Source organism: Magallana gigas, chromosome 8 (genome assembly GCF_963853765.1).
Source record: "Magallana gigas chromosome 8, xbMagGiga1.1, whole genome shotgun sequence".
In the NCBI taxonomy this organism is placed as follows: domain Eukaryota; kingdom Metazoa; phylum Mollusca; class Bivalvia; order Ostreida; family Ostreidae; genus Magallana; species Magallana gigas.
In genome coordinates, this window is record NC_088860.1 from 43,506,060 (window position 1) to 43,650,238 (window position 144,179).

Sequence of the window (144,179 nt, forward strand, 5' to 3'; positions counted from 1 at the left end):
TTTCTCAAAAACGCTTTAAGATAGAGGCTTGAAATTTTCAATGCTTATGATTTGGTCGATTTACCTCTGTAATAAGGCTCGAAATGAAAATATGTTACTTCCGGTCTAAACCGGAAGTGAAACAAAATTTTCGAAAAAATGACTTTTCTGATCAAATCAAAAATGAATATGTGTTTTGTAGAGCTCATTAGGCTGAATCTAACACTGAAAGCCGTTTTAAAATCGGACTATGCATTACAGAGATATCGGGGTTTAAAAATTGATTTTTCCGGAAATTTTGATTCCGCGTCCTTGGTTTAAAAAATAGCGTAATGTTAAAAGTAAAATTAACTCTTACCAAAAATAATTGTTAAATCGTACTTGAACACATTCGGATTTTTTTTTGTTAAGTCGTTCTTGAAATCGGAAAGGTTTTTGTTAAGTCGTACTTAAAATCATTCGTATTTTGTTAAGTCGTACCAGGAATATTCGATTGTTTTCATCTTTTTATTTTAGTTACTCTTGTTATTGGTTTAAGGGCTCTGCTTCATACAGGAACTTCCAGCTTTACTTCCGATATTAACGGAAGACCCACTCGTTGCTTTGCAACGAGCTTTGCTCTAGTTCTTTTTATTTTTTTTCTGACTCCTTTTCGGCTTTATAACTCAAAAAGTTTACAACCGATTTTAATGAAACTTTCAGAGGTTGTGTGCAACTATAATACCTCAAAGTTTGTGAAGTTTCTTTGAAAACGTCACTTTCGTTTTTACGTTACGTCATTTTTAAAATTTTCAAAAAGTCATTTTGTCCGCGGCGTTTCTAAAAAACGCTTCAAGATAGAGGCTTGAAATTTTCAATGGTTATGATTTAATCGATTTACCTCTGTAATAAGGATGGAAATGAAAATCTGTCACTTCTGGTCGAAACCGGAAGGGTATCAAATTTTTCGAAAAAATGAATTTTCTGATCAAATCAAAAATGAATATGTGTTTTATAGAGCTTATTAAGCTGAATCTAACACTGAAAGCCGTTTTAAAATCGGACGATGCATTACAGAGATATACGAGTTCAAAAAATGATTTTTCCGGAAATTTTGATTCCGCGTTTTTGGTTAAGAAATTAGTATCAAGTTCTTGGTTAAATTAACTTGTACCTAAAAATTAATTGTTAAGTCGTACTGTAACACATTCGGATTTTTTTGTTAAGTCGTTCTTGAAATCGGAAAGGTTTTTGTTAAGTCGTACGTAAAATTATTCGGTTTTTGTTAAGTCGTACCAGGAATAATTCGATTTTTTCATCTTTTTATTTAAGGTACTCTTGTTATTGGTTTAAGAGCTCTGCTTCTTACAGGAACTTCCAGCTTTACTTCCGACATTAACGGAAGACCCACTCGTTGCTTTGCAACGAGCTTTGCTCTAGTTCTTTTTATTCTTTTTTTTCTTCTAGACGTTTTTTAAAACTCAAATATCTTGCTTGTTTGTTGTCCTATAAAGTTCAAATTTGCAGAGCTTATTGGTAGTTACTATTTCTCAATATCTAAGGAAAATCGTTGATATCGACACTTCCGGTACCGAGTTATTCCCCTTTTTCCCCAAAATATAGGCATTCTTGTGCACGCAAAGGCTCTGAAACCGCTCACAGCCTGTGTTACAAAGTCACAAATCTTCAAAATAGAGAGTTTGAACGTTGTCCTCCGAGTTTTGTTTTTACAATTTTCCTCCTTTAAAGTTTCAAAAAATTAATTTGAATTTGTGTTTCAAAAAATGCTGATTTTTTGTTGTGTTTTTGTTATGTAGCTCTTTAGTTTAAAATTTTCTCTAAACACATATAGAACAAAATATGTGCAAAATGTCAAGGGCTTTCACTTGACACCATTGAAAAAGGGCTGGCCCCTTAAATTAGGGGTCTAGAGCACTTAAAAGTCTTCGCTTTATAACTCAAAAATGGTTAATATTTCGCTATAGCTGTCGATAGAAAAGTTGTTCATTATTGTGTTATCAATGTCGTTACAAAACTATTTTGTACCGGTAATGCGTATTATGAGTGTAAAAAGCTTGTCTTGTTAACATGTACCTGTATTCATTTGGCAAGTAAGCGAATCGTCTTCGTGCGAATAACGTACATATATTAACAGCTGAAAGTGTTCCAGCATATACGGGATGCTTTGATTCATTTCAAAAAGTGTCTAAAAAGTATACGTGTACATGTTTTTCTTACAGCCTTTTTTTTTGGAGTAACCTCTGTTTAGGTCCTATAGTGGACAACCGTTAAGAAAAACAAAAACGAGAAAATATAAACGTTCTTTTTCTTATCTAGTAAGATACATAAACTAGATTTTAAAAAAAAAATAACTTCCATGAAATGGATTTGAGTCATTTTACTGCAAGCATTTCAAATCGACCTAAATTCTTAGTTGTGTGCGTCATTACATAACCCATCTCGCCCGCGGCCGAGAAATTCGATCGCCAAGGTCGCGGCTGGACTACCTAGCGGTCAGCGGTTATCTAATACACAAGAATCGCGTCTGTCATATGTGATTTTACTTAGCAGCAAACACAAGAATCGTACACAATGACATTAAAGCTTACTCTTCTTAATTTGAATTAAACGATAGAATAAGAAAACGTTCCGTTTAATCATAAACTCGAACTGAAGCAGTATCAGACGGATAGATCAACTGTGGGATTAAAGGGGGAAAAAACTTATATTAATTAGAGTTTATTCATCATACTGCAAACATTGTAAATCTTCCTGGGTTCTGAGCTTTTTATGTGTGTTTTAACTTTACGTAAGTTATCCGATCCCTCATCCGCGGCCGAGGAAATCGGTCGCGGCTGCACTACCTAGAGGTCAGCGGTTATCTAATAACAAGATATATATATACAAGAACTGTTTCAATTTTATGTTCTTTTTGTTCACCTTCAATTTATTGAATGAAACATTAGAATGTGAATTGAGAAGCCCCTCTAAAAATTGATAAAAGCGATATTGTTCCAAATCAGAAACATCATCAGACATAAATCAATAGTGAATTTGTAATTCTAAAATGTTCTAAAAACTATACATGTACTAATAATGTTAAAGATAAACAACGAAAAACCACAAAGATTAAACCTTCAAATGATCACCCCTAGAACATAGCCAAGGAGATCCCGCGCGAGTGGACAAGTGATCCGCGGTAGCTCGTGTTCTTCTGCATGTACTTGATCACACGTGCATGTTTATTGATATTTTGTACGATTCCAACTATTTGTTTATTCGAGATTTTGACCGGTACATGTAAGATTGACTTGTGTTTCAATTTAAGATTTTTTTTATTTACCCACGAATATTTTCGCTAGATACTGCTGAGAGGTTTTATAGATATCGTAGAAAGTAGTTGACGTCTTCATAAGGTTGCACATAAAATGAGAGAGAAGGAGAGAGAGAGAGAGAGAGCGCGCTCAAAATTGGAAGCATTATTTAGCCGAATTAAGAAAATGAAACAGTCTCCAAGCGTTCAAGGCAGGATAAAAAAAATCAAATATCAAATTAACACATGCGGTAGAGGCAATTGCAACTTCTCTGGCCTTTCTGGCAAGTTTGGAAAAACACCTCGAATGTATTAACATCACCGGATGTTAGAATATTATACAAAATGGAGTCGCTTCCCATTAAAATAAGTATCGGCAAGAAGTTTTGTATGTCGTTTCTGTGTTATATTTTAGTGTATATTGATACCTTTAATGAAATATAGCTCACATCTCAACAGATCATAAAATGTGTTGTAATTATATCAAGTTTTAAAAAAAGGGGGGTCGTCATGGACGCCTAGGTAATACATTCGAAGTGTTTTTCCGAGCTTGCCAGAAAGGCCCGAGAGGTTGCGATTGGCGGTAGAGGCTGACACGATAGAATTGAGGGATTTAGTGATTATTTTTAGAATGTTCACATGAGTTTTTAAACAAGATTTGTTTAGATTTTATCGGTTTCATGATCACAGTGCAAGGGATTTTTTTTTTCAAAATGTGGCGAAGACCCATTTTTGGCGACTGCTTAACATGTGTACATTTTTCTCCTTAATGTATGTCACCTTCCCACCCGTGTGTTTTTTCGATCAGTCTATGCTAAGTCAAATGAATCCGCTCCACGTGCGACCGAAAATCTCGTGTCGCGTCAGCGCACATAGCCTAGAATATTGCCCCTGGGCTGCAGATCAGCAATTGATAAATAATTGAGTAACATTTGGAAGGATGCTTTCAATGCAGCGGTCAATTGTTAAACAATAAGTGTTTAAATATTCGATGTCAATCAACCTCACATTAAAGGTGCGATATCGTAATCTGAGAATGTGGCTAAAAAATTAACCTGTTGAACACGCTAAACTTCTATAGTTATGAACAGAATAAAATATATATTATCAGAGACTTAAATAACTTAATAAGTTATTTATGTCTCTGGTTTTATAAGTTAACAGTTTTAAGTCAAATATTAAATAAAATTTGTTCTCAGGATTAGAAGTAATGATATACGACAACATTAAGCAATAAAGTCGGTCGATCGTCATTAAATCATCAGAGTACTGCAAGTGTCGACAGTTTCTTATTTCTTTGAAATAATTGTAGTAGTTCAATTGACTTGCAGACTATAATATAGCGACTTTTCTGCCTCCCAAAAATGTATGCATTTAATTGCGATAGATATTTGTTCTTGGGGATTTTACTTATTGTTATATGCACATTGATAAAAAAAAATCATTGAAGTTGTGTAATATGACGTTGTAATGCAGATTAAAACTCAGCTGAATATTTTATTTTTAATCTAGCTTGTCAAAATGGGAGATTGTTAACTTGTAGCTTGTTAACTCTGAAAAAGTCTAGAACAGAAGAAATAAAGTCTTTATAGCTTTCGCTACATCTTCTTATTTATGTGTACGCGTACATAAAGCTATTTTAGATTTTTTTTTTACTGTATAAAAAAGTGTTGTTTTTCCTAACCTTAAATTTAAATCTATAGAAATTCAATATCTACATGTAACATCTCAATAGCTTTGATAGCTTATTACCGCTTGGAAATCATTTAGTGATGCAAATTGACAAATGCCCATGAAAAGACATTATTGGACCCCAAGGGTTTCTTATCCTTTCCGACGATGATGAGAAGAACTGAAATGTGCATACAAATCATACATTTACATGTATATTTATATGTGATATGATAGAAATAATTGAAAAATATAGGTCTTTTTTGTGCCGCACAAAACGGGCGAAAAAGATTTTTAAACCCCACGAAAAAAAATTGAGGGGGGGGGGGTAAATAAAAATCACCTTGTCCGTCTGTACGTCGTGTCCGGTCTATATCTTTCTGATGGAGAAACATTGGAAGTGTTCTTACTTCATACAAATAATACTCATTAACTGACGAAGCTTCATGACCTAAACCCAAGGTCATTTGGACAAAGTAAAGGTCACTGGCAGGAAAAGTGCAAAATTTGTTTCTGGTCCACTTTGGAATTTCTTACTTCACACAAAGATTGCTTATGACCTGAGGGTGTGTAATGATTTGTTCCTAAGTCATTTAAGGAGAAACATTGGGAGTTTCTATTTCATGTAAAGATTCCCGATGACCGATGATGTGTCATGAACTTGACCCAGGGTCAGTTGCGCAAGTTCAAAGTCATATTAAACATGTGTCATATCTTGTATTAATGGAAATGAGTAAAAGCTAGAGTTTGTCATAAAGATTACTTGTGACCTGTAAATATACCCTGCCTTGTCTGACTCACTTATTAAAGAAAACGAACCATCCATTATTCTCTAATAGAGAAATACGTGAGTAATGACTTCTTTCTTAGCTGGGATATCATTTGTGAGCTTGCTAACAGTACCTTTTAGATGGTCCAGTGGGAGCAATGCCCCCTTTCTCTCAACCAAAATTTCCCTTAAGTTAACGCTTAGAAAATTGATTTTTGGGTCATTTCCCCCACCGCCACATCCACACTTTTATTATAATTAGATTAATTATATACATGTACATAAATGATGTACTTTTTAAAGTTATCCTAAACTTGAAGTAAGTTAAACGAAGAACTTGCCTGGTATGAAAATAATACTTTGAAATTGAGTCTCGTTTTCGATTTCTTGAACTTACTATTATCATATTGATAATCCAGTATAATTAAAAACCATTTCCCTTCTCCTTACACTCGCCAGGTTCTGATAGACCTGTATCAATAACAGACTATACCCACTTGACCTCCACATTTGCATACAAATTAAATAAACACCTACTTAGCAAAGATATGCCTTTATCTGTTTAATGAGTAGTGCAATACTCAATCTAGAGGTTACATAGAAAACAGGTATGAATTAATTTTTTTTGTCTCCATTTGAAGAGTTCCAATCAATTTTCTAAAGCTCTAATTCGTAAGATGAAATTGTCATGTAAAGATGACCTTTTATCAATACAGGGTCTGTCAGGCTCTGACAAGTGTCAGGAGAAGGAGGTATTTTAATGAGACTGATGGACAATCCTTTCGCGACACGAAGTTGCGACGGAAGACCTACTCGTTGCTTTGCAACGAGCTCGGCTCTAGTGTTTACATTCTTTTTCTGCAAGTAGAAAATTTAATTCTCTAAATCTGTCTTCAAAGTTTTTGTCCACTGATGAATGTAAAGATTTAAAATGGTTTAACCATGCATTAGGTTCTACTGGATAGTTAGTTGAATCAGCTTTTTCTGCCCTTAGATCATTTACAAGTTTCCAATATTGTTTTGGGTCATCTATCCGCAAAGAATCTAGCTTGTTAATAATGTCGCTTCTAAATTTTCTATATTTCATCTTCCTTAATTTGTTATATTCCCTGTATAATTTATAGTAGTGGCCTCTGATAATGGGGTCCTTGGGGGATTTACAATATAGTTTACCTTGAGCAACAACTCTTGCTCGCATTTTACCCAAGTCTGCGTCAAACCATTTTTTGTTTTTAACTTTATTTTTATTCTTAAAGTTTGGTTTTTTGAGCGACAGTTCAGCTGATGATAAAATAATATTTTCAAAGTTAGAAATTAATTCAGATATTTTCTCATGTGTACATTTATCTGCTCTGGACAGGAAATTATGTCAATTGTGGTTAATTCTCCCAATAATGAGTGACCTAGATTCTGGACCAACGCAAATCCGAGTACAAGTGTGTACCTGCAGGTATTTAAATCAAACACATGACCTCACACAGGTTGACGACCAGGAACAACAAACACCTGAAGCCCGCCATGTTGGATTGTAAAGATTTGTAGTTTACGTATGGGGTAATAACGTTAGGTAAATTTCATAATCCACTTAATGTCTATTCTTAACAATCAAAAAACAATGTGGACTAATTATTTTTTTATGGATAAATTCATACCTAATTCTAAATTCTGTCAAAATATCATGACCAAAAATGTAAAGTTAATTAATGCATGAAATGGAATCCCTGATTCCTACATAAAGTAATGTAAATCAAACCAAAATAATTCTTGCATATGTCATAAATACATACTGACATTGACTTTGCAGGTTTAGTTCCCCCTAAATTTACTAAGGGTTCCCTGACCATGGACCACAGGAACAGCGCCCAGGATGTTGTACGCTGCACCCTGTGTCAGGACTCTATGACCCCCAGTATGCCACCCCAAGGAGCCGAGTCCTCTCCCCCAGACCGGTCACTGATGGATGTAGTCCAGGTCATCACAGCTATAGACACAGGGTATACATATCTATACCGTGTGTCGTGTCTTAATGATACAGAAGTATGGACGCGTGGTAGTGACAGCAAGATGAAACTCTTCAACCTGCAGGGAGAACTAGTGGAGTCCATCCTTCCCAAGTCAGCCCGGAACAGTCCACGGGACATAGCAGTGACAAGGAGTGGGGATCTAGTTTATACTGATTACATGGATAGAACTGTGGAAATAGTGAAGAATACACAGATACAGACAGTGATCAGACTACAGGGGTGGAAACCTTGCAATGTCTGTAGTACCTCCTCTGGTGACCTCCTGGTTGTCATGGAAAGTGAGGATAATAAACAAACAAAAGTTGTGCGTTACTCTGGCTCTACAGAGAAACAAAATATTCAGTACGATGACAAAGGACAACCTCTCTATTCATCGGTTGACATTAAATACATCACTGAGAACAGGAACCTAGATATCTGTGTGTCAAACTGTGGAACCCATGCAGTAGTGGTGGTCAATCAGGCCGGGAAACTCCGGTTTACCTACACTGGTCCTCCCTCTACTACCAAGGGATCATTTGATCCACGCGGCATCACAACAGACAGCCAGGGTCGGATCCTGACAGCAGACAATAACAATAGCTGTATTCACATCCTGGATCAGGACGGACAGTTCCTCCGCTACATTGACAACTGTCATTTACAGGCTCCATGGGGTTTATGCGTGGACACCAGAGACAACCTCTTTGTGGCTGAGTGGGACACAGGTATAGTGAAGAAAATACAATATTACATATAAATCAATTAACTGCATGAATAAGATGTAAACAAAGCGTATGAAGTATATATTTTATATTGAAAGTAAGTACAATGTATACCTTGTAATCAAACTATTAACATTGTATGTCATCATATGGTGTATATCAGATGTAAACATGTTGTGTGTTGATAAAGTTTCACACATTAACTAACTTACCATGTCTATAAGATATTAACAGACTGTTTAACTGTCATAATGGTAAGTGTTTGTGTGTTTAATCATTGCAAGGCATCAGTCTTCATTTGTTTCAATACAATAATTTTTATTTTTGTGTGTTAACAAAGTTCTCTCTGATAATATATAAGTAAACAAACATAGACCATGTTTATTTATTATATGTAAACAAAGTGGCTGTGTATATGTGTCACATGCATATCAAAAGACTATATATTTACATCTATATTATAAAGAAACTCCTTTTTTTCTATTTACATGTATAAATGTACATTAAGTGACTGTGATTTTAATATGTGTATACGTTTGTGTATGTGTATATGTCTGATTTTTAACAATTACCACTTGTTACATGTGGTTATCACTCTATGTTACATGTAATAATATGACAGTCTATCTATAACATGTATTTAAAATGGTCTTTATATGTTTAACTTACATGTGGTTATCTGAACACACTTTATGTTGCATGTTTTAATGACAAAGGTTAATGGACGTGTAGCACTCAATTCTTTACCAAAAAATGGAGCGAGGCCACAAAGGGACTGAGGCCCATTACTTTTAAAAAGGAGTGGTACAGGTATATTAACCCAAGTAGAATCATATGACACTGAACTTATAGTTATTACTTACCTTTTAAATCTAAAGAATTGGAGTAGATGTTTGATTTTTCGTCAACCCGTTCCTCTGTTCTATGTTTATAATATATTCTGTCCTGTGGTGTTTTTATTTCTATCTTGGATCGAGTTTTTGCAGAACTAACCAAAGAATTCTGAAATACGTAATTAGACAATCAGCATATTTACAGACATGTGTATGTATATATTATTGATACTGCATCTGAATGTGTTATAAGTTATTTTTATCTTTAAATAAATCTTTGAACTAAATATCAATGTATTGTTTTATATCAAAAAGAAACATTTAAAATTTTGGCATGGCCATACAATGGTGTGAGAATTGAAGTAAGAGGCAGCATTTGCAATCCAAATACATCGTTTAAAAAAAGAGAAGATTTTCTATTTAAACAAATGAAGTTACAAAAAAGTGTCCATACAAGCACCATGCATTTTCATTGGAGCAGCAAATATAACGTCCATCTGTTGTCAGTAGAGCGGGGAAGTGTGTTAGATCGATTTTCTGCACAAACCCAAAGTGTGGTGCATGTGCATGTATGGTGGGGTGCTTTTCAGTTTTCTCTGCAGTATCTGTAATTCAAGCAAAAATTATCATTGGATATTTGATCTTTAATTTGAGATTCCCTTTTTTAGCTTCAAATCAAGATTGAAACAAATCTAAATCCTTCATCATTATTTCTAACTAGATGAAAGATAACATACTTTAACAAGTAAGCATTGGACCACATTGTTAACCTTATTAAGCGTTATTGTATCTCTTTATTCAAGTCGTCGTTAATTAACGTCGTTAATTAAGTTAATGTCTGAGTGGTTCTGTGTGGCATGTATAAACAAAAGGTTTGTCATATTTTCAAGCAAATGTGATTTATTTAATAATTGCTGAGAAATCTGTGACGAAAAATTGTTTAAAAATTTAGGCTAAAAAACTAGTCATTATTAAACAGAAAGTTGACGTCCGACTGGTCCAAAAATGAATCGGACAATATGCCTAAACAAAGAGTGTAATAAAATATCAAGCAAATGCGGTTAATCGTTGCATAGAAAAAAAATGTTAAAAAATTTAAGCTTAAAATGAAAAAAAGAAGTATTTTATCAGGATGTTGACGTCTGATTTGTACAAAAATAAATTCCATCATGTGTCATACCAAAACAAAGTGTGTTTTAAATTTCAAGCATCTGCCATTAATAGTTGCAGAGAAATCTTTAACGAGAATCTGTTACGGACAGACAGACAAACACAGAGACAAATGGGTAAAACACTAAACCTCTCTCATTTGGAGCTGGGTTATAAAATATATCGTTGAAATCTTCTTTTGGGACATCATATTTTAAGTTCTAAAATGCAACAACTGACTATCAGTATAATTTTCCTAGGCCAAAACATAACAAAGATAACAAAAATGGAAAATGAATGATGACTTAAAGCAAAAAGCAGGTTGTGATATACACCAACTAACAAAGTCTGATGACCATATGCTACAAAATATGAAAGATTTGATAAAAAAAATTGTTATTCAATATTGATAAATATCAAAAGTAGGTCACCGTGACCTTGGTGTGAGGATATGAAGATATGGGGATGCTTGCATATTAATATCACAAAATGTAGCATTGTAGTTCTTAAGAAGATATTTGAACATTTTTCCTTACACATGTATATGTCTCTATGTTTAATTTTGAACTTCTACTGAGGCCAAGTATTTGCCTGGGAGTCACGGTTTGCACAATGAAAAATATTCACTATCTAAGAGTGATTGCATAGTAATATAAAAAATTGTAGCATTGTAGTTCTTGAGAAGAATTTTTTTAACTTTCCCTTCTCCATAGTTCTTTATTTAAAATTTAAACACCTAATGGGCCCCAGTATTTCTACAAGAAACTGGACTCTGATCCTACTGAAGAGTTTTCAGCTCTCATCACTGACACCCTGGACAAAATGTATGAAAATGATGAAACTGGTGTTAATGTTTATGAAACGCTTCGCCCAACCAACTGTAGACCGGGTCAATTTTATCTGCTTCCAAAAATCCACAAGAAAGGAATGCCTAGGCACCCTATAGTTTATGCCATCGGACACCCCACGGAGAAAATATCTGAATTTATAGATTTACATCTCCGTCCACATGTAGAAGATTTGCCATCATACCTCAAGGACACTACAGATTACCTGAATAAAACACCTTCCTCTGTCTTGCCAGACCATACTCTTCTCGTTACAATGGACATCACGTCCTTGTACACGAATATTCCTCACGAGGGAGGTATCGAGGCCTGCAGGGAGGTATGGGACAGTAGAACGATTCAGCAGCCGTTAACCGAATCTCTACTCAAGCTCCTTGAACATGTTCTCAAGCTGAACAATTTCATGTTTAATGGCGAACATTATATACAAATAAGCGGTACAGCTATGGACACCAAAATGGCTCCCTCTTACGCCAATATATTTATGGGGAGGTTGGAACGCAACCTGCTTCTCAGAGCTCCTTTCAAACCTCTGAGCTGGTTGCGGTTCATTGATGATATTGAGATGAAATGGGTCGAAAACCGAGACTGCCTTAATGACTTCATTACCTTCGCCAACTCCTTCCACAATTCGATCAAATTCACAGTGGACATATCTAGTTCCAAAAATATATTTTTGGATACTACATCCACCTTGGAAGATAGTGAAATAAAATTCAGTCTCCATACCAAACCCACTGATTCTCACCTCTACCTCAAGCCTTCGAGTTGCCACCCTCCCCATACTTTTAGAGGAATTCCCAAAGGATTAACAACCTGAATCAGACGAATCTGTTCTTCTAATGAAATCTTTGAAGAACAGAGCAGGATATTAAAATCCCATCTGTGTAATCGAGGCTATTAAGCCCACACAGTTCAATCTGCAATTGATGAGATTATTACAAAAGACAGGAAAACCCTTTTACAATACAAAGAGAAAACAGACAAAAGCAGGGTTCCGCTTGTCACTTCATATCACCCCGCCCTTAAGAACCTCAACAGCATCACTAGAAATAATCTGCCCATTCTTTACACTAACGAAAGAATGGCTGATTTTTTCAAGGATCCACCAATGGCTGCGTTTAAACGCCCGAGGAACTTAAAGGACATGGTAGTAATTATTTTTTTATGGATAAATTCATACCTAATTCTAAATTCTGTCAAAATATCATGACCAAAAATGTACAGTTAATTAATGCATGAAATGGAATCCCTGATTCCTACATAAAGTAATGTAAATCAAACCAAAATAATTCTTGCATATGTCATAAATACATACTGATGTCATGTTGTAAATTTTGAATTTACTGGGTGGGTGTAAATACAAAATTTACAACATGACAACTAGTAACGTTGCCTCTCTTCTTCTCTTAGATTATGGGGAATAAGCCTATATTAGTGCAAGAGGACTTAAAGTCTTGGTGCACTTAATGGAAAAAGAAGACAAAAGTCAAAATTAGTTGACGATACTTATTATTATTGGAACCCGCAATGGAATGATTTATACAAATGTTATGACAGAATAATATTACATAACATTATATAACAAACTTTGATATGAGAACATCACATAAGACAATTATGAATAACTTTGTTTTTGTGTCTGAACATCATGAAAAATAGCAACAAAATGTCGCTGTGGTTTTCAAAAAGAATGTTATAAAAGAACTTCATTTCATCGAGTCACCTTTAAAAACTACTAAACTGCTACGTAAAGAAACAATGTGATTAATATATAAAAACCATGAAGAAAATGTTTACTACCCGTTTCCGGTCATGGCTGTGAACAAACATGTTAAACTTGCATTGATCCCAACTAATCCACTCATTAAAATTTAGAAAGTTTAGAAATAAAAGCTTTACAACCGCGATTTCTTTAGTTTTGCCGAACATTCTAAAGTGAAAGTAAACAAATAACTTTACTAACTTCCAAGACTAAAGAGTTAAACCATTGAGAATGCGCGCTAAATTTAAAAAGCAATAAAACACTAATTAGTTGGAAATCAAACGCATAAACCAACTCTAATATCTAAGTACATAAAAACCTAAAACTACATATCAATAAAGTAAAATGCTTGAATTAAAGCGTTTCTTTAAGAAAAGCAAATAAAAATAAGAACTTAAAAGTAAGTTATTAAAAATAAAAGAAAAATAGTTTAAATTATGAAAATCTTTGCTATAAAGACACTTTTTAAGACAAATCAAATTTTAGAAAGTAAACTAAAAACATACCTTAATGGAAAAAGAAGACAAAAGTCAAAATTAGTTGACGATACTTATTATTATTGGAACCCGCAATGGAATGATAAAATGCGGTCCCACGCGCTATACTAATTTCGACTCCTTGGGTAGATATCCAATCAAATTATTTAATTATTACCACGTGACTAAATGATTCCATGACTTTGTCCGAAAAAAGCAATTAGAAATTACGTAATGAGAGTGGTCTAAAAAGGAAGACCGTGTAGCTCACGGCTAAAGAATTATACCCAGGTATCACCTCAATAATCCCCTAAATAAACAGTTGCGCGACTAAATTAATTGATCAAAGGGTACAAAATGGACATGCTGGATTACTCAAATAGTGTCATCCTTTGTTGAGCTAAAAAGTGACAAATTTCCGTTTAGCTTATGAAAAGAAATCAAATTTACATAGTATAGAGAGGAATTTATGCCAAATAAACTGTTTTACTATCAGATGAACTGGTTAATTAATCTGCACCTAACTTACATAAGAAAAATTCCTTACAATGATCTAAAGAAGTACTCAAAGAAAAATATATCTTTTCTACCCAAGTTATGTCTTCCATGAAAAATCTACTTTCGATAAAAATTATTATATAACTTACTAATATCGTATGATTTGAATGATTTAACTAATCAATATCAAATAGAATGTATAATCTAGTTATGAAAATTGACGTTGAACCTTCCAGAAAAATTTTGAATTTACTGGGTGGGTGTAAATACAAAATTTACAACATGACACTGACATTGACTTTGCAGGTTTAGTTCCCCCTAAATTTACTGTGGGTTCCCTGACCATGGACCACAGGGACAGCGCCCAGGATGTTGTACGATGCACCCTGTGTCAGGACTCTATGACCCCCAGTATGCCACCCCAGGGAGCCGAGTCCTCTCCCCCAGACCGGTCACTGATAGATGAACCCCAGGTCATCACAGCTATAGACACAGGGTATACATATCTATACCGTGTGTCGTGTCTTAATGATACAGAAGTATGGACGCGTGGTAGTGACAGCAAAATGAAACTCTTCAACCTGCAGGGAGAACAAGTGAAGTCCATCCAACCCAAGTCATGGAACGGTCCACGGGACATAGGAGTGACAAGGAGTGGGGATCTAGTTTATACTGATTACATGAATAGAACTGTAAACATAGTGAAGAATACACAGATACAGACAGTGATCAGACTACAGGGGTGGAAACCTCGCAATGTCTGTAGTACCTCCTCTGGTGACCTCCTGGTTGTCATGGAAAGTGATGATGATAAACAAACAAAAGTTGTGCGTTACTCTGGCTTTACAGAGAAACAAAGTATTCAGTACGATGACAAAGGACAACCTCTCTATTCATCGGTTGACATTAAATACATCACTGAGAACAGGAACCTAGATATCTGTGTGTCAAACTGTGGAACCCATGCAGTAGTGGTGGCCAATCAGGCCGGGAAACTCCGGTTTACCTGCACTGGTCCTCCCTCTACTACCAAGGGATCATTTAATCCACGCGGCATCACAACAGACAGCCAGGGTCGGATCCTGACAGCAGACAATAACAATAGCTGTATTCACATCCTGGATCAGGACGGACAGTTCCTCCGCTACATTGACAACTGTCATTTACAGGCTCCATGGGGTTTATGCGTGGACACCAGAGACAACCTCTTTGTGGCTGAGTGGGACACAGGTATAGTGAAGAAAGTACAAAATTATATGTAAATCAACTAACTGCATGAATTAGATGTAAACAAAGCGTATGAAGTATAGATTACATACTGAAAATAATTATACCTTGTAATCAAACTATTAACATTGTATGTCATCATATGGTGTATATCAGATGTAAACATGTTGTGTGTTGATAAAGTTTCACACATTAACTAACTTACCATGTCTATAAGATATTAACAGACTGTTTAACTGTCATAATGGTAAGTGTTTGTGTGTTTAATCATTGCAAGGCATCAGTCTTTATTTGTTTCAATACGATAAGTTTTATTTTTGTGTGTAAACAAAGTTCTCTCTGATAATAAATAAGTAAACAAACATAGACCATGTTTATATATTATATGTAAACAAAGTGGCTGTGTATATGTATCACATGCATATCAAAAGACTATATAGTTACATCTATATTATAAAGAAACTCCTTTTTTTCTATTTACATGTATAAATGTACATTAAGTGACTGTGATTTTAATATGTGTATACTTTTGTGTAGGTGTATATTTAACAATTACTTGTTACATGTGGTTATCACTCTATGTTACATGTAATAATATGACAGTCTATCTATAACATGTCAACAGCCTTTGTTTTTAAAATTGTCTCTATATGTTTAACTTACATGTGGTTATCCGAACAAACTTTATGTTACATGTTTTAATGACAAAGGTTAATGGACGTGTAGCACTCAATTCTTTACCAGCAATGGAGCAAGGCCACAATGGGACTGAGGTCCATTACTTATAAAGAGGAGTGGTACAGGTATATTAACCCAAGTAGAATCATATGACACTGAACTTATAGTTATTACTTACCTTTTAAATCTAAAGAATTGGAGTAGATGTTTGATTTTTCGTCAACCCGTTCCTCTGTTCTAACTTTAGAATATATTCTGTCCTGTGGTGTTTTTATTTCTATCTTGGAGTTTTTGCAGAACTAACCAAAGGATTCTGAAATATGTAATTAGACAATCAGCATATTTACAGACATGTGTATGTATATATTATTGATACTGCATCTGAATGTGTTATAAGTTATTTTTATATTTAAATAAATCTTTAAACTAAATATCAATGTATTGTTTTATATCAAAAAGAAACATTTAAAATTTTGGCATGGCCATACAATGGTGTGAGAATTGAAGTAAGAGGCAGCAATTGCCATCCAAATACATCGTTTAAAAAAAGAGAAGATTTTCTATTTAAAGAAATAAAATTACAAAAAAGTGTCCATACAAGCACCATGCATTTTCTCTTCATTGGAGCAGCAAATATAACGTCCATCTGTTGTCAGTAGAGCGGGGAAGTGTGTTAGATCGATTTTCTGCACAAACCCAAAGTGTGGTGCATGTACATGTATGGTGGGGTGCTTTTCAGTTTTCTCTGCAGTATCTGTAATTCAAGCAAAAATTATCTTTGGATAATTGATATTTAGATTCCTTTTTTAGTTTTAAATCAAGATTGAAACAAATTTAAATCCTTCATCATTATTTCTAAACAGATGAAAGATAAACTACTTTAAAAAGAAGGCATTTGGCCACATTGTTAACCATATTAAGCGTTCTTGTATCTCTTTATTCAAGTCGTCGTTAATTAACGTCGTTAATTAAGTTAATGTCTGAGTGGTCCTGCTTGGTATGCATAAATAAAAGGTTTGTCATATTTTCAAGCAAATGCGATTAATAATTGCTGAGAAATCTGTAACGAAAAATTGTTTAAAAATTTAGGCTAAAAAATATAGTTATCATTTAACAGAAAGTTGACGTCTGATTGGTCCAAAAATGAATCGGACAATATGCCGAAACAAAGAGTGTAATAAATTTTCAAGCATATGCGGTTAATCATTGCTGACAAAAAAAAATGTTCGCAATTAAATCTTTAAACGAAAAAAGAAGTCGTATCTTAATTAACTGGAAGTTGACGTCTGATTGGTACAAAAAAAATTCCTTCATATGTCATACCTAAACAGAGAGTGTTTTAAATTTCAAGCATCTGTCATTAATAGTTGCTGAGAAATCTTTAACGAGAATTTGTTACGGACAGACAGACAAACACAGGGACAAATGGGTAAAACACTAAACCTCTCTCATTTGGAGCTGGGTTATAAAATATATCGTTGAAATCTTCTTTTGGGAAATCATATTTTAAGTTCTAAAATGCAACAACTGACTAGTATAATTTTCCTAGGCCTAAACATAACAAAGATAACAAAAATGGAAAATGAATGATGACTTAAAGCAAAAAGCAGGTTGTGATATACACCAACTAACAAAGTCTGATGACCATATGCTACAAAATATGAAAGATTTGATAAAAAAAATTGTTATTCAATATTGATGAATATCAAAAGTAGGTCACCGTGACCTTGGTGTGAGGATATGAAGATATGGGGATGCTTGCATATTAATATCACAAAATGTAGCATTGTAGTTCTTAAGAAGATATTTGAACATTTTTCCTTACACATGTATATGTCTCTATGTTTAATTTTGAACTTCTACTGAGGCCAAGTATCTGCCTGGGAGTCACGGTTTGCACAATGAAAAATATGCACTATCTAAGAGTGATTGCATAGTAATATAAAAAATTGTACCATTGCAGTTCTTGAGAAGAAATGTTTTTAACTTTCCCTTCTCCATAGTTCTTTATTTAAAATATAAACACCTAATGGGCCCCAGTATTTGTCTGCACGGGGATCGTAGCTTGTACAATTTAAAAATCTACACCACTTGAAGATGATTGCATAGTAATATAGAAAATATACAAAAATTGTAGTCATTGTAGTTCTTGAGATGAAGATTCTTTTATTTCTTTTTATTTCTGGGCTGGACTTTGAACCCTAATTGGTTCCCCAGTATTAGTCCAGGGGTCATGGTTTGAATTATTAAGAATCTGCACTATTTGAGGATGCTTGTATACTAATATTACAATATGTTGCATTTTAGTTCTTTAAAGACACACACACCCTATTTCACTGTTTCAGGGAATTTCACTTATCCTTTTTTGGAATAGGTTTGACCATTTATTTAATTTAAACAATAAATAGAATCCTCTTTCTATTAGAATGCTTTGTCCCAAGTTTGGTCCAGTAGTTTTACAGAAGAACTAAAAAACGTGAAAAGTTTACAGACAAACGGGCGAACGACGGACAACAGGCTGCTTGAGCCTTTGGCTTAGGTGAGTTAAAATGTTAATTCAATCATGAAATAATTAATAATGAACAATGAGCAATTTATATAGCTAGCTAATTGTGGTAAACCACAAAAGTTTGAGTCTAACGTGCTAGTAAATATCTGGATATAAATCTTTAGACGTTAAATGCAAATTACAATGCAGAACAGGCTATATACTGTTATCTGCAACGCGTTGCAAATAAGTTTTGGGTTCGAGAATATTTGGAATAACGAACCCGAATTTTTTTTATATGAAAAGGGCATGATTATTTCATTGTCCTTGAGGTAGACATGATGAACCCCAAAAAAATTGTTCGTTAAATACCGGCATGCTAAAAAATTCTTATTTGTTTGTTTTGTCCGAATCATAAAGAAAATATTTTAAATTCCATATCATTTACTTCTATATCCATATCATTCATTGACTTTCATATCCATCAAACCGTTGCATGCATTACTCCATTCTAAAATTGCCGATTTTTCCATAGAGCGTTGCAAATAACAGGAGTATATATAGAGCGACGAATCTTATTTTGTAAGAGTTCAAAAAGATAAAATCTCCACATAAGGGGAAGTTTCCCCGGGAAGAGGGGAACCGCCACCGGGCAAATGAGGAGCACTTGAGTCTTACATTGATGCTGTTGAGTCAGACATTGAGAAGCTCCTAACCAACCAAAAAATCGTTCCTGACAATCTGACGAAAGAAGAAAGATCAGCTCTACAAAGGTTGAAAAACAGGGACGACATAGTCATCAAGAAAGCAGACAAAGGATCCACAGTGGTTGTCCTAAACAAGCAAGCGTATTTAGCTGAAGCCAACAGACAACTGACAGACGATCGTTTCTACAAGAAACTGGACTCTGATCCTACTGAAGAGTTTTCAGCTCTAATCACTGACACCCTGGACAAAATGTATGAAAATGATGAAATTGGTGTTAATGTTTATGAAACTCTTCGCCCAACCAACTGTAGACCGGGTCAATTTTATCTGCTTCCAAAAATCCACAAGAAAGGAATGCCTAGGCAGCCTATAGTTAATGCCATCGGACACCCCACGGAGAAAATATCTGAATTTAAGATTTACATCTCCGTCCACATGTAGAAGATTTGACATCATACCTCAAGGACACTACATATTACCTGAATAAACTACCTTCCTCTGGCCTGCCAGACCATACTCTTCTCGTTACAATGGACGTCACGTCCTTGTACACGAATATTCCTCTCGAGGAAGGTATCGAAGCCTGCAGGGAGGTATGGGACAGTAGAACGATTCAGCAGCCGTCAACCGAATCTCTACTCAAGCTCCTTGAACATGTTCTCAAGCTGTACAATTTCATGTTTAATGGCGAACATTACATACAAATAAGTGGTACAGCTATGGGCACCAAAATGGCTCCCTCTTACGCCAATATATTTATGGGGAGGTTGGAACGCAACCTGCTTCTCAGAGCTCCTTTCAAACCTCTGAGCTGGTTGCGGTTCATTGATGATATTGAGATGAAATGGGTCGAAAACCGAGACTGCCTTAATGACTTCATTACCTTCGCCAACTCCTTCCACAATTCGATCAAATTCACAGTGGACATATCTAGTTACAAAAAAATATTTTTGGATACTACATCCACCTTGGAAGATAGTGAAATAAAATTCAGTCTCCATACCAAACCCACTGATTCTCACCTCTACCTCAAGCCTTCGAGTTGCCACCCTCCCCATACTTTTAGAGGAATTCCCAAAGGATTAACAACCAGAATCAGACGATTCTGTTCTTCTAATGAAATCTTTGAAGAACAGAGCAGGATATTAAAATCCCATCTGTGTAGTCGAGGCTATAAAGCCCACACAGTTCAATCTGCAATTGATGAGATTATTACAAAAGACAGGAAAACCCTTTTACAATACAAAGAGAAAACAGACAAAAGCAGGGTTCCACTTGTCACTTCATATCAACCCGCCCTTAAGAACCTCAACAGCATCCTTAGAAATAATCTGCCCATTCTTTACACTAACGAAAGAATGGCTGATCTTTTCAAGGATCCACCAATGGCTGCGTTTAAACGCCCGAGGAACTTTAAGAACATGGTAGTAAGGGCAAGATTAGACAACCCGTTGCCAAATGGTGGTTTTAAAACATGTTCCGATGCCAGATGCCTTTTGTGCAAACACAGCACCAACGCGAACAGTTTAAAAAAGTCCCATCACGGGTCGCACCTACAAGATATTTCGCAACACTTCTTGCCGCCGGACAACTGCATCTATCTCATCAGTTGCAAAGTCTGCTCTAAGCAATACGTTGGTGAAACGGGTGACCTCCGCAGAAGGATCAACAACCACCGATCTACCATAAAGACCAAAAAAGTCAAGAAGCCCGTCGGAGAACATTTTAATACAAGTGGCCACAAATGGGAAGACATGACAGTATTGGTTATTGACCATAATCCTAATTGGACAGACGCGGAGAGGAAAAGCAAGGAAAAGTTCTGGATGCACAGACTCAAATCATTCAGACCTGATGGCATGGACAAACAAATGGACTTCACTAAAATGAACGTCTCATAGCCATACATCACCTGGCACCCACATAGTAATTTCATCAAATCTGTCAAATGCGCCTCTTTCATTTATTAGTTCCTTTACTACCTTTTATTTGTAAATCATTTTTTTCTTAATTTTATTTATTTATTTATTTTCTTTTTAATTGTATCTCTTTCTAATCAAAAATTCGAGTCTATATCATAAGTGCCGTACGAGTTAACAACGGGATTCAAATTTTCATTTATTAACTCGGACATCAATTTTAATTAGCTAATTAACTTAATCAGGCGTGAAGTTGGCAGTCGATTGATTACTTTAGAGCGATGGGCGACAGTATCAACACCTTCTTTACGAATGTGAACAAATGATGTGTATAATGTAGCTGTTTTTTTTTTTATAGTTTCTTAAGTAGTTAAGTAGTAGCTTTAGATTTTGTTTTCTTTGTTTTTTACTTATGTAATTTATTTTTTGGTCCTGAAGAAGGGACGGGTTGTCCCGAAAATTTGACTATTTCTATTGTTCATGTCGTTAGCCATTTTTTGTGCTTTATATATTCAGTTTACTGGCTTAGTATCTATATATTAGATCCGACACTTTAAAGATGCCTAGTGTTGTTGATTCTATTCAGTGCTTTATATATATATATATATATATATATATATATATATATATATATATATATATATATATATATATATATATATATATATATATATTTACTGGTTTATCAGCATACAGTTTGTTTAATATCTTCGATTATTAAAACTATAGCTTAAATGCGAAAGATACTGAATAGCGTTTTCCTCCACAGATATCAGCGAATACATTTGATTTATTAAATAACAATTTAACGAGGCCGAGTACAGTACGAGTACGCACGCTTTCGCGCAGCGTTTCATTTGTATTGTGACGTCATCTTTTTTGCTGTGTTGACGCCATGGCGTAATAGTTTCAACTGCAGATATTCAGCGAAATTTGTTGAAAATAGCTCGTTTGATGCGTAAAATTGATATCATATTGTGGAATAAACATAAATGTCTCGAAGTATAAGCTATATTTAGGCTCGGGTCGAAAACGTGAAGAGGGTTCAGCAAGCCTAGCCCTCTGTCACGTTTTCTTAACCCGCCTAAATATCGCTTAATTCATTTATTTCAAGACATTAACCATGTATTTTATATTTAATGACCCTTAATATGTGATGTTATATTTTTATTTATTACTTAAATATGTCTGAATGTTTTACTAATACAATAAAGATCACAATTTCCGTCTTTGACGAATAAAAAATACTCATTTATCTGACAAACTGGGAAATTGGGCATACAAAAAATAACTTTGATAAGACCCCTAGAACAAACCAGGAGGTAAAAGGTTTTTTTTATTTGACCATTTGATGCTTTTTAGCAATAACTTTAATATGTAGAACAAAAAAAGAAATACCTAGGGCAGAAGTTTAAAAAATCTGCAAAATTGGTACATTTCAAGCAAAATCTCATAGGGTCCTATGTTAAAAATTAACAAACTTTGAGATGGCCCCTTAAAAAAACGGTGTGGTATTATCTTAAAATAATAATTATATCAGTAGAAATTCTTGTCAAAAATTTCATTAAAAAATCTAGGGCAGAAAAAATTTGACCCGGCCTCGTTAAATCATCTTACTGATGAATGATATTTCCTTTTTACAATTTATAGACACCATATAATGCTGATGACGACGACTGACTGCTGGTGCTTATGCTGATGTTTTGTACATTGCATAACTACACGAAATGCGATATCATTTCAAATACCCAAACTGATTGTACATGTACGATTAGTCGATCAAATCTTTAGTCTAAAGGATTGGTCTAAGTTACCAAGGCATGCAAGCCTGTAGCACGTCTTTTAAATCTACCTGGAATATTTTTTTTTTTAATCAAATTTAGGTCAAAACAGAAACATGGCGGCCATATCTTCCATATACCCGCTCGGATCTCCTCAAGAACACATCCCAAAGTGTGAGAAACACGATTTGATAATAGACTTGACATGTGAGGACTGTGATGAATGTATTTGTTCACAGTGTGCCAGAACAGACCACAAGGAACACGACTGGAAAACTATATCCACAGCAGGAAGTCTAAGGAGACGAGAGCTAAAGAAGACTCTGGTAAAGGTTAAGGAGGGAGATATGACAGAGATAGATGAGAATATAACAATGGCATCAAAACAAATGGAAGACAACAAAAAATGTTGTGATTCTGAGGTCTCTAAGCTTCAGAAACATTATGATGCGATTGTGTCAAAACTTGATGTAATCAAGGAGAATTTGGAGACTAAACTGAAAGAAAATCTAGAAAGAAAAAATGCTGAAGTGAGTAAGAAAAAAATAGAATTAGAAAAGAAAAGAGAACAAATCAATGATCTTGTGAAATTTCTTGAAGACAAACACGGTACCATGTCTGACTTAAGTTTGATAGACAACCTCAGAGACTTAACTATCTTCGTGTATAACACAGACAATTATATAGAGAATGGGGGTCATTCTGTGAGGTACAGAAGAGGGGACATTAGAGAGGCATTATTAGAGTCCATGATGGGGCAAACTTTTGATTTGGATGATATCAGTGTTACAGAGACAGATTCATTTCAATATGGAGATAAAGTTTTAAGTGTGTTGGAGGCAATCGATAAAAATACATGTTTTGTGAATGATATTGAATCAGAATATTTCCAACGAATTAATATAAAAAATAAGAAAAAAGAAAAATTCAATGAAGATGTGAATGATGTATGTGTAACAGACAATGGTGATGTGTATGTCTCTGATAGTGCGAACGACTCCATTGTCCGTCTGTCCCCGTCAGGCTCAATCTCTACAGTATTCAGTACAGCTCCACTGGAACCAGAGGGAATCTGTCAATCCACACAAGGAGGACTGCTGGTCACTTTGAGAGATACTGAGTCAGAACTTTATCAACCGGACTCACACAGCAGACGTCTGGTCAGACACGTTACACTGACCGGTGACGTCATCCGTGAGTACGAGTACCGGGAGGACAGTCAGACCAGGCTGTTTACTGAACCATACATAGTCAGACAGAATGGTAACACTGATATATGTGTTGTGAACTGTACAAGTGAATATACTGGTGAACTGGTGATTCTATCTTTAACTGGATCTCTAAAGTTAGTTTACAGTGGAAAGAAACTGACAAGCCCATTCAATCCAACTGATGTAGTATGTGACTCTCACAACAACATCATTGTGAATGACATGTCTAACAGCCAGATACATCTCCTGAGTCCTGATGGGGAGTTTAAGAAGTTCCTACTGACAGAAACTGATATAAAAAACCCATATTCTATATCTCTTTATTAATCCACATTGTGGGTAGGTGACTACCACGGACTCATCAAAGTGTTTCAGTTGAAAAACATTTAAAATCACGATGTACTTGATTTTATGTTGATCTCATATTTGTACACTTTATATTACGAACTCAGAGATATAGATCAAGCATATTATAAATAATGTGTAAATATTGTAAAACAATTAGTGTAGCTTTAAGGTTGTCACTGAAAGGAGAGTATCAACAGAAATTATGTTTGATTTGGATTACTAGCTCTAACAGTCTTGGTTGGCAATGCTTAACTTCAAAGGGGGTTATAAGGTTAATTTTAAGGTTATGAGGTTTTTTTATGTTACTAAATTTTACAAATAAGCATGACCAAACGACAATAAACAGCCATATTTCAGAAAACGAGCTACTCGATCCATGTTTGAGTTGATGTTAAAGTTTTTTTGGACAACATTTGTTTTAGATTGTTATATTTACATATACCGAGTATGATTCACTTTATTTCTTACGGAAACCTAGCTCTTTAAAAACAGCCAGACTGAAATCTACACGCACTGTTTATCGATTGATCGAAACCTTCAACGACCTAAGAAAACTCATAGATTGCACTGAATAATCATGATGATGTCAGATTCAAACTCCCATAGGAGACGATATGGTTTTTTCTGTTAGCTAACGTAATGATGTACATTACCAATAATTTGTTTTTTTGTACTTTTTTACGATGAATTTATTAATTTGTTAAAAGAAAGATGTTAATATAAATAATAACATGCTTTCTTTGATGATTCAAGCGGGTTATAAAGGTAGCGATCATTGCAGTAAAATTCACATATCCCGCTAACGCGGATTATGCATTTTTTTCTGCAATATCAAAACCTTCATACCCCTCATGAATCACCGAAGAAAGCATTTCATTGTTTAAATAGACCCCTATATTGAAGTTTTATTTTTATAGTATTTCAAACATTTCAATATAGGTTCTAGAGGTCGTGAGTTCAAAGCCCCGGCGGAGATATAGTTCTATTATTGTAAATTTAGCTGTCTTGTAGATGTATTTATTTTTATATCAGTAATTCAAGTGTATTTTCAAGAGGATTATATAGTAAATTGCATACTCTAGTATTTTACAGAAATGCCTAATTTTTTGCAAGAAAGCTTGTCAAAGTAGTTGTAAACCATTAACAAATTCCTGGAAAAAGTTATCTAAAATTGAGGAACGTGTCGTCTGACTTTTAAAACCCCCCCATCAATATCATGAAGTGTATATTTTGATTTCATGACCAAACACTTTTGGTGTTCCCACGATGCTTGATTTGTTCTTTTACTTAATGTTGAGTCAGGTTGGTACTGATATGTTATGCTTGATTCATGTTTATTTCAATTAGTGTGATATTTACATACGTACATGTCTACAGAGAAAATGTTAAAATGTATAAATGTTTATATTATTTATTAACATAATTGTACAATCATGTTGTTGTCCTTTGAAAGCCCTTAATTTGCCAATCATATAATTTTTTTTTTACCAAGTTCTTCAATAACACTTTTTATCGCTCTCCATACTATCAAAATTAATAAATTGTTAACTGACAAATATGAATGTACAGATATGAAAATTTCCAAGAATGCTGTAGTTTTGTAATCAAATGCAAGTAATATATCCACGTAAAATCACAAAAAGTTTATATGTTTCTGACAGCTGTGAACTACATGAAATTATAACAAGAGGCTCACAGGCCGTGACTTGATCGACTGTTATTCATAATTATGGTATTTTGGACATCATTCCATACACTTCTTACAAATATATTCAACTTTTTATAAGTGATCAGTCAACTAGAGAATCAGGACAAAACGGAAATCTTGATTTTCTTTGTTTTCCATTTTTGTCCTTAGTTTTTCTACCAATATAAAAAACCTAAATGGTGAACTTAATTTCCCTAATCTTGAATTTTTCACCGTGAAGGGCTTTATCTCTGCAAAACCAGTTCCTCGTCAAATATCTGCTGTCCAGGTAAACAAACAATTTTGAACGTATCATACGGCATATGAATTAAATGATTCAAAGCGGTTGTACCGTGTGAATAAGTTTACTAGGAATTGAAATATGTCAGTTCTTGTTAAATTTCGCAACAATGAGTGACCTAGATTCAGGATCAATAAACTTTGTTCCAGGCATTTAAATTATCACATGATTTTGCACTGCAAATAAACATCTGAAGCCTGCCATGTTGGATTGTTAAGATCTGTAGTTTATCTATTGGGTAATGACAATAGGTATGTTTCATAACTCACTTTATGTCTTATTGTGTATCCCTAATTAGCATACAATCTGGACTGATTTTTTATGGATAAATTTATATCTTATTCAAAATTCAGTCAAAGAAATTAAATATATAATAATAACAACTTATTCAGTTATAATGCATGAAATGGAATCTATACACTTGGTATGTTAATCAAACCAAGATTATACATGTACACATCATAAAAACATACTGGTTCTGACTTTTCAGGTTTGGTTAATCCTAAAGTTACCATGGACCCCTGAAACAGTGCACAGGATGTTGTACGCTGCACTCTGTGTCAGGACTCTATGGCCCCATGTACTGTGAAGTTTGTCATATACATCTGTGTAAAGACTGTGTAGAGAAACATTTCTCTGATTCCTCTAATGTCCATAAAGTGGTGCCACTTAAACAATACTTAACCACCCTGAACTATCCCAAGTGTAGGAAACACCCCACCAAACAATGTGAACTCCATTGTGAACAATGTGACATTCCTATTTGTAGATTGTGTATTTCTTTTGAACATTTTAGACATAAACCAGTTGACATTTTCAAACACTTTGAAGACAGAAAAGGAGTTTCTCTGTCAGCACTATCTCTTACTACCGAGGAACAATAATACAGCATGGCCACCCAGGGAGGCGAGTCCTCTCCCCCAGACCGGTCACTGATGGATGTTCCCCGGGTCATCACAGCTATAGCCACAGGGTATAGAAGTGTATACGGTGTGTCCTGTCGTAATGATGCAGAGATCTGGATATATGGTGAAGACAGTAGAATGAAACTCTATAACCTGCGGGGTGAAAAAATGAGTCCATCTAAACAAAGTCAGGGAAGAATCCATGGGACGTAGCAGTGACAATAAGTGGGGATCTAGTTTATACTGATTACAGAAATAGAACTGTGAACATAGTGAAGAATACACAGATACAGACAGTGATCAGACTACGTGGCTGGCGACCTCGCAGTGTCTGTAGTACCTCCTCTGGTGACCTACTGGTTGTCATGGACAGTGATGATAATCCCACAAAAGTTGTGTGTTTCTCTGGCTCCACGGAAAAACAAAGTATTCAGTACGACGACAAAGGACAACCCCTCTATTCATCTGGTGTATATCGCAAAAATAAACATATCAGTGAGAACAGAAACCTAGATATATGTGTGTCAGACTATAAAGCCGATGCAGTAGTGGTGGTCAATCAGTTGGGGAAACTCCGATTTACCTACACTGGTCCTCCCTCTACTAACAAGGGATCATTTGGTCCACGTGGCTTCACAACAGACAGCGAAGGTCGTATCCTGACAGCAGATTATAATAACGACTGTATTCATATCCTGAATCAGGACGGACAGTTCCTCCGCTACATTGACAACAGTGACTTACACCGTCCATGTGGTTTATGTATGGACAATGACAGACACAGACCCCTTGTGTCTGAAAACATCACAGGCAAAATGAAGAAAATCCAATATTTTATGCAACTCAACTAACTGTAAACATGAAATGTAAACAAAGAGTTTCTAGTTTATAATTATATTAACATCCTGTGTTTCAATATATGACATATATACATTGTACAAATTGTAATCATGTTTGTGATAGAGTCATTGTGTGTTGGTAATGTTTCACAGATTTACTACTGACCATGTTGAATAGCTATAAACATTCTGTTTCACAATACATTCTTTTTATTCATTTTAGGCATAAAGAAACAGGTCTAAAATTGGAATTTTCACTTCAACATTCAAAATGTAAACAAAAGCTTTGTTTACATAGCGAAGAATTGTAAGCTCTGTAACTCGCTTATTACTCAACAAATGGCAAATTTGGTTGCCTATTAAAAATGACCTACTGAAGCATTGTAAACATTAAAATCGAAAAAATAATGTTTCACCAAAATTCTCTTCGTATTCAACAAATCTTTAGGGCCAAATAGTTTTTCAGAAGAAGATTTTAAAAGAAAAAACGTTTCAAATTTTTTTTTCAACATAGAGACGGACAACTCCGGAATGAATATTTTTCCGGCGTTGCGCACCCCTTTCCATTCACACTATCGACCAAAGTTTAGTATCAAATGATGGTTTTTTTTTAATCTAAATAAATTTATTGAAAAAATTCAAACATTTTTAGATAGTCTTTTTTAGATATTTAAACTAAAACATTTCAACCCCCTGGGATTTTAGGTTGAAAAAAATACCCCACAGAAAACCCCAAGAAACACCATGAAATTATATATTGGGAAAAAACCACCATTCCCGAAAAAAATCAGATGGGGTTTTTATTCCCATATTTATTGCTGGTGTTGGTTTTTTTTCCCATATTTACTTAAGTAATGATAATGGGGTAAAAAAACCCATAAAATATTAATCTGAAGTGAAGTAATAGAATCTGTTAAAATGTGTGATAAAAGGCCGATTGAATAGTTGATATAGCTTGCAAATTATTACTAGACAATTTACAAATAAAGTTTAATTTACAAATCAAAATTAAGGTAGTACTCGGCACTAAATGGGCTCAATCATTAAAAGCTTAGCTTTAAATGATAAATATACATTCTAGCAATACATATACAAAAGAAAATATATATGTTTACATGCTAGTTTGTTTGTTATCACCTCTCAGACGGGTGTACCCCCTTGCGAAAATTATTGACAATTATGAATTTTGCCAGACGTCCGTTTTTCCTAAAAATAATTACCAATTTTGGGAAAATTAGAACTGAACATACAAAATAGAGTATAACTATTTATTTAAGCCATATCTCATCAATAATTTTGCGCAAATTTTTGTAAGTAAGTACGCTTTATGGACCTGATGTATCAAAATAGAATACAAAAAATGCAATGCTAGTACGCGTTTGGTAAGTTTTTTACTATTTTATGGACTCAAACTTAAATTCATGGTGTTTATTCTAAAGATTGACATCTTAGAAAAAAGATATAGTAAAATAAATTATATGTTGACGGAATACTTTTCACGCTATAAGCTCTAAACAAAGTAGACCCTGACGAAAAAATCCGTAAAAATCACATTTTGCTACAGTTTTCTGCCTAAATCTGTCAACAATGTTAGATATCATTTAAACATTAATTAATTGAAGATTGATTAAATTCGAAATAGCTTCTGTCTCTAAATTTAAACTGGTTTTAGTAAAAGAAAAAGAAAAATTCGGGGGGGGGGGTGTCAAAACAAAGAAGATATAAGCATACCTGAGATCCTGGTTAATCAGAAACTTCGTTTTTCATTTTACTTTAACAGAATCGAGTTTCTCAACATTAATCATTTCTATCTCTCATAGAATACATATATTACCGTTCTAATTGCGTATTATTGCCATTGTTTACAACAGCGATGTAGAGCAAAATTAATACCGGGTATCAAAAACGCTTTGTAAAAGTCGAACCAATATTGTAAAATCCGTATTATGACGTAGTGCGATACTCGGACTACTTTAATGTATGATTGATCTCTAAAGCTAGTTTTATTATTCATGCTTAAAATTAGCATTAATTTTAAAAATCAAGGAATATATATAGCAGCCCAGATAAAAACTAAACTAACCTAATGTCAATTGTTGGAGAGTATCTGTTCATGTATTCTCACAACTACTTCTTAATTAATTTCATAAGTTATCCTAAATTGATTGTGACTTTCACATTGCGATGGCAAGATGTGGTATTTATCAAGATTTGGTCAGCTAGGACAGTATTACATGTATTACATGTAGTCTGTAATATTGCAATCAAAAATTTTGCTGGCAATGAAGTATTAAAACAGTAAAAATATTTCAACAGCAAAACGATTAGGAAAAATCCCAAACAGCAAATATTTTATGAAAGAATTCCAGCCCAATTGTGGCACAACCCTTTTGTCATATAATGATCATTATTCATTCGAATTTATTTTGTTCTAAACTCAAAAACACAACCCCACAATACATTTAAAAACCCAAACAACTCCGGCATATCAAAGAACATTTGCACTTAAACGATAGAGAATGGGCCCTTTTTCAGTGCCGTTTTTATGTAAAAATATATATATATATATATATATATATATATATATATATATATATATATATATATATATATATATATATATATATATATATATATATATATATATATATATTAAAAATGCCTTTTCCGTAATATTTAGGCACTGTTGGACACTTCTGATTTATATCTACTTTTATCTTCACCAAAATTAGCATACATTTTAAACAATTGACGAATTTAAATCATGACTATAGACTATCTTAATCCGGGAAAATTATACAAACCTATTTGAAATGTGTCTATTTAAATAAGAGGATGGAGACATTCAAATCAGCATTGGTGGATCAACTGGCGCGTTTGCTGAATTATATTTCATGCGTTACTTTATGTCTGAAAAAAAAAACGAATAAAGCTTTGAAGTTGCATATTAGCATAGTGATCAACCAAACATTCTTGATCATATAAAGTCGATAGAAAACGATTTAAAACGTGTCAGTGTTTAACAGTGAGCACATTTGACAAACGTCAATCACGATTGTAGGCTGACCCCTAAATTATTAAATATTATATGCATAGCCTTTTGTAATTCCTAATTTTTTGGTAATACGATACAATAATGTGGTATTAGCATGATGAAGAAGGTGTGGCAGATGTTGTTTCAGTATACATAAATATAACAGAGAGAAAGGCCTACTTATCATTTATACGATCAAAGGATGTTGTTGACTTTGTTATTTGTAGCTTCGTTCAGTTTACTTTGTCTAGCTGGAAACAACGAACAAACCAACATGATGACAAAGGTTGACTTGTTAAAGTCGATTATTTACGACAACACCAAAGCTACGGTAACTCTGGATTCTACAGCACTAAAACAACTCATTCAACTGTCTGCAGGTAATTGAATGTTTACATTTCTGTCAAAACCTTATTTTCTGAGTAATAGAATCAATGTTTATCTGGCTCTGTCCTTTTCAAATACAAATGTAAAGAATAATGACCCCCGTAGAACAATGACTGGGCCTCATTTTTCGACGTAGAATAATGAACACCCAGCTGTAGAATATTTGAATTATTTTGAAAAAACAAACAATGGTCATTTTTCTTTATGTTAAACATTAAGAGAAATGCCCTCGAGTCGTAGAAAAAAAATGACCCCTGCATTACCAAGAAAAGATTTGGGTTACCCCATACCCACGCGATTCCTCTTTTAAATAACTTGAAGCTGAAGTTTCAAAAATAACATTAATATGTAGTTCACATCAAAAATTTTATAGTTTACGTACAACGTTTCCATTGCAATTTTCTGTTACAGTAGATAAGGTGCATCTGTGATTAGAGTGTAGGGACGGACGGAAGTGTAGTCCTTTACATTACACTGCAGAGTTCTTAAGGAGGCTAGGTGGTCAATAAATTAACCATTATAATAGATCTGCCTTAAACTTTAACTTAGAATATTCTGTCCACATACTAACATATAGTGAAGAAAAATACACAAAAGCTTAGCTTTAAGAAACATCAGTTTCTGATATCTTTTTACAGAGCTCTTCTTCATTGGAGATTTAAATAGTCTAAAAATGACCACGACCATCGTGCCCTTTTAATATTTCGATTTTTGGTTCCTCGACACATTGATATTTTATCTGATTAATCGATAAACATTCTTTTTTGAAATATGATTTCACAAAACAGATACCAATATCGCTTTCAATTATATTATGTGAATTTTTAAATGTTTAAATGAAACGAAAATAAAACTGTTTTGTCTGCGAACAGGGTATTTTAGAGCTTAAGATTTTATAGGTTGATCATTTGAGTGAGAATTTCTAACAGTGGAGTAAACTTTTCATAATTTTGGTTTAATCATTAAATCTGGGTACTGCATGTGCATACCCAGTAGTCAGTTGAAAGGAAAATTATAAACGCCATTTATAATTCATAACCAATATAGACCCTACTCTTTCATCAATACTTTGTTGTGATGTAAACTATACTTTGATACAATTTGTCAGAATCTTTATACCAATAATATATTAAAAGTTATATTTACATCCACCAAGTACTATTACCTCTATTTATTACGAAAAGTGATTGAAATTTATAGCTCGGTAAAAGCTGACAGAATTAAAATCTACACTCACCGTTTATCGATTGGTCAAAACATTGATCGACCTAAGAAAATCAGACTGTACAAATAAACCATGATGATATCAGCCTCAAATTCCCGTTGGAGAAGATTTTCTTGTTTGTTTTTACTAACGTACTGATGTGCATTAATAGTAATTAAGTTGATTTTACTTAAATTAAATTAAGCAATAAAATGCAGTTTTTTGTGACATGCGGGTTATGAATGTAACAATCACTGCAAAGAATTTAAATGACACGCAAGCACGGATTGTGTACTTTTCGGCAATGTCGCCACCTTCATATCCCACATGAATCATTAAAGAAAGCAGTTTGAATAACAAAAAGATTTTTATTTACTAAAATATATCACCTCCTTTAGTTTAAATTTTAGAAATTCTTTTATAAACAGCAACAAACAAAAACAATATTTTAAAAAAAAACTTTATATTTATAAAGTGTCAACTTTATATTTATAAAGTGTCAATATTCTACAGGATTCACTTTTCTTCACGCACAATTTTTAAAGAAAATGACACTTATTAAGGCAGAGGGTCATTTTTCTACGTAAAGTGATGAACGGGGTACCCGGTATATGTACAATTTAAATAATGGCTTTTCATATCTCTACAGATTCGTCTAATTCTGCTCTACGTATCAGCTTTTCTGTCTTCTTAAATTCCCGCCATGTTATCACGCTCGGTGCGAGGCAAACCGTAAAATATGACGGAATCCTAACAAACGACGGGAACGGATATGACGACAGAACGGGAGTGTTCACGTGTCCTGTGGCGGGAACCTACATGTTTGTTGTCGATTCTTTATCTTTCCCTGGGACGTGGCTTGATCTGAAAGTCAACAAGAACAAAGTTGGGAGACTTCACGTGTCTTCTGCGCACAACGGTAACCCAATCATCCAAATAAGCAGAACAATCATTGTAAAGCTGAAGACTGGGGACCATGTCAAAGTTGAAAATGAACACAACAAGGGTACGATACACCCTGCGATGTATTCAGGATTTACAGGAGTCCGCATGTATTGACCAAGGATTCTATTATTAAACGATGCAACCTGTTCATTTTGATTGAAATTAACACGCTCTCTAATAACTGTACAGAAATAAATGAAATATTGAAGTAAGTATTTTGTCATTTTTTATTTGAAGCTTATATACAATAACATATTATATGGTATATATTTGATAAATTGATATTAAATAAATTTAATCACCTCACTGACTGTTTTTGGCTGAAGTAACTTATCAACGAATTACCATTACCGGCTAAGTGGAGAACGTTTATATATATATATATATATATATATATATATATATATATATATATATATATATATATATATATATATATATATATATATATATATATATATATACACACACTAAGAACTAGGATTTTCCCAGCAATCTGCTAGATTGTGGTTTCTTTCTATCAGAATCAGTTGTTGAAATTTGTTGAAACTTGTATGTTATGACGCAGAAAAGTTGATTACGTTTCCTGATGATAGAACCTTTATACATTTTGATGAAGGTTTAAATGTTTTTACAGGAAGAAGCTCCTCCAATTTTTAAAAGAAAGCATTGATAAGATAATGTTAACCCAAAGATGAGTCGAGTGATAAGAACATTTACTTTGATATATCAATCATTATTAATTTAATTAGCTGTCTTATTTGAATAAAACCTTCTCTTCTATTATTACTTATTGCAAAACATAATAATATGTTGACTAAAGATGGTACATCTGCTGGAAAAGTGAACGAACTTTCATAACTGGATATCGTGGCTTCCTTTTTGTCGGCTGTGTTTTTGGTTGTCTTGTTTCAGGGTTTGTTATATATCATGGTAGTGTTTATCACAATTTATTACCTCAAGGCAAAAGAATTGCACAAAATCAGCACAAAAAGAGACCTGTAGAAAAAGGCTTTCGTTATACGATTACAATCAATAACTGTTACATTTATACTATAGGAATTTCGCAATATCAAACAACCTTTGGAGCTCTTACCGAGCTTATGTACAGTGAAAATGGTTTTCAATATGCAATATTCTAAAGATACGTGTGGTTCGGGCATTTTCATACTGGCTTTTAAATCTGACTTTTTGTCATTGTATGTTCCTGTTACACGGTTTTTCATTATATAATTAGAATCAATTCAATGAATCTTTTAAAAGACTGCATTGTACAGAAAAGATCGTTAACACCCACACAATGTACAGCAAATGAAACATTGCATGTTATCAACATTTTTCTAATGACCAGTAATATGATATATGAATAGTGTATATTAGCATGATAACAGTGGTGTAACAGGTGTTGTATCAGTACTTATATATACACCAGGAAAGCTTCACCACTGTCTAATTAGAATATCAAGACGATGTTGCTGTATCTGCTGTTTCCATTGTTGCTTAGTGTATTAGGAGTGTCGTGCGGCGAAAACAATCTACAATCCGACGTACAGACAAAGATGGGTTTGTTGAAGTCCTTAATTTACAACAACACCAAGGCCACGGTGACTTTGGATTCATCAGCCCTAAAACAACTGATTAAACTGCTGTCAGGTATTTCTATTACAAATATATAATACTTAAAACATAATACTTATACAATTTATATTACAAGAATACGATTTCATAATAGATTTAGAGTGTTGTTGTGAGAATGAATATTACTACAGTTATATATAGAATGAAAAAGTTTACTTTTATTCCAAAGAGCACATTAGAGGAAACAAAAAGTAAATGCAAACTATGCTATATTTATGATCGAAGAAAATAACTATTTTTTTACTGTTACAATTGAACGTGAGTATGTAAAGAAAAAAATCCTTCAAATGAATACATAAAGTCGATAGCACTTCACCAATTCGTGTTCCAGGTATTACACTTAATACATTTTTAAAATACAAAGGCCTTGAAACAGCCCAGGTCAGGTAAAGTTGTCAGATTTCAAAAACATTAGAGACGACCTATGAAGCGATAAGGGACACAAGCCTCAAGATGATAAATATAATTTAAAAAGAAATATCGCAAAAACAAATATAATTGAACATGCAAAAGATAAATACGAGCTTTGCCGTCAACAACTTTCCTGAAGTCAATACACAGCCTCGTCATAATCTTTACCTCAGTTATACAGTGTATGCACCTTTCTGTCAAAGATTCAAGATGAGAACTGAGTTGATAACTGTTATTGCTGACGGCGAGGGTAGATTTTAGTTTCTTCCAACACTCATAAGTATTAGTGTTAAAAGATCACGTTATATTCAAATCCGCCATTTAAGCGCTAAAACTACACATTTGATACATGTATATCAGCCGATAGGTCAGTTTACGTAAACACAGCAAGGTTAATTTTAATTTCAACAAGAAGTTAAAATAAAAACAAGCAACGAACTTTCGCCGTGATGTCATGTATTCATGAGCTTTGTTTTCATTTTTCAGCATTGCTTAGTTTTGATCGACCCCCTCCCTCAATAAAGGGAAAATATACATGTATCATTATGTTTTTGATCACAATATACTTTTTTTTATTTACAGAGTCTTCAAATCATTCTCGAAGAATCAGTTTTTCCGTTTACGTTAAATCAAATGTTCTGACGCTTGGCTCTGGTCAAACAGTAAAGTATGATACAATCCTAACAAATGATGGAAACGGATATGACGACAGAACGGGGGTATTCACGTGTCCAGTGGCGGGAACCTACATGTTTGTTGTCGATTCATTATCCAAACCTGGGATCTGGTTGTTCCTGAAAGTCAACAACAATGCGGTAGGCAAACTACACGTGTCTGTTGCACATAAAGATAAACCATTTGTCCAAATAAGCAGGACAGTCATCGTGAGACTGAAATCCGGGGACCATGTCAGAGTTGAAAATTATTCAAACAACGGTATAATACACGACGGACATTACTCAGGATTCACAGGAGTCCGCTTGTATTGACCATGGATTGTATAAATCTTTTTAAGTCGAATAAAAATTTCAAAAACTTTCTTCATTAATGGATAATTATGTAATAAATATCAATAAAAAACAAATAATATTATCTTGTATATAATTCTGCCAAAAAAAATCCTCTACAACTATTAGGTTGCAGAAATATTTCGATGCCAAAAAGTCTTGAAAGAACGAAAATCCTGGATTTTTTGTACATCGAAACTTATATAGCAATTTTCCGTGCATTTGAAAAAAATAATCAGAAACAGACAAACTTTATTTCTCACAAAAGAATTTAAATATTTATGAAAAAAATCTATGAAAATTAAATCTGCACCAAAGACTTGTTTTGCACATTTACATGTAATAAGAGAAATAGGAAAGATCAATATAAATGAGATCCTTTAGTCACACTATTTTGCCATATTTCAGATAAATCAGACAATTGTCTAATCTAAGAATGCATTTCAAAAACAGACAGACCAATATACTTTATCTATACCAAGACTGAAAAACTGTTTGCATATGCATGGTTTATATCAATTCATTTTTTATTTTCCAAGAGAATTTCTTTCATTTTACTGAGAGAGAAAAATGTGCATAGATTTGCCAAAATGTTTATCCAAGCATTAATAAGATAATAAGACCTCAATTATTTATTTTTCAATTTAAGCCTACATTTAATTTTCAAAAGGATCTTTCTGATAATATACAAAAAAAAATGATTTGTGTTTAACAATTCAGCATATCTTTCATTAATTTACCTTCTGCTTTTGAGATTTTTTTGTGGATGGCATAAATCTTGACCTACCAACCCACACAATGCTATCGAGATATTTCCTGATTTCTGCAGGTACGTTCCACATACGCAAACATCATTAAGTGTAACGTAGAAGCTCAAGCCCGGCCTCTTTCTCTTCAAAACATCACATATAATACATGCATGTATTGTAGTTTTAAGTTGTCCAGAACATTTAATTATAATTATTTATTTGTAAGGACTGGGTGTGTCTCAAGTGATGACCTTAAATTGTTGTTCCCCTTTCACAAAATTTTTCTGGTATTTTTTTTCACGTTTACAAGATATTCATTATTAGAGTTGTTTGTACAGACACATTTTGACAAAAAATAATTAAATTCACATGGTATTATGAAATTTACCAACCCCAACTCCCAAAGAAAATGTCTTTATCCGCGCAAGAAAGATAAGTCTACTCGTAAACAGAGAGGTTCTGAGTGTTCACGAGCAATGAAAGTTAAACAGTTAAACATACACACCTCACAGCCTTATTAGCATAATCGGAACCTTTCTGGTTTTTATATTCACGAAAGAATGAAAACACCCGAGAAAGTCAAAACTTCGTATATCTCGGGATTTTAACGAGACCAGTCTCATACTCGTGAAAATCGAGAGAGGAGTTTAAATGGAAAAAGTAAGTAAAAGTTTTTGTTTCTTATATTGGCAAGCTTTTAAATTATTTAAAGTTGCAGAACAATTGTTTATTAATGTGAAGTCGAAGTTTGGGGTGATTAGCCTTATCTCTTTAAATTTTGTTCAGCATGAAACAGTCTGAACAGCAATCCTCGATTTTGTCAATAATCTAAAACGTGCTAAGGAGTAGTCATTTGTCGGTAAGAACATACTTACTTACATTGTTAAACTACTCAAAAACTCTTTTAAAAGCCTACAATGCATTAAGTCTAGTACAAGTCTTACAAAAATGTCGACAAATAATGGTCGTTGTGAAATGTGACTTGAAAGACATGTTTTAGTATGAAAGAGAGAGAGAGAGTATGAAAAGCCATAACAAATTTTATAGTTATATGTCATTTCCCACTTAATGAGTTGTTATAGCTGTTATCATGGTAATGTTTTGACCATGTCTCAGATACTGCATGTGCCCTAAAAAAGTGTAATCTAGGACACACCCTTTTGTTTGATAATGACAACATTTAGCTTTGTAATGATAGCTAGTGTATCTTGTTTCTTCGAATCTACAGGTTTACCTGTGGCTTCCAGATGATCTGAAGATCAGGAATATAGAAAATATTGTCAGTTTGATATTGCTTATGACCCAGTCAAGTCTGCTGAAGCCCAGAAGGTACTTCTTTGTCATGTAATAAACTTACAACTTGTTTTCCATATGTAGATATATTTGGTTTAAGCTGATTGAAAGCCAAGCAAGGTCATCTAAATAGCTACAATGTCTTGTGTGAAAGGGAAAGGTTTATATGGGCATCTTGTTGCAAATCTGCTTGATTATTAGCTGCAGATCTGTAGCTCTCTGGTTGAAAAAATTCGGATAGACTATCCGAATTTTTTCAACCAGAGAGCTACAGATCTGCATCTACTTGATTATCTGTATTTTAAGGGGTGGGAACCTCTGAAAGGAATACCAGGAGTTTGAAAATATTATAAACTTTAAGAGATGTGTTTTACACTCTCTGAGAAAATGGGATTTGCAGAAATCCCATGAATTTCTTATGCTGGAAATATGTTTTTCAGATTAGGTTTTGTTATTGACGCAATCATATTTTGGTGTACATAGAATGTTGATAGTTGAAACTCATACAGACAATCTTTCTGTCCACTGGATATCTAAATATCTTTGAAGTTACACCATTGAAGTTAAACATTCATTACATTTATCATGTGTGTGCAGAATTGATTGAGCCAGGTTTCCTGATGTTTCCTGATGTTGTCATATAAGTGATACATTGTACTGCTTTAAAAAGCATATATCACTTGTGACTTACTGGTATATTAGTACATATTTCATTTGTAAAATCATTTGACAAATTTAAAGTGTTTTGTAGTACTGAAATGTTTTTATGGCTTTTAAAATTACTGAAAGTACATGCACATGATGCAACTATCTTTTGACGCTGTATATATAACAAAAAGGAACTGTCAGCTGGGTTTAAAATTAGTGGCAAAATGATGTAATACATGTATGTACAATATTAGAAAAGATTACATTGTTAGTAATTGCACATTCCATAAATAACTTCATTGAATATATACATGTAAGTATTTGATGAGTGCACAATGTTTGCAAAAATTACATGTAATTCTCTTAACACTTTATGTTTATTCTATTTTAGTTTCCAGACCATGACATTAATGAATATTCCTTGAATGGAATGCATGAGGATTAGAATGGAACCTTATTCTGCCTTTTTACCAACTCACACCATCTTTTCAAGATTTATGGAGCCAACCACAGAAGAATTTGTTCTATACATATCATTCATAACATTCTTATTTATGTTGCATAACTTTAAATGTTACTGGATGAATTGTGTTCACATAATGAATACCAGCAAACTTTTTATCGAGTGCACTTAATTTGTATTTTTCCTACCCATCCATCTAACATATGTTTTTATATTACATATTCATATACATGTTACATAACATTTTTGGAAACAGCTATTTTTTTTAAATTGGAATTTAGCCTTACTATTTTATACAAGTTTTTTTAAAAGGGACTTGGACACGATTTTAGATCAAAATTTTGTTTTCAATTTCTTTATGCATAAAATGATTTACTTGCAGTTTTTGAATAATTGACCATAATTTGAATGTTAGAAGTCAAGTTACAAGATAGATACAGGGGTAAGAATTTATTGTTATGTAAACAAAGCTCGAGTCTTATGTTTGTTTACAAATAATATAAAGTATGAAATTACCATACTGATTCGATGTGATCATAAATGATATTAATGATATTATTAATAGAAAAAAGCAACATTTGAACGAAACTTACACCAATAAAACACATATGTAAATAATAACAAGACTCGCGCTTTGTTTACAAAACTAAGAATATTTAATTCTTTATCTTTCTTTTAACTCAGTATTTGACTTCAAAATTAGTATTATGATTTTTTTAGAATGATATATGCAATTTCATTAATTTATTTTCATTTTAAGAAAATTCATTTTAAAAAAGTTCTCTTACAACCTGTGTATTTTTTTTTTCAGTTTACATAACACAGTGTATTAATTTAATGTTTTTGTGTAGATTTATACATGTACCTACAAGCAATATACATTTAATATTCACCAGGTACATGTACCAGCCTACTATATAATAAATGTACTTCTTTCATGCCTTTTTCATGCCTTTTACGCATTGTTATATGTATTATTTATAATTAAAATACTTTGAAAACTTTTCTCTATTTATTTTAATAAGATTAAGAAACGGACTATAGTTTATGCACGTTTTCAAGAGTTGTCTCTCTTGGGGACAATAATAAATGCTCCCCAGGGTTCATGACCCTGAATATTGAGTAGGCTGTGAGGTGTGTATATAAAGAGGGTTGAATGGTCGTGGCCAGTTTATACTCTATACTGTAAATTCCTAATTAAGCGCGAGGAATTAATATACGCGTAAAATTGCGAGAAGCCCGTCTCGCGAATTTTAAAATCTCGCTTTTAATTATCAAACATATATAAACTACATGAAACTATGCTAAAATTTCGACATTCGCAATTTTATGTTCTCGCGATTTAATGGAAAACCGTTGAATCGCGGAATTAAGTACTCGCATAAAATAAGGAATCTACAGTACATATCATCATAAGAATAGCTCTATATAATGATACAGATTAAGGAATCATATCTTTCGTTAATTATTAATAGTTTTAGCTTAACAAAATTTCCTTTAAATTAAGGCACATGTAGATCTTATAGGTAATTTGTTGACCACCTAGCCTTTTTAAGTAATTAAATATACTTATGTTCTAATTCACTAGTTCAATCGAACATAAATTATTTATAAAAAAAACCCACAAACACATAATATTTATAGGATGAACTAGCATTGGCGAGTGCAACAGACTTTTAATAGCAATGATTATACGATGATTATGACTCTCTTTACTTTCATATACTCATACAGAAGAAATATCCAAATAAAACAAAGCTGACAGAAGTTCAATAAATGTTATAATTTGGAGGGGTGGGTGGGGATAGTCTGTTGCAAAGTGGCATCGAATTTATAATAACTTAAAAAATAATTCTGCTTTAGAGTCCAAGTCATGCGTAGCACGAATTAAATTACCCTATTCACCCGTAACAGAGATAACAAACAATCGATATGTAATATCGACACGTCTACTTAACAGTACGTCTACGAGAGAGTCAGGCAGATTCCAAAAATGTAAATTTCTGGAGTTTTAATAATTGTTATCATTTGTCTCAATTAAAATTCATAGCAAACACATGTTTTTTTCCGTAATATTTTAAGTAAAAAAAATGATAATAATATATTTCTAACATTTATTTTTATTCATTTATTTGAGTTTGAAGCTGTATGTGAAAAAATCAAATAATCTATTTTTTCAGATGCATATGAGGCATCATTCACGAATAATTAAATTCTCTGACAAAAATTGTTATTTAAGTGAGCCACTTCCAACAAATATAATATAGAATTTTTTTTATTACACATCAAGTCTTTGTTACTTGTGACTGGCTATAATAATATTAACAGGATATATAAAGGGGAGAATCATTTCTAGTTTTGATATACGCGTGTAGCTAATTGTAATCCGATAAAATCATAATTAATCGCTAATTAATTGCTTATTGCTAAGCTACTTTCAAAATAATAAATTGCTAAATAATTGCGTATTGCGAAGCTTCTTTCATAAAATTCGTTTAATATCTATCTATCTATCTATCTATCTATCTATCTATCTATCTATCTATCTATTTATCTATCTATCTATCTATCTATCTATCTATCTATCTATCTATCTATCTATCTATCTATCTATCTATCTATCTATCCATCCATCCATCCATCCATCCATCCATCCATCCATCCATCCATCCATCCATCTATCTATCTATCTATCTATCTATATTGATATTAACTGTTTAAAGCGTAAATCTACGACAATACTAAAGCCACAGTTACCCTGGATTCAACTCATTCAACAGTCATTTAATAATTGTTTGAGAAGATTTTCAAAAGATACCAATCATAATATATTGACGAATCTGTAGCAAAATACATAGCCTTATTAATTAATATTGTATTCTATTCAATATTAATTGAAGCTATTTATATTGTTATACAATATTACTTAACAGGCACGTACACATGTAGCATGGGGGGGGGATTATTATGGAGTTGCCCCCCCCCCCCCCCCCCAGTTTTTGGGAGCATGCAAAAAATTTGATTGAAAATAAAATGAGTAAAATTGAAGTAAGATATACTACGTATACGCTACCCCCTCTTTAAAAACTTTGAGGAGTTTTTATTTTATTACTTGTCAAGATTTTATGGATGAGTCTGCCCCCCCCCCCCTTTCAAAAACGATGCTACGTGCCTGCTTAAGGCTATTTATATCGTCTACAGATTCGTCGAATTCTGCAAAATGAATCAGCTTTTCAGTCGCTTTAAATTCAAGTCAAGTTCTCACACTCGGGGCTTGACAAATAATAAAATATGACACAGTCCTGACAAATAACGGGAGGATACCTGCAAAATGCGAAACAAAATCGAAACGAAACAAATTGGAATAAAAATTAAAATTAATTATGACTACATAAAAGTGAAAACAAATTAAATGAAAATTTTTTTAAAACCATAAATATAAAAGCATGTTTGTTTCAGATTGCCGTTGTAATGTAAATAACTGATGTATATCAAATTGGTTTTATTATGGGGAGAGAGATGATGATGATACTTACGGAGACATATTATCAACACATTTTTTTTTATATTAATATGAAAAAATGTATTTAAAAAATGAATGAAATACAATGTGTGTGTGTGTGTGTGTGTGTGAAAGGGAGAGGAATACAAGGTTATGTACATGTATAAGTTAAAGTAATAAAGTGTATAATAACTCTCTATAATGCAAGTCAAAATAATACATCAATATCCATGCTTTATACATTGAAACAATTCTGAATGTTTGTTAGAAACTGGTAACTACGCCATTGGTGATAAGGACCCACTTGCTAGATTAGAAACATTCATAACAATAATGTCATTATATAATATTTACCCTAAACATGTTTCTACATCTACATATACGTACACATGACCTATGCCGGTATTTCTCTACATTTGTTAGCTGCTGATGGGACTTGAACCCATTCTTCATTCTCAATAAAATGTGTGCATCATTACACCAGACCAGCTTTTATAGAGAAAAATAGGAATAGGAGGATCTCGAATCCTAAATAACGATTTCGGTTAAAAAAAAAAATAACATCCATTTTAAGCTGAATTAAATATGTTCACTAGTGATAAAGAATGTTAATTGTGGTAAATTCTCCCAATAATGAGTGACCTAGATTCTGGACCAACACAAATCCGAGTACAAGTGTGCACCTGGTATTTAAATCAATTACATAATCTTGCACAGGTAGCCGACCAGGAACAACAAGCACCTGAAGTACGCCATGTTGGATTGTAAAGATTTTTAGTTTACCTATGAGGTAATAACGTTAGGTAAGTTTCATAATCTACTGAATTTCTTTTTGTCTATTCTTAACAATCAAAAAAGCATTTGGGCCAAAAAAAATTTATGGATAAATTCATACCTAAATCTAAATTCAGTCAAAATATCATGACCAAAAATGAACAGTTAATACATGATATGAATCTCTGATTCCTACATATAGTTATGTAAATCCAACCAAAATAATTCTTGCATACGTCATAAATACATACTTACTTTGACTTTGCAGGTTTAGTTCCCCCTAAATATACTAAGGGTTACCTAACCATGGACCCCTGGAACAGCGCCCAGGAGGATGTTGTACCCTGCACCCTATGTAAAACATCTATGGCCCCCATGTACTGTGAAGTTTGTCATACACATCTGTGTAAAGACTGTGTAGAGAAACATTTATCTGATTCCTCTAAAGTTCATAATGTAGTATCACTTAAACAATATTTAACCACTCTGAACTATCCCAAGTGTAGGAAACACCCCATCAAACAATGTGAAGTCCATTGTGAACAATGTAACATTCCTATTTGTGCACAGTGTATTTCTGGGGAACATTTTGGACATAAACCAGTTGATATTTTCCAAAACTTTGATATCAAAAAAGAAGTTATACAAAAAGAGTTGGAAGAATTGGAGAAATCCATTTATCCTAAATACAAAGAGATTGCATCCAAAATCCCAGTGCAGAAAGCTGATCTGAGTAAAAACTCCCAGAAATTGACAACAGCAATTGACAAACAAGGAGAAGTCTGGCACAGAGAAATAGACACTATTATCACAAACCTGAAATCTAACGTAAAGAAAATGGAATCCAAACACCTGGTCATCCTGAATAAACAGGAAGATGAAATCACACACACCATTTCTAAAATCACACAGACCATTACTGAACTGAAGAGGTTACTGAACTCTAAAGATGTCTGCCTTGTCTTTGAGTACAAATCCAGGATTGCTGAATTCAGAAAAATGCCTCCTAAACTCAAAGTGTCCTTACCATACTTTAGGCCTCAGAAAATCCACACAGATCAGCTGATTGAACGTTTTGGTTCTCTGTCAGCATTATCTTTTACAACAGAGAAACAAGACTACAGCATGCCACCCCTGGGAGCCGAGTCCTCTCTCCCAGACCGGTTACTGATGGATGTACCCCGGGTCATCACAGCTATAGGTATAGGGTATGTAGATCTATTCGGTGTGTCGTGTCTGAATGATACAGAAGTATGGACGTGTGGTAGTGACAACATGATGAAACTCTACAACCTGCAGGGAGAACGAGTGGAGTCCATCCAGACCAAGTCAGGGAACAATCCAACAGACATAGCAGTGACAAGGAGTGGGGATCTAGTTTATACTGATAGAGATGATAGAACTGTGAACATAGTGAAGAATACACAGATACAGACAGTGATCAGACTACAGGGGTGGAGACCTTACGGTGTCTGTAGTACCTCCTCTGGTGACCTCCTGGTTGTCATGGACAGTGATGATAAACAAACAAAGGTTGTGTGTTACTCTGGCTCCAAAGAGAAACAAAGTATTCAGTACGATGACAAAGGACAACCTCTCTATTCATCTGGTGCCATGAAATACATCAGTGAGAACAGGAACCTAGATATCTGTGTGTCAGACTTTGGAGCCGGTGCAGTAGTGGTGGTCAATCAGGCCGGGAAACTCCAGTTTACCTACACTGGTCCTCCCTCTACTACCCAGGGATCATTCTATCCACTCGGCATCACAACAGACAGCCAGGGTCGGATCCTAACAACAGACAGTACCTATATCAACGACCGTATCCTCATCCTGGATCAGGACGGACAGTTCCTCCGCTACATTGACAACTGTGATTCACAGGATCTATGGGGTTTATGTGTGGACACCAGAGACAACCTCTTTGTGGCTGAGTGTGACAGAGGTAAAGTGAAGAAAATCCAATATTACATGTAAATCAATTCACTGCATGAATTATTAATGTAAACAAAGCGTATGAAGTATATATTACATATTGAAAGTAAGTATACCTTGAATCAATCTGTTAACATTGTATATTTACATCTACAAAGTATATTTTTCTCTATTTCTTACGGAAAGTAATAGTTAATGCATAGCTCTATAGCCAAACTGAAATATACACGCCCCATTTATCGATTGGTCGAAATATACAGCGGCTGAAAGTGACAGGACTGAAATTGACACGCTCTGCTTATCGATTGGTCTGAACCTACAGCGACCTAGGTAAAATCACAGACTGCACGAAATAATCATGATGATGCCAGATTCAAAGTCCCACAGGAGACGATTTGGCTGTTTCTTTCAGCTAGCGTACTTATGTACAATAACAATAATTTAGTGAATTTTACTAACTTTTCATAATCAATTAATTAATTAGTTAAAGAAAGATGTTAATATAAACAATAAAATGCTGTCTTTGATGATTCATGCTTTATGAAGGTAGCAATCACTGCAGTAAAAATTAAGGTTGTATTTTTCCTTCAATGTCGCTACCTTCATATCCCGAATGAATCACCAAAGAAAGCATTTTATTGTTTAAATGTCATCATATGGTGTATACCAGATGTAAACATGTTGTGTGGTGATAATGTTTCACACATTAACTAACTTACCACGTCTATAAGATATTAAAAAAACTGTTTATCTGTCATAATATTGAGTGTTTATGTGTTTAATCATTGCAAGGCACCAATCTTCATTTGTTTCAATACGATAATTTTCATGTTTGTGGGTTAACAAAGTTCTCTCTGATAATATATAAGTAAGCAAACATAGACCATGTTTATATATTATATGTAAACAAAATGACTTTGTAAATGTGCCACATGTATATCAAAAGACTATATATTTACACGTATATTATAAAGAGACTTCTTTTTCTATTTACATGTATAAATGTACATTAAGACTGTGATATAAATACATGAATGTGTATACAATGTTTGATTTTTAACAATGATATACAATCAATGGACTGTACTTGTTACATGTGGTTATCACTAAACTGAGATGACAGTTAATCTATAACATGTCAAAAGCCCTTGTATTTAACATAAACCAAGGTAATGGTCTCTATATGTTTAACTTACATGTGGTTATCTGAGCAAACTTTTTGTTACATGTTTTACTGACAAAGGTTAATGGAGCACTCAATTCTTTACCAGCAATGGAGCGAGGCCACACAGGGACTGAGGCCCATTACTTATAAAGAGGAGTGGTACAGGTATATTAACCCAAGTAAAATCACATTGACTGAACTAATTGTTATTTCTTACCTTTTTCACATTTTCCAGTGTCTTTGCTTGTGATAACACTACGTATCGATTTTGTACTATATAACTTATAAAGCCAAATTGAGGCGCCAGCGGGGTTTGCTTATTTATATTTAAATATTTAATCGTACGATGGCTTAAAATCATATAAATATAAGTAATAAGGAATTATTTTTTTAATATTATGCGGTAATAATTTCGATCGGGGCATGATCAAATCTATCATAAAATTATCACCGCATACATTTTGTAATACACAAAGAATGATTCCTTATTCCTTATATAATTGATACTGCTTCTAAATGATTTATTAGTTGTCTTTATCTTTAAATAAATATTTAAACAAAATATCAATGTATTGTATTGGAATTAAAAAAAGCCTTTAAAATTTGGCAATGGCCATACAATGACATCAGAACTTTGGAGGAAGGGGCAGCATTTGCCATCTCAATATATAGATTTAAAAAGAGAAGAATTTCTATTTAAACAAAGTGCAAAAAGTGTCCCTACAAGCACCGTGCAATTTGTTTTCATTGGAGCAGCAAATATAATGCCTATCTGTGGTCAGTGGAGTAGCGAAGTGTAAAACCAACTTTCTGCACAAGCCCAAAGTGTGGTGCATGTACATGTATGGTAGGGTGCTATTCAGTCTTCTTTGCAGTATCTGTAATTCAAACAAACTTTATCTTTGGATAAGTGATCTGTAGATTAAGATTCCCTTTTTAGCTCACCTGAGCTGAAAGCTCAAGTGAGCTTTTCTGATAATTTTTTGTCTGTCATCCGTCTGTCCGTACACTTAAATTTACACATTTTTAACATCTCCTCAAGAACCACTGTGCCAATTTCAACCAAAGATAGCACAAAGCACCCATAAGCAAAGGCAATTCAAATTTGTGAAAATTAAGGACCACACCCTTAATAATTAAGAGTTATCAAAAAAATTTCAGAAATTTTCAAAAATCTTTTTCTCAAGAATCATTTGGCCAGGAAAGCTGAAACTTCTGTTAAAGCATCCTAATTGTGAAAATTATAACGGGGGTAGGGTGGGGCCACAATGGGAGGGGGGGGGGTCAAATTTTTACATAAAAATGATATAAAGAACATCTTTTAATATTTTCTTCTATAAATCCATTTGGCCAGGAAAGGTGAAACCGATGTGGAATCATCCCTAGGTAGTGTAAATTCAAGTTTGTTCAAATCTTAGTTCCTAGGGGTAGGGTGGGGTCACACTGGGGGTCGAATTTTAAATAGCAATATAGAGGGAACATTTTGTAAAAATCTTCTTCTCAAAAGCTGTTTAACCCAAAAAGCTTTAACTTATGTGGAAGCAGCCTTAGGCAGTGTAGAATTAAGTTTGTTAAAGTCACGATTCTCAACGATACGGTCGAGTCATAATGGGGATCAAATTTTTACGTATAGTAATATATAGAGCAAAGACTTTAAAAATCTTCCTCTAAAAATCCATTTGCTTAAAAAGAGCTGTAACTTTAGTGAAAGAAACAGTAGATAGTGTAGATTCATTTTTTTTCAAAATCTAAAGGAGTAGGGTGAGGCCCTTTTGAAGGGCGTGGATATCAATTTTAAAAGGTAAAATTTTTAAATTATTAAAAATAACTCAAATGTTTTAATATGTGGTTTTACTTATATGCAAGCATTTTGACAAATTGTTCATTCTTTAAAATTGTCTAGACTTTGGTCTCTCCGACAATTCCTTCACCTGACAAAGGGTTCAACGTTTGATTTATAGGTTTATATCTTATACATAAACTGTTGTTTACGATCTCGTTTAAAAACTGCAATGCTCAATATGTGACATGTCTATAAAATCACCAAGCCGTAGGGTTTTAAGTCCATTTCGGTCCCTATGATGTAGAGCGGAGTGGACCAAAATCCTTTGGCTAGCAAACATGAATGGAAAATTTTGTCATAAATTTGATCAAAAATAAATTTCCATCTGCATCCTCCAGACGACTGGTTTCTGTATTCCGAACCCGACTTAAAATGACTATTGCTTTTGAAATTTGGATAAGTGATATCAAAAAATGATAAAATATTTTGATAAACCTGCATTTGAAAAAAATAAAAAAAATTTATCTTGAAAGACTTTTTAGCGGTTCATAATAAAGCTTCTGATTGAGCAGTTAGAATAGAGTTTGTTTCACTTCCCATTATTTTCAGAAGAAAACACTGGTTACTTTAAATTATCTACAAATTATGTTAAATTTATAATTACTACAGATTGCGGAAAATTGTTTCAGATCGAGAGAACCTAAACTTGTTTTTACAACATGCATAATTAAAGGATGTTAAACTCGCAGGAAATGGGAAAAAACTTGTTGGCAAAACTGTATACAAAGAATACTTGATAATATTATTGGTAAGTTTAGATGCTAATACAGTATGTATGAGTGATTTTAAAATAATCTGAAAAAGTATTTTAAAAATATAGTTTTCAGAGACATTAAAAATATCAAAGAAAAAGGTAACAGAAAATTGTCATTCTACAGCCGATTTATAAGTACACAAAATCTAAATTAACAGGCTTGAAATTCAACCATACTTGAATATTTCCACTTCCAGAAATCTTCGTTCATTTTTTTTTTACTCAATTAAGAATAAGTGCCCACAAGTTACAGATAGAGGTTGGCAGATATTAGTTGTAACCCTATTATTCCAAGGGATGAAAGATATTATTAACTGTCATACTCTTTTTGAAGATGAACATCATATTGTATTTGTATGCCCTCTTTATAAACAATTACGAAATGAATATTGTTCACTTTTTTAATAACGCATGTATATCTTATAAATTTCTTAACCCAGCAGATGTTAAATCAACAAAAAATATTTGCGATGCATTTAACATAGAAAAGTCTATGTACTAATTATATTTGTATATTATATGCAGGACTTGCGTTGCGCCACATGTGGTGTTTGTCAATTAATTGCATTGAATTGAATAGAAACAGCTATTATACCTTATCCGTTTCGATAGGTTAGCTTAAAGACGGATCGAACACCCCACCCCCTCCCCGTTTGAATTGTTCTTTGTTGTTATTGTTGTTGTTAGTGATATTTTGGGGGGGGGGGGGTTAAGTTTGTTTTTATCATTTGTACATATTTTCTTTTTTAATCTACATGAAATATTTAGATTATTTATACTCATACATGTAAAAACAGTGCGACTGGCAAATTTGAAGGGGACATAAGGGGATTATTATACATTTATTGCATGATAGTGAAGGAGATATAAATATTTATTCCCCCAGGAAAAAAATCATATTTTGGTATATATAAATATGAAATATATATATAAATCTTTATTTTTCCTGAACATAAATGCAATAAATTGTTTATTATATTGAACGACAGGTGGTTATATAAAATGCATCGGGTTTTAATGGTTTTTAAAATCTTGTAAAGCAAAAACATAGTGAATGTTTATCGGTTTTTTCTATGTTAGTTTTCTGATACGCCACGATTGGAAAGGTGTGTTTGTGTGTGTGTGTGTGTGGGGGGGGGGGGGGGGGGTGACAAAGATTCAAATAAAAGTAAGTGTATTGAATCTGCCACTGTTAGGTTGCAATACATCGGATTTTGATACGGTTGCAAAATATTTAATTTGAATGAATGTGGTTGTGAGGTGCCCCCACTGGCTATGACAATAACGAAATATCAGAACTGTTCCACTGGATAAATCCAGTACAGCAGAAACTAGGAGGTGTGTCACCTAGCCAAGACCGGATCCTCGGGGCTATGGGTGTCCCCTGACGGAAACCGGTCTCAAGAGGAGCGATATAGGCATCTATTTCTGGCGCCAGGGCGCTGAGTTGAGCCTATCATACAGGTTCCATAAATTAAGATAGGGTCTCAATACACTAGGATATGTGCCATCTAGCCGAGACCGGATCCTCGGGGGTATGGGTGTCTCCTGACGGAATCCGTCAAAAGTACATTCAACGCGGAAATATGAAACGAACAAATTACAATTAAGCTGGTATGGGACATCTGTCAATATTTATGTGGATTTACAATATATAGCCAAAATATACAGGTAAAAATTGTGAAATCAGCAGCTGGATTCGAACTCGTGACTTACAGATTCGTAGTGAACCGTCTCACCCACTATGATTCATGCTCTTAGTTAACAAATTTGAGAGAAAAACTATTTATAAAATTACATTTGATTTTAATTGTTTATTTCGATAAATAGTACGTCACAAAATGGTGGTGTCGAATGCCACCTTAAATAGAAATTATATTTAGCGTTTATCAGGGTTCACCATTGAACTGTAAAATTATCTTATCAGCAACAATATTGTCCTTTACAAAAATTTAGATTATTGATAATCAAAATTTAAACATGACATATTAATTCAACATTTTCCAGATATTCTTATTTCAAACATTGAGTCACTTTTGTTGTTTCAGGTTTTGAGATAAAATATTTTTTAAAATTTCTTTTTTTGATATATTCTCCTGTAAAAATTCCACCCCAAGACAAATTTTGGCTCCACCTTTTCCCTGTGAATCATGATTTGAACAATGAAAGCGTTGCAAAAAGGCGGCCGGGATTGTTCCCTATACCGGCTAAACGCGAAAGGACCTATAATACCAATAACGCACGATGAGGCAATTCTAAACATTTACATTCACTGAATATTCCGTATATTTCGTACATAAATTATAATTGATTGTAATTCAAAACTATATAAAAAAAAACCCTGACAGGACTGAACTTTACACGATCCAGCTCTAACCAGTTTCAAGATCGGTCGAAGTCTTCAGCAATCAAAAAAAAAATCACGAACTGCATGAAATAATCAGAATGATGTCTAACCAAAATTCCAATAGAAGACGATCTGTCTGTTTCTTTCATCTCAGTGGCGTCGGAAGCAAATTGAAAGGGGGGGATATAACCTTCCAAAAATAAAATGTCAAAAATCATGAAATTCCTAATCCGGTGGGTGGGGGGGGGGGGGTCTAGTATATCTATGACTCCAATTTTCATTACCACTATCAATATTTCAATTTTTTTAAAAGTCAATTTAGTAACAGTTCTGTTGGCTGCAAAAAAAAGGGGGGGGGGGGCTGGCCCCTTCCTGTTGCTATGTGCCTGTTAGGTCTAACTTTGCAAAAAAAGTAAGGGGGATGCTAAGCCCCCCCCCCCCCCCCCCCCCGTAGCCTCCCCCCCCCCCGGTTCCGACGCCTATTAACCTAACGTAATGGTGTACAATTAACAATAATAGACTGACACCCCGCTTTTATTTTTTTGATGTTTGAACAAGATTCATTCATGAAAATGGGGCGGTGAGGGGATCGGGTTGAAAATCGGAGGAATCTCTGATTATCTATACTTTAGCTCCAGAGGCCAAGATTTAATGAAGTTTCTGTATATAATTCTACCTTGGTTTATATCTTTAACGTTGCAGGTAAAAGAAGAAAAAATTTACATCGAATTCTGTTACTTTAATTTTTTTTTCAATTTATCTGCAGCACTTTCAATAAAAATAGAAATATCATAGGAACTTCAACATTTTCTTGAAATCTTCACTTCAGGGGGATGCTTCTACACAGTCTTTCTGGCCAAATGGTTTTTGAAATGAAGATTTTTAAAGATTTTTCTCTTTTATTGCTCTGGAAAAATTCAACCCCCGTCCCCATTATTGCCCAACCCTATCGTATCAAAATGATTCCTATAACCTGTTACTGGGCAAGTTATTGTTGATTTTTTTATCATTCATGTGATACATGTTTTTTACATTCAGAATCCGGGTATATTTTTATTAGTACATATTCACGAATACTCTACATTTAATTATTCTAGATGTCCTTAATAAAATAATGTTATAGAACTTTACTGATCTTGTCATCTAAAACATGCTTGTACATAATGCTAGAAGTATTGCGTTTTGCGAATGTATTCCTTTTTTTGATTTGTTAAATAGAAGTTTTGTTCAGTTTACTTGATCATACAACTTTCACATGGCCCAAACACCATGGACCTTCCACACTCCAAACTCAACCAATGAACAGAAAACACCATAAATATGAATGAAATGTACGTGTCAAGTGATCTGTAATTCACTATGTTTATAGACGATGATGAGAATGATATATGAATATTAGTACATTATATATCAATATATCAAAATTAATATTCGATCTATGATTAAATCACCTGTGACAGTTGTATTGATGTCCTTTGATAAAAAGAGAAAATTTTGATTTTTTCAATTATCAACATTAAATGTTTTCATTTTATTTCATATTTTAATAAAGAAGAAGTTTATGCATATATTTACATTAAGATCGATTTATATGAATTTCAAGTTACTTTTTACGACATCTTCATAACATGTGCGTTGTTCATAGACTTAAATGTAAAATTCAGGGTGCAATTGGACAATAATGATTTTTTTAAAAATTCCTTTGGTAGAGTATTTTCATTTGATAACACCCTCAAAATGAATATCAGACCATTCATTTATGAAGTAAAACATGTGGTCGTTATACAATGAATACCTTACTATCTATCAATTATGTACACAATTATGGCTTTTATGGCTTTTCACATCGCCACAAATCCAACGAACTCCGCACAAGGAATCAGCTTTTTTGTCTTCTTAAGGAGTCTCAGGGGAGAATGTTTCGAACACTCTGATTACTATTAGTGAATAGTGCTTCGTCACAAATAACTAAATTGTCTGATTGATGTTGATAAATCTTTTAAGCAGACTGAAGGGTCATTTTTATTAATGATAGCAGTACTTAATATGCCGTTTTGGTTGAATTGGTTGTAAGCTTAGATGTTGAAAGACCGATCGAGAGACAGGGATCGCAAAATAATTATACCGATGAGTTTCAAGCAAAACTTCCAGCTGATGTGACAGTTTGAAACCAATCCAAGATGGTTGCGATGGGTACCTTGTTGCGTGGACCCTGAGGTCCACGCAGAAAATATATAAGCGAGGTTAAACCGGATGCTATGGGGAAAATTCAGTCTGCGCATGAGCTAGCCTGGTTCCTGTGCGTAATGGGTAGCTCAGGGAACCAGGCCATCGTCGGATACCCACGGGTGATCGCGTCTTTTACTTATCAGACGCCATCACCCGTGGGTATCCGACGATGGGAACCAGGCTAGCACAGGTTTATCTGAATCGGGATCGGGATTCCATGCCATATGCACATGTAAGTTCAAAGGCGCTGTAATTGTAAAGTTGTCGGTAAACATTACAGAAACAAAGTATTCCTTTTAAAGAAATGATCGGCATGTGATATAAACTGTCAGTATAATGAAATAAGGTAATGTTATGCCGAAACTACAGCATGCATCAAATAGCATAATTTGCAATGTTTTGTGGTTTTCCGAATACACATGTAGCTGAACTTTACTTTTATAGAAGGCGAGGCTAGATCGAGTACTTCCCGATTAAAATTATTTAAGTATTTAAGTATGAATGAATAATTATGTGACTGTATATAATATAATGGTTCAGAGGCGGATCCAGCAATTTGGAAAAGGGGGGTTCCATTTGATGAAAATCAATATGTGCAAAATTAATCATTTGTCAATAAACAAGGACTTTTTGAACGTTTTCCTGCGTATACAACTGTATTTGATAAACATTTATCTCATCACTATCTATTTCACATCTATGTCAACATCAGAGTGCACTGCATTATTGAGTGTTTTGCCATTTTGGTGTAGGTATAAAGGAAGATTTGCATAATATCTAGCCTTAAGAAACCCATGTTTCCAGCAATGAGAAAGTGCGTCTATGCTTGATAGAAAAGAAACACTGAGAAACAAAAAATAACTCAGACTAATTACGAGAAACTATTATAAAAATGGATATTTTGGTAATTTTTTTTATGTCTTTGATGTTTTTTTAATTCTGAACTATTTATCGATTTTGATTTCTATTGATTGCCTTCTTGAATAAAGGTCTAAATGATAGGATATGACAAAAGAATGGGGATAATTTATCTGCTGAAAAGATGGTAAGGGTGTAATACAATGGTAAAAGCAATTATCGTCCCAAGGAACTTGATGTGACCTCTGTAATGGGTGCGCTACATCATCCGGACTGGTACAGATGCGAGCATATTTCAAAAAAGTTTTGAAAAGTTGTGCATTTTCATAATGGTTTACATATAAACCCTTTACAAGGTATATTTGTAACAGAATTTTCGATTCTTGGAAACAAACCAAAAAAGCTTTCTTTTGTGTTTAAAAGTGGGTATGAAGGTAGCTAGCATTCCAGAAAAATAGCATAATCCGCATAAGCGGGTCATGTAGTTTTCTTTGTATTTTTCGTATGAAACGAAGTAAAACTCATCTGTTATGATTATTTAGGTTAATTAACTAAACAATAAATTTGAAAGCGGCTTTTTAAAGTAAAACGAATGCGTGTACTCGTACTTGAACGTCGCTTTACTCGATGGCTTGTGAGTTCAAAACTGTATGAACTATATTCGATTTTTTTTAAAAAAGAAATAGAGTAGAAAATACATTGTAGATGTTATTATAAATCTGTGATACTGCTTAATTTTATGTATTTTTTCTTTAATTTTCCACATGTTTACTCAGTGTAGTAAACATCGGATGCTGAAGGGGAGTACAATATACTTTATTTCGATAAAAAAATCGATAGGGTTTTTACATATAAGAACAAAATTATGGGACGTAGTACGAAATTCTTTAAATAAGCAAATTTAAAAGCATTTATTTGAGATTATTACTGTATTTCTATTATAAATGGGAAAAATTGCCTTTAAATAGGCATTAAACGTTTTAAAAAAAATTTCATATGTCCCAGAGAAAGGGGGGGGGGGGGGTTCCGACCCCCGGAACCCCCCTCTGGATCCGCCAATGATGGTTGTATAAAAGTTTAAATCTCAAGAAAAATGCACCAAAATCACAAAGCTGTCACTGCATAATTAACAAAGTAGTGCGACGCGTAATGTGTGAGCAAATAGTAGAATTCGCCGAATGCCTGATACTATACATGCAATCTTCATTAATATAGATCATAATATTTATTATTTTAGAAGTATGAACCCTTTTAAAAATTCTGAGATTAAAAGTCAACTATACATATACAGTGTATCGCATAGCCCCCTAACTCCGTCACTACCCTAACTCCGTCACTTTCGGGAAGCTAACATCTTTTCACGGATGCACTAAAATAACGATATTTCTAACACGCGGGCCTATTTGATTACTTACCGTGGTCAGTCATTTTAAGAGAGGTCACGATGAAACATTTCACATGTAATTTATTTTTTATTAAGGTCATTAATACATTTTTTTTAGTCCGCAATATCTTTTGTGTACTACACTTGATGATAACGTCAAATCGCTCATGCCGTAATTTTTTAATTATACAGGGTTACAGATATATACGGTACATGTATGTCGGTATTTGGAATATGCTACATTTATAAAAAATGTAATTAATAGATAAAATAATCATTAATATATTCATAGTTGATATGATATATTTCAAATATATAAGGACAGAAATCAAACGGCATCCATACATTCTGAGAGGTCATTGTGATTTTTGTTACAAGGGCCCATTTTTTTTTATTCTGGCGATCATTTCACTTTGATGAAATGATATACAATTTAAATTGTATACACCGATTTTACTTATGATAACTTGGCCTAGATACAAGTTGAGTTTAAACTAAACTGTTAACGTGTCTTCATTCCCTGGCGTATCATAGATCACGTGGGTGACGGAGTTAGGTTCATAAGTTATGATAGCACGTGTGATAAACGTCGTATTCAGAGAGCTTATTTGAATAATAATAAAAATATTTTTGCTAATAATTTTCTAAATTATAACGTTTCAGATTATATTTAATGATTGCAGACGATAAAAACTGCAAAAAAATAATTTACAGAGAAACGCGGAATGTTTTCTGCTTATGGTGATGGAGTTTGGGTACTCGGGGATACATAATACAAAGAACATATTTAGTGGTTAAAAGCGGGGGGCTAGAGTCGGTGGAATCTGTGATAATTTTAAGGCTTTCACGTTTTCGTTGGAAACACATGCAAATGGTCCACGTATTGCAGTCCTTTTTTAAAGGACAGCAACTTGTTGTATTATAAAGGCCCTGTCACACCAAGCTGCGTCCCCACGGCGTGTTCATGGCGTTATAAAATTCATGAACCCGCCGTATGATCGCAAGGAAATTTCCGAAATAAAATTACAGTTTTATTTGAATATTTTACAAGTGAAGATGTCACGGCGTCCTGACGGCGACCTAGGCGTTCTTACGGAGCTCCCACGGCGTGTAACTGCGTTTCCACAGAGTTCTACTCGGCGATTGACTGCGCTTTCGCTGAGTCTCCGCCGAGCGCTCATGACATGCTAGTAGTTTTTTACCGCGCATCCACGGCATGCTATGCGCGCTGACTGAGTGCATAAGACGTTCTTTATTTCTTGGTAGATTAATAATATGTTTTACGGTGTGACCGTTGGGGCGAGCGCAGAAGGAGCCACACATCTGTCATCATTGTAAAATGCAACCCATGGACTTAACCAACCAAAAATATTTTTCTTTGTCTCGAAAACTTTTACCACCGCAAGGAACCGGAAGATATCAAACTTTTATTCCAATGGCCCCTTCCTAGGCTTATACACTTAAACAAAAAACTACCACTGAGCATTAATAAAATGTTAAACAGACTTATCAAAATATTTTGATAAACACAAAGCCGGTTTTTTTTTATTTTTTATCTCTTCTTTACCTTTCAATAATGATCATTAAAATCAATAAATTGTGTGTCTGTGTTACGCTGTCACGGCGACCTCACTACACTTCTACGGCGTGTTAATCAGAACGCAGAGACATGGCGCGTACTTTGTGCATATTCAAAGTGCGCGCCGTCGCATGGTGTTCTAAAATGTTCTTGGCGATTCCATCGCGACGGACGAAGATGCCGTTGCGTTGTTACGGCGCTGTAGGATTTATTTAGATATATGGTAAAACAAAACTCGCCTACCTACTAAGTAAACAACTGCTGGATCCGCGTGTCAATATGTAACCTCTGTAGGGGGAGGAAAACATTAATACGCATAGGCGTCGGAACCGGGGGGGCTAGGGGGGGCTTAGCCCCCCCACTTTTTTTGCAAAGTTATACCTAACCATTAGAAACATAGCATGATAGAGGGTTCAGCCCCCCCCACTTTTTCTCGCAGGAAAGATTATTGTTCCTAAATTTACCTTGAAAGATTGAGAAGTTAGATTCAGAAGCATACTACCCCCCCCCCCCCCCCCCCCCACGGATTAGGAATTTCATGATTTTGGGGAAAAAAATTTGGGTAAGTAATTTTTTTTGGGGAAGAATAGGTATATTCCCCCCCCCCCCCCACGGATTAGGATTTCCATGATTTTGGGAATAACTTTTTTCTGAGGATTAGTCTAGCCCCCCCCACTTTCAATTTGCTTCCGACGCCTATGATACGTGACAGCGCCATAAGATCTCATAAAGCGCCAAGACAGCTCTGTCAGCGCGCTCAATGAACGCAGCTAATCGCAGTGTAGACGCAGTGATAAGTCAATTGTGCTTGCACGGAGATCTCACGGAGTCCTCTGGGATCTCACTGCGTTTCTATCGCGCTCTCAATCTCACTGCGCTCTCACTGCACATCCACAGCGTTTGAACAAGTTGTTTTTTGTTTGGCTGCGTTCACACGGCGACCCCAAACAGCTGTTGCTGCGTTCATCGCGCTCTCATGGCGTTTCTTTTGCGTTTATACCGCGCTCCTACGGCATTAAAGTGCGTTGTCATTAAGACCAAGAAAACTCGAACAATGGCTCTTGTACAATAGCAAGCGATATAATAATTATCAAACTGGATGTAGATGACTATGTAAAAAGTAGCATTTGCCAATATTCCAAGACCTTTCAATGGACGTAGATGGAATCCATGCCATTTGGTTCTCATGTTTTCACATCTTTTCTATGTTTTCTAACAACTAATAACGAATCTTGTAGACCTGACTACTAAGAGTTTAATCCTAGTTCTTCACAAATTGTTTACAGGTAGTTATGTTTAAATTACAATACACCTTTTCATAAAATCAAAACAATTTTTTTTATCATTTACTAGTTGTAAATTCTAGTTTGTTTACCATGCAATTGTACAAATTAATATTTACCTACCAAGAAGTAAAAAACGTCTTGTGCACGCAGAACAAGCCGTGGTCGCGCGGTAAAAACTCTTAGCACGTCATGAGCGCGGAGACTCGACGAGAGCGCAGTTAATCGCCAAGTAGAACTCCGTGGAAACGCAGTTACACGCCGTGGGAGCTCCGTAAAACGCTTCGGTCGCCGTAAGGACGCCGTTACATCTCCACTTGTAAAATTTCAAATAAAACTGTACATTTTTTTTTTTTAGAATTTTCCTTGCGATCCTACGGCGATTCCATGAATTTTACAACGCCTTGAACACGCCGTGAACACGCCGTGGGGACACAGCTTGGTGTGAGAGGGCTTTTTCCTTATTTAAAAACGCAGCGGGATCACTGTGAGGACGCAGTTCCGGTGTGACAGGGGTTTTAGAGATAGCAATTTGTTTACTGTGAGCGACACAGTTGTCTCTAAAAATATGCTTCGATGTGCCATATATGAATGGATCAAACAAACCTATGTAATGTTTGTATTGCTTGTCTATATTCTAATAATTAGTGATAGGGACTCACTTGCTCGAATAACACGTATAAGACTGCGCTTAGTCTTTACTATATATTTCTTTTTTTTCTAGATCTACATATCCACTTATAGCACATGTATTTGTTTTCTCTATATTTGGATGCTGATGATGGGATTTGAACCCACAATGTGTGCACCATTACACCACACCTGTTTTTATAGGAAAAATAGGAATAGGAGGATCTTAAATCATGAAAAACGATTTCTTTTTTGAAAAACAAAATAAATAATCTAAAATTTAACCCCCCCCCCCATGAGTGACCTAGATCTAGACTAATGCAAAACTGTAAAACCATGCACAAGTTTGTACCTGGCATTTAAATCAATCAAATGGTATTGCACAGGTAGCAACTGACCAATAAACACCTGAAGCCGTCCATGTTGGATTGTAAAGCTTTGTAGTTTACCTGTGGAGGAAAAACTGTAATAACATTAGCTAGGTAAGTTTGATAACCCACTAAATTTCTTATTGTTTATTCTTATCAATCATTAAATCATTTGGAGTAATGATTTTTACCTGTTAAATAATTTACCTTATTCTAAATTCAGTGAAAAAACCAAAAATGTACAGTTCAGGCATGAAATGGAACCTCTACATCCTTTATATTAATAGATATGTTAATCATACCAAAATAATACATATGTACATCATAAATATATACTGACTCTGACTTTTCATAGGATTTTTTCTGCCTTGTCTCTGAGTACAAATCCATGAATGCTGAATTCAAAAGATTGCCTCCTAAGCTGAAAGTTTCCTTATCAAACTTTAGGCCGCAGGAAATCCACACAGATCAGCTGATTGAACATTTTAATTCTCTGTCAGCATTATCTTTTACAGCAAAGAAACAACAAAACTGCAGCATGCTGCCCCAGGGAGCCGAGTCCTCACCCCAAGATCAGTCACTGATGGATATACCCCAGGTCATCACTGCTATAGAAACGGGGTATAGATGTCTAACGGGTGTGACGTGTCTGAATGAGACAGAGATCTGGATGTGTGGTGATGATGACATGATGAAACTCTTTAACATCCAAGGGGAACGAGTGAAGTCCATTCAAACCAATCCAGAGATCAGTCCAGAGGACATAGCAGTGACAAGAAGTGGAGATCTAATTTATGCTGATTTCATTGATAGAACTGTGAACATAGTGAAGAATACACAGATACAGACAGTGATCAGACTTCATGGGTGGGAACCTCGCGGTGTCTGCAGTACCTCCTCTGGGGACCTCCTGGTTGTCATGGACAGTGATGATTATAAACAAGCAAAGGTTGCGTGTTACTCTGGCTCCACAGAGAAACAAAGCATTCAGTACGACGACAAAAGACAACCTCTCTATTCATCTGGTGACTATAAATACATCAATGAGAACAGGAACCTAGATATTTGTGTGTCAGGCGGTGACGCCCGTGCAGTAGTGGTGGTCAATCAGGCCGGGAAATTCCGTTTTACCTACACTGGTCATCCCTCTACTACCAAGGGAGATTTTCTTCCACACGGCATCACAACAGACAGCCAGGGTCGGATCCTGACAGCAGACCATAACAATAGCTGTATTCACATCCTGGATCAGGACGGACAGTTCCTCCGCTACATTGACAACTGTAATATAAAGCGTCCATGGGGTTTATGTGTGGACACCAGAGACAACCTCTTTGTGGCTGAGTTCACTGGTAAAGTGAAGAAAATCCAATATTACGTGTAAATCAATGAACTGTGTTAATTAGATGTAAGCAAAGCGTATGAAGTAAATATTAAATACTGTATGTATAACATGCAATCAAACTATTAACGTTGTATGTCATTATATGGTGTATACCAGATGTAAACATGTTGTGTGTTGATAATGTTCACACATTAACTTACTTATTAAGATATAAACAGACTGTTTAAATGTATAGATAGTAAGTGTTTATGTGTTTAATCATTGCAAGGCATCAATCTTGATTTGTTAAAATATAAAAATTTTAGTATGTAAACAAAGTTCTCTCTGATGATATATAAGTAAACACATATAGACCATGTTTATATATATTATGTAAACAAAGTGGCTGTGTATATGTGTCACATGATATCAAGTGACTTTATATTACATGTGTTTTATAAAGAAACTACCTTTTTCTATTTAAAATGTACATTAAGTGACTGTGATTTTTAGTATGTGCATACAATTTTTGTTTCTTTTAACAATAATAAAAAATCAATGGACTGTACTTGTTACTTGTGGTTATCACTAAACTCTGTGTTCCATGTATTAACTACATCAGGGTAAATGGATAAGTTACACTCAATTCTTTACCAGCAATGGAGCGAGGCCACAAAGGAACCGAGGCCCATCACTTATAAAGAGGCATGGTACAGGTACTAGTATATTAACCCAAGTAAAATCACACTGACTGAACTAATTGTTATTACTTAACTTTTTAAAATGTGACCCCAACATTTTTTTTTGTTACTTTTACATGAAATATTAGCTTTAAATATATTTGTATTCAAAGTTTTTGGAATATTTCAACACTTTTAATTGTAATTGTATTTGCGTTATAATTTGAGCTAGTACTCTAACATTAATTTTGTAACAATATCAACACTATGCTCTTGTGTTTAATATGTATTGACTTATAAAGCCACTAGTAAAGCAAGGTTTTTTTTAACCTTGACTTATATATAACGTTTACATTCACTACATGTGTTCATCTTCATACTGTTATAAAATTATAATTTTAGTAACAATTTCAAGAAATTATCATTTCTGTTTGGGCCACATAAAAAAATGGCATGTGACATTGGTCACAAATAAAGTAAATTAACATTTTAAGTTCCCATTTTTATAGGAAAAGGTTTTCGGGTGATTGGCATTACTTGTATTTAAGGTTCCAGTCTGTTTAAAAGGAACAACGTTGCTACGGTTTTTGTTGGAAGAGCTCTCTGTTTAGAAAGCCACTATAAAAACTGTTAAATATTGAAAGATTTTAGTTGTTGCGCAAATAATTACTTGGGATATTTGGATGCATACTTCTACTTAGAGAGCTTAATGCTCTATTCCTAATTCATCAACACTTGGTAGGTCATATGTCAAGATCATTAAACCTCGTTGTAAATCCTAGACTTTCCGCAATCAGTTCTAATTTTTGCAACGGTACCAGCATTTATAATACCGATAAAACAGCCAACCGGGTAAAATTTGATAAGGACATATCCCCAGAAAAATGTTTGAGAAATCTGAAAAAAATCTATACATATTTAATAAGATCATTACCAAAAACAACAAAATCGTCTATTTATTTTGTAAACCAAATAATTTATCAACAAGTGTTAAATATGAAACGCACTGAACGCAGGGGAAAATTCAGTTCGTTTTTATATATACGTCGTAATAATATAAATATATTTCTCTTTAAACATGTACAGTGTACAGTGTATGTACCGTTTGTGTTAATTGAAAGTAAAGGGTATAAACATGAAAATGTTTTACTCATTTATTAAGAGCTCTTTTCTATAAATTAGTCAAAACTAAACAGATGTCCACATCAGACTCATAATTCACGATTTTTACAAGTACTTGAAACAAACTACAATATAGAAAAGCTCGAGTGAACAAAAAACCCCGGACAATTTAACTACATGTAGCAACAATGATACACGAAGTTTAATTCCATCAAAATCATCTTTGTGAATTAATTAAGGTGGTATGGTGGTATGGGACATCTGTCGATGTTTATGTGGATTAAAGTATATTATAATTAAAATACTGTTATCGGTTTAGAATTTTCAAATTTTACAATATTTAACAAAAAGATAGCTTTTAGACATATTTGGAGATGTAAAAATTGTAAAAGCCCCAGCGGGATTCGAACTCATGACGTACAGGTTCCTAGTTAACCCATTAACCCACTGCTGCTAGGTGACTAGGGAAAAAAACTACTAAAATAATTACAGTTGGTTTTATTGTTCATTTCGATAAATAATACGTCACAACATGGAAGTGTCCCCTACCACCTTAAAGCGACGTGGGTCGCCATGTCCTCTATACGAGTTATGGCGGCTCCATATACATGTACTTCTTTATTAATTAATAGTATATAGCTGAACAATCATATCATAAAATGTTTTGTAGATCTCGAGGTTAGTTTTGTTGACCATCCAGCCTCCGTAACAAATTACATGACTGTATAAACGGAAAGCAATGGGTGTCCCCCATGGCTTTCCATACCAAGGTTATCAATAAAGGGCTGTGTGATTCTTTAAAAATGTTTGTGGCATATTTCTGCCCCCTACAAGCAAGATAAATTATGTCAACATGCAAAATTAATTAACGCCGTACTCTGACATCATAGATGCAAGATGCAACAAAATTATGACAACATGCGACTTATTCATGTCAACATGCGAGTTAATTATGTTAATATGAAAGATAGTAATGTGAACATGCAAGTTATCTCGCATGTTTTTATAAATAACTTGCAATTAAACTAGTTATCTCACATGTTGACATAAATATCTTGCATGTTACGATATTTAACTTGCATGTTGACATAAATAAGTCGCATGTCAACATAATTATCTCGCATGTTGACATAATTGTTTTGCATGTATGTTCACAAAAGTAAGTTGCATGTCAATATATATAAATAGGTCGCATTTTGTTATAATATGTTGCATCTTGCATCTATGATGTAAAATACGGGCGTAAGTAAGTAATTTTACCCATAAAAATCAGATTCTCTTTGAAGATTTGTAACTTGCATGTACACATAATTATCAAGCATGTTGACATAATTTTCTTGCATGTTGACAAAATTTATCTTGCATGTAGGGGCAGAAATATGCCACCAAAATGTTTTACTGCAGAATCAGTACATTTTATACATGTACTGAGTAAAACTGCAAATGGGCTACAAAAAGTAAACGCCGAAAGTGACATGGCGCAGCCATAATGAAACCATGATACACATAATAATACCATTCTCCTGTTGTCGCCTAATTTCATCTAATCGCCTGTTGTCGCCTGCGACGGAACCACACAAAGTGGAGAAATGGAAGATATATATTAAATGGGATTAATTTCATTTCTTTTAAAGATCTGTCACAAAATGGAGATGCTCCATTCTCTCTAATGATTGGTATAAATTAGATTCTTAGTCGGTTATATAACGATGAAGATGTTACGGGTTTGATCTCCCCTCAGGCATTATAGTGATTTCGACCATTGTCTAATATCCCACGTGTTCACACATATACACCAATGAGCTGATGCTCAATCTTAAATCAGGATCTTGAACTTATTTGTTTACAACTACTTTTAAAGAACGTATTCCTGGCCATTTAAAAAACGAGAGGACAAAACTCAGACAAATGAATACGGAGTCGGGTGCTCTTTAATAAATGTCGGAATTTCCTTTCATTGGAACTGGTGTTATTTTCTATAATCAACACGGGTAACCAAGCCCCTAATCCGCCTTAAAAGGATTACCTACACATGTGTTTAGACTCCGAATTTTAACATATAACAGGTCCAGTATTATATATGTCCGTGTGCATTTGACGAATAGAGACATTGCCATTTTCTACCAATCAAGGATTTTATTTTTAACGGCGACGATTCGCTGGAAGAGAAAGGCGATGCTTTCGTAGGATTAATTAGTGATTAGTTAATTTTATTAGTTAGTATGGATGACACACTTAGTGTGGGGGATACAATTTGTTTGTATTCCGCGGAGAGTTTTGGATTTATTTTCTCCACCCAGTCCAGGTAAGATACTAGAATTTGTTTGGAGAAAACTGCATTGAAGTACTTGTATGATCACTCAGAGAGAGAGAGAGAGAGAGAGAGAGAGAGAGAGAGAGAGAGAGCAATGTATATTTTCGTTTGTTATATAAGAGCGTCTTTGTTGCAATGAAATTCAGAACGTTATTCCGTTATATGACACCATATCAAATACAAAGGGAATTAAAATTAAATGGGAAATATTTGGGTTATTACCATGTAACAACACAGCTGGACAGTTCGGTGTTTGAACTACAGGTACGGTACAGCGAGGACTCCTGTTAAATGATTTCTAGTGGATTTACATAAGGAATCGATAAACACTAAATTTGAATTGATAAAAAAACCTATCAACTGTGAGAAATCTTTGAAAACATAATAACTAAAATTGTAAGAACTTTTCAAAACGTAGCAAATGAATAAAATACACAAACACACGCTTGTAAGTTTACTAAAAGATAACTCATAAATGTTGTGCCAGTTTGCTCAGCGAATTAAAAAGTAGGTGCTACCATAAGTTCCCCAGGAATATCATATATGCACGGAAAGTTGAAAATAACAACACACACACAGAAAGAGAGAGAGAGAGAGAATATTCTTTTAACACTGTTTAAAGATATCATGATTTTCTTATAGTTAAAAAGTTTGAGTTTATTATAATGAAACTGTGTTCTGCTATGATATTTGAATATTAGCTTCGTTTGTCCTTGGCAGTTTAATTCAAGGATAAAAAAGACGAATGATGGTCTTATTAAGTCTAATTTAATCACAGTGTCGCAATTATGAAATCGTATTGTTAAAGGAATCAGTGACCAGTATGTACAAGCATGAACTATGAGGTTTTTAAATTATATAACCCTTAATCTCTTAATTCTAGTAGACAATGCAGGATTAAATTTCAATAACACTTGTCAATATTGTATGTATCGTGCGAATTTCAAAGCATTTTACAACATAATCGGCTGATCTTACACCTAATTCATAAGACTGTTTCGATATGTTTTATGCTTCTGGGATGAATATAAGTTTGTGATCATCTTTGATATGGTATAAGATTGACAAAAATAAAACAAACAAAAAAGCCAATTTATAAGACGTTTTAACAGATTAAAATGTACACATTTACATTTCATTAGATGTAACATTACTGTTCTTGCCATTTCTGATATTAAGGTGGCCACAAAATGGCTGACCTCCGATCTTAACGACATTTGGTTTTTTTTAGTAAGTAAGTAAGTAAATGATTTATTATTGTGACATGTGTTTTATAAACAAAAATAGAGACATGTATATTATATAATAACTTAATGAATAAACACCCGGGCCATCGGACCTATCTGTCAATTTATAAACATGAGTATACAAATAATAAAAGGTTACGCAATTTAAAGGGATTTTATCGACAGCAATACGTAACTTACTCCAAAGCCGAGTGGATAAAGTTTCGGGCTTGTGATCTGTTAATTTGGGTGACTATTTTTATGTATGTTATTCCATCTTAAAGAGTATTTGGCCGATGAAAGAGTATTAGTATTTCTTAATGTTTCACACATTAAATCAAATGTTTTGTGAGTGAAAAAATATACTAGTATAGCGTTTGCCTTAATATGTCACTTTTAATTAGTGGCGCCCTGGAAGTTAAAGATTCACGCATTTATATAGGTTCACGTGTCTGGTGTAACTACATTGTCTCAGCAAACAGTTTTACAAAAAATAACACCTCATCTCGATCGTTCTGTACGTTTGAGACTATAGAGCTGTATTTAGAAATTTCGTTTTGCAATTATGATAACAAATCTTAGTATATTCAAAACCTTAACGATGAGATTAAACCAACTCATTTACTTTTATCGGAAGAAATGTTTCAATGCTATTCTAGGATAAACAATTATTGCTGGGTTTTTTTTTTTAGGTCAATACGACGATTTAGTCCATTTCTTGAAAAAAAAAAAGATTGAATCTCCATGCATGTAGTTGCTGTTCATTTATTAAATGACGAATGTGTCATGTTGTAAATTTTGTATTTACTGCAACCCAATAAATTCAAAATTTACAACACGACAAATGAAATTAGAATGAAATTTCTGAATATCTACATAATAGAGAGGTTGAGATTTAAAACATGTACGGGTACGCGTAAGCATGTACTTTGGAACTTCCGATGTCTGTTGGAATTTGTTTTTTAATAACCATTGTAGCAATGATCTCTAGGAGTGTTGTGGTGATACGATAATGTATACAAACATCTTAAGATTTACCATCAACATGTGAGCGACAACAGGAATACATAGTGTGACCCCCCCCCCCCCCCCAACAAAAAAAAGATAGAAAAAATGAGGATAATAATTTTAACCAAATTGTTTTTGTAACAGAAAATCCGTAACTTTGTTCAAATAAGTTATTCTTAATATAAAACACGATTATATTATGTTTATTGTATTAGATAATTGAATGGTCTCTCGACTCGCCCCCTCCCTTGCATACATACCCAAACATCCAAACAAAGTGATTAATTGTTAAAGCTAAGACATAAAATAACACTACAGTTGCAGTAATTACGCATATAATAGAGCGACTTTAACCAATTAAAAGTTTTCTTTAAATTTTTGAATATGTCATTATATTGATGCATCAATAGTGCATTATAATTAATGTACGATGCAATGAGAGAGAGAGAGAGAGAGAGAGAGAGAGAGAGAGAGAGAGAGAGAGAGAGAGAGAGAGAGAGAGAGAGAAGAGAGAATGAGAGAGAGAATGGAAAAAGAATTTAAAGTAGATCACACCCCCCTTCTGATGTATGGACGCATCTAGACTTTATTGTATGTATTCCCCTGTTCTACCCTGAATGTTCAATGTTCTTGCATGATGAATTGAATTGATTGAAGAAAAAACTCATTGTAACAAATTTGAAAGTCTATAGGTGCTCAACAATCAGTCCTTATTATGATCCTCAAACCACCTACTGCAACTTAAGCTCAATTATCACCGTTGAAATATTGGCTCTTCTGAAATACGTGTATATTGCAATCTGTCAAAAATTGTAACTAATTTCACGGCATGTGTACATTTTAAATAGACCAAAACTCGGATATATGCCGTAGTTTGACATATGCAATCAATGGGCACTACTACCAAACATTGCTAATTAATTCAACTCGTTAATTTATAAGTGACTACCGTGCGTTCGTTCGGCTTTCAGCAAAGTGCATGGTTTCCTTTGTCCCACAGTATAATCCTTCATGTATGTAATTTTCCTTTTAAAAAAGTGTAGTCAGAAACCTAAATATATATGTACTTATAATACTTACTTTGGTTTTTGGTTTTCAGCAAGCAAAGTCTTATATTTTATTGGCACACTAACGGCACGAGGTATACAAAGGCAATATTTAGTACGGAAAATTACTAAATACTGACCTCCTGATTCAAAAAGACTTTGGACATAAACGACCGCTATACCTATGACTATATATTAATAGGTGTCTTTGTATAATTACAAACGTACATGTATGCATGCAATTCTTATAACATCTACGGCCAATAAATGTTTTCCTGAGAAGTGAGAGCTAGATGTACATGTAGATATATATGTTGAACATATACATGTGTAAATAAATTAATTATACAAGTATTTAATATTTATTTGCAAATTGTTTGACTAAATAATGATTATGAAGTATCAATAATTTACAAATGCAAAGCATTCTAATATGCAAGACCGTTTTATAAAGCTCAAAAGAACGGCATAACGAAAAGAAAAATTCATCTTCCAAAAAATTACTAGTAATCGATCTTACAGTCGGTGTTTTAAAAATTCTGATACACCTAACAAATGAAGAGTTCCTGGGAATTATATATAAATGCTTAAAGTCTTTTTCATTACTTACGAAAATTCTCCAAAGACTTAATCGTTCTTTGTACTGTAGAATTAGCAAAATGCTTTGGCTAATGTAAGTTAGGAAAGTATATATGCGAATAGACCTTCCGGTCTTTTTTTATCTTCGTTTTATTTAACTGTTTATAGCATGCTTGTAAAATTCAATAAAAATATTTTAAAGGCACTTTGTATAAAAGTTGATTCTTTTGTACATATAAAAATGACAGATGGCTCCAACAACAAAAACTGTATTGTTTATTGGCTAAATTCAAATGAATTATAAGCTGTTGAAACATATGTACATAATTATAAATATATAATGCTACACTCTATCCAATCAAAATCAAACAGTTCGCTATTGACGTTAAACAATATTCTAAAAAAATATTATTCATACATGTACATTCATAGGAGGAGAGACCCTATAAATCAATAAAACAAAAACTAAGAACCCTGAAAATTAACGTGCGAGGGACATTTACCGTAATTATTGACCGCAGGAATTAATGAATAGCTATCGACACCTTCCGTTCAAAATATCAACTTGCAGCAAACTTGCCACCCCTTGCACTCATTAAATTCAGTTTTACAGATTTTAAAAATGATCAATTTTTTAAACCATTAATGTATGTTATTGTATTGGTTATTTCCAAGGCTTGAGATTAGAACGGTATATAGCTTTTTAAATACACAATGTCTGGTTTTTAAACGTTTGGCTTTTAGAGATATTCAATTATCTGTTTGAATTTGTAATTTTCTCTAGGGACGAATACTTATAACTTTCTCCATGGCTGAATATGTATGAACTACTGTTGATCAAGGTTACGAGTTTAAATTCAAATCACTGAACTGATATTGAATTAAATGTATATCAATATAATTAAAAATAGAATTTATTTTCCTATAGAGGTCTCATGATGCATGACGTATTCTAATTTTAATTAGATATAGATACAGATAGAACAGTTTGGTACATCTAACTTAGCACGTGTGACTTATTGGTTCATTGTATGACAGCTATATGTTTCATGTAACCCCGATCTGTATTAACGTTGTATTCGTCTGTATTACAGCTCTGTGCACAATGAGGTCGCAGTGGGTTCTCGCCAGGACAGACAAAGGCCAAATGTACAGGACCAACAGGGTAGGTACAACAAAAAAACCAACAACACAGCACAACAACAAATATACAGGACCAACAGGGTAGGTACAAAAAAAACCAACAACACAGCACAACAACAAATATACAGGACCAACAGGGTAGGTACAAAAAAACCAACAACACAGCACAACAACAAATATACAGGACCAACAGGGTAGGCACAACACCAACAACAAAACACAACAACAAATATACACGACCAACAGAGAAGGTATAATAGAAACAACAAAACACAACAACAAATATACTGGACCAACAGAGAAGGTATAACAACAACAAAACACAACACAACAACAATTATACAGGACCAACAAGGTAGGTACCACAACAATAGTAATATAAAAATAACAACAAAACAAAAACAACAAATACACGACAAATACAGAACTAACAGGATAGTATTCAGAACTAATTGTGAAGGTTCAACAACATCAGAAAAAGCACAAGAAATATACCACACTAACAGGGATGGTACAACAACTCTGAGGTCGTAACAATCGTAAAGAGTTCTTAACATTAAGATTTAAGACGCTTTAATTATTCATGTACCCGATCCTGTGCGTGAATTATTTCCACTACCTGTTAATTTCTAAAAAGCTATATAATCAATATTCCATTGACAACTGGTGTCATTCAAAATCGCGTGATGTAAATGTAATGTTCGAGTCGATATGATGATGATTTCGAATTCCGAAACATCTTTAACACGCAATCGCGATATATTTGTTACAGTAAAAACATTCGAACTTTCAGTAAATGCACAACTTCTTTTCTTTTTTTAAATTGTGTTAAAAAAGAAATAACCAAGATGAGGAAAATTAGCTATGGTGTCTCTTCATATATCCGCTAGGCGTTCTGTGAATGTGTTCTTTTATCTGTTTTGTTTTTTCTTAAAGAGATGTTTAATCCACTGATGTTCTATAAATATGCAAAAAAAAACCCCCAAACATTTTAGACACATATTGAATCATTGATTTTTTGTTTGTCTCTTTGAAATAATTCAAGACAACTCTGCGGTTTTTTTGTCAGTGATTTCCTTTCATCTGGAGGTCGCTAATCGGTATAAACTGAACAAGAAGCTGAGGAAGATACAGGCCAAATTAGGAGATGACCCCGAAAACATCTCCATGCGAAATGCCGTGTCCAGAGCAAAGGTAAGTCGTACGGCAAAGTATTCGATACAATCATACACCACAGGTAAACGTTTATGTATAACATACGCATTAACAAGAAATCATATTGACGCAAGCGTCACGTGGGCAGCAAAAAATATGATTGTTGTATGAATTATTGGTTGTTTACATAAAAACACACCACAAAGAAGAAAATAAAAGTTGGTTGTACTAATTTTTATGGTAAATTTTAATATACTTTCAGCAACTTGTTTTGAAGTTTAACATTTTACTATTATCATAAAGAATCGAGTTAGTTAGTGTAAGCATTTCTAACGGTAATTGTATGATCATTGCCATAGTATGAAGTAATGGAGAACACATTGATTTGTATATTACTCTAAAACAAAGTTCAACTTATCATTTTTCTCTCGGAGATAATGTATTTCAAACAATTTTGGTTTTTTTTTTTGGTTGCATTGTATTGAATGAAAACTTAATGCATTAGTTTATATGATTTCAAGGGACTGCAAGATAAAAAAAATAATGGAGTAGTTCAAATTTTCAAGTCAATTCAAAATTTCATTTCTGTCATATTTTTGCGTAAATAATTGATATGGATGTCATTTCATGATATTTTCTACCACATTTTACATGTAAATATAATAAATACACACACAAATTCATTTTATTTGACACGACACATAGAAATTCAAATATATATTATTTATATAAAATTTAATGACATTAAGGTCTTTAGTATTTCAGGTCTTTAGTATGTCCCGCATACCGAGATGCATTATTTTGAAAAGAATGAAGAACTCCGAAATTTTCCGAATAGATTATAGTCTCGATAAAAACGCGCCAAACACGATAGTCCACTTAGTATGACCTATTTTTCATTTACGAGTAAAACAAAAAATATGTGATATTTTTTAAAAGGCATAACACATATTTCTACATGCAATTTTACTTTTAATTCATAAAAAGAAGCATAATATTAACTCTATTAAAAAAGAACTATCCCGCAGAAACGCAGTAACAATTTTCAAATGTATATTAATAGCGGACCGCCTTCCGGCGGCCCGTAATAATAATAAATTCAGCACATACCTAAGACCTTGTTAAAATCTAGGAGTTACATGTATAATTATGTACATGTATATACATACCCTGGACCAAGTCGAACCTTAATTTAGTCACACGCCAAAGACCTTGCAGAGCCAAGGTATGAGTAGTTCAATCAGTTACACATTCCTGACTTTGTTGGACCTTTGTAGAAGTAATTCATTCAGTCACGAACCCTATTCCCTATTTATGAGATGTACATGTCGAAGTAATTACTTCCGTCACATTTCTCAAACCTTGAAAAACATGCATGTACGTCGAGGTGATTCCTCTCAGTCAGATACAGTCTTATACCACATACACTGTATAGACAGACACTGCATGTAGAACCAACTTCTGAATAATTAATTAGTCATATATGAATTTATTACATGCCTATATAGTGAAAACTTACGTCAGGTAATAAAGTCATATACCAAGTATCTTGTTGAATATATTTTGGAGTAATTAATTCAGTCTTACATGTGCCTAAAACACTGTAGAAAATTCATTGAGGAGGCAGTAAATTCGGTGACATACCAACGACGCCTTGGAGAGTACATTTGGATATTCGGGGATGTATCTCATTATAACTACAGTAAATATTTTAGAGAACTTGTAAAACCTTTGGTTAGATGTCCTCGTCGTTTAAAATTCAACCAGTCTTTGTGACTAGCTTTTGAAGTGGTTAATGTTTGGCGAAAACTGGTCTCATAACTGCAACGGTATGTGCATACAAATTGAATAAAGCGCGCTAGCGCATTATGTAAATTTGTTTGCACACACCGTTGCAGTTATTATACCACATCTTTCATAAAATAATGATTCAATGCTTATATTTACGTTTCTTAATATTTATTCTTTTTCCGGAAACATGATTTATTTTAAAAAATCTCTGCCTTATTCAACGAGTACTGTGCACTTAACGGAAGAGCCTTTGAACAGCCGAATCATGCTGACAAAAATAGTGCGCAGAGATTTGATAACTTTTAAGATAATTTTATTTTTCTTTCTGTAATTTGATAAATTTACTTTTGGTATACTAAGAAATTAATCAATTGAATTCATTTTACTGTTAAAATATGTTTACACCAAGAAATATTTATCAGCGTAAATTAGATCAGGTCGTGATCTGGCTTGAAGTCGCGAGGAGAGTCAGTCATACTATAAACTTTAATGCAGACTCTATTCATACGCACCAGATTTGGTGATTAGGTCTTCTGTGTTATGCGTAAATATCACTCAAATAAATCAATACAATTTGATAGGGGGAAGAAAGTAAATGTAAATATTTGTCAATACATTTTATTATACCTCAATATGATTATTCTATATAACGCGTCATCTAATTGGTTAAGAAAGTCACGTGACAGGGCGAAGAAAACATCAAGTCTCCCGGGAAATACATATTGTGTCTCGCCTCTTTAGAAGTCTCGGGATTTTTCTTCCAAATGTATGAACAAGCCAATCCGAGCATACGATGTTAACAGAGATGATCAAATCATAAATATTTTTAAAATGATTTGAATTCTCTTATTTTTACTATAGTTGATTCGAATCTATAAAAGAAAAAGAGATAACTATTTTAAAAAAACCAAACAATCACAACGTAATTGCGTTCGAGAAGTCAAAAAACTATTAGAAGACAACGTATTTTGTGTAATAATATGTTGATCTGTACATTAAAACTTTTTTTACATCAATGTTCGTAAACATGAAGATTTTTTTTCCCACAAAAATTAAATTATCCTGGGACAAAGCCCTCGGGAAATATGATTTTTCTTAGAGTAATAAAATTAATCTTCATATTTCCCTCACCATCATGCAATAAATGTATAATGTCGTAGTGCTGATAACACATATCACATGATCTCAGACATGTATTTAAATAGCCTAGATATATTGCTTGCTTAAATTGAAAGTATATGAAATTGATAACTTTACAATTTTTGAGAGAGAGAGAGAGAGAGAGAGAGAGAGAGAGAGAGAGAGAGAGAGAGAGAGAGAGAGAGAGAGAGAGTTCCGTCACGTATACTTACATTTTTCATTAATCGGGCAAGGATTTAAAACATTCCCTAAGTTCTATTAAAGTTCTTGAGCTTATTTGGCAGTATATAGAACATGCATTGAATTTTCACGTGAATGAAATTTAAATGCACACCCACTGTTAATCATCCCTCAGCGCTCTCTTTAAATATTAAAGTCAATATTAAGTTTTAAAATTCTCATAAACATGTTGACATATTACCTTTGTCTAACAAAACCCATGCATTTTTTAGTTGATAAGTATCATATTTGGACAAAATAAAGAATTCACTCTCTAAATCTGGTAAAACATTCAAAGTAAAATGAAATGAAACTTTTGTTATTGCTTCTCTTAATTTAAGTCTACTCTTCATTGGGAGCAGATTACACAAAATTAAATAGGTAAAACCAATTCTCTTTGCTGAGATACACCTACATATCTTTACGAGAATGGACGATTTTAATTCTACATTGAAATAAATGTTATAAATTATGTATATAATGCTTGAATCTACCTTTTTCTCCGAGCTACCGCTATCTTTATTTGCCTTTTGTATCGACAATGCCCTTCTTCACAGAAAGCATGGTTAAACATCGACTCTTTAACAACTTTCTACTACAAAAACCATGATGCCCCTCTCTTCCACAGCTACTATATAATACTCAGTTTATTTTTTAAAAAATTGCAGGAGTTCTCAAAAGAGAATTTTTATGTCAAATCGGAATATTGATTTGTAAAGTACTAGTACCTGTTCAAATCTGCATTTCTGTTGCAGGCTGCAGCGGACGCAGAAAACGATGACAACATTTTGGAACAGAAGAGACAGTTGGGGAAGAAAGTTCTGTATGGACAGGTTATACAGGTAAATGTTAGTGTGCAGAGATTGGGAGTGGTTCAAAACCTTTATCTACGGCATTATTTAAGAACAAAAGCATCTGCACAAATATTTTTATTGAAATATCAATAAATATAGATAAAATGTTTTATTACTATAACATGTAGAACAAACACAATCATGAACACCTCCTTCTATTGAACCCTTTTTCTTTTCAGCTCCGCCATCAATTTACAAACAAGTATATTCATGTGAGCACGACAAAAACCTCTGATACAGAATCCAACAATATGGCGGTAAATATGATTATTCAAAAATTAATTGCCTTTGATTTTTTTCCAGCTGATTTCAACCACATTGAAACGATTCTCTTCAAACTTATTACAGGTGGAGCTGAAGGAAGAAAATTCTAAGCATGCGCTGTTCCGACTTATGCCGCGATATAAGGTCAAGGCCGAAGGAGATGTGGTACGTCTATTTATAGCACAAAGTCAAACTACTAGTGCAATGGGGGACAGTCGCGCGGTCATATAGATAAATAATTTTCTTATATCAAAAGAGAACTGAAAACTTTACTGTGAGAACTTAATTACATAATAAAATTTTTCAATACAAAATGGTTCACACACTATACAGGCTTCACCTTTCCACCCATTGTTTGTTTGTTTACCTTTCCACTATTCTTTGTTCAGGTACAAGTTGACGACCAGGTGGTGTTGGAGAGCATGAAATCCCCGGGGTCGTTCCTGCACGTGAGCAAACCTCTGCTAGGTCACGGATCAGTCTACAGCAAAAGGTCAGTTATGATACAACAACAATAACAACAACAAGGACACAAATGGCAGCGACAACACAATTTAAACATAAACAACAATAAAGAAAATCTTCAACCATAAACAACAACAACAACAAAACAACAACAATACAACAACCGGCAACGATTACACCGCCGACCTACACCAGTTCCAAGATGTATTGGTTATCTGTAATTTATAGTTGTAGGTGATTGCTGTTGTTCCGCTAACCGTAATGCTGTGTCAGTATTGTGTGTTACAAAGGATGTCACAAGGGAAAAGTTTCACATACATGTTGTTTGAATACAATAAAGTGATTCAAGTTTGAAATGTTTTCGGTTGACATCATCCATTGCAGTATCTCGAACTTTTCATGAAATGTTACTAGATTTAGTCTAAGTTTTTTAACGTATTAATAGTATTGTACCTCCTTTTGTTTTCTGTTTCGGTGTAACAATCTTGCAGAAAAGCCATATAATCTACGTTTTGATTGCTTTCAGCCACGAGCTTAACGTGTCCGTCCAACAGTCCGGATTTACGATTAACCGGAAGTACAAGCCCGTAGCCGGGGACGAGACGAAGCTACAGTTCGGAGACATCATCCGGTTCTACCACAAGGAGATGGAGGCCTACCTAGTAGCCGAGGGACTGTTTGACGACGAAATATGTGAAGATGGTAAGGGTTTTATTATCAAGACATCATGATTAAAAAAATATTCAAACAGAGTAGAGATCGACGACTTTTGTAAAAAGAAAAACCCTGGTGTTTCGACATTTATCAGCAATGCAATTTAATACATTTAAAGACCAATTTTTATTATTATATATAACTAAGGTTATCGTTACCGTGACAAATGATGATTTTTTCCCTTTACAATAAAATAGTTCACATGCGCCTTCGTCCAATTAACCAGTCCATTCCTAAGACCATGTCTCCCAGTACTTCCGCCATTACGTACTGGCAGATAGAGCGACAGGAGGGACCGGTGTCTGGTAAGTACAACACCTCTGACGTATGGTACGTGTTAAAGTACATAATAGGTACCAATTATCAAATAAATATTAATTCTAATTTAAGTACTACAACATAGAAATATTAGCTTTGGTGAAAATATACATGTAGATCAGCATAAAGATTTCTTTAAAACCATTGTAAAAAGATTCTAGGGTTGATCTTATCTTTGCAGGAGGAGTTTTGAAATGGGAACAACAATGTAAGATCATACACATGTGTACCAGGAAGTATATGACGGTCAAGGACGGCCAGGTGACCTTGACAAGCGATCACCTTGACCCTGCAACTGTATTTAGACTTCATCCTGTCATAAGGGTAAAACATGAGATTTTTTAAAAACTCAATATAAAAACGTGCATTTTATAATTCAATGAATTTTGATAACTGCAATGTATGGCTTCAATTCGTATTTCATAATTTAAAAATCATTTTATCACCTCATGTATACATAATATTTATAATACATTGTATATTTTATTTTATTACATTGCATTTAATTTGATTACATTATATCTTACATTCGTACAGGAGAGTGATGACATTCCTCCAGACAGCTACTGTAGGATGGAACACGTAGTCACCGGTCAATGGCTGCACGGGGGGTCAGGTAAGAGGGGCGGGGGTCTTTACTTATTATCACACGTAGTTACTAGTAGCTAGCAAAATGGGGTATTAACTTATTAGATCTGCTAGCCGCTGGTGGGGGAGGGAGGTCTAATTATTCGTAGTCGCTGTGTTGATTGCATCAAAAGAAATAGTTTTTAAGAAAGCTATTGAAATCTATTTACAACCTGCACATTGACCTAATCTTTAAAAAAGTGATAAACAATTATTTTGCATGGTCGAATTTACATTTTGTTTACAATATTAAAATTAATACTACCAGCAATATACAAAGTGATCTTACCACTAGGTTATATTTTTATCGAGAACATGTTCTGCACATTCAGAAACACTGAAACTGGACAATTTGATGGTTTGGTTTTTACATTGTATTTCAGAGACATACAAGAAGAAACAGTTAGATGGTGATGACAACATACAATCCATGGCGGCGTTAAAATGGACCACGGCCGAGTTCCGAGTGGTCAGTAAATAATCACTTCCGGGTCCTTTTGCTACAAATATCCCGCCTTGTTACAATGACAATTAATTTTTAAGAAGACGTCTAAAAGACATTTGCTCGATCTTTAATGACAGGAAATATGATTGAACGGAAATAGAAGATAATTCAAGTCAAAACTTTAAACATTCAACAAACGACAATTAGGTGTAGAAAATAAAAAAATGAAGTGAACATGTGGCACCTGACCATTAATCTCACAAAATATGACTAAGTTTGGAGACAGGGTCGATCTAAGTAAATATATCGAAAATCGAATCATTTCAAAGCGTATTAATAAAACCAATCAGCGTGGATGATGACGGTTAACCATTGTTGTTTCAGATCGAGACGATAGAGGAGATGCAGTATGACGACGCGTTCACCATACAAAAAGTAGACGAGGAGTTAGTCAGAATCTTCAACCACATGGCGGGAATGGTCCCCTTCGTTCAAAAGCTGATAGCAGACGTAAGTACATGTATAATATCCATTTGCTAATATCCCTTTCAAAGTTTCAATTCTTTTTTACACTTATATTTTTTGCAAGTAATAAAAAGTTTTGCTTTTAAAAACTTTCATGAATTATACATAAATATATATATTTTGCATTTTTTTTAGAAAAAGGAAGGACATGCATTGAACGCAAAAATGGCCCATGATGCAGAATCGGTAGGATTTGTTTTAACCGGATGAACTTGATTTCTTAGAAATAACATGTCATGAGAATCTGTTGATAAGTTTGAGGTTTTCATTGCATTGGATGCCCTGAATTAGGGTCTGGATATTTTAAAACATTTGCATTGTCATTTTCCGCTAATTTTTTTTTTACATTATATCGTAACTGTTTGACAAAGAATTCTTTATTTTTATTTGCTGTTATTTCTAAGGCCTTACAAGAGTTAAGTTCGTTCATGGTAGTGAACGGTCATCCGATCAAGAATAGACAGAAGTTGCTCCGAAACCTCAGGGTGAGTAGGGCGAGTTTTTTCCTCTAAATAAATGCATGCTTAACCTCGGTTTATGATTTAAAGTTACTTTTTCATAAAGATCGATTGAATTTACATAACTGTGAAACCGTAAAGGATGAGTGCATGTAGTGACGTGTTCAAAGAAATTAGAAAGGAAAGTTTATGTTACTAAGTATTCATATATTTTTTTAGATTGTTGAGCTGTTGATAAAGCTTCTACAGATACCATTTAGAGGCACGCCTGACCAGTTGTAAGTCTAATAAAAGTCTTCTGTTTAAAGACGACATATGTACGAGACAGTAGTCAAAATGTTCTGATACTAGTACACATGAGGCAATTTATTGTAAAATGCACCAACAACATTATTTGTTATTCTGTACGTCAGTATATGTTACATGAAATACATGAAGCAATACTTCATTGTGTGGGTAAATGTTTAAATGGTTTATCTGCAGTCACATGACCAAGTTATTTGTGGAAACCTATCACGTGATGTACGTGTACCTGATGGGAGACAGCCGGAAGAACGAGCTCTACATCGCCAAGTACATCGACTTCTTCCAGTCCCAGTTCGAGCTCAGAGAGGTCTGGGAATGATTCTGATTTTTAATTACAACTAGACTTTGACCCGTGCGTCCACGGGTTGGCATATAACATATGATATCGACATTTACGAAATAGATTCATCGGCACGCCGTATCGTTGCTATTTACATAACCAAGCGTTAAGCCTACAATAATGCTATTAATTTCACTACACTCTGCTTAGTTAGAAAAATCTAACTGAAAAATCTCGGGACGGGGCTTCGCCACAGTTAAAACGCCTCCGATATGTACACCTGTATTAATATAGCAAAAAATTGCAGAATCGCTCCGGAACGATTTTGGAGAAATTTGTACATAACAGTCAAATTATTCACAAAAACTATTTTGAGGCTGTAAATATCTTTCATCTAAGAATTTAATTCATACTAATGAAGAATTCAACACTTTTCACCAACTTTTCTCCTCGCTTTGAATTTACACACCATGTTGACATTCGGAACTCTAGGGATTTTTCATATTAAATGCACTGAGTTAGAGTTATCTCCCGTATTTCCTTTGCTGAATATATGACTAATTTTCAATGAAAATTTACATGTACACGTATGTGTAATATCGTTTCTGAGTTTATTCATACAAATGTCATATTAAGGAAACATAAACTAAAGAGCCTCCCGTGATTTGGCGTGAATGTAAAGCGCATTGTAAAATCCAAATAATTAAGATGATTTCCGGATATTTAAAAGGAATTTTCTTTGATTATTAATTAGCGAAGCTTAATTGAGAAAAAATAAAAACAAATTGGTAATCTTCAAGTACCAATGATGTTAAAAATATATAAAACAAAAGGCAGTACTCATCCGATTTCTCAGTATTAAAGCTAAAAAAATCGAGTCTATTATTTTAATATAGTAGTATAGATAAAGACTTACATTTCATTGATTTTTTGATATACATATGCAATATTCCATTCTTAAAATAATTTCTAACGTTTAATCGATGCAGGGTCAAATTGGTTTGAATTCTGTTCACATGGTGATGGAGTTGATCCGTGACAACAGAAAAATCGTGGACAGAATTTCCCACGAACACATCGACAACTTCGTCGGTCTTCTACAGAGGGACAAGGTATGTTTATTGCAGCAATCACTTGTTCATTCCATAAAAAATGTTCAATTCACATAATTACGTGGTTTGTGATTTTTCAACAATGCAGATCCACATTTCTGTGATTGATAAATAATTTCACAAGGATTTATGAATGAAAATTGTAAAATCAAACATTTTCGTGAGTTCTTAAATTAACGACGCTATGGTAGAATAAACACACATTGGTATGCTTGGTATGCTGTTGAAAGCATTTTGAATAATATTTAAGCAAAAAATACGTCAAATACAATATTCTTATCCCGCAAATCTGTTTTTACCGGTTAACATGTTATTTAAAAGTTGACTTTGGTCATTTTGTGTGTAGAACCACCGATATCTGGACTTACTGGAGGTCCTGTGTGTGTGTGACGGCGTGTCTATTGCCGACAACCAGCGCTATATAACGGAAGTCTGGCTAATGAAAGGCGGCAGGGTAATATTATTAATAGATATTGTTTTGATAATTAAAAGCTTTTGAAGATTCATTAATATGTTTTTGTTTCACGTATTTGTACAAGTGTATATATTATGTGATACGTTTGCCAATTCACAAACAAAATTGTCTGAAAAAAAACGATGCAAAGTTGAAAAAAAAAATGTTTCCGGCAACATATTGTGCGACTTAATTAGGACACTTTCGACATTAAACTATATTATATAATATCCAATTATGATATTCAAGATAGAAATCTATGACAAATAAAACGACAAATTACGTACTTGTACTCAAAATGTGTAAGATATTACCTCTAGTGACTTTCAATTCGTTGATTCTGCCGACAGAACTGTGTGTACTACACTGACCTTGGACAGAAGATCGGCAAGGAGAAGGATGTTGTGTACGTGTCAACCACTCAGGGCCGCACCTGGACAGAGCTCGCCCAGTTCGCCCTGGGCAACACCAGCGAGGCTTACCTGTTCCTGGAACACCAGCTCGAGCTCTTCAGATACCTGTGTCACGTGAGAACCAACGAATTCATACATAATTTAAATTATTCCTGGGAGGGGGGGGGGGGGCTCAAAATACTAAGCATATGTTGATGACCCTATTCCAAGACAAGAATGCAAACTAACTCACTCTTTATTGATATTTATCGTAACAAACCTTTTAAAATCTGTCTACTTGTGAAAGTTTGCCCTCATGAATTAAAATAAATTTCGATGCAGCATATTTTGACTCTACGGGATTTAATATGTGTCAGTGAACAATGTATTGTCAATTTCACAATGTCATCTTTCAGTATTTTCTTTTCTAAATCATTTGAACATCAAATTTAAAAACTGTCACTTCTACATTTTAGGGTCAAAATGACTTTTCGATCAATGTGATCACACAGGAGTTGAACTATTTGACATGGGAGGAGGCGTTCACCTGCCTGAGTGACGAACGACTACCGGACAAACTCCGCTCCCAGTACTGTGACCTCATTATCAGTAAGTGTTACACTTTGACCTAATATTTAGTAATTGTGGTAGTTGTTATACCTTGACCTCATATTTATTGATCGTTATACTGTGACCTCATTATTAGTTATTGTTACACTGTGACCTCATTATCAGTTATTGTTTCTCTGTGACCTCATTATCAGTTATTGTTACACTGTGACCTCATTATCAGTTATTGTTACACTGTGACCTCATTATCAGTTATTGTTACACTGTGACCTCATTATCAGTTATTGTTACACTGTGACCTCATTATCAGTTATTGTTACACTGTGACCTCATTATCAGTATATGTGACACTGTGGCATCATTGCATTTAATTATCAAATATTACATTCTGACCTCAATATCAGTGTTACGCTGTGACTTCATTTTTAATTACTACATGTATCATGCTATATCCAACTATTACTTAAAACACAAAATTCGGTATAAAAAGCATGATAGAAGAGTCCATAATCATTGAGATTATTTATGATGTCATATCTAGCTATTCCTGTTTGTTTATTTTGTTAGTTTTACATGCTTATTTACATGTATTATAGCGCGATATAAATGTAAAATTTAATTTATAGAGAATACTTTAGGTCGCATAACTTAAAAAAAGTTATAATTCTGCACAAATATTAATGAACTTTCCCTGATTTGACTGAATATTTTATTTGAAATTCTTTTCAGCCATGTTTGTGGATATTGGTGACAACCACTCAGTAGTAGACCGGGTCAAGCTTTGTTACATCTATGACGACATCGACTCAGCCGAGGTACGAATTAATTTTTTTATGACTTTTTTTAAAACAGATGAGGGGTCAATCGTTACTAGTCTGACTGTCTGGCTGTTTAGCATATTCATCTTTGTTGTAAATCATTCTATGATTCGTATCAAGATCGTATCAGAAAAATTCAGATTTGTTTAATTTATACAGATACATGTATAACTATTTTTTTTCCATAAGATCCGTTGTTTTTTCATCAAGGTCAATCTTTTCATATCATTTAGGAGAGGGGTCAAGGTCAATATATTTCCCTTCGCGAAATGGTAGTAAATAATGGCATACCATCAACTCGTACAAGACCATTTATGATTCATTCGTCTTTCTATGGTATCTGTAGCTTAGGTAACTACATTATCAATATGCCATGAAATCACTTCATAGTTTTCTCTCCATGTATGAGCACGTACTCAACAAAAAAGAAGTCACATGAAATCCCCGCGTTTGATCTATATATATCTTTGGCTGTGGGTAATATCATTACAGGTGCACATCTAACAAAGTTTAATTGCTTTTCATTTTTTAGAACTCCCGGTTAGATAATAATAGGGTATGTTTGATGCATGTATTCATATCTGTGTGTTTACCAGTATACCTGTCTGTTAAACCTGATTGATAAACGTCTTGTGTCTGTAGTTGTCTTTCATTCTGTTTTGTGTTATAGACTTACATGTATTTTTTTATCCAGTTACATTAAATAAATCAAAAACACGAACACACATATACTTTACTCACACTGACACACTTTAACATTGCTATTTATAACTCACTTTTCTCAAACAAACAAAAATAAACAGAATATTGTAATGGAACAGTCAAAAACGATTTTCCAAATGAACAAATAAAAATCAAATCGTTGACAAGTTTGGGCAATGAATATGAATAAAATGCGATGATTTTGAATTTCATTTCATGGTCCAGTTTCATTGATTTAATGCGGTCCTGGCTAAAAACTTGTGTTGTATCACATTACGTCTGTTGTCTGAATGTGTCCCCATCCACACACCAGATTGTTATTAACAATTCAAAACTTCGGTGTGCCAAATTAATTGTACATTACATGTATATGCTTATCATTCATACATTGAAATTAAATCATTTCAAAATATGTTTATACATACACGTATAAATACTATTCAGGTTATAAAAATTTGTCAGCCAGAAGACACCTAGCATTGTTTCACCCTGTCGAGTGACTGACTGCACTTGGTTGATTTAGGGTTCATCGATCCACTGTAATGAAAGATAACTCATATTGCACTTTGATATTAAGATTACAAACAAAATTCATAAAGTGTCCATAATACGAGGAGGGGAAATATTATAGCTTCAGTTGTTTTCTGGATAATTAAATAAAATAATTTTAAATCATGTAATACAGTTTTTAAATCCTAAAAGTGATTTTTGACAAAGATTGTTTTAGCTGCAACGTTTCTGAAGTTGTTTGCATATGCTTTCTATTTTGATGTTTTTTTTTTTCATTATGAATAATGATAGTACATTTATGAGATTTGGTTGATGAACCTTAACATTTGCTGTTCTTTATCTTTTGTGAATGTTGCACAAAATCAAGTCTATCCATTTTTCAATTAGTTAGACGAATTTTTTGCAGGACAACATAACACAGTTTTTATCAAAAACTTATAATTAATGAATCACAAAAGTATAATATATATTTTCAAATTAAATTTGGAATTTTATTCGTCAAGTTTTCTTTCTTTTTACATGATGCTATGCAATCACACAACGTTTAATCCTAATCAATTAGGTCCGCATTAATTCGTATAATACAGGTAACACGTGAATGTCAGGTGTGGTTTTGGTTCATGTAGTACCTGATTCCTAGAACCTCAAAACTGTCGATAATATCCTCTTAGCTTTCTGGCCGGAAAACTCGTACAACACTTTTCAATTTTTGATGTTTCGCTGGAAAACCTTAAATCTCATTTGAGAAGACCTGAATAATTATAAAAAAGTAAACATTTTTGTATCTTAAATGCTTTCTAAAATTTTCTGGACACATTTTTAAAATTAAAAACAAAAATCATGTACACTGTACAGGGTTTCTTTAATTAAAGATATAAATCAACTAGAACTTTTAATGATAAAGTAGTTCAATCAAAAAGAATTTTCAATCATGTAAGTTACTTCATGTAATAAAGGGAATCAATTTATGATCATTTGAATTCATATAAATTCCACTTGATTCTTACGAACCCATATGGTGTAATAGCGAACTATTCTATCACAAAGCTAAAGGTAGTTTGCCGAAATCAGGTTTGTTATTGCTATGAATATATTGCCAATATTTGTTGGTTTAGTTCATTTGGTTTTTTTCAAATGTTTTACATAGCCATTTAAACCAAATACATTACACAGTAAATATCTATCTGAACGAAATGCCTTTAGTTTACACATTATTATGGAAATTCCACATAAAATTTTTGTGATAACTACCTGTAAGTTTTAAACATTGAATTAAACACCTATATTTATGGCGTTTAAAAAAAATCCACTTGCCAGCAAATAAGATTTTACTTTACAGGAAACGTTTAACTTTTCATTACACTAGATAATATGTGTTCTGCTTTCAGGAAACTGTAGATAATTCGCTGTCAAAGACCAATAAGTATTTCCCAATTCTCTGCGAGTGGATCTCGCATTTTCTCGCGAGCAATGGCGACATGACAGCCTCAACGATCGGAAACAACTTACTCGTCAAACAGGTGATAGCTTGATACTGAAAACAAATTTGTTAATATGTTTGATTAAAAAAAAAGAAGGCAAAACTCACACAGAAACTGAACACAAGTTATATACTCCCTTTCTGACCAGGTACTGCGACTGGTGGACCATTTGGTGTCGTTTGGATTTTACTACAAACCCGAGGACATCAAAAAACTGCTGGAGCCACTGATGTCTCTAATTGACGGCAGGAACGACAAACCGTACCCTAATGTCACAGGTGAGTTTACTTAACGTACCATGACGTTACAGGTGAATTTACAAAAAGTACCATGACGTCATAGCTAAGTTTACAAAACGGACCATGACGTCATAGGTAAGTTTACAAAACGAACCATGACGTTACAGGTGAATTTACAAAACGTACCATGACGTTTCAGGTAAGTTTATTAAACTTAATATGCTAACATTACAGGTAATTACAAACCGTATTCTAACGTTATAGGAAAGTGTTTGTAAACCGCCCCCTTACGTAGGTTGTCAATTAACAAACCGTACCTTAACGTTACTGGTAAGTTTACAAACTTGACTCGAGAGTTTGAGGTAAATTTACAAACTACACCCTAAAGTTAAAGGTGATCGATTCTTAAACAGTACCATATAACGTTGCAGGTTAGTTTACAAACCGTTCCTAAACGTTACAGTTAGGAGTTCATAAACCGTGCCCTAACGTTAGAGGTGCTGTAAGTTTATAAACCGTATTTCAAAGGGACGTGGTCACGATTTTGGTCAACAATATTTTTCCGATTTTAATTTTTACAATGCTTCATTAAGGCATTTTTAATATGCAACAAATACTTGAGTTTCATTCGTTGAGTTTTAAGCGAGTTACAGAGCTTACAATTCTTTGCAATGTAAACAAAGCTTTTGTTAACATTTTAAATGTTGAAGTGAAAATTCCAGTTTTAGACCTACAATGAATATGCTGAACGTTAGGAACTGTTTATTTATGCTTAAAATGAAGAGGAACATAGTCAAATCAGCTTGAAAAAGATTTCTTGCTGGTATATTGAACCTATGTAAACAAAAACAGGGTAGGAGCCTTGTTCACATGACAAAGAATTATGAGCCCTGTATCTTGCTTATAACTCAACGACTGACTCTTAAATCTTATTTGATCATTAGAAATGCATTCCTAAGACATTGTAAATACGACAAGCAGAAAAATATAATTTGACCAAAATCGTGACTATGCCCTTATACATGTAACGTTTCAAGTAAATTTACAAACCATACACTAACGATAATTTAGTTATAATTCATGAACGGTAATTTACTGTATTATTACGTTACCGTATTATTCAAGTGCTGGTATGGCACAGGTACGATTGACATTAGTCTGATAACAACAATATTCTATAGACATAGATAATTTCCATTATTAAGCACAGTTGATATTACATGTAAACATTTTTCTGTACTTGTTTCGTACTTGATTATAGGAAAGTCATACAGTTCATTTGAATAAAGGAAAAAGTGATATAAGCTAAAATCATATTTGATTAATACATAACAATTGGATGCTCACTTTCAGTATTTCATACTTAAAAGAATACTTCTCTATACTATGCAAAATGTGTGATATGCTAATGTTTCTTTTCTATAGGGAAAGACGCAGACGACATACTAAAAGCTTTCAGAACAAAGGAGAGATTTGAGCGAAGCGAGGAAACTTCCGCCATTGTCCAGGCAAAAGTCCAGTGAGTTAAACTTTTTATATGCAGTGGTCTTTGGCATTTTCATTATTTGCTTTGTTTATAGTATTTCATGATTTTATATGGAAAAGAAAGTAATGAGAAAAATATCTGCCAAGTAGCTATAACAATATAGCGAACTGCATTTTCTATATTATTACACTCGACTGCATTAGCTTCATAGTCTTTTTAAAATATAATCTTGTAATTGGGTTATATAAAAAAATATTAATGAAGATCCAACATTGACCAATATTGAATATTTCCATACATGTATATGTTTAGACGTACTGCAGTATTCCTTGCACATCCAACTATTTCTGCCTATCAGTGTTGCAATTTTCTGTTGTAGAGCTTTAGACACTCTTGACCTTTTCTTCAACTACATATTCAACCTAAGAATGGAGGTTAGTTTCTTTTTTTTATTCTATCAAAAATCATGAAATGTCATGGTAAAATATCAGTCACGAATTTGTGGTCTTACTCCCTTGTTTACAAAAAAAATCGTTTTCCTACTATTTCAGAAATTTATGAGCATGTTTAAGGTGACACACACACAGGCTAACCACCCCAACAGCTCGGCGCCAGAGCTGGGTCCCCTTCTGTCAGAAAATTTTGACTTGCACTCACAGCAAAGGTTGGTTTTTTCCTGTTTACTGTAAAGTAAAGATCTAAAATTAATATCTGGAATTTCAAACGAAAGATGCATTTTGATTTTTCTCAAAACTGCTAAGATAATATTTTCAAAACGAATACCCAAACAAAACGCGCGAAAAAAAAGTTTGCGTGAAGACAAAGGACATAAGTGTGTTTTTAAAAAAGTGTTTTTATGTATTCATTTAAGTGTCTGCAAAAGTGCTCTTAGGAAGCTGAGGGACATATTTGAGCATACATCCTTCTTTAAGAACTATGATGTCTTGGACATACTTCAGGTATGAACTAAACGGAAAGTAACCTCAATATCATCCTTATCCTTATCATCATTTATGTTGGGCTCTTCAACACCAGACCGGTGAAATTCACAAAAAGTCATTTGATTTACTTGCTATAACTTTAAATAAAACTCGCCTAGCTCCTCCTATTTATGAGATCATTTATATTCCCGTCATCCATCAAATGAATATAATGAACCATTAGGCATGCTTCTCTCTTTCTCGACTCTAATTTGATTTCATTTGTGGCTGTTATGATATTGTTTAAAGCTCTCTGTCGGATTTTGTAGGACCTGGCCGTTTTGATTTTGTTTAAAGCTCTCTGTCGGAGTTTGTAGGACCTGGCTGTTTTGATTTTGTTTAAAGCTCTCTGTCGGATTTTGTAGTACCTGGCTGTTTTGATATTGTTTACAGCTCTGATTTTGGTTTTATAGGACCTTTCGTTCTACCACTACGATGAGATGATCAGAATGTCCATGCATCTTCTGAACAGATACTTCTCAGCCTACCATCAACTGTTTAGAAACACAGTGCAAGCTCAGGTAAAGCATATAGATATATCATTACAAATCTACAAGTGTGCTTTTTACAAAATATTACCGCCAATGATTATTAATTTTACCACATTTTTTTGGCCCTTTTTATCCATTTTGAATTTAAAAAAACATGCAATTCAAATGTATTGACTTTCTTTTTTTAGTTTCAGTACATTTAATAAGACAAAAAGAGGTTTTCAAATTTAAGGAACCCTAAATTGTAGGTTAAAGTGGAATATCCTCGTTGTCTTTTTCAGGTTGTGATCACAGACAAGTCGGTGGCGTTGGTGGAGTCTCTGGAGACCATACTCCCCAACCTCCGGCGGCTGTCGTCTGCTAAACTTGACAAACAGCAGACGGAGGACCTCGTGTCCATGCTGGATAAACTCATTCTGTAGGTCTCAATCGGTGCCTTTTTTACAATCCGTGACATATGTTATTTAATATATTTGATTTAATGACATCCCTCTTATATATCATACGGTTTTAGATTATGTTTATTGGGATTTAAAAAATATGCGACTCTGTTTGAGTTTTGGTTGGACAATTTCAGAATGTGTCATCTTGAAAATGAGCCAGAAGAGGCACACGCTATGAACCAGAGTATTCTTTACAATCACGGTACTCCATTTTTATTAAGCTATTTAAAAAAAACACCAAAATCGCTATTAAAAAAATGACATAATTATCATTTATTATTTCTAGGATGGAAATTAATTGTTTACTTTGCAAAGAATGTCATATTTTTTATCTAATAGTAACGAATAAGATATGCTAATACATGCCATACAAAACGATGTCGTTGAAGATGTCGGTAAGTAACGGTAGCAATGATTTACATTACAGGAGTGGTAGAGGACATGTTTACAATTTTGCAGCAGGAGGTGGACGTCCGTTTGCTAGTATGGATTATTATTTATTTAAAAGCAATTAATGTGTTGAGTAGACTTTTTTGCAGAACATATATTATAATAGATGAAATACTAGTTTTATGTATTATCAATTTTTTCACTGTGTTCTTGCATTGATGACTCAATAGATAGATTTATAGAACCATTATTAATTTTTCGGAATTTAAAAAATAAAGAAATGAAATGAATAAAATGAGGAAAGAAAATTTTGTTTTGTAAAAAGTGATAAATTACACTGACTTATGTAATATATACTGTATAAGGATCTTTAGGTACATAAAAATCCCACTGTAACATTACGTTCGTACATAACAGGATCAGTACACGGGACAGAGAAGGGTATTACAGCGCGCATTTACTCTGCTGCGACTGATGGCGCGAGACAACAAACTGGTGCAGGGTCGTCTCTTTGACCGCTTTGACATGCTTCTGTCGAAGAGTGGAGCGGAACAAGAGCTAGCAGAGTGCCTCACCGAGGTATTGGCGGATAACAGTTTTATTTTCCCCCGTAATTTACACAAAGAAAAACCTTTACTACACATAAGGCAATATAGTTTGCTAAAAAACCAAAGCCGCCCACGTAAATAATCATTAAAAACGTAAAAGCAGAATAGCATTTTTATCGAAGACTTGATATACAAATAGAACTTTTATTTCATTTGCAGGTCTTTACCGGAAACTCAAACACTTGCATGAAGATCACAAGTAACAAGGTTCATAAGATCATGAACCTGGTCACAGTTCACAAAGAGGCTGTGCCCCAGTTACTGGATTTATTGAATGCTATTGTGAAGGTGGAGGAGCTGGACCTTCCGTTAAAGAGGAATCAGAGTTTTGTGATGCAGTATTTCATGCAGTACAGGGCCGACATAGCGCACGTGATAGATCAAGATGAGAATGCAAGGTATGATATAGACTGAAAGTTATCAAGTCTACAAGAATGTTTGCTAACTTACTTTGTTTTACATTCTGCTTTAGACGACCGAAAAGTTTGATCATATCAAACTCTATATTGTAGTTTTTTAATTAGATCTGATACTTTATCTGCCTGATATAATTGAAAATAAACATACTTGTATTTTGACATTTTGTTTCTAACGTAGAGTACAGATTTTAGTGAACTCCGGAAGTACGTCATTACAATACTTGATATCCATGGTAGACATGCTGGCTACGTGTGCGGAGGTACGTAATGAACATGATACTTTAATGAACAATTAACAGAATTTATGATATAGTTCCCAGAGGAAGAGGAAAACATTGCTTGGTTCTCAACATTGAGCATTCCATTAGTGACTTCGATAATGATATAATAGCTCTAACCTAGATACGTTAAGTGAAAACGCCCGTGTATTTGTAGGGCGAGAATAGGCACATCGAGTCCATTTGTCAGACCATCTTCAGCATCCCTGAACTGCTTAAGATACTAACCAATGAGCGGATCTGTGACAACTTCAAGCTGCCCTTCCTCCGCTTCTTCCTGTGGGTGTACCTCAACACTGCGGGGGGCATGATAGAGAGCGGCGCGGGGGACATGCCGCACGAGAAGTGAGTGGTGTAATGAGACGTAATAAATAGGAAATGGTAGACTAAATTTATCTCCTTAGGAAAAAGAGCGGTGTATATGGATATAGGAAAAACATTGAAATGTTAATGTTTAAATATATGGACTTTTTCTTAACTAAATAAACGTTTCATTGCTTAAAGAATGACGCCTTAACATTTAAATCAGATCTGATGGCCTCTAGTAATTTCTTGACCATCCAGCTTACTACACTGTATATATTTTCATTCTGAAACATTAAAAGCTAAAATTTACATGTAACTTGCAAATTCTTAGCATCTTCGCAGTCTGATTATTTTGGTAAAGTGTACAAAGAAAGATCAGCAAATTAATGGTATTATATTGCATAATTACTTCTATAAAATTTTTTGAAAGTTTAAGTGCAACACAATTTAGTTTAGACTTTGATATCATGTCAATATACTATATATACACCGGTATGCATTTTATGTATCATACCAATAAATCTTTTTCATTTTATGAGTTAATTATTCACCTTCTTGAAAAGCAGCCTATTTAACATATACAATGCATTTCTCTAAAGGTTGATATGGGTGTACATTTCTGAGATAATGGGCACATTGGCCAGTGTGACAAAGTATGCACAGGATCAACCAGAAATAACCAAGATGCTTCTGAAATCAACTCCACCGAAGAGGTATATATGATTATTCACAAATACTCAAATGTATTTTCTTTAGACAATATAGCACAAAATATTTTTGTTATCCATTAAATTAACAGTAATACGTTGATGCATAGCTGAAATATCGCACTGAACATTTTTTTTTATCGCCTCCCTTTATATCTTAGTTCATATTGATTTCGGTGAGATTCATGTTAGTATTTATTATATGATATATTCATAAACTATTTACTAAGTCCGGCGATTGCTCTGTGTTTTCAGTGATATAAGGGGAGACAAGAAGGAAGAAATGAAAGGAACTCTTCACTATATGTTCGATGGCGTCATGCCCTTTCTCCAGGTGCAAACTCAACTTCTAAAAAAAATGGACAAAATGATTCAAAATCATATTCATTGACACACAATTGACACAGATCCTTGCAACTGACTGTCTTTATTTTGAAATTCTAGATTTTCTGTCGTTCATTTTACCAACCTGACGCGTCTGCGTTTCCGGAAGAGCCAGAGCAAATGGATAAACTTGCGAATTCATTCAAGGTATTATGTCTATCCATGGGACGGGAAAAACTTATCATTAAAAGGTATCCATGGATATCAATGTTTATGTTTGAGTTTATTAATTTTTAGCTAAAAATATATTTACTTGTCGTTCAGGGGTTCCTGGAGGTTGTGGCACCGCTGGTATCTATTGAGAGACAAATGAAGAATCTGGTGGCGTGTATGACGTCACTACTCTCCGCTTCTACTCTTCCGGTCGATGTAAGTTAATGGAAGCCTACATCCTGACACAAATTAACTATGAAGAAAATTACAATAAATATCTATTTTACAAACCCGAAAGCACTGTTGAAATTTAATTAAGACATAAATTTATGTTGGTAATATTTATGCTATATTTGAACATAAGTATATATATTATATCCTGGTTTTGTGGGGGGGGGGGGGTTGTTTATTATTTTAAAAACTAGTAACTTAATTAATTAATATTTTCTAGATAATGGAGGAATTTCATGAAAAGTACGGAGGGGCAGTGGGAGCCCATGATATCCGTAGTGATGCACGAAAGGTATGTTTAAAAAACCTGTTTACTTCTAATAACTGTAAGCATGATTAATTTTGAGTTGAGATTGTATTGCATACTGTAATCAGAAACCTGATATTAGGGAATAGAGACATTTTATTCTCTACCTTCTGTAAAGCGGTATTAGAGGCTGTAAAATAAACGGTTAATTTCAAGGTACATGTACGTGGGTTTTTTTTCCAGGAGTATGAATCTTACTATGAAATGGAGGAGGAAATCAACAGACAGCTGAATGTGTTTTCGGTCAACATGAGGGTCGCGTACGGCGGACCCAACACCGTGGAGGCGCAGATTGACTACAACTCTAACGCCGGTACGTCAGCTTAATACATACATGGCAACTGTTTTCAGTATTTACCAAATATGTTTTCATAGTCTGTCATTAGTCTATTCTTGAATTCTTTAATTCTCGCAGTTTACTCCGAGGTGGGAGGGGACGAGGAGTTACCCCTGGGGCCGGAGTTTCAAGATCATTTACGATGTTTCGTGGACACCAGTAAAAAGGATCCAGTTGACCGCTACAGGATGAGTGAGAAACTCATCCGCCAGTTAGAGTACGTAAATGGATGCTTAAGTTTCAAATGAATTAAATCTTTTATTATTATTATTTATTTTTTTCAATTTACTTGAAGAGACAAATATGAATTTTTTTGGGTAAACTAAAACTAATATTTTTTTCTAGAATATCGCATAAACTGACACATCTCAGCGAAAAGGAAAAGTTAGAACAAGTGGAACTGGATGTTAAATGTCTGAAGTTGTTAAGGGCATTAATCTACAATGAGGCTGTCAAACTTCCGGCAGACTGGGAAACGGAAACATACACGCATCGAAAGTAGGTCTACCATTTTACCCATATTAGGATTAGGAGTTTTCAGTAAAATATAATATTTTGCAGGAAAAAAACCCTTTCGCTGAAAAAGCCACAGGCAAACATAGGAAAAAATGCATGTATGCATATGTCTTTGTTTTACAGAAAATTAAAAGCTATATCAGATGTTCAGGACACCCTCAATCATTTTGACGTCATTGCCAGCGTCATCGAGCACTTGAATTGTCCACAGGATGACGTTGTTCGAGAAACACTCGCCTTTTTATGTATGCTTCTGTACAATGGGAACGAGAACGTTCAGGTATTATTTATACACAAATGTTGACAGAGGTTGATTGCTAAATGAAAAACTCTAGCGAAATTTCGCGGTTTCTTATGAGTCCATCTATGGGTTTTTTTTACAAGTTTTTGTATAAATTGATATGATTTTTATAAAATTAACGGCAAGGCTAAATTGGTCTACGCTTTCAACTATACTAAATTTATTTCTACCTTTAGGGCTTGAGTCATTCAAATCAATATGGAATAAAATAAAAAGTTTTAAACATGCATTTTTGTTAACGTTGTAGAGCAAAATGTTTGAATATTTTACGGGTACACGAGAAGAGTCGTTTTTCTTCACCCTGAAAATCCGCATGCAGATGTCAGCGATCGCTACCCGAGAAAGGTACTTAGAGTAATTGTTAAGCAGGCTTGTTTTTCAGTCTGTGAATTGGTAACAGCCTCTTAAAATGCATTGATAATTCAAAGTAAACATGACATAATTCAAAGACACCATGAAGCAAGTAAACAAGTAATCGTGACTTCAACTCATATTTTACTTCAACACTTTTATTGGAGGTCAGTGGTTCACTTCACCTTGAAATGGTTTCTCAAAACAGCAGACTTCGAAATTAAAATCACTGGATTTTGAAAAAATGCCTTATAATGTATAAGAAGAGTGCAAGTCATATAGGAAGAAATATCCAATTTTTATTACAAAGATATGATTTTCAATAGCTAAATTGAAGTAATATAAACACACTCATAAGGCGGATTTGAACTCGGGATCTGACTTATCCTCCGATGTATTAATCACTGAGTTACGATGACTTTTAACCAAATCGATGGATTCCAATGCAAGCAGAAAAAATAACCAAATTTGCGATTATGTTCGTTTTGCGCATTGCAACACTTCAGAGATCGTCTCTTTCAACAGGCGCCTTCTTCACGCTATGTACCAGTCCAAAGTGGAGGAAGCAGTGCAGCAGGCAAAGGCCCTGCAGAAAGCCATGGCGAGCGGCAAAATGGCGCAGACTGTGAGAAGATTGTTTCCTCATTTTACTGTGTCGTGATTCAAGTGATTTAAGTAAAGAGTTTTGTCTTTATATTTGATTATTTTATTGCAGGAAATTCTGAAGGCAAACCGTCTAGGCTCAATGCTGTCGATGGCCAAAACCTCCATGACAAACTTACGGCCCGCCAGTATAATGGTCAGTTCTAGTTTTAAAAGAAGCCCAGCTTATTGTTTTAAATTAAACAGTAAGATATACTAGCAATACTTTTGAAGAGACTTGAACACGATTTTAGATCAACATTTTTTTTTTCATTTTTTATGTATAAAATGGTTAACATGCTCATTTTGAATGATTGACCAAAATTTGAGTGTTGAAAGTCAAGTTATATGAGAGATACATGTACATAGGTAAGAAATCATTGTTACGTAAACAAGACTCGAGTCTTATTTTTGTTTACGTATAATGTAAAGTATGAAATTACCATTTTTTTTTACCGAATGACTCATGTTAAACAAGGTAAATTTATCTAATGTGTTCAAAGACAATATGATTAACAGAAAAAAGCAACATTTGATTGAGACTTATACCTAGACTAAACACATATGTAAACCATAACAAAATTCGAGTTTTTTTTTTACAAAACAAAGATTTTCAAACTCAATATTTGACTTTCAAAATTTGACAAAGGATTGAAAGTACCCATATTATCCATTTTAAACATTAGAATTGGAAAAATAAAATTTTAAATTTTGAGCTCGAATCGTGTCCCTTTAAAGTATAATGACAAATATGAAAAATTCAGCATATTCCAACAATATGAAATTTTTAGCTATCTCCAAGACCAGCATCACGATTTGGCGCCAAATCAAAGCTCGGTGGACCCATGAGCCGCGAGAACACGCTGCTCTTCACTCGGGGGAATACCATGATGGAGAACAACTTTCTACAGCCCCCTACCTTAACCGTAAATGGTATCAAGAAATCCACGACCCACTTAAATGGCAGCTTGAATGGGTTTGGCAATCAAAAGACAAAAGTTGCTCCGATGGATGATGCACCCCAAATTCAAATCGAGGTGAGTTTGCTTTAATTTTAGTATCATATATCAAAAAACAAAAAATCATTAAGTTCTTCCTGAAGTATGGTATTCATGTAATTAAGTTGAAACGTTGACAAAAATCGTAATACATGTTGCTAGAAAATGATTCTACGTAATTTTTTTTATTATTTTATTAGACTAGTTTATATGGTTGACAATAATTGACGTTTTTTATTTCTCACACAACAACTCATCAGATCAAATCATAGGTCATAGACTAATTTTTATTCAATATTCAGAAAAGGAAACAATTCAAATGAAAATGTAAAAAATTAAGTTATTCATCTTTTGTTTTATTTAATACATTCCCTGCGTGAAGTTAATTTTTTCATTACTATTGAGGATATTTAAATTTTATTATTAGAAAGTAGAAGAGGAGGAACTGAAGGAACTACTCGGGGCTGCGATGACCATGACGGGAGATTTCACGTTCAAAGACGACGGCTACATTGAACTAGTTCTGAGGATGTTGGGACTCATGTGTGATAACCAGCACTCTGATATACAGGTAAAGACAAAAGGGTTACGGATAAACATGTCATGCCTACTTGTTAACTTACAAACAGCGGATAAATTGCGTAATACTTCGTGTATGTTCGATTTGATGGTGATTTTAAGACTAAGAGTAAAATATGTCAATTTAAAACCTCGATATTCGTATTTTCTTTATGTAAAACCAATTTCTTGATAAGTGTTTAGTTGTCCATGAAACATAAATTTCCTGATGTAAAATAAAATTTTAAGGTGTTAAACTAATAATTTATTTTATCAAACATATATCTCGCAAGACAATGTAAATGTAAAATTTTTCACATATAAACAAAAGTGACGATTACTTTCGACAAATCTGAATATTTGTCGAATTTAATAAGCTACAACACCGTGACACCATCCAATGTTCACTAATTTGATTTATTTAACTCCTCTGATGTAAAGAAAAAAAACCTAATATTAACTTTCTAGGAGTCTGGCTCCAGAGGGAAAACCTTACGAAATATAATGAAACAATAATACTGTCCTCTTTTATTGGTGTAGAACTACATCCGGGACCAGTTTGACAACATCAAGTCTGTGAACTTGGTGGCTGAGACGACAAAGTTCCTGAACATTCTGTACTCCAACATCAACGAACAAACCATGCCACTGGTCGTACAGCTGTTTGACACGCTCGTCGAATTCACTTCCGTAAATATCCACTATTTCTTTTTCGTTCCTCTAATTTGTGAGTTATGTAGTGAACATAGTTTGCTTACTTTTCTGTATACGTGTACTTTTATGTAATACCAAGTCAAATCTTTTAGTTTTTTTGATAGTTTGAACTTTTTCTTATTCGTTTCTCTCATTTGTGAGTTCTGTAATGAACATCGTTTGGTTACATTTTTGCATACATGTTCTTTTATGTAATTCCAAGTCAAATCTATAATTATTTCTGATTATAAATCTAAAAGGAAGGTTATTTTCAGTATTCTCAAACAATGCAGTTAAAAAATATGATAACTTTTTGATGATGCTCTTTTATAGCTGAAGATATCATTTTAGAGATTATTTGTAATGCCAAAGAACGTTTCAGCCAATGTTTAATCAAACAATTTTAAATATGTCTTTTTAGGGAAATCAGAAGAACCAGTCTGTAGTGTTTGAAAACAAAGTGTGTGATTATATCAACCACGTCTTAAGAATAGGACAGTACGGGAACTGTGGTATAAATGAGGTAACTCGCATTGATTTGAAGAAAAAGTGGATCTAAAATGTATCTGTCTGCTGTAAAAACTTTCAAAATTTTATAATTATTGCAAGTTTGCCTCAATTTAAGAGTGTGTTGAAAGAATTAGATGCAAATGTAATTTAGACCTATAAAGTGTGTTTAATATTTGCTTTTTTGACATTTATTACATTGTACATAAACTATGTAATTTTATACAGGAGTATATATTAAAAAAGTCAATAGCTGTTCTGATACGATCGTTGACAGAAGAAAACACGGAGGAGGATGAGGATGAAGTTGTATCGAAGGTAAAGTTATAGAAATCCAGAAACTAATCATCAAATGCTGCATATATTTTACATTGAATTGCCTTCAATTGCAATGTAAATTATACCGACAATTAATGGTTATGATATCGCGATAATGAAATTTATAGAAAACAATCTTCATGGTTTCTATTGATCTAACCTGTAAATTGAAAGTTGGAAATACATTTGTACTTTTTTTTAATTTACCTGTTATTGGGATGTTGGGTCTCTATAGATATGAGTAATTAGCAAATATTCCTGGGTTAGGAATGTTCCCAAAGGCCACGTACAAATTCAAACTTAGAATACAGTTCACCCCATTCAAAAACTAGTGAAACTCTTGTAAGTAATGCATTTTGTTTGGATGTTTAGAGTTTATTTATAAACTACCACGAAAGAGAAATGTCCAGTATGTCCTGGGTGAGTCTACTACAGAACGAATTTCCCTCTGTGTGTCCCTCCCTCCTGTTGAGATCCCCCTAAATATCATTGTGTCTAAACCCATGTTGATATTAGAGGTGCAATGTCTTTGTTAGTATGCCTAACAAATGTTGTTTCATTAAATAAAATTTGCGGAAAAGAGTCTTTAATTTGATATATACATACCAAATGCGCTAGATATCGAACATAACTTGCTCTATTATCACAAATTATCTTTAAAATTACAGGCTTTTTCAATCTTCTGTAAGTAATTTTTCTTTCTAAAGGATATTGCACCTTTAAAATATCTAAAATTATGAAATTATGTTTTCCCTGAAATACGTTTATTTATGTTTTAAACTTTTTGGTTAGAATTGGCTGTTGTTTTACTGAACAGCCATGTTCAGAAAATGATGTTCCATTGTTTCAGATTAATACAACAAAATTAATTTCGTACATGTATATGATTGTAAAATTGTTTTTAAAATTGTGGTTGCTATTTAGTTGTTCTTAATACATATGTGTTGAGTTATTTGGTCATGTATTTATGTCCACACAAATTAAATAATCGCTTTTAAAAGATAAAATTGCATATACCAAACCATAAAATAGAACTAAAACTAACTGTTCTCAACCAGATTTTACATGTTTCAAGTAACCTTTTGATCTTTGATATAATTTTTGAACAAGTATTGCTTTACTTAATAATATCAAAAAGACGACTTACTTTTTAAACTTAAATCTAATATCGAAACAGAGCTATTGTTGTAAATATTGACTTTTTTTCGAGTACCAATCTGAACAAGTTCAGCATTTATTTATCATTCTTGATATTTATTTCATTCATTTTTTAAAAAATGTCTTTGATATCGTGTTTTACTTTCAGTAACTATAGCAAGCTTTGATAAAGGCTGCAATCGTTTACTGTATAATTGAATTCACAAGCATACATTATATGTGAAGACTTTCAGATGAAGACAATCATTTATCAGTTTACTGTATTGCATTATATTGAATTATTTTTAATTAGTTGGTTTTATATAAATTATTGTTACAATGCTTTACTACTTCTGAAAATATGAATCTCAGTCTCGATTTGCTAGCGAGCTACAAAACATACAGTTTTTGCCATAAAATCAAGGATTGTTATTTGCAAAAAGATAAAACCGACATTTTTCTGGAAAACGTTTTTAGTTCGTTTTGCACACAAAACGTAGTTCGAGCATTAAGATTGCTCGATGGTCTTGGCCATTTTTAGACTTTAATGATTTTCTATAAATTTTCTTTAAAAAGTAAAATATTTGCTAAAAATGGTTTATAGCTGAAAAAAATCATATCTTAAATTTCTACGCAGATGTGTGGGTCTCTTTCGTGACCGTAAGTTCTCCTTAGAGATGTTAAAAATAGATATACCCAAAATAATACACTGCAAGCATCAAATTTAAAAACATATTTTGAATTTTTTCTCAGCATTTGACTGGGTGACTTGAAATGTAACGAATACATGAAATAACAATTTTTCAATTTGATGAAATATTCAAAAATTAATAGCGTTGTTTTGGTTTTTCTGTCTTATAGCAGAGCAAAGAACAGGTAACACATGGACAAGCTTACATACTGAGACGCATATACCTTTACAAATCTTTAATCATTTGTTACATATAGATGTAGATATATTAGTAGTTGTTACATACTTAGACCCATATACCTTTACAAAGCTTTATTTTTTGCTACATATATATACATTAGTAGTTGTTTGATTATTTAACATAATTTTTGTGATAAGGTACTGTATGGGTGCTACGTTTTCTTTGGTTCCTTATTCTCAAAATGGTTGCTTTGATAATTAATTACAATAAGCTTCGGAAGATTGGCAAAAGGATACCTATTAACTCTTTAAATAATGTTTTCATACAGTATCTTTCTTTAAGTTAGTTAGATTGGTGATTTGGATTGATCTTTTGCTGGATTATCTTGCATGCATTCCAACTAATTAAACAGATTAAACGTTGTGAATGTATCTTATTATATTTTTATTCGATCAGTATATTGATTTGATAGAATTTGAATGATAATGTGCATGAAATATTATATTGTTTTTTGATAATTAAAAACAGAAGAGCATCACTTTGATTCTTTAAAAAAAAAATTTTTTAAATAAAGTTGATTTTACTTTGCTTTATGTGCATTTTATTACCAGGAAATCATGGAATATCTAGATGAGGATCTCTGTGTTTCAACAATGACGGAAGCTTTTTCAAAAGCAATGGTAACGATTTCTGTGCAGCAATCTACTTTTAATAGAATTCAGTAAAAAGGTCGCGAAATCAAGTAAAAATGGGTTAACTTTATGTTATAACCAGGTGTCTTTTGTATGAAAAATTTTTATTTGAAAAAAGAAAATGTTCATTCTGAAGACAATCTAGCTTTTCTTTTTTACTTGATTTAAATTTTGGCATATATATACATGTTTATGCAAAGGTAGTCTTTACTGACAAAATGAAAACAAAACAATTAATTCTGCAAGAATAAGCAAAAAAATAATATGCATTTAAATAAATCCTTTGAATTCCAAGTTTAATCTTTTCCTAAATTATCAATGATTGATTAAATTTTCTATGTTTCAGGAAATGCTAAAAGCTCCATCAAAAACAAAGGTATCTTTATGTTCAAATATTATTTATTGTTACTGTTATTAATTGATTATAAGATTTTTTCTTACATAAATCAGCTTTTTGCAAAGAAATAGATAATAATGTTTATTTTTAACAAAACGATCCAAAACTGTCTCATTAAAATATTTAATTTTGTTACATTTTAGAGAGATGAAGAATTTGTTGAGCTGTATGAGCTAATAGAAACAACTGGGTTTGCGTACTTTCACATTGTTTGTCGAAAATTTGACATGAATCCATCTTTGGAACAAGAAAGTATGTTTATTATTTTACTGTTAATCTCCATTAAATTTCTTTTTTGTCAAAAAATCTTTAAAAAAATATTTTATCTCCGTTTTACTCAATTTAATTGCTCCTAAACATGTCAAATCTAAAAAATCTTTCTTGATTTAAACACAATTACGCGTTGTTTTTTTTAATATTTGTGTGTAACTGTGGTTATCACCATATATTTACATTTTCCAGTGCCTTTGCCTGTGATAACACTATGTATCGATTTTGTACTATATAACTCATGAAGCCAAATTTATTCTTTGAATATTATGAGGTGATTATTTCGGTCGGGGCGTGATTAAATCTATCATAAAGCCCTTCGGGCTTTATTGGATTTGATCACGCCCCGACCGAAATTATCACCTCATAATACTCAAAGAATGTTTCCTTATTCCTTATTTATTATATACGATTTTATTATCTAATTTGACTGTTTTTATATCTAGCGCTGGTGAAGACAGATATACAAAAAACGGCTTTTGAATACTATAAAACAAACAGTTATTCGATCGAGATTTTGAAGGACGACGTTTTACAAAAAGTTTACTTCCGGGTCAAAGATAAGGTGAGTGAAACAAGCTTAAGCAATAAGCACTAAATGTTTTAAGGTCATATTGCTTAGTATATTATTATGATTGTATGTTTTAATGATGAGGTCAGATTTAAAAAAAATGTATACAAAGTCATATACTTTTTCGTAGTGACTATGCTAAAATACAAGGCAGATGTATTTTTCAAAAAATTCTGTTCACCCTAACCCTAATCCATTATGTTGATGCATAGTTAAAGCAAAAAATGAATTTAAAACATTTTAGAAAAAATCTGATTTATGGGGTTTATGTACATATCTATTCATATACGTTTAGCAATGTATTTTTTTAGCAAAGCTGATTTCCCGTCTAAAACCATAAACTATTTATGGAATTAACAGAATTAACAAACGGGTATATATAATAATATGGAAGCAAACTGAAAAAAAAAAATTTCGACTTGACATCATTATGTTTTTTACAAAAATTTACTCATATGGTTTATCCTATCACAGAACGTTTTGAGGGAGGAAATCAAAGATAAGTTTAAGTACGAAGTGGACAGGACCACGCCTAGTAACAAGATCCGGGACTTTATGGACTGGGCCAGTGACATCATCCAAGACATCAAGTACCAACGCAAGATCCGGTCCAACATTGTAGGGAGGATGCTGCTCAAACTTTGGTAATTATTGCTTTACTCAGTATTGTATTTATAAGGAATCATTTGCTTACATAGTGTTTTGCCTTGATTTGTAATCCGTTCTGAATCTATATAATTGTGATTATTTAGACAACCACTTAACGAATTTCCTTTCATTTATTCTTATCACAACTAGAGTCGTCCGCAAAATTATTAAAAAAAAATGACAACAACTTAACCTATGATTCAGGACGTCGATTACCTGAAACGCTTGTTTTGACTGGACGGTATGAATTGTTACAGGCTTCCAATGAACTATGCCGCGCTGTTTCTGAGTTTCGTCATCTGCAGCGTCATTATGGTCACGTGGAGAGATCCTAAGAACGCTGACGGGACCTCAAACACTGGCAGGTAATCCTTTATACATGGCAACTCCTCGTCTCTTGATTTGTTCACGAGAATTATTTGAAAGGAAAACCCCATTGATATTTTTATAAATATTCAGGATTTCAACATGCTGAAAGGGTAAATATTTCATGAAAATCGATTTTTCACGTTATAACTTTTGAATCGAGGTATTGCATCATTAATTTCACTTGGAGGTAGTCTTCTCTTTTGTCGGTGTTATTTTATTTAATTTGTAAAGTTTTGGTCAACGCTATTCTTAAAAGTTGTTGGCGGTTACAATATACACGTAGATCTAACAAAAACTATCTTTATTTCAGCGTGATTCCCGAGTTTGACTTCGACAGCACCAGTTATTACCTGTTTCTATACATCGTTGGAGGCACTCACAATTTTCTGAGTCTGTGCATTCTGGTGACGTTTCTTATCTCAAATCAACCCACATTTCCTTTATATACCTGGATAAAACAGAAGATGTAAGTCTGAAAGTCGTCTTAGAAATTTCGGTTTTAATTTATCAAAAAATATATATTTTGTATAAAAAAGATATTTTTCAAATTGATAAAAAATAATATATTTAGATTGTATAATAATGTTAAAAGAAGTATAGAAAAGGAAATGCTCTTATTAAGGGACCCCCCCAAAAAATCTTTAGTTCTGCGACCAAAGCTTTAAAATTTAATGCGGTAGGTTGTGATTTTTCTTCTTTTTAAAGCGCTAAGCATAACTAAGCGCTTTATTGTCGTTAGACTTCTTCTTCCGGTGCATCAAATAACCGCCCCTTATGAGCAGAAATAAACATCAGTTAAACTGGTTAGGGAACTAGTTTCATGGGTTTACGCACATAGTTGCACAGGTTATTGTTAATATATAAAGTACGGACTATTGTGAATCTAAGGTGCAGGGCTTATGTACATCATTGCAGGGGCTGCCACGCAGTAATGAGAAAATACAGTTCCTAAACAGAAGCTGAAATATCGAAAAATCAAATCGATTTTTTCTAATTAAGGCTTACACAAAGTAAATCTCTATTAGAACCAAGCTAGGTTAGCGCTTTTCAGTACTTTCAGTACTTTGATTTTTTGTTGAAAGATTTGCAACGAGGAATAATTATATATTTGAATTTAAAATGGAATTATTCCCCTTTTCATTTGGCACTTAGATTAATCAATGCGGCGGCATATGGCATAATGCGACAGTGTTTAAAAAACAGAACACGTTCTTCCCCTTTTGGGTTTTCAGTCATTCTTTTTAATTTGTTTGTAGATCGTCGGAGAAGGACGACCAGGATGACGATTCTCACCGATCGTGGCACGAGAAGAAAAAGGATCAATCTCATCTAGAGTTTGAAATATACAATGTGTATACCATATACTACTTTGTAAGCAGCATTATTATTTTTGAGATTTAACTTAACCTTTTATTTCATTTTCACTATTTCATGGTATATTTCCGATTGGTTTGACTAGCAAGTACATGTAATTTTTTAGAAATATAAATGGACACACAAGAATTCTCTTATTTTAATCCTATTGTGTTCATCATTACGTGCGTTCTAAGTCTTGGCCTTTCTTTCCAGTTGTTTTTCGCGTGCTCAGTACTGGGTACCGTTTATTACGGCTATTTCTTCTGCTTCCATCTGCTCCATTTGGCAGAACTAAACCAACTGTTAAAGAGGGTCCGACAAGCCGTCACTACAAATGGTAAGTATCTCAGACTATCGTGGTTAACATTCAAGTAGCAATGAAGCAGTTTTATTTTCGCTGGACATAATAGCATAATCTTATATAACAAAATATAAGTTCTTGGTACAATATCCTATCATTACCTTTCATAAATCGTCAATTTGGTTTGTTTATCAGGGGTTTTTAATGAATGCTTATTTCCAGGTAAATCTCTGTTGATGGTGGCCCTCCTCGGCCTGGCCATCTTCTTCTGTTACTCCCTGGTGGCGTTCGCCTTCCTGAGGGAGAGGTATTTCCTGGAGTCGGCGGGGCGCCACTGTCGGACAGTCTACCAGTGCTTCGTCACCATGATCCACCACGGCTTCGTGGATACGCCCTACACGGTGGGTCACCCAATACCTAGAAACATTTAATAAAGACTCTTTTAATCTCATTGAAAAGAAGAACTCTGTATAGAGACAAAAGAAAATGTTAACAATTTTAACCTACTTATCGTTGTCGTGGCCATTTTCTTTTTAAAGACTATTATAAGAACTCTGTAGAAAGATAAATGAAAATGTTATTAATTTTTAACCTAAATTGTTTGGAATTTTTCTTTACTATAGAATAGTTTTTAGTTGGAAAGTCATATCTAATTAAAACTTTAAGATAGATCTGATGGTTAATTTGCTGACCACTCAGCCTCCGTATCAGTGTCAATATCTTCTTTCATGGGGGTCGATATTTTTTCTTTGAAGTTTACATTCAAATCTTGAATTTATTTCAATATAACAGTAGACTTTTACCCGTGCGTGCACGGGTTAACATTGCATACTGGACATTTACGAAATCGATACATCGACACTCCGTATTGTTTACATTTACATAACAAAGCTATAAGTACATGTACTTAGTTGATATGTATATTTGTTATTTTATAATTTCTCTCATAAGAAATCATATGATAATATATATGAACAGAATATATAGCAAATTTCAAATGAAAATTTACACTTATATATTTGTATTATCGTTTCTGAGTTTATTCATGCAAATATCATATTGTGGAAACATAAACTAAAGATCACGTTAGCGTGAATGTAATGCGCACGCGCAAGATTGTAAAATAAAAAAACCCAGATGATTTCCGGGACTGTTTTTAGGAGTTTTCGTTGATTATTGATTAGCGAAGTTTAGTTGAGAAAATTAAAAACAAAATAATAATCTTCAAGTACGAATGATATTTAAAATATATAAAACAAAGGACAGTACTTTTCCGAGTTATCGGTATTAAAGCCCCAAAGTTCGAGCCAATTATTTTAATATACATGTAGTAGTATACTAGATTCTAGTACTTATTTACAAGTTCATGGCATTATGGTTGATGTCAGTGTTTTGTCTTCTTGATACATCACGTTTTTGTAAACGTGCACCGACCAGTGGTGCTTCATTGCATTTATTTCATGTTATCTGAAAATACAATCTGCCTTACGTTAGAGATCCATTTGCATTCTGCGGGGGATATTTTTGTGTTTCAATGTGGATGAAAAAACGTAATATTTTGAAACATTTTTAAGATATCAAAATAAAAAACTTAAACGTACACGCCGAATTTGTATTAAGCATTGTTTTTCAATCATAAACCGGTAAGTTATATGACCCATTCTTAAATGCATTGATTTCCTTTGCAGACATTTGAGGGCATGATGAACAATAATTACACTGACGTCATAGAACTGACCATTATCGACGTCACGTTCTTTATTCTCATCACCACAATTGGATTGAACATCATCTTTGGTATCATTGTGGATACATTCTCTCAGCTTCGTGATGCTAAGGTCGGATTTTCTTAACAATTACTCAATAATTAAGATTGGAGATTTTTTTTGAAGTGTTTGAAATATCGGACTTTGACAATTCTCAAACTTTCTGAGGATTTCAACATTTGATATAGTTGATAATAGTTGAAAAAACTGACCCTTTAGATAGCAGGGTATTTTTACATTTCCATTCAATCTTTGATATAGCCTAAGATATCTATATCAATATATAGCTTGATCTACAGAAAAAATATCACAAGGATTTCAATGACATATAAATTTGTCTTGCCAATGCTATTATTTAACTCTAAAATAGTGAAGATACATATTCTACATTCTAATTTAAAATTATGTGCTTTTTTATACTCTATGAATCGTTGACGGTAATGTTATATGATCTTTTTGTAGTGGGAGATAGACAAAGACATGATGAACAACTGTTTCATCTGCAGCAGAGAATCCTACGATTTTGAGAGACACGGAGGGGTATGGTATCCGTTAGCTAGCTTTTGCGTTCATATTTTAAAATGCATGTAAATAAGGAACGAAAAAGTTTTTTTGTGTGCAAATGATGATACTTTGATTTGAATGAACTGCACCTTTATTTGAAAAAGAAATAAAATGTGCAATGTGTTATTTTTCACGTAATTTATTCAAATTAGTTAATCCTTTCACAGAGGAGCGTTATAAATTGCAACATACATCCCTCATTTTGCCCTGAAGCGTAGAAAAAGACATTACATATTCGATGAAAGGAAGCCATTGGTATCCTTCTTTGTTTATTTGTAGAAAAAATAAACATTTGATAGAAAAGTGTATTCCTTAATCTACACCACATAATGAAGGACACGGCAATGAACACACTTATGTACCCCCACCAATTTACTTTATATTAGAGTTGTTTAGGAGATTGTCTTCATTGCTGATATGCTGACTAAGAAATAAACATCAAGGGATAATAAAAATCTTTTTAAAATGCGAGAAGTACTAGTCATAATCATGGTAAGAATAAATGAGAAGTAATATCAATAAAGGATTACTAGTATACCATTAAGTAATTTGTGACGATTAAGATATGTGCATATATTCAAGAAAAAATAATCCTGATGTATGCTTGCGTTTCTTAACTGCGTATTTGTTATGTTATCAAAGGTTCTATTTTTGATAGATTGGTTATAAATGTTGTTTAGTTTTTACCTTAAAAAAATCATTCATGTTTGACCAAACATCGGAATTAAAACTTTTAGTGAGAAATTGCATTGTTTCCATCCTTTTGAGGTTAAGTCACGTAAATGCAACGTAAGTTCAAATGAAATGAATGGGTCCGTTTTAGCGTTAGGTGAACATCAATCTGTATGTGTACTAGTTAACTTGTATAAATGAACAAAACTTATGAGAATTGAATGCAATTAAAACATCACTGCAGGAAAAATATTATACATAAAACAATTAATCATACTAAGTGTGATACCTTAATTAATCATTTCTGAATCAGGTTTTACATATATAACTAAAAGTATTTAATCTGGCATGATCATTCTGTAAATTCTTGAATATTTAGCTCACAAAATGAATTTTCTTATAATAAGACAGTTGCTAGGGTTAGAACTTTGAGGGTTAGAAAGCTGAATAAAAACAAAAATACTAACAGTATGCTACTGCACATCGCAGGTGCAAGATTTGGTTTTTTGTTTATATTTATTGTACATTGTAAACATTGTTTTGAAACAATCATGTTCAATTTTTTCTCTTTTGAAATTTCAGGGTTTTGAGAACCACGTCAAGACAGAGCATTATCAGTGGGCGTACCTGTTCTTCTTCATCCACCTGACGGAGACACGACCAAACGACTTCTCCGCCCTGGAACTCTACGTCTACAATCTGCTGGATAGAAATATTTACGATTTCTTCCCTTTAAACCGAGCGCTGAGTTTACAAAACGAAGAGGACTCTAATGAACGAAAAGTGGAGATTTTGCGTGTGCAAGTGGATTACATGGTGAACAAGATGAGAGAAGAGGTAATTGATAACTTCATACTCTAAATTAGAGCTTGTTTTCTCTTTCTGTAACAATTCATTATATTTTGATATTTCTTGAAACAAACACAGTCATATTTTATGAAGAAGGCAGTGCTGGTTTTTTTCGTTAGAGTGTCTTATGGTGGAAATGAGTCAACAAAAAGTCGACAAATTCTTGATATATGAAAACGATTTTCAACGCTTTCAATGTCATGGAATAATTCTCGTTCATAAAATAAATGCCGTATATAATATGGAGAACCAAGTTCCTTATAATGAATTGATCGCTCCCCAGCTTCTTTTAGAAAAGACATTACACATACCTTGTATCTACACGTCCTCTTTTAAAAAATAATATTTTCGAATTGCTTGTTATTTCGGCCAGTTAATAGATCTGCTTGACTTTAGCTACTTTATTTTCCATTTTGGGACCCCGCAATATAAACAGTCATTAATATTGTAATGTATCACCGTGTGAAATGTTCCCCTTGGACATGACACCTTTTCCCCTGTCACTGGCGTTGAGTGACTTTGATCCGGACACCCTTAATTAACTCACAGTTTATCTTAGTAATCCGTTAATGGAAGTAATCTTTATATTTACTTTTCTATTATTCTCTATTGTTAAAAATGTTTTGTTATCTATATGCAATTGTTGGCCATGTTTAATTATTAGGCAGTTGAAGAGCGACGGTCAAGGCGCTCGTACCACCGACTCCCGACCTCGCGGAATATTATAATAAGTTTGCGGAGTTTTAATAAATCATGTAAAACGAATACCGATCGACTTATACATTTTCCGTGGGTCACAAATGTATTAAATTCAAATATTGTATCATTTTATTTTTTTATTATTTTATGTATGTCTTAATGTTAATCGCTTCTATTGTTGATGTTTTTCAGGAAGCTGAAAAGGAGCGACAAAAAGAAAAGGATCGACAGCTGGCCTGGGAAGCTGAACATAAGAAATTCACCAAACGGGTGGCAAAAAGCGCCAAAAGACGCTAAAAACACGCCGCTACAAGAAATCAATCAAGAAACGCTTTACAGTATTAACCAATGAAAAGAGTTGTCTTATACGTACATGCAAGAAATAAAGATATGCATCTCATAAGTATCCAATCGAAAGAGTCTACTTGCGTAATCAATTGAAAGAAACTAATTAAAAATAAAAGGTAAAATTGGTTTCACTTAAATAAACGAAAGAAAGCTACATCTCTCAATGTTCAACCAGAGTAGAGAGAAAACAGGGAGGCTATTTCATACATATATGATTATTTTTATTGGTTATATTTTATTTTAAATATCTTCTCTTTTTTTTACACAGAACTCTATTGTTCAAATGCTCAAATCTGCTTGTGTCTTACATTGTTGTCCATCGTTGCATTTATCTAGAAATTGAATTTAAAAATTCGAGATTTTTGCCAGAATTTTAAAATACAATTCTAGCAACTGAACAAAAGGGATATTTTATATTTGACAAATGTATATTTTGATATGAAATTGTTATAAATATTATTTTACACTCTATGTTTTATCTATTGTTTTTGAACAACTGTTTTATCCGTCCATTTGAACGAATAACGTAACTTGTTGATTACAATAAACCTTCTCATAAATTCATTGTTTGTTTTGTTTTATGCTCCTACTCATAAAACTGAAATGCTCCAACGCCATTCGTATTCATGCACTTTGTAATTTGTTGTACTTAGTCCTACTGTCTTTTATCATTATCGAACATGGATATTGCAGATATCTTTTGTTCAAAAGTTGGCAATAAAGTATTTATTTTATAATTGAAGAATCGACATTTGTCAAATGAAATGTTATAAATCATTTATTTACAATTACATGTACGCGTTTCCGCATGTTTACGGCAGATACCACAACACAAACAAATTGTTAATTTAAGAGAATTTTCGAGACATCCACTACCCACAAAATCCATTTTTCACTCGCCAACATGCTTTTTAGACAGGTAAACTAAACAGCTTAACAACGTCTGGGGCACCGGTCACGTGACATTATGACGGACAAATAATCGTCAGACTTGGGTTTTTGTGGTTTTTATGCTGAAGTCATGCCCACCACATCAACTGTCTCAAACTCTTGAATGAGTTTACGCCACACCGCGTGAAATGCTAATCAAAGGTCAAAGTTTGTCTTGGGCATTATTTGAAGCTCCCAACAAATTACAGAAATGTCATTTAATCATTATTTTAAATATCGATATGGTCTGGATTCAGAATTGTATGTTTAAATGTAAAGAATATGCAGATAATTATAGTATTTTTATACAAACATAAATACTTACACTTCCAAAGAGATTGGGGTGATTATATGGGCATTCTCATGACAGCGTTTTGGTTGCAAAAATGCTTAATGCATGGCTTAATTTAAAAGCAAACGACATTTTATCTTATTTCTCAAATATCATTTGGATTTTGAACAAAATATACAGCAATAACAAAAAGAGTCACTTTATTAGTGTTTAAGAGTTGGTCATGTGTATTTTATGTAATGCTGCTATTCTTTTAAAGCATTTTGCATTGCCAGCATACTCTCCTTAAAGAAGATGGGGGAATAAGATGGCGCAAATGCCCATTCGGTTTAGTAGTGAAATACAATTTTGAATTTATTTTTTCCCAATTAAATCTATTCAAATATATTATAATACAAGTTTGCAAAAGCACAATTTCTAACTATAATCAGTTTTTAATATTTTTAACAAAAGATAAAAAAAATATCGCCAGAAATTTTTCCGGTATCGAACTCATAACATAAAAATCCTAGATATATAAGGTTAGCCTATATCAGGTACTCTAACCACTGAGCCATTTCAGACACAACAAAGTAGGCTGTTTAAATATTATGTGTGACTTTGGCCACGAATTTACGGACTTGTATTATTTTTTCAAAACGTTCAATTGTTGGGATACAAAATGATATTTTTAATGTATAGTGGGTCATCTCTCCATGTTTTTATTGATTGAAATCGGCTTGTTTTCCAATAGGCCTGATTTAGATTATGATAAAAATATGTAACACAGACCCTCTCTAAAAAAGAAAATGCCTTGAAGTTCTAAAAAATGACAGTATTTGCAGGTTTTGATACGTATACGCCTGTTTGAGTTAACAAATTCCAAGTATTGCACATATTTATCGGTTAAAAATCAATGATATGTTAAATATATATTGTTTTAAATTATGTTTTTAAAAAAATATCAGATTTATTGATACTTTGAATTTTCATTAGCTTGTCCGACCGTGTATGGGCATTTAACACGCCTTATCCACTCATCTTCTTTAAAAAACCCAAATAATATTTGAATTATTACCTCAAACCGTGAAACTTTTTGTCAAAACAGGGAGTAAACAACAAATTATATATACTATTTTTTTTTTTATAGTTCGTGTTTTCTTTTCTTTTCCGGAAATGTTTCTACAAAAATATCGTAAAACATCATACAAAAATTTGCAGAAATCAAATTCTCTTGTTGCAAGTGAACAACAAAGTTATTAATTTCTTTATTTCAACTTGCGCAAAAATATTTGTAAACAGCAAAGCTGAAATATTGCGGTTTGAAACTCGCGAAATGGGAAGGTCCTTGCCACTATTTATTTTACACGTGCTGATAGAGAATATTAATTAACTTGAACACTCGGCCGCTCATCTGATAGACTCAGGTGACAGTAATTAATCGCCGAGACCGAAAAACAACAACACACGGCACAGGTAATGTAGAGTCAGTCAGGCGGAACCATTAACCGGGAACTATAACGCACGACAATGAACGTAATACTTTGCAATTTATGCAAAGTTCGGCTGGCCAAATTTCAAAACTGACAGTGCCAGTGAGAAAGTGAGAGAGAAGGAGTGAAAATTATTCGAGACAGATTCTTGTTTAACAGTGTCACCAAAAGAATATTCAGCGGTTATCCGTCGTGTTGGATTTTTTATTCAACGATTGTGTAAAGATGTAACTGAGAGATCCGGCTACAGGGAGGCTATTTCTGGACTGGATGATTACAAGTATAGTCGTAAACCAAGAGTAAGGTTGTCATTCTCCATTCATTTCGTGATAACTAGATGCCATAAAAAAATTGAAACCAGTATGGCCTAAAACTGAACACGATTAAAGAAAGAAAATGATACAACGATGGCTAAATAAATAAAAAAAAAGAATTTTGTTAGGGCATTTGATTTCTTGCTTGTAAAATGGGAACCCCGAACTGGGCGACGTATTTTGATGGGGTGGAGCCCGACTACCCCGGGAGAGTTCGGGAGGAAAGGGACTATGGTTACTGTCCCAAACAAACCCAGGACACCCGGAGACGGAAACAGGGTGTGGTGTTACCGGAGGACGCGTTCACACTCCAGGACCTAGAAATCATCCCCAGTGCAACCGGTGGACACTTCACTTCCGGTTTGATAAATCGGACTTCCGGTTCTCTCCCGCGATCTCCGTTACAGAGTCCGAACTATTCCTCGTCCTCCGTATTCAGTGATTTTCAGTGTTCGTCCCCTGTATCTGTGAACCAGGGTCGGGCTCTTCCTCCCATTCCCGTGGAGGGGACCGGAAGTAAGAATTCTGGGAGTGTTCGGTCGTGTAACGGTCGCTTCCCATCGAGGAACCCTTTAGAAATGAAACTGTCTCCTACGTATTCCAATCGAGAACTACCGAATATTCCCACGGACCAAAGACAGGTAAGTTAAAAATTTGATATTTTACATAATAACTTAAAAAGAAGATGGGGGAATAAGATGGCGCAAATGCCCATTTGGTTTAGTAGTAAAATACAATTTTGAATTTATTCTTTCCCGATTAAATCTATTCAAATATATTATAAATCAAGATTACAAAAGCATATTCTAATTTTATTCAGTTTTTTATATATTTAACAAAAGATAAGAAAAACTAAAATTGCCTGAAAGTTTTGTGGTATCGATCCCATAACATAAAAAACCTAGATATATAAGGTTAGCTTTTGTCAGGTACTCCAACCACTGAGTCATTTCAGACACAACAGTGGGCTGTTTAAATACTGTGTGTGATTTTGGCCACGAATTTACAGAATTGTATTATTTTTTCAAAACATTTAATTGGTGGGAAACAAAATGATATTTTTAGTGCATAGAGGGTCATCTCTCCACGTTTTTGTTGATTAAAATCGGCTTGTTTTCCATTAGACTTTATTTAGACTAGTAGAAAAATATGGAGCACAGACCCACTCGATAAAAGAAAATGGCTTGAAGTTCTAAGAAATGACAGTATTTGCAGGTTTTGATACGTATATGCCTGTGTGAGTCAACATATTCCAAGTATTGCACTTATTTATCGGTTAAAAATCAATGATATGTTTAATATATATTGTTTTAAATGATTTTTTAAAACAATATCAGATTTATTGATATTTTATTTTTTCAGTACCTTGTTCGGCCGTGTATGGGCATTTTACACGCATTATCCACCCATCTTCTTTTTTTGTGTCTGATACATGAAATATCGAATATATATTCATGTTAATTATCACATGTGTACACGACCAAATTCATAAAATTCATCGATAGGTGCCGACAAAAATGTATTGCCCAATAGTCATTCCTGTTGTTTAGAGCCTGGTTCCACCTCGTATGATGAGTGCAACGTGTTTGAATTAATGACAGATTTAATTCATGATAGTATATAATGATCTATTATATTCGATAAAAAAAGCCAAGAAATAGTTTACTTTCTTTTGAATTTGCTCGTTTATCGTTGTTGAAATTGTAAATTAAAATACTATCATTTACTAATAATTGTGAATCATCATCAATTTAAGAGAGAGAGAGAGAGAGAGAGAGAGAGAGAGAGAGAGAGAGAGAGAGAGAGAGAGAGAGAGAGAGAGAGAGAGAGGTAGGTCCCTTGCTACTTAACTGGCATCGTTAAAAGGAAATAAGGAGTCGGGTTTTCGATTTTAATACATTTCTGTAAAATTGCACACATAGAATCTTGTTGCTAGCTTTGATAAGGTTTTTTTTTTATAAATTCATTGTATAAGTGTTTAATTGATAGAAATCTTCTGTTTATGTTATTGACCTCAAGAGAGCAACAACCTTGATGCAAATTAAAAACGTACGTAAGTCCAAATCTCGAAGACTTTCAACGACAGAATAGGACCCGTATGTTACTGTTAGACATGTTTATGGCTTTCTTTCTTTCCTGTAAGCTTTTAAGTGGAGGAATATGAAACATCGAGATTTAGTTTTATTTCAGTATTATTCAGTGGATATTAATGTCGCCTGTTCTGTGAATTGTTAATGATAAGAAGTAGGAATTGCAAATGAGGATTAAATCCGAAGTTAAATATGTCGTGTGGTTAAAAGGGTTCCAATTAATTTGCTTTTCCTTTCTATAAACTGTTTATGCAAAAAAGCCCTTAGAATCAGATAAACGATATTAGTTTGACCCTTATAAAGACGTTGTATATAAAAAAAAAAACATTAAAAAAAAACCAATAGAACATTCCTTAACTTGTCATTTTAGATATTTGTGTGGGGCGACTGTGACTAGATTCATTTGATATGGAATCTAATTTGAATTTCATTTTGGGTAAGAAATTTAAGTGTTTAGGTAGTTAGAGTTATATTATGGACAGGAATATGTATGTATTTATGAACCCCCCCCCCCCCCCCAAAAAAAAAAACAAAACATTTTTATATTGTTAATCTTAATTTTAAAAAGTACACACGAAAAAAACCCCACCATGATATATAATTTAAATTTTTTATTTAATTATACTAAATATTAAATGTGTTACTTGTATTCTACTTATTTTTTCATATTTTTTGGGACATATAAAAAAACTTGGTTTATACTTAAATATGGCACAATTTGCAAAGTATTCGTGATGTCAGTGGGTATAATTAATTAATGTAAATATTCGTCAATGCTAGCGCTACGCCTAAAAACAACGTTGAAAGGTCAACATACCATATACCATTGTGACAATTCTAATTTCCAAACACCGTAATCTAATCTACGTAATCTAATTGTAGTCTAATAATTTTCATTTCAAACAAAAAAATTGTTGTAGTCAGTTTTGTATTGTTTAATCTACAAGTTAAACAATTTTTTTTCTAATTTACACATTTTTTTTCCAATTTACACATATTTCCCCAAGTTAAACATTTTTTTCTCCAATTTACACATTTTTTTCCAATTCACACATTTCCTACCAAGTTACACATTTGTTTTCCAAGTTATACATTCTATTTTTTTAAATCGAATATCGTTGGTTAATTTGACTTTCGCAAGGAAAGGGGTATTCTTTTCTTAAATTAACTTTATTTATACATGTAAATTGTTTGTTGGAAATGCGCGTGACGATAATCCTATAATGATCGCATATAACTCTATTTCTTTCTCAGATGTAAGATATAGATAGAGAAAACAGGGAGATTCAGTCGTAAAAAAGTTGATGATCTTCTTCAAAATGAAAATAACAATTGTAACATTAATGACCTTAAAATTCTCGTTTCCCCCTGTGTCAAACCGAAATAAACATAGGATGATAAAAAATAATGAGTTCAGCGGTTATCCAATGAACAACACCAGGGTCACATAATTCATGGCAGTGAGAGAAAACATATGATTTAGGAACATTTAAAAATGTCCAATGCGTCTTATTTGCTATTTACATATAAATATGCGAATATTGTACATGTTTTAAGATGTCAGTCATCTTCGGAAGGAAGCAATAATTCGGTATTATGGCATTATTAAACTAAGTAATTAGTTGGCAGTTGTCGTTTTGAATAAGATACTTTTATTGTTATCCAAAAAAAACCATAATAATACCCCAAATAATTCAGCCATATACGTATGGATTAAAAGACGGAGGGGTACCAGTCACCCCCCCCCCCCCCCTCACCTCTCAACCTCAACGATAATTTTTAACCCTCACCTAAAAGACACTTTTTTCGGATATTGCGGTATAAATTGTAACACAGCACGAGTAAGTTTAAGAGGTTTACATAATTGACATGGATTGGAAGTATAAAGCTAGATTTGGGCACTCGTGGAATTGTTACGACTCTAGACCCGCCATAAATAGCGCCCGTTTTGGCCAATTCTGAAGACATGAGGTGAATTAGGCAGTATTCTTGTTAACCAGTCATTAATAGGATGTAATGATCTACAAAAACCCTCTCTCAAACAGACCGCTGGCTTTTTGATGTGATAGATTTACTGAGCACGGCATATTGAACAATTAACAATGCCGTTTTACATGGACCAGTACAATGCCAGACTTTCTATTCCCTAATTCATTAATAGCTTTAAATCGACAGAGTCGTAACTGATTGATTTCAAATTTAATCAATATTTTATTATGCAAAATATCATATAAACGGATGGGATAGTGGCATTGCCTATATAAATCCTCTCCGACTGATTGAGTTTATATGCTAAGAACTGAATTATTATATCATTGCAAAATGTAATAAAGCATAATTTTTTTATTTGAAGTTCACGTCCTCTTCTGACCTCACTTTATATTTTATTTATTTATTTATTTATTTATTTATTTTTTTTTTTTTTGGGTTGTACAATTGTTTTGTAACTCATGTACCATCATTGTATGCTTTGAGGGAAAAAATAAACTTAAACTTGAAACTTAAAGTTTATATATAATTACCTTGTCTAGGGAGGTGGACAGGTGTATTTCTGTCCAAGACAATCTCAATATGGAAATAAAGAACTAAAAAGTTGTCTCTTTTTGTGATTAATATAGGAAACTTGCACCAAAACAAATGTCATTTCAATTGTCAAGTTTGTCGGATGGACATGTGTTTTTATATTTAAATACCAAATTTCTAATTACATGTAGGATTGTCTGCACGGCATACTAGTTAAGAGTTAATTGGGGTCTCATTTATTCCCTTTAAAACACGAATTACCACATTGCATTTACTCACTTTTTGCATGGTTTATGCATGTGTATTTAAACTTAATTAAGTGATTAATCATGAAGTAACACGAAATCATTAACCTTGCTCATTTAGCAGGATTTTTCATCTATAATGTGCATTTGAAATTTCATTCGATTACAGCTGGTTCAGTAGGCATTTACATTTTGGATTCTTAACCATCTTGGAGAGAGAGAGAGAGAGAGGAGAGAGAGAGAGAGAGAGAGAGAGAGAGAGAGAGAGAGAGAGAGAGAGAGAGAGAGAGAGAGAGAGAGAGAGAGAGAGGAGATCCCTTGCTACTTAACTGGCATCGTTAAATGGAAAGTAACGAGTCCGGTTTTCGATTTTAATACATTTCTGTAAAATTGCAGACATAAAATCTTGTTGTTAACATTCGTTAGGAGAAATGAACTGCCATTGATGTTATGGCGCCGTTTTTCATTTTTTAAAACATCCAAGTGACAGGTGACGTCATGTATGGGGACGGTTTCTGATTACAGACACTGACATAAAGAAATAACATGTTATTTTTCATATCACAATTCATGTAATCCGTTATGGCTTTGCAACTTTATGTTTTGACTTTATAATTTGAAACAATAGATTCTTTTGCAAAAACACTTCTTGATAAATGTTATTTTTTTTTTCATACTAGTCTTGGATTTATAACTCGATTTATGCATATGATTGGTGTATAAAGCAGTGAAAGTTATTCATATCTGCTTATATACTTGTGATTAAACAAACAGACGCGCCATACTTTGACCTTGCATAAATATCATAAAGGTTTACATACATGTATATACATACACATGCGCAGATCCAGAAAAATTTTTCTAAAGGGGGGGGGGGGGGCGACGGTTATTTGAGTTGCCAGGAAGGGGGAGGGTCTGAGATATATTTTTTTTTGTTAATTCTATAATGTTAGAACCATTTTTACAAGAACTTGGATTTTTGGTAGGACATAATTATCAATATCTTGCTCTGAAAGAAGTTAAAAATGACTCTGGTTTCTAGTGAAACATGCATAGTCTTAGCTCAGTACCCAGACAAATATTGTTGATTTCAAAGAGCCATGGCTGATTGGCCAGCAATGAAATAGACAAGCCTACGTCACATTGCTATTTGACATAACTACACAAAGTCCAAGCTCTTGTCAAAATGGTTCTAAATTAAAGAAATCGGAATTCCCCCTCGCCCCGACCCCCTCCCCTAATTCTGCTCATGCATATGTATTTATACTAATGAACAGATTCGGCATCTTTGTCCGTGCCATGCATTACACAACTAGAATTTTGATTCATTAATAAAATACTCTAAAATAAACGTACATGTATTTATTAGCGAATAAATAAATAAAAAACAAACGGGCATGACCTCTTTTGTCCTGCACACGACCACCACAAAGTCATTCAAACACCTTTAGTATGGGGGATCTGTCAGGTGTAACCACCAGTTAATCTTTGACAAAGGATTTGAGGCTTTATTTTACAGAAGAAAAAAAACTACAAACACCTCCTCCATCACTGTAGATAGATTGTCAAACATTTGTCAGCGATCTCTCCCCATTGCTAGCGCCGTGTGTAGAACTTATCCCGGTGTTGATTTCTGTACCGTGAGGTATACAGCTTTACAATGGCCTTCACGTTAATTTGATGCACTTAATTTTCCTGGAAGTAGAAAAGTTGATATGACATTTGTCGGAGATTCTGTAGTAAGGAACGGAAAAATGTATGGAGAAAACAGGAATGTGTACTCTCATCGGCAGGTAATTATCAGTGATTGAAAAGAAATGGCCGAGGGAAAAGGGGTGACATTTTTTTACGATTTATTTAGTGTTTCTGTTGGCAAGATTTTGTTATAGACTGTTCTATATTTCTTAACTAATATTTTATAGAAGTTTTGATATGAACGTTTTGGACAAGCAGTCTTGTGATTCCCCTACTTATATGTATCAACAATTGCTCAATCTATGTTGTTATGCAATCCTATGGGATGAAGAACATTCTAAATATAACCATTAAAAATTTAAAACAATATAGAATATATTTAAAACAAAATAACTACATGTACCATCTCCCAGTTGATTTGAGGTCCGAATTGAGAACATTAGCTATTTCTGTAACATTAGACAACAAACTGACGAGAGTCCAACCATATTTCAAAATGCTGATAAAATGTTTACCCCCAAAATATATATCTGGCGACTTTTTTAAAATTTAAGAATTTAATATATAATTTTGTAAATATCAACAGTTGACTAAACTGAATTGATTTAATCGACAGGTCATAATTATCGTTCTTCTTATGACAAACTTTCACCTTAGTTTACAAGTGTACCTTTATACATATGTGTACTAATGATTGGAAATAGAAGACCCTGTCCCTTTGGTAAGATGTATTAAATTGAATTGAATAAAGTCGTCTTTTTTCTCGTTCTATTAAGCTGCTAAAAATCAATAAAAACGTTAACATCAGCATAACATTTCTTCTGATACAGTGATGCCTATAATTTTAGGGGTGTGGTGATAATAGCCTGCTTGGCTTTGTCAGGAAACAATACAATCTGGCATTTTCTTCTTCAGCACAATCTTTCTGTTGCTATTTATGCTTTAATGTACACAGTAATATTTTAGATTACTTATATGTGGTAGTGGTTAAACGAGCGCCGGCCGAGTGTCGAAGACGTGTTTAAATTTGTTAATTAAGGGTTGGTCTGAAGTAAATTTTAAAAATATAAAGAGAAGACAAAGTTGTAGGATTCACGCTTTTTTCTGCCCAACCCCTCAAAACCTCATTCATTTCTAAATTTATTTCTCTCTGCTGTTCCACCATGACGATGAGATTTCACAGTTCTGCGTGACGAAAATGTTTGATTGTCACCAATGTTACTCATAATTTAAAATTCGAATGACAGAAGAAAACCCATAAATTATGCTAATCAGTATTCCTTGCATGTAATTGTCAATTATAGTCTTAAACATTTACATATGTATACGTAGCGGAAAGAAATGAAAACCTGTCCTTTTCAACATTTTTTGAATAATTTCACGGTTAGGACCAGCATAATTCAATTTTCTTAGAATCTTATTTTTTTTTAATCGTTACAGCATAGTCTCAACGATTCAAAATCGAACCGGAAAAAGCGACATGGTGGGAAAAGTTCGAGCCGGACGCGGAAAAAACCCGGACATCATGAACAGGAACCGGATGTTGTGTTAACTGTGACAGCAAGAAACAAAAGACATACACACAGATCTCATCATCCGGAAATGCTTAACAATAACATTGACGACGGTTTCATCTCGGCTTTTGCCACCAAGAAACCATTAGAGAGTACTTTAAGCCGTGAACGCGCGGCAAAGGAAGCGGAAAAAATTACTGTGCCTCTACGCTCAAGGATGCGCAAAAGTCGGAAACGATGTCTAGTTCCCATGGTGATAATCACAATTCTAATTTTATCTGGGTTATTATCTGCTGTTATTTTCATCTTGGTCAATCCGATCCAAAAAGGTGAGTACATTCTTAACATTCATTGCAAAAAACACCTTATGAACATGTTGGATAATTTTGGATAAGTGGAACTTTGGCGAATTTCATTCAAAATTTGCACTATATGATTATATCACAACATATATTTGAAACCAATTATTATGCCAAAAATCATATATATATATGGTAGTTGAAATATTGACTCTTAAATCAATATACTTAATTAAATTATTTAAATTTTCTACCGCATTGTTCAATTTGCAAAATCGGCAGCTTCTTACTCGCACAGAGGGGCAGTTTGATAGAGGTATAGCGACTTTTGTAGATAGTTTTGTTAACATGTTTAAATAGGTCATATCATTAATCTACTTGTTTTGCTATTTTTTAGTACAAGTTAAATGAATACGTTGAATTCTCAAACAATTATATTCCAATTAATGGGTTTAATCAAATAACTTAACAAGTACCAAGTATCAAGTACCGCTGACTTCGTTTATTATATTGTTAATTTCAAGTAAATAATAAATAATACGTAATAGGTTTCTTTCTGCAAAGGAAAAAAATGTTTAATAAAAATGTTATTTGTATAAATAAATCACAACAAATAGTCTTGTTTAACCAGCTTGTAAACAATAAAACAATGTCGCTTTTCTGTGTCATTTAATTAGGGCATTTAGATGTTCCCTGTTATGATCTATAGGTACAAAAATGATTTAAATAGCGCCATAGTGAATTGTTATAAACGACCCATTTTATAAAGCCAAACCAAGAAACATGATTTGAACTTTTTGTCCTGTTGGTTTAATTTTATGTGAGCATTGCATTGACCTATAGAGATATATGTTGTTTTCTCACAAATCTTTTCAATCTATCTAAGTACTATAAATGGCTACTAGCTATCGAGTTAGATGCCCCTGCAGTAGACATTTATGACGATTCACTATCGGAGAGGTCGGTCGGGGACTTTAGTTATGGCGGGGTGTCTGGAACACGTTGGCGTACTAACGAGGACCAATAAAATAGGTCGTTACATCCAACGGTTACAAACACGTTAACGATGGTGGATTTGTTTTCTTTTGTCTAGGCGATTCTCGTTCATATCATAAATACTGCACTGGGTTACAGAAAAGGGCCTCCTGTTCTCCATTTTATTGTGTCACGGTTCCCATTCTGATAACGTTTTTGACAAGTTCGGGACGAAATAGTCTGACACTTCATAAAAACAACTCTCTCTCTCTCTCTCTCTCTCTCTCTCTCTCTCTCTCTCTCTCTCTCTCTCTCTCTCTCTCTCTCTGTGTTAATTTTTTTTTCCAATCAGACATTTACTTATCCCTTTCTTCTAATCACTCTCTAAATATTCTGTTTTAAAAATGATTTCCTATGGTCAGTTAAGGTCAGACGACACGTTCTTCAATTTTAGATAACTTTTTCCAGGAATTTGTTAATGGTTTACTACTACTTTGACAAGCTTTCTTGCAAAAAATTAGGGTACCTTACCAGGCATTTCTGCAAAATACTAGAGTATGCAATTTCCTATATAATCTTGAAAATACACTTGAATTGCTGATATAAAAATAAGTACATCTCCAGCACAGCGAAATTCACTATATCTCCGCCGGGGCGGGGCTTTGAACTCACGACCTCTAGAACTTCTACGCTTCTGGCAGTGAGCGGTCACGGTTCTAACCACTCGACCATATAGACATATGACCACATCCAAGTAAATTTTGATCATATATTTTTAAAGTAATTATAAAATTAATATTTTTTATTGGAACTCTTTATTACGAGGAGATACAAAAAAGATTCTCGAGGAACGTGTCGTCTGACCTTAAGAGAGCCAGGTTATCATGGCCTTTTCTAAACTATAATTACACTGTATATGGAGAAGAAGAGCTTTGTATAAAGATACGGGGAAAATGAAATTTCAATTTAAAAATTCATGTATATGGAATTTTAATTTTGTTTACTTAATAATACTAACTTACTATAAAATTCATATTTTAAAATGTCACATTGAATCTGGTGGTTAATAAGTTGGCCATACAGTAGCCTTACAAATCTGTAACAATACTATTTATTTAATCATTGTGTGTCCCAAAAAGAGAACATCGATTATATCTGCGCATCACGCTGTATTTTAGAGAGTAATTAAGACTAACTTTACATGTAATATTTTCATTTTTTCCGTAATGATGTTTCGCTGCATAGAAAAAATGCAAGAGAAAATCTTGTCATCGTAAATAATCTTGCAGTTCAACTCTAATTACATCCATATTCATTTCCCCTATTAGTTTTGAAATCAACAAATGACAACTTTAAAGACAATAAATGTTTTATCCCTATTTATCACTATGTTAAACTGGGCGCGCTTACGAGGGCGTGTCGTCCCAAATGTCGGAGAAATTTATGTGAGATCTCGCGAGAAATCGTGAGAATTATTTTAATCAACAAGAGGAATGCGGCCCACTTCCTTGTTAAATGTCTTATACATATCTTTTTATTAATTTAACTACGCTTCTCAAATTTCCAAAGAAGTTCATGGTATTTTAAGAGATTCTCAAGGTTAAACTGAGTTGTTTTTTTGTGATGGAAATATCATGTCCACACCAAAACACATGCTTTTATCTTAAATTAACAGCTATTGATTAATTATATATATTTTTTAATTAACAATGAAATTTTGTCGAAGTTTAATTCATCTTTTAATAAAGACGTATTCAAAATTTCAAAATGGAATTTGAGTACATTATATCATATGTAAACTTCATACTGGGAGTTTTAGACGTTCCAGAATTATCTGAAACCTAAACGCCTCTGGCTAAAAAAGATGACAAATGACTGAACAAATAAGAATGGCACAGAAAAAAATGTAATAAGGACATTGACCAAAAACAAATCCGTAAGATACATGTTGGAATGCGGATGCATGAGTTTTGCTGTTATGGATATTCAATTAAGGTATCATTAATAAAAAAAAATTACTAATATAAAATTTAAAAAAAAAATTGCAAGAGAAAAATCGGCACTCTTGTAGTATATGTAAGAATGCGATGATGCTTTTTCTTACAAAGGAGACATATAGATGTACACCATTAAGAAGCCACAAAACAATGTAATTAATTAGTGACCAATGTTACTCTGACACCGCGAATTCCTTGTTAGACTGGTGACCTTGACCCCGAAACCCTAATCTGTCCAGTGACTCTAAAATAATCCTTCAGCGACATATATTACAGGAAAAAAATGTAAAAAGTAAGACACTCAAAAGAGGGGCATAACTCTGTGAATTAGCACACTAATCTAAGTTTTAACAACAAATACGTAAAAGATAAAATTTTAAATTGCATAAATAATTGATTGTGACATCACTGCATCATTTGCAGAATGTTTTGCATTCTTTTCATATAATGGCTTCTCATATGATATTCAATATTTTTAAATTGTAAGCTAGTACATGTTCTAATGATTCATTAGCCCGAGTCTGCTAAAGAAGATGGGTGGATAAGGCGTGTAAAATGCCCATACGCGGTCGGATAGGCTACAAAAAAAATTAAAGTATCAACAATTCTGATGGGTTTTTTTAAATCATTTAAAACAATATATATTTAACGAATCATTGATTTGTAACCTGTAGGTATGTTCAAGACTTGAAATATGTTGACTCAAACAGGCGTAAACGTATTAAAACCTGCAAATATTGTCATTTTTTAGAACTTAAAGGCATTTTCTTTTATAGAGTGGGTCTGTGCTCCATATTTTTCTCATAGTCTAATTAAGGTCTAATGGAAAACAAACCGATTTCAATCAAGAAAAACGTGGAGAGATGACCCACTATACATTAAAAATATAATTTTGTATCCCAACAACTGAACGTATTGAAAAAAATTATACAAGTCCGGTAATTCGTGACCTTAGTCACACATAATATTTAAAAAGCCGCCTTTGTTGTGTCTGAAATGGCTCAGTGGTTAGAGTACCTGGCATAAGCTAACCGTATATATCTAGGGTTTTAATGTTACGGTTGATACCACCAAAATTTCCGACAATATTTTTTTTTCTTATTTTTTGTTAAATATATTAAAAACTCACTATAGTTCGAAATTTTGCTTTTGCAAAGTTGTATTATAATATATTTGAATAGATTTAATTGGGGAAACATAAATTTAAAATTGTATTTCACTACTAAACCGAATTGGCATTTGCGCCATCTTATTCGCCCATCTTCTTTTTAGTTTTGACACATAGAAATAAAAAGTTGTTTTTAAACTATTTGCAGATTCTTCATCGTCTCAAGAAAAGGATGGTTTGGGTAAGACTAAACTTCTAGCATTTCCATTTTTAACATCCTTTGAAAATTCAAAAGAAATATATATTATTGTCAATTTTTCACAACCATAATTTTTAATAAACGTTATGAATTTTCAAACATCCTTTTGATTCTTAAATGCCTGAATCTCAAACCTAATGTCTACTTTGATAGGAATGATACAGGCCATTACACATATGCGAGTATTGAACAAACCATTCGTCATACAAATGTCTAACTCATCCAGTGTCGAGTTTCTACAATTCAGCAGCGTTTTTGAAGATGATGTAAGTAAATACACTTTTCATTTGAATGTGCACCGTCTCTAGGACTAAGCTCCAAACGAAAATCATGCCATTTTTTTTAATGAAAGTATGATGTGCACAGAATTATGCAAAAATCACTCAATAAAACAAATGATGTCTTTAGGATTTCAAATGACAAGATTGTTTTAATTGAATTTTAAATCCCCTTCTTGACTGATGTGGTTTTAACGTCTTAAAACAACTTCCGAATGGTTTTCGGTACGAGTTGATTTGACCGAGCGGTCAGTGACACACACTGTCGGTGTACGGAAGCCACAATGCCGACGCCCTTGTTACATAATTAAACAGCTGATCGTAACTCCTGTCTTGTTAATTGAAAATTCTTGTCATATCAAAGATCAAATGATAGTAATTTGTCCAAATGTCTCTTATCATTTTAAGCAATTTATCAAGTTATTCCATTATGCACTATTGAAGATAAAAAACACAATGCTCATATTATGGTAATAAATCGAAATCTATCTTCTGAAATTAATGCATGTATAGTTTTCATGATTGCAATAGTTACCATTTTTAAAAGAGATATGTGTAGTTTTGTCTTCCCACACATGTTTATATAAAAATAAAATTTGGTGAAATTTGACGAAACACCAAATTTTATTTTTAAATAAACATTTTTGGGAAGACAGTATGTCGATACTAATGATAATATTATCAACATATTAACCAAGTTTAAGTTATATTGACGTGATTTTGATTATATCTAACGTGATATTCTCTTGAAATCCATTACTTTATAAGTATCATGATTCGGGAACTCCAATTGTGACTTATATTAATCAAATCTGCAGCAAAAGTTCAAAAACATTCTCGTCCCCGTTTATTCTAGTATTTCTCTAAAATATAACAAAAACTGTTATAAAAAGTATCTATAAGATATCCTCCTCCAACTTCCTAGGCATTTATAAGCAAGTTTAAGCGTTTGTCGATTCAACCCCCCCCCCCCCCCCCCCTTCCCACCACCACCACCACCAATTAAAAATTTATATGAATTAGAATTCAAATTTTTTTTTTTATATATTTGTGCCTTGTCTTATTTCAGATCAATGAGGTTTTTCTAAGGAGTAACATCAGCACCTACTTCTATGGAACCAACGTCGACGCCCTCAGGTCGGTTTATTTTTTGATGACATTTCTCAATTCAAACAATAAAAAATATGCATAATGACCGCACGAATCAGCCATCTTCCAAAACACTTGCAGAAAAAGCCCCAAAATACATGTACCTCACAGCATGTCCTTTATTACTGGTTTGATTTATGTAACAGCTGATCAATCATCGATTTCCTGATCGGCGTGATCACGATGTTTAGCTGTGATTTGTGGGGCCGACTTTATTTTTACAGTTGTGAGGGATAAATAGACAAGGACTGTCAATAAGTCACCAGGGGTCGCCCCGTGTGGGACACGACCTGCTCATTGTCAATTCAAATCAGGAACTTATCGTTTTCTCACAGCACTCCAAAAATTTCATCTGACGTTAAAATTGAAATATTATCCCTACATAGGGTTTTTTTTTAGGTTGATTTAAAAACAGGAATTGACAATAATTAACCTTTTGAAAAGTCCAGGGACTTTTTTTTTTCATTTTTGCAATATTTGTCGTCAACGATTAATTATGTCAGCTCTGTACAGAACATCTGAACTGCCATGAAGCTCCTTAACAAATTAAAATATGTTGGCTTTATTTGACATGATTCTATACTTCTAATAGATGAGAAAAAAGACCATATCTTTTTACTCTCTTTTTCTAGCTTACGCCATAATTATTTCTTACAACTTTTTATTCTATTTCCATAGAAACGGCAGCATTTACACACACAGTGATATATTCTTCCAAGACGTTGAACCCCTTCGGGATCCGTCCGTTTTTGTCAGTACCCTTCGGGACTCCTCTTCTCCTATTACTTACAAGAGTATAAAAGCCGTCCGGTTCGGTGACAACATCGTGGACTACAACAGTATCCACGTGGACTTATCGTTTATCACAGTCGACAGGTACCCCGAGAAACCAACGCTCAAAGGGGAAACAGGTGAAAAATTAGTCTGTTGATTAATTCATTAATTAATTGATGATTATAATAAAACAGTTTTATTTAACACTAAAATGTTAAATTGGATGAAAAATCAAACGTATCTTCAGAATTTATGTAAATCTGAGATTATCGTTATTTGTTTGAATAAATGGAGCAATCTTATGGTATAACTTCTATCCTAAACAACCAATTTCTTTTTTCACAGATTTTGCTATGGTGTTGTGTCATTGTGAATAATATCGCTTGTTTGCTCATTTACATAAATGAATTCCTAAAAGACATATTTAGAACAATAAAAAAAATAACATATATCATTTTAAAATTAAAAAAAAACTTTCTGGGCGAAACCTCTGTTAAGTAAGGAAATAAACATTATTTTACAAATCGTGTTAACAATGTTAATAATCATCTGTTTCCTGTAATTAAAGAATCTTGGCGTCTAACATTATAATTAAACGTAGTTCCAAAATCCTTTGACAAATAATTTAAGGTTAATGAATTGCTAATGATCATTCGTTTATTTTTTACAGAGGTTATGCATGCGATTGAAGAAAGCACAAAACCAAAATCACCCAGTTCTAACATTCCTGAAACAAATGGTTTGTATTCAAATAAAACGTTTTATTTCTTTCTTTTTGTGTACTTGCATATTTATTAACATACTTTATAAACAACATTTATATGATAAAAGAAATTTGCAATTATCGGTGGGTTTTTTTTTTACATGCTGCGGAGAGTCGATGACATTCTTGCAAAATATTTAATATTAATTTTGTATTCATATTGCACTAATAATTCATAATTATGGAAAATTTACAGAGAAAGCCAAAGCGCCCGTTTTTATCCCTGACTTCAGAAGGAAAAAGCCACCGATTCGCATGCAACTTCCAACAACGGCACCATCCGTTGTTGAGGAGGGAGAGCCGGAATTCATAAAACAAGAACCGGAAATTGAACCTAAGCAAAATAAAATTAGACCGGAAAAGGAAACAACAATGACCCCTGTTGTCACACAAACAATATCTACACCCAATCCGACAACATTCTCGTCAACAATTCATTCTGCTGAAATAGGCAAGTGTTTTGTTTATAGAAACTGTCTGTTAAGTGTTTGACAGAAATCTTATCAAATAAAAATACTTCCAAACAAGTAAAGAATAATTTTCCTTTTGCAATATGAAATCAAATACATGTACTAAATTACAATCGTTTTATGGAGTGACCAAATAAAACCAAGGTCCAGATGTTTTAATATTTCATGATAAATATAAACAGAACCATTCTATTCAAATAATATTCATGATCTCAAGCGCGGGCAAAACAAAATCGGGAATTAAGTCGTACAACATTTCTTTTCTGTTTCGGTATTTTTCGACATATTTTAAAAATATTTTAGTTTGAAAACCAGAATATTTCTATTTATTTTTATTTTTATTTTTATTACACGTTTATCTTAATGTGTGTATATAAACAGAAAAAACCCTATATCGTCTACTTGGTTTTTAGGTTCAACAATTTCAACAGACACAACATTGAAAGTGACAACAACAGCACCGACAACAGTAACGACCAAATCAACAACAACAACAACAACAGAAAAGGCATTTACTGCAACAAAGACAACAGTTGACATGGACAGTTCTAAAATACAAACATCAGTCAATGGTGACAAAGGTATGTTCATTCTCAAATACGGCCAAGGAATCTAACTCAACCGGTTATACTAGATGTTAAATAGGAAACGTTCTCGGCCTCTACATCAACTAATAAAACGGTTTCATGTACTTAACGCATTAAAACTCATGACGACTATTGTTTTTTAAAATTTCAGAATTATCAAAAACTACCGTTACCCCCACGAAAAGCACAGTAGGAACACCATGTAAGTAAATCAATGGACAGATCTAAAGAACCCAAATTTTCCATGGCATTTACATGTACTTGAGTTTTAAATTCATAAAGAAGTCAATTCGGAAACCCGTCACCAAGTTGTACTTTATGGTCAATTTGCACTGATTGAAAGGAAATGTCGTCTATATGTTGGTATCTTCTTTTGTGCAGATGTAAAAGTAACGACGAAAGTGAATGACACAGACGGGACTACGCCCCAGAATGCAACAGTCGTCTGCAGTTTTGGAAATATGGACGGATGGAAACTCCTTACAATTCAAAACACGCCATTAAAAGGAAAACCATACGTCATAATGAACTTGGCGTCAAACGAAAGAATAACGATCCCGAAGGAATTAAAGGAAAGACTGCACTTGAACATGGATGTGAATCGTTCTTCCGGTACAATCAGAATCAGCTTCCTCTTGGAATGTAGCGACCTCGGTCGGTATGTCTGCAAAGTACACAAGGGAGATTACTCGTACCAAGGCGGACAGGATTTAAAGCGTAAGTTACAATTAATTATAATAAATTATGAGGAACATTAAGAAAATATGAATCATTTAGAACAGTAACGAACTTTTTTGTTTGTTTTATGCTGAAGATGATAAACGCATTGCTTATTTACAATGTACATGCATATTGATTTCAAGCCAAGCTACAATAAAATTCAGATCAATTTTATTTTTGGTATTACATTTGTTTAGAAATCATAACGATGACAGTTTTATGACGTCATGGAACCATTGCCATAAATTACCTCACCTGAAGTTTTTGAAATTTTGAGCTTCGAATTATGGTTCTTATTACATGTATATGTTTACTGGGGTTTTCGATAAGCAACCATATGTATAATGTATTTATAAAAAGGAGTCACATTTTAAAAATTATATATTTTATTTACAGTGTTACCAACCAAACCCAGACTTACACTTCCAGTGGAGATTATTGAGGGTAAACCGATAACTGAACCCATCCTCTGTCATATGAATGTGGGATACCCCCCGGCCGAGTACCTGTGGATGTTCAAAAGCAGGGGTCAGACCTCGTTCATCAACATCGGCAGTAAGTAGAAATCAAATTACAAACTTTAAGACATGTTTACAAAATCAATCAGAACTGAAAAAATGGTCTTGCTTGACACGAAAGCCAGGATTGGGGAAAAAAATTCAGAAAAAATGATCAGTTTAACAAGATACGTAAGCTCGCCCGAATTTGAATAGAAGTTTTAATAAAAATTTTGGAGAACATGTGCCTGAGTTTGTTTGTTTTGGATGTTTTTGGTTCAAATTGTGGTAAAACACTTTATAATATGAAATCATGAATGTGCGATGACACCGTATATCCGTTCTCAAAAAATTGAACTTAATCGCCGTTTTTTTTTTAAATTCAGACCATGACAACAATCCAGATAGCCGGGGTGCGTGTGGACAGATAAAGACCTTACACTTACAGATGACACAGACTGACTTCCTGCACGAGGTCCAACTCAAATGTGTACTAGAGACAGTAAACCCCAGAGGGCCTCCGAAAGTTCTTGAAGATGTAGCAACTATTAAGGTTGTTCCGAGTAAGTTCTTTTTAAGCGTACTTGACTATAAAAATAATTGTGTAAGTAAATAAAATGAATACAAGAGGCGGGATATTATTTCTTCGCAAATGAATCAATTAACTTCTGAGTTCTATTGTTACTATGATATTAAGCTTGTGTTGCAGCTTTTACATGTATGCACAATTATATATTGATACTGTAAATTCCTAATTAAACGCGAGGAATTAATATCCGCGTAAAATCGCGAGAAGTCCGTCTCGCGAATTTTAAAATCTCGCTTTTAATTTTGGGACACATGTAAACAACATGAAAGTAAGATAAAATTTCGGCATTCGCGATTTTATGTTCTTGCGATTTGATGGTAAATCGTTGAATCGCGGAATTAAGTACTCGCGTAAAATAAGGAATCTACAGTAAACGATTAACGATGAAGGTTTTGAATTCACAGAGACGGTTTGTAATGGCGTCCCAGATAATACCACTATAAAGCACCCACACACCTGTGACAAGTACATTCTATGTAGGAGGCCCGACATACAGGTGCTACCATGTCCCGACAGCCTCTGCTTCGATCCCCACACAAAGCAGTGTGGACAAACAGGTCTGACCTTTATCGATGTATCAGTTAATTCATTCATTTATGCATTTTGTTTGTTTAAATATTCATTAGATTGATTATGATTCATTATACAAAACACATGTTCTTAAGAGAGATTGTATTATTAGACGCAGCTGAGATTTAAAAAAAAATAGGATGAAATTTGTTCCCTTGTATACATCGTGGTTGCTTCGAATGGCAGTCGCATTATCAAACAGCCACCGAGCAGATTTTTTGCTGAATTAATTTAGTTGTAAGTAATTATGTCTTCATTGAACACTAATTCTTTACTTTTTTCACAGGTCTAGAAATGTCGTCTGCTGACGCTTATTTAAATGAAGGCGTCACGTTACTCTCCTGTCGTCTGCTTCACGTTGGCACGTGGACATCTATCTCCGTCTTTAAACATGGCGCCGAAGGAAGCAGATCCAGAGTCCTCGTGGCGTACAATGATTCCAACACCCCCGTGATAGAGAAGGAAGTGAGCAATCGTCTGCGGGCTACTACTGACCGACCCTCCAAGTACGAGGTGGTGATCACCCTATGGATGTATTCCCTGGGGTGCGAGGATGAGGGAGAGTTCTCCTGTACCGCCGACGTTCCTTTTGCCGTGCCGGAGGCGTTTGGAAGACTCAACATCATAGGTTTGCTAACGTTTTCCATATAAAATAATCATTACACACTTTTCTTTTAAACAACATTTTGACAAAACCATAGGTTTTTTTTTTATCAAAGAATAAATATTTAAAGTTTAAAATTAAAACAAAATTATCAACATTTTCATTGTTTAAAAAATCAAAAGGAATGAGCAAAAAAGTATTTAGACCATCATTTCCAAGACTTCTTTCACTATTCTAGCAAAACCGGATGTTCCTTCTGTGATGTTACCAACTGAAATCATTGACGGTCGAGAGCCACGGGAATGGGTTAGATGCACTGGTAACGTAGGTTATCCTAAAGGAAAAATGTACTGGGAAATCCGGATGAAAGGCGAAAAAGAGTTTTCAAAACAATTTCCGTTCCAAACAAAGAGAGATAGTGAAAATACCACAAACTGCAAAACATACGTGACTAATGAATTCCGGTTCACACCAAACGCAAAGCATGATGGGATGGAGGTGAGATGCGTTGTGGAGAATCCAGACACAATGCCAGATGGCAGACGACTTTATACGACACAAGAAATCCACGTCATTCCCGGTAAGTATCCAGATGAATCGTGACTAAAACGTGTGACCATTAAATAAGAATATAAATTTCCACCATTGCCAAATTCTGAGTGCCTTTTCTTGGGTATGTTAATTTACAGAAACGAATCACGAAAACAGAAGTTTTTGAATGCTATTCGAGTTTAATCTTAATTGATATGAGAACTGTAGAAAAATCTTAAATGATATTCTTATTCACTTTATGGAATCTGAACTCCAACATATCTTTACAGGTAACTTCTGCGAGGGCGTATCACGTGACAAGCGGCCCCACCCTAACAATTGCCATCAGTACATACAATGTCACGATGGCTACACTTATGTACAGCGGTGTAGCATAGGACTTTGTTTTAACACAGATACCCAAGACTGTGACATCAGACAGAAAGAAGAAGAAGAAGTCATAGGTAAACCAAATTTTTATGCATAAAAGAATTTCAATTAGAGTTGCTTTAATAAGAGTTTGGAATTTGGGCATTACGTCCAATTAGATGAAGTTGGGTCTGCTTATGGTTATATTATATTAAAAGTCCAGTCAATGGCCAATAGATATGAATACACGAAACGCAATGACACTTGTCCGACTTCATCCACGACTTTATATTGCCGCCAATCTAACAAAATAAAGCACACATTAAAAAAAACAAACTTACCGATTTTGACAGTCTAGAAATATTGATGAGCATTTCTCACAAGTCAGAAAGAAGGTACTCAATATTTTAAAGCTTCTTTTGATGAGCAATGAAAAAAGTTACCTCTAAAAAAAGTTTTTTTTATAATGGCTATAGTGAAATGAAATCTTTGAAATCTGAACTCTTTTCATGTGGAAATCATGATGATTGTTGTTTTTTCATAGATCCCGATTTCCCGTGCAAACCAAATCGGAATGGGGTGTATTTCCCGCACAAGTCTCTCTGTAATAAGTACATCTGGTGTGTACAAGGTCAGGAGGTCATCCAGCACTGTCCACTGGGGACTCAGTACTTCAAGGACGGACAGTGCACGTTCGAGGAGGACAAGTTCCACTGTAGCAAAGCAGCATAATATTTCTGTATAAGTTCCATGGAAATGGTATCATCGTCATAAAAAACGTCGATGATGTCGACGGCCATTATCAATTCCTGAACAGTTGATGACGTTGATTATAACGCAATCTAATAGGATGTGATATCTGTGAAAGATGACGTAAAACTGACAAAATGACAGCGGAATGACGTAACGGTTGTTTTAATTTGTGTTGACCGCATGCCATTTGCCTTATTTTGGTTTGCAGTGAGTTGGAGATTGGTGTTATATGAAAGACTAGGTGCCTGGAAATCAGTAAATGTAAATGTGTTCGGCAAGGATTACAAATTTCTTCTACAAAAGAACAATACACTGTGTAAAACCATGCTGAGTGTAGTGATGAAATCACCATGTAAATGACACGAGAAAATGAGAAAAACAACTTCGAGGAAATTAAAGAGGACCAATATTCCAATTAACAAAATTATATATTCATACCACATGACAGAAGACCAGGTTTAAATGTATGCAACATTAATGAGAAACACTTAGGTCACAGGTAATCATTAAATGTGTTTTTCTCTCATTAGTTTGAATGTACTTATGTTAAGTATGACGTTAACTGCTGCCATGACAACGGTATTATTCAATGGGCATGGTATGAAGTACAAACTGTTTATTAGATATAAGTATATCCATGTCCATCGAATGATTTTTAAAAATACAAACAACCAATATTCATTTACTACTTCATATAAATGTTACGTAATTTGGTTCATTAAACAAATACGCTTGGAATGGCTACAAAATGCGAATCCCAGGGGTCCGAATTGTAAAAATACCAATCTTATACCGAACAGTTCTACAGCCTTTGTCATTTTGAACAAAGTATTTTGCCTGTTGTAACTATTAATCAACATAATACAATGAAACTGAAGTCTCATTTTATTTATTGTTGTGCATTTGTGATTAATTAAGTTAATATGAATTGGTACATGTATATATCGCTTCATTTGTATCTGCAATTTTTTGCGTGTCTATGTGTGTACATTTGTTATCATTATTTTGTAAGTTGTTGTTTATTTTAAATAAATTCCTAAAAATTAACTGTCAATGTCTAACAACTATCGGCGTCATGGGGGTTGCAAAATATGTGGTCACGTTCCTTTATATGAAAAAACATCCATATTTTTGTACAAAATCTTCAGTTGTCTCATCACTGTAATCTCACAAAAGAGTTGCGCTGCCTTGTGGAGAAATGCAAGACTGGTCATTGTTGTCATTCTCTGACGATCTTCACAAAAACAACGATTATTACATGTATATGTTCATCAACAGCCAACTATATTTTATTTTGTTCATTGATAATTAATAAGGTAGAAGTTTAAAACGTCTTTTATTGTATTTTTTGTTGAATTTTTCCAATTTTTACCATTTTGGTTCCAACGATTTTTATGACTACGACTTCTTGCATACATTTGTATGAAAATCATTTTGGAAAGTATATATATATATACATATAATAACATTCATAGAAACACTCTGGGAAAGGCTATTTAACGAGTTTTTCTTTTAATTTGTAATTTTATAACAAGTAAATTACAGTTCTAATCACAAGCAAAAATATCTGGTATACATTGTACTTTGCAAACAATGTATCGTTCAATACAAGAGGACTCCTGTGAATCCTGAGTAAAGGTCGTCGTGCATTTCTTAGTTTTTCTTAGATTTTTCTTAGATTTTCAACTTTGACATGGTCCCCAGATTTCAGCTTCACGATGACTGTCCTGCTGATTTGGATTCCCGGGTTTCCTTTGTGCGCAGATGACACGTGGATGAATCCAACTGTTTTCTTGTTAACTTTCAGAAGAAGCCAGATCCCAGGGTAAGATAAAGAATCGACAACAAACATGTAGGTTCCCGCCACAGGACACGTGAACACTCCCGTTCTGTCGTCATATCCGTTCCCGTCATTTATCAGAACTGCGTCATATTTTACTGTTTGTCCAGCCCCGAGCGTTAGAGGTTTGTAGTCCAAGTTGATAGAAAAGCTAACGTGTTGTTTAGAACTTGCCGAATCTGAAGCTGCTTTTTGAAAAACAAATTGCTGACATTTGACAATTGAAATGCTTTTGCAACAACAATAGGCTAATAAATGAATGTTTGTCGTGATATTTAGTCATTTTTTTTTCATTTACCTGAAGACAGTCGAATGAGTTGTGTGAGAGCTGATGAATCCAGGGTAACCGTGGCTCATGTGTTGTCGTAAATTAACGACTTCAACAAGTTAACTTGTGTCCGTTTGTCTGTTTGTGAGCTGTTCCCTCCGTACATCACACCAAATACACTAAATAACAACGCACAAAGCAAAACATGCACCATCTTCTAGACGATTGAAAAGCAACAGCGTACAAGCATTCATAAGTTGCTTTTTATAAGAACTGATACAACACCTGTGACACTGCTGTCATCATGCAACTACACCATTTATATATCATATTACTTAACATATACAATGTATTAGTAGGTAAAACTATATAAGCAACATTGATTTTTAAGAACTGCCTAATTTTTAACATCTGATTTAACAAACTGCAAAGTTTGCTTATTTCAAAAAAGATTTTATATAGTCTGAACATTTCTTTATTTATTTTTTCTCAATATTTTTTTGGTGAATCTGAATTTGATGCAATTTCATGTAATCTTTAAGGTAAACTCTCTTTTGTGATGATATATCGTGATGATAACACGTAAACAAAAACCTTAACTACAATTAGTTTATTTCCCTGTAATTTGATAAATGAGAAAAACTAATTTTGCAAAGTTTAAAAGTCATTACAAATGAAATTATCCCTGACATATAGTATAAAGAGTGACAAATTTTGCTTCAATCCTTAAGTTACAGTATTTAAGAATGTATTAGACTATTTAGATATAGTTTCCTAATAACCATCACTTTTAATATATGCAACAGGACAATTGTTAGACATTTTGCAAGGTCAAACCTAAAATTCATAATCAAAACTTTTTTTTTTATGATTTATTTATTTTTGAAATACAAGCATACACACAATTACACCAACAAAAACCACACACAAACACACCAACTCACACACTCGCCATCATATTTTAAATAATAAACTTTTTTTAATTGCGCTAAGCAGTGGTTACTTGCTTGAAAAAAAAAAGTAAAAACAAATAACAACAAAAAACAAAAAAGTAAGGAAAAGGAAGAAATTGTTGTAAAGTTCATAATACACAAGAAAAAAACCCACATAAAACAAATAAGAGACAAAGAGAAAAGTTATTAGTCAAATATTTCTTTCCAACTATCCCACTGTTTTTCAAATTTATGCACTTTAGAACTTTGAATTGCAGCATATCTTTCAACATTATATTTTATCTTTAAATGACCAAGAAAACCAATCAGTGTTGGCACCTTGTTCAACATCAGACAAGAAAATAAGTATTGTTTCATAGATAGAATAATAAAATTAATAACTTTGTCATGACATGTTAATGGAGATTCACCAAACATGATATTTAATACATTAAACCCAATCCTTTCAGAAGTCTTTCTGTAAATATGAAGACTCAGTTCACTCCACAGAGTATGTATACTATCACAAGAAAAAAAACATGGACTATGGTTTCTACATTTTTCTTACAAAATCCACAGCTGTCTAAAGACTTGATATTAATTTTTTTAAGGTTATACCCAACTGGAAGAATTCTGTGTAAAATTCTAAACTGTAACCACTGAACAGAAGAATCATGAGTTGTTTTAAAACAAATCTTAAAAACATCATTTACTGAAATATCATCAACACCATATGGAGTTAGTTCTGTCCTCCATTTATTTATAGCAGTTGGTACATCATCTTTCTAATTCAAATAGTTGTAAATAATTTTGGTACATTTTTCTGATATTAAAACAGGTTGCAAAAAAACTGGCATACTTGGATTAGGAATTATTTTTACAGAACTCCTGTCAATAGATAATAGTTTCAAATATTTAAAAATTGATGTTGTAATGCTATTATATTGCATAATACATATGTCATTGAGGTTGTATATGCGTTTAAATACATCAAAAGCTAAAACATTACAATCCTCATCAAGAAAATCTTGCACTACCTTTACCCCACTTTTATACCAGGATTTATAAAAGATTGTTTTGTTGGCTACTTTTATATTGGAATTATACCATACTGGAACATTTAAAATGTTGTCTTTAATGGTTGGGTGGTTATTAATAGTTTTCATATAACATGACCAAGAATAGAGAACATCTTTCCAAAAAGCATTGTTTTCTTTATGTAGACATTCCAATACAACAGAGTCTCCAAAATCATATAATTTCTGTAAAAAATCATGTCCATTGATGGTGTAAAAAATATCCATCCAAGGTTTATATGATTTTGTTAACCTTTTTATCCATGAACATTTAAGGGCTGTAATAAAGTTGTTTATATCCACCATTTTCATACCCCCTGAAAAATAGTCTTGTGTTATAATTGATTTCTTAACTTTATCTACCTTAGATTTCCACAAAAATTCAAAGATACATTTATATAGGTATAAAATTGTCTCCCTTTTTGGAGTAGGCAGTGAAATAAATAAATTGTTAAATTTTTGGGATAAGCAAACTTTTAATAACAGTAACTCTGCCAATAGGAGTAAGAATTCTTCTTTTCCACTGTTCAATGAGTGCAACAATTTTTGGGATTTGAAGCCCAAAATTAATATCTATAATTTCTTTAAGATCAACTGAAAACTGAATACCTAAAAGATTAAAGGTTGCAGATCCCCAATCCAATTTCCATCTTGTATGATGATAGACTTGATCAGAAAATATTTTGGAACCAATCCAAATTATTTTTGTCTTACAAGTATTTATCTTCATAATCAAAACTTACTGGTATAGTCTGATTGATAAAAACTTGGCTCAACTTCACATACATTATGGTCATTAAGGGTAAAAGCACGTCACTTTTATTCAAAACATCACATTGATATTGATCGAGAAATTTGCCAAAAGTGAGAACTGCCCTTGATTAGCAATCTGCAATTAAAAAAAACTTGAAGAGTTGTGCGCTATCTTCTATTTAACAGCTTTACTTGTTATGCCTACTTGCTGTGTACAGTATGTACTTAAGTTTTCCACACAGCGGGTCATGCCAATGACAATATTTGTTATAAAGCCCTAAATTAAAGTAATAAACCAAGAGAAATAAATAACCAGCATTTATATCACTAAGGTATCGATGAGAATAGAGTAAGCATTGAATTGATTTTGTTAATAGCTTTAGGTCGCTACTAGGGAAGGTTCAAATGAGCTTTTTAACCCTTTACGTTTATCCTAAGAATTACGAGGCTAATTCGAATCAAACTTGGTGCTGAGAGTCTTTTGTACATGTTTAATATAGTCGTTTAAGGGTTTTGTTGAAATTAAAAGGTCAAACTTTCTTAAAAACAAAATGTTACTACGAAATAAATAAAAACACGTCTACAACCCCCCCCCCCCCCCCCCCCCCAAAAAAAAAATGGTTAAAACTAAATATTTTCAAAAGATTCCTTAAAAACAATTATATAATCAAGATTGTTTGAAACAAAATTCTTTAAATATAATTATCATCATATATGTCGTCATAAAGTGTATCTTTATGTTTGCATTAACAAAAATATTATTATGTGTGGTGATAACGACTTCAAAAGTTCAAAGTCCTGTTTTATCAACTTGTTTGTCAGTAGCTTGCTTCGCCTTAGAAACTGTTCATACGAAGAGCATGCCCTTGTGTATCGAATCAACTGAGAGATTAAAACTCCATATGCAGGTTATGAAGGTATATTGCTTCATGAGTAAAGAAAGGTAACTATAGAAATATTAAACGCATGACTTTGTCATAGAGTTTTGTTGTTAGGTTACCATCAATGTCCATTTCCAGTAAATTATCCAAATATTAAACAGATGACGCAGACTCTGTGGTATCATTTATTTCAAGTTCATTTGAAATAATTATAATAATCAAAGTAACAAAATCACTAAATCTGAATGAAATGTTTATGTTAATGTTTAAACGCCACGTAAGCGTTTGCCTTGATAAATCTCATAAGGAAAAAAAACAAACAAAAGATGAGTAAATAAATGTAAACAAAAAAATATACATTAATTTTAATAATATTGAATAAATATCAAAAAAACGTAAAACAATTAACTTTTGGGTTTTTATGGAATCACTGGTTTTAGATGCTCCGTCAAATCAAGCAAAGACCATGTTCGACATTGTTTTAACCATCCAACTATCTAGATAGTTGTTTGTAGGGCGAAATTTCATGGTTGTATGTAATGTAACACAAAAATTGGCTTTGACGTTACAATATGCATCAAATAGCCACTTTGAACAAAAATATTTAATGAAATTTAAAGAAGCATTTTTTACGACAAGATTATTTAATACTATTTGCGCATCCAGTTTTATAGCTTTCATAACTAAACCAACACACGATTAAATAAATAGTTTATGATACAAAAATACTCATTTAAATCGTGTTCACCTAAAATCTGGTTCATTATCTTATCATGCATGTCTCAAAACTGTACTAAATTAAAAAACAGTTTATAATCTATACTGTTTCCAGTCCTAACGAAACTTCATAAACAATGCAAAAAAAGAGAATTTTTCTTTTTACCTTTTTTTTGCCTTTCCACGAATTCAGACGACCTCGGTTTGCAGCAAAATGAAAGTTTGGCGATCATTTCTACTTCAATCGTTCAACATATTAACCATCATTTCAGTTACAGAATACTGAATTTAAAAACTTTTCCCATGCTTGAAAACTTTAAAATACTTTTTAAATAGTGATATTTGTGAAATAAATATCTTAGCTTTTTGAATTGATAAAGCATACTTACGGAAATATTTGCGATAATAGAGCTTCCATGTTTTACTAGGAGAGTAAAGGGGAAAATGGCACACCGTTTAACTATAAAGGGACTTGGACACGGGTTGACCTAAAATTTTCAAATTTTATTTTCCCCCTTTCAATGTTTATACTGATAAATATAGAAGTTTATGATGCTATGTCAAAATTTTAAAAACAAATATCAAGTTATAAGCAATATACAGAGTTCATAATTCTTAGTTTTGTAAACCAAGCTCCAATATTATCATTCTTTCACATAAAAGCATGTGTTGTACTGGTGTAAGTTTTAATCAAATGTATCTTTCTTTTGTTGATAATAGTATTTATGAAGATATTGAATTAAAATTCTTACCTCTGTATCTCGCTTGTAACTTGACGTTAACATTCAACATTTTTGTCAATTATTTGAAATGCATCGGTAAACCATTTTATACATAAAAAATAAACCTTTTGATTTTAAATCGTGTCCGAGTCCCTTTAAATTAGTATTGATATTTTTGATATTATATATCATGATTATAAGATTCAAGATGATTCAAGCTACTTTAAAAAAAATATTACATGTTACCATACACCTTCGTTTGATATGTGTTGCTTTATGTTTGCATCTTGATAAAACATAAATATAAGTTTGCCTATTTGTCCTCAAAGTCAGCAAGAGAGCTCTCTTTTGCACAGGCTTAGGGGTGTTTAGTTTAACCATGTGACTGGAATATAGAAGAACGTAATATTTCCAGCTGCATCTCAACAAATTTTTCTTTAAAATTACAATTGTTCATCAATCAATTCAAAATCGTAAAAAAAAATTATTTGCTAAACATATCACATCCATTAATGTCCTAAAACGTCAGTCTTTGCACGTGTATACAAATAAAAAATATTGTATCACGGAAAAACTCCTTAAATTATTTAGCTTTTTTCTCTTTACGCTTAGTGAGAGTTGTTTGTCTTTTTTCCCTTTTTTTCCTTTCGTGATTTAGGGAAAAAGGCTTTTCCTAAAATATCAGCAATGTCCTTCCTTGTAAAAGAACCCGCTTTAAAGCGAGGAAAATTGTTCATTTTACGATTTTCGGGAATTGACGGAATATCGAAATCCTTTTTGTGCTTTTGAAACAAAATCAGTGCATCCGTACTTTCGACATCTGTGTCACCCTTGTACTTGCTTAGAAGTTCTTCCAAATGTGTGATATAGTCACCAATGGTTATGTAATGGTCTTCCATTTCTGCCCGATGTTCTGACGCCATTTGGTCAAGCATTTTCAGATTATCAGAAAGAATGGTATCTGCCATTTGCATAAACTCCTGAAATTCCTCATACATAGAAATTCGTATATCATCAACTAAGTGGTTTAAGATGTGCATATTCATTTCGATCTCTTTTTCAACGTCATGGGCTCCTGGAATATAACATTCGAGAATTTCAGACGATTTCTTTTGGTAGAAGTGGAATCTTTCCGTGCAGATTGTTTCTAAATCTACAAAGGTATGACCCTTGTGTTGAGGAATAGTTGTGCATTTAGAACATACTGTAACTTCGCATTCCTCGCAACAAATATCTGCTATTCTCGTTGGATGGAATTTGCATTTTTCCATTAGTAAACTCCTAAGTCTTTGTTGATAATGTACCACTTCATGGCAACTTGTCACCGAGCTAGAGAGATGAACATCTTTGCATTTCTCACATAACGGTGTGTAACAAGAGTTGCAGTAAAATTTACATTTCTCTGCACAAGCGTAATTCTCACATTCGATAGAGGTCTGTAGTGTGCTTAGCGATGCCATGTTTTCTGTAAATTTAAACACAAAATTTGTCACATATGCACCAAAATTAGAAAACGCTACAGTCATAATGCGACAACTTTATAAGGCAATTTACAAATAATGAAATAGTTCGTTGAATTACTTGAACAATAGGTAGTGTAACATGTATCCAAAACATGTAAATCAAGAAATACGAAAGGACCTGATTTGCGGCGATAAAAACTCCCGCAGTAGGGTCTTTCCATACGCTGTTAGACATATTCAAAACTGCACTTACATGTAACATAAATATCCTCGTTCATCGGTACATATTGTCCCTTCCCGCAAAAAGTGCTTTAACATAACCTATACCTGCTCCTTATCACATTCAATATATCAATATAAGTTGCATACGACAAATAAATAAACGCGTTTTATAATAAACAACAGATAGCTGTATTATCAAGATAAAATGAACA

General features: G+C 33.5%; 6 protein-coding genes, 1 long non-coding RNA gene and 1 other non-coding gene across 15 annotated transcripts in view; 7 read left to right on the top strand and 1 right to left on the bottom strand.

Moving 5' to 3' along the window:
• Positions 1-7,119: 7,119 nt before the first annotated feature.
• LOC105330716 (tripartite motif-containing protein 2) lies at positions 7,120-9,559 on the top strand. Its single transcript, XM_011432586.4, has 2 exons — positions 7,120-7,278; positions 7,516-9,559. Exon 2 carries the CDS (start codon positions 7,554-7,556, stop codon positions 8,472-8,474), a length of 921 nt encoding a protein of 306 aa, XP_011430888.3. The 5' UTR covers positions 7,120-7,278; positions 7,516-7,553; the 3' UTR covers positions 8,475-9,559.
• Positions 9,560-19,639: 10,080 nt separating this feature from the next.
• LOC136271018 (uncharacterized) lies at positions 19,640-21,010 on the top strand. The gene has a single exon (XM_066070083.1). It carries the CDS (start codon positions 19,640-19,642, stop codon positions 21,008-21,010), a length of 1,371 nt encoding a protein of 456 aa, XP_065926155.1.
• Positions 21,011-35,108: 14,098 nt separating this feature from the next.
• Positions 35,109-36,754, top strand: LOC136271059 (uncharacterized). The gene is made up of 2 exons (XR_010708852.1): positions 35,109-35,323; positions 36,302-36,754. It is a non-coding gene; the product is annotated as an uncharacterized lncRNA (long non-coding RNA).
• A 7,343-nt stretch (positions 36,755-44,097) lies between these two features.
• On the top strand, positions 44,098-47,728 carry LOC109617237 (E3 ubiquitin-protein ligase TRIM71-like). Its single transcript, XM_034472931.2, has 2 exons — positions 44,098-44,184; positions 44,424-47,728. Exon 2 carries the CDS (start codon positions 44,462-44,464, stop codon positions 46,130-46,132), a length of 1,671 nt encoding a protein of 556 aa, XP_034328822.2. The 5' UTR covers positions 44,098-44,184; positions 44,424-44,461; the 3' UTR covers positions 46,133-47,728.
• Positions 47,729-60,450: 12,722 nt separating this feature from the next.
• Positions 60,451-62,630, top strand: LOC105320626 (tripartite motif-containing protein 2-like). Of its 4 annotated transcripts, none has more exons than XM_066070147.1 (2): positions 60,451-60,644; positions 60,886-62,630. In XM_066070147.1, exon 2 carries the CDS (start codon positions 60,919-60,921, stop codon positions 61,912-61,914), a length of 996 nt encoding a protein of 331 aa, XP_065926219.1. In that variant the 5' UTR covers positions 60,451-60,644; positions 60,886-60,918; the 3' UTR covers positions 61,915-62,630. The 4 variants fall into 4 exon arrangements, with proteins under 4 accessions (XP_065926219.1, XP_065926220.1, XP_065926221.1 ...); XM_066070148.1 differs by having other exon boundaries at positions 60,452-60,644; positions 61,031-62,630; XM_066070149.1 differs by having other exon boundaries at positions 60,452-60,644; positions 61,046-62,630.
• A 2,817-nt stretch (positions 62,631-65,447) lies between these two features.
• On the top strand, positions 65,448-111,284 carry LOC105327218 (inositol 1,4,5-trisphosphate receptor type 2). 5 transcript variants are annotated; one of them, XM_066068681.1, is made up of 70 exons: positions 65,448-65,961; positions 70,924-70,994; positions 72,042-72,166; positions 76,033-76,119; positions 76,311-76,388; positions 76,480-76,560; positions 76,785-76,888; positions 77,387-77,562; positions 77,772-77,879; positions 78,074-78,216; positions 78,430-78,508; positions 78,903-78,988; positions 79,349-79,474; positions 79,625-79,675; positions 79,894-79,974; positions 80,167-80,225; positions 80,431-80,560; positions 81,523-81,645; positions 81,992-82,099; positions 82,450-82,626; positions 82,968-83,100; positions 83,791-83,876; positions 84,412-84,435; positions 86,480-86,611; positions 86,721-86,850; positions 88,237-88,330; positions 88,677-88,731; positions 88,849-88,961; positions 89,169-89,256; positions 89,691-89,798; positions 90,050-90,186; positions 90,346-90,413; positions 90,639-90,694; positions 91,019-91,180; positions 91,369-91,607; positions 91,807-91,888; positions 92,064-92,251; positions 92,812-92,925; positions 93,175-93,253; positions 93,364-93,450; positions 93,568-93,672; positions 93,908-93,979; positions 94,178-94,307; positions 94,410-94,548; positions 94,677-94,829; positions 94,971-95,127; positions 95,396-95,493; positions 96,025-96,124; positions 96,215-96,298; positions 96,933-97,178; positions 97,567-97,710; positions 98,238-98,387; positions 98,812-98,913; positions 99,126-99,215; positions 99,588-99,635; positions 101,214-101,228; positions 101,836-101,904; positions 102,263-102,292; positions 102,457-102,565; positions 103,030-103,148; positions 103,629-103,798; positions 104,060-104,167; positions 104,482-104,637; positions 105,428-105,542; positions 105,741-105,864; positions 106,051-106,229; positions 107,517-107,666; positions 108,057-108,134; positions 109,413-109,667; positions 110,571-111,284. In XM_066068681.1, the coding sequence occupies exons 1-70, from the start codon at positions 65,879-65,881 to the stop codon at positions 110,673-110,675; spliced, it is 7,851 nt and encodes a 2,616-aa protein (XP_065924753.1). In that variant the 5' UTR covers positions 65,448-65,878; the 3' UTR covers positions 110,676-111,284. The 5 variants fall into 5 exon arrangements, with proteins under 5 accessions (XP_065924753.1, XP_065924754.1, XP_065924756.1 ...); XM_066068682.1 differs by lacking the exon at positions 101,214-101,228; XM_066068684.1 differs by lacking the exon at positions 99,588-99,635.
• A 2,120-nt stretch (positions 111,285-113,404) lies between these two features.
• On the top strand, positions 113,405-136,172 carry LOC105327213 (uncharacterized). Its single transcript, XM_011427541.4, has 18 exons — positions 113,405-114,375; positions 121,728-122,130; positions 126,389-126,421; positions 126,593-126,705; positions 127,787-127,854; positions 128,545-128,777; positions 129,311-129,379; positions 129,600-129,854; positions 130,287-130,454; positions 130,612-130,662; positions 130,842-131,177; positions 131,577-131,735; positions 132,064-132,240; positions 132,671-132,823; positions 133,123-133,464; positions 133,679-134,020; positions 134,262-134,435; positions 134,885-136,172. The coding sequence occupies exons 1-18, from the start codon at positions 113,887-113,889 to the stop codon at positions 135,070-135,072; spliced, it is 3,753 nt and encodes a 1,250-aa protein (XP_011425843.3). The 5' UTR covers positions 113,405-113,886; the 3' UTR covers positions 135,073-136,172.
• A 4,842-nt stretch (positions 136,173-141,014) lies between these two features.
• The window catches only part of LOC105327211 (uncharacterized), a 5,138-nt gene continuing 1,973 nt past the window's right edge, over positions 141,015-144,179 (bottom strand). The window contains exon 2 of the transcript XR_004602188.2: positions 141,015-143,747. This is a non-coding gene — a transcript (uncharacterized protein). The remainder of the gene's footprint in view (positions 143,748-144,179) is intronic.

Excerpts from the sequence above, each read along its gene's own strand:
- LOC136271018 (XM_066070083.1), top strand. The coding sequence starts at position 19,640 with ATGGACGTCACGTCCTTGTACACGAATATTCCTCTCGAGGAAGGTATC.
- LOC105327213 (XM_011427541.4), top strand. The coding sequence starts at position 113,887 with ATGGGAACCCCGAACTGGGCGACGTATTTTGATGGGGTGGAGCCCGAC. Across the intron at positions 122,131-126,388 it reads GGTCAATCCGATCCAAAAAG|ATTCTTCATCGTCTCAAGAA; the intron begins GTGAGTACATTC and ends AACTATTTGCAG. Across the intron at positions 131,736-132,063 it reads CTCGTTCATCAACATCGGCA|ACCATGACAACAATCCAGAT; the intron begins GTAAGTAGAAAT and ends TTTTAAATTCAG.
- LOC105327218 (XM_066068681.1), top strand. The coding sequence starts at position 65,879 with ATGGATGACACACTTAGTGTGGGGGATACAATTTGTTTGTATTCCGCG. Across the intron at positions 86,612-86,720 it reads ACAACTTACTCGTCAAACAG|GTACTGCGACTGGTGGACCA; the intron begins GTGATAGCTTGA and ends CTTTCTGACCAG. Across the intron at positions 99,216-99,587 it reads AGGATGAAGTTGTATCGAAG|AGTTTATTTATAAACTACCA; the intron begins GTAAAGTTATAG and ends TTGGATGTTTAG.
- LOC109617237 (XM_034472931.2), top strand. The coding sequence starts at position 44,462 with ATGGACCCCTGGAACAGCGCCCAGGAGGATGTTGTACCCTGCACCCTA.
- LOC105330716 (XM_011432586.4), top strand. The coding sequence starts at position 7,554 with ATGGACCACAGGAACAGCGCCCAGGATGTTGTACGCTGCACCCTGTGT.
- LOC105320626 (XM_066070147.1), top strand. The coding sequence starts at position 60,919 with ATGAATGCTGAATTCAAAAGATTGCCTCCTAAGCTGAAAGTTTCCTTA.